The sequence below is a fragment of the Chiroxiphia lanceolata genome, chromosome 9 (genome assembly GCF_009829145.1).
Source record: "Chiroxiphia lanceolata isolate bChiLan1 chromosome 9, bChiLan1.pri, whole genome shotgun sequence".
In the NCBI taxonomy this organism is placed as follows: domain Eukaryota; kingdom Metazoa; phylum Chordata; class Aves; order Passeriformes; family Pipridae; genus Chiroxiphia; species Chiroxiphia lanceolata.
This window is the reverse complement of record NC_045645.1, coordinates 19,093,700-19,221,119: the sequence shown is the minus strand read 5'-3', so window position 1 is coordinate 19,221,119 and position 127,420 is coordinate 19,093,700. Positions and strand designations below refer to the sequence as shown.

The window sequence follows — 127,420 nt, the reverse complement described above, 5'->3', positions numbered from 1 at the left end:
AGGTATATCTACTCCTAAAAGCATCAGTAGCTTAATTTGAGCCTAATTAAATAAGAATTTAATAACGAGCTATTTATAACTGCAGTAGAAACAACATGAATGCAATCACATAAAAGGACACTCCTTTTCTCTCCTGTCCTGAAAAGTCCTGTAAGTTGAAGAATTTACCTAAAATTGAAAAAAATCTCCCTTATGGCCTAGTCTGTCTGCCTTGGACCGGATGTAGGAAACATGTTTTGTAGAGCTGACTGTAGATTAAAATATCAAAATACCAAAGACTGAGCAAAAACGTTTTGGAAACTTCGTCAACAAACCAAACAAATGTGTAACTGTCAAGTAATATTTATGACAAAAATGTAATTAAGAACTTTTAATGATGCAGATGGAATCTGTGAATGTGAACTGCAATCCAGAACAGACAACTGATTAGGACAGCTCCATCTCAGACTCAGGCAGTCCTCTGATTCTAAGCAAGGTCTGCCTGCTGTAGTTCAGACCAGGAGTACACTTTCACATCAGTGCTGAAGCACTTGTATTCTTTATTTTAGCAATATCTACCTTATTCCTCTTTTTTTAAGGTCCTTTGCAGATCTCGTTCTAGTGCACCTTGGCAATAACTACACTGTGTCCAATTCTGCCTGATCCACCAGGTCCTTATTTATGCTGAGTCAGCACCTCTCACTAACTGTTCACTCTTTTATTAAGAGACTGCTGTCATACCACATCAGGAAGGAATCTTTTATGTGCAAAGTAAATCAATTAACTCCTGGTGGCAATCTATTTCACATTTTGTGTAAGTGTAAATGACTTTTCAAATATTTTAGAGTCTGGAAGATGCGTCATTCATTCTTCTGAAATAGCTTAACTTTGGTGACTTAAACACAAAAGTTTAGTGAAAGACACTTAGTGAAAGATTTCTCTTGTGTTTCTTTGCAGAAGGCTGCTGATAAGCTACAGTGAGTGGTTAACATGGAGATGCTGCATGTATTTATTTGGCTAAGTTCATAATAGACTAATTTAAAGAGGGTTTATTTGATTTGATAATTGAATTATCATTTTCAATCACTTAGACTTTTTAAATTTGTAAAAATAAAAAGACACCAATTAAATAAATAAAAAAGTATTTTTCCAAGCACATGTAGTGAGCTTACCAGAACAAGGGCTGTGACTGTTCATGGCATCATAATCAACACAAGAACATCCTCTTAGGGCTTCCAGAGAAAGCCTTAATACAAATATATTAATTTGCTGATAGACACCTGGAAGGCACAAGGGAAGCCCACAAAGAAACTGTTTAACTGCGACCTTTCTCTGTAGAAACAGCTGATGTTTATTGTTTAATACTTACAGGTCTCCTCCAGATGTCCCAGAGCTGGGACATGTGTCTTGGCACTCAGACCTGTCAGTCAGAGTCTAGATAGTTTCAAAGGTATTTCCTGACAGTTTCCCAAGCCCTTCCTTTCACTCTGCATAGCAGTGAGAAGTCACTGCAGGATGTGTTCTCCAGATGCAATGTCACCAGGGTTGCACTGAGTTTTCACTTTCAAAAGCAGAAGCAGGTGAATTCCAATTCCTTCAGCAGGTAACATTGCAAGGAATAGTCAGGTAACAATTTTTGGTCCATATTTATAACATTTTTTCATGGTGAATTTGGAATCTACTACAAGGAAAAAAACAACTCACTTTCTATAAACAGTCTTTTCCCAAGAGCTGGAACAATGTCTTCCATTTTGTTTCAAAATAGTAAGTATGCCTGGAATTGTATCTGAGATAATTAGAGGTGCACCATATTTAGTATATCTATATTTTTAGGCAATTCTGTACTCACTAGTCTGCAACTGTTGGATTGGGATAGAGTCTAGTAATGCCTACCAACATCATCCTCACAATGCCCATCAAAACAAAAGCTTCTGTTTGGCATTCCCATTTCATGGCAATAGACAGAAGTACAGTAATAGATAAAATTTTTAACAGATAAAGCCTCAGAACAGCTAATGTATACATACTTTAGTAGTACAAGTAGCTATAGAGCCTGATTTGCAAAGACTGCTCATTACAGTTAGCATAATATCTGACAATGGACCTAGAGGCTGCAGACAAAACATGTCTACTGAGGCCTTTTGACCTATATTTTTTTTTTCTTCAATCTTAATCCCTCTCCTACAACATCACTGACTCTTCCATCAGACAGAACACGATCTTCCTGTGTGAGCTGTGGCTTACACCAACTTCCTAGCTGACCATGTAATTTTATAAACCTTCCTATCCTTCTGGCAAAACTTTCAGTCCTGAGGCTTGATTGCCAGGCCAAAATTCTCCATCCTATAGACCAAGCCTGAGAAGACCTAATTTTTACTAGACGACAAAATCTTTTTTTCTCAAGTACTTGACTGTTAGGTTCTTTAGTCTCCCACGTAGTATTCAAGATAAGGCAAAATGAGTGACATGTAAACAATAATGTGATTTCATAGATGAAGTAATAACATGAGGATATACACAACTCCTAGTATTTTGAAGAGGACTGTTTTGGAGGACTATGGGAATGCAACATACAAAGTCCAACTCTTATCATGGTTTCAGTATCATGTAACCCCGGATATAAGGTGCACACAGAGACCTGAGCATAGAAGAAAATGCAGAAGTGAACTGAAGACAACATAGCAACAAAGAGCTCCAAAGAGGTGAGGGACAGGCATCTACACAGAGCCTGTTTACAGGGAAGTCATGACTCATTGAGTGCCTTTCTGTGCAATGGAAGAAAGGAGTTGCGGGTGTGTATGCAAGACCCGTGGAGTGCATGTGCTCTATACATTGGACAAACACTGCTGCCCTCAAGAGAGCACGTTTTGCTGAAATAAATAAATAAACTTCAAACTAGTAGTATTCCCTTCCATATACTAGCCATGAAAATGCTTTGAACTTGGCCTTCACTTAATTACACATATCTAGCTAGTTAACTAAGGCCAAGATCATGTATTTTTGAAGTGGTCGCTCTTGTCCTCCCATCTGATTGTCCCCTTGTCTATTGCTATTATTCATGATGTTAAGCCTAAATGTAAGATTTTCACCTTTTGGAGGCAGAGACCAAGTATCATATCTTTGAAGCACAATAAATCCTAATTAGGTATAATCAATAATTACAGTTGTGTAATGGAAAATAGGAAGGTGAGGAAAAGGAAATGGCTGAGATCATAATAATTACTTTCTATTAGGACTGGCAGCGAAAACTAGTGCGAGAAGCTGGCCACCTGAGAAAACAGATACCTATTTATTTGGGTTTTTCTTAGAGTTGAAATAGTTAAGTTAAAGTACACTGTCACACTAAACATCATTCGTAAGGTCAACAAACTCTAGAAGCAAAGCTATACTTTCTTTCCACTTGAGGTACGTGTGTCTCTGAGGGTTTTGCTGTGGTAACCTCTGTGGAATGCAGCAATTACCACCTACATGGCAAATTGGAAGTGTTACATTCCTCTGCTAGTAATCCACTCCTCCATTTAGCCAGAGGTCAGGGAGGAGAAGGAGGTGACTCTCATGGAGGGAACAGTCAGAGACACAGCATTCTACCAGAAAGACGAAGATGCCACTAGGTGTTAACCTCAAAATACAAGATTTAAAAGCCCCTCTACATGGAATGTGAAAGCCCTGTTACACCCATGAGAGACAAAATAATTTGGACAAAATTGTAAATTGACCTCCATGACACTTCTGATCTAATATTTTATGTTCCTACTGACCACTGAACTCTCGCATTTCCAGAAATGCCCAATGCTGTCTTGCTAACCCAAGCCCGTTTTTGTTTGTTTGTTTGTTTTCTGACATGTTCAACGCTAAATGTTACATGTAAAACCAACAATTTTATGCTGCAGCTAAATAAATAAATAAATAAATAAATATCAGAATGTATCAGCATAATGCTACCACTTCAGAACTCAAGTTTTACAAGTAAAATAAGATTTTATCTCCCAAATAGCTGTGGATAAAAGGCAGGGTTTCAGAATAGATGTGCATTTTAAAGGAAGAGAAAGCAGTGCTGCACAGATAGAAGCTGCTTACATTACGAACCACTGTGTTATTCTGAACAAATGGGAGAGCAGCAAGAATTTCATGCATGCCAGTATTCTTCCCAGTCTGATTAAAAAAGAAAAAACCCCATCCAAAACAGATAAACCTCAGTCTTTTGGTGGCAGTTCAACAACCTGATGCAATCTTGAAGACCAGTCAGAAGTGCTCTTAGTTTTCTACCTAATTTGACATTTGTTTTAATCACTGTAAAAAATCCTGTGTTATATCCATGGTTTCTCCGTTGTCTTTATTACTGTTGGCCCATGTCCAGTTCTTACACTAATGAAGCAGTACTCATGTTAAACGTAAAAAGCATGTTCTGTATTAGATTCCATATTGCACAAGTCCCTGCTCTTGCTACAATGTACACTCTGATGTTCCATCCATTAAATGAATTCCTTACAGAATGCATTAATTTTTGTAATACACTTGAACACAATGATAATATAAACCATCCTTATGGAGAAGTATTAATTCAGTACAATCCATTAATCTAAAGACTTTCAAGCTTAATATGATATCCACAGTATGAAAGGCGTGCTATTTGTTATCATCTTATCACCCTTTCACAAAAGAATAGCATCCTTATAGCAACTGTAATTATAGAGAAACAGTGATCTAAATATCCTTAATGCATCTTTTATTTAAGTTTAGCAAGTGAAAATATTTTGGAGAGTCAACTCAAGGTCAGTTGTCTAAGGACCACTTTGCAGTGGTTCACCACCCTGTAGTGATTCACAAAGTACTAAGTAAGAATTTCTTCAGCAACCCAAGAAAATACATTCTACTGTCTGCTATAGCCACATAGTCACACTATTGTTTGCACTGCTGATACATAAATGTGCCTTTTCATGTCTGCTGTCAGAGGGTTGAACCACATTTACATCCACAGTGCAAGATATTAACTAGATACTTGAAACTAGGCCACTATGTACAGTTCTCAACATTAATTCAAATTAAGTAATACAACTGGGAGTAAAGAGAGAACTGCAAAACAGCATAAGAAAAGGGGAAAAAAAGGAAAAGTACCTGGGGAAGAACCTACATATCACAGCTAGATAGGCCACAGGATTTAGCTGTGGAGCCAGACACTTTCAGCTTCAAATTTATGTTTCATAGAAACAAGTTTTACCTTTAATATATATATATTTTTTTTTTTACATTTTGAGTGCTTTCGCTATCAATGTGAAAGTAAACTGAAGTTAGGAATTTGTGGTTTCCAGTAATAGTAATAGAAATGGTATTTCACATCTCAGAACTCAGTTTGAAGATCATGCTTGAAAACGAGCCCAGAAAGCTGTGTAAAGTTAGGTCAGAGATGAGCGTAGGCTGTGAAGTTTCCTGAAGGATAAACATATGATGTGACAGATGTGGGAACAAAGGAGCTGTACACTGTAGGACATAAGTAATCACTTTTTATAGATAAATATTTATCTATGGGTACTGCAATCTGCAGGCCTGCTGCAAAGCATCATGAGATTTGGTGTGGTGTAAACTGCTGTATTATCCCTGGCACACATACAGTGGGATTACATATCAAGTGCATATGGAGGGTGAATCCTGATGGTAGGACAGATAAAAGCAGCTCTTGATGAGTGCAGAGCTCAGACAAAATGTTAGTATTTCTGGTGCACTGTGGGAGTGATGCAAGCAGACAGAACTAACACTGTCTGGATAGGAAACTAACTCTTGACTTCCTGTTTTTTAAATGTCTCTGTTCTGCTGAACTTGACACTCTGTAAGAATATTCCTCACTACCAGTCCCCCCTCATCCATATGTCAACATAAGGAGGGGTTTTCTGTTAATAGTACCATCAGCAATGGAAGCAGCAATATAAAGAGATCACATCCAACAGTGACAGCAAAATCAATGGTTCTTAGCTTAGGGATCTGTTCAGGCAAGTAGGAGTTGGGTTAGTAGAATTCTCATTTTCAGCAGAAAAAGGTTACTGATTAACTGTGAAGGGCGGTGAAAATGATGGAGCAGGAAAAAAAGATCAAAACTTTCCAAAAAGAAATGCATCTACGAGCTAGCACCAGCTAGTCATCCACTTTCCACATGTCCTGAAGCTACCAAAAGTTCTCAGGGCATAGCACTCACAGTTTTCCAAGAAAGGAAGGTTAGGGTACAGAGACACCTACATTCTATGCCAATGTCCCTTCAGTTAATTCAGAGCAATCCTTAAATTTTTAGCATTGGAAACATCTACTGTGAGTGGTGTGTACTAATCACCATCACAACCATTTAGCATTTCAAAGCATCCTCATGCCAGATTCATTACAAAAATTTTAATGTAATACAATATTTAAAAAAGCATTAATAGTATAAAATGCTAAAGATGTAGTATACTTGACTTCTATTGCAGTATACTTGACTTCTCTCACTTTTTCTCATGTTTGAAAATATATGTATACATCAAGCACACATATATGTTGAAAGTATATTTATTAGCAGTACACTGAGTATATAATTATAGCAAATTAAATAGTGTACGCTGAGAATTAAATTTATGGGACAAAAGATACTATTACAGTAATTACTATACTGAGTTACTTTTGTATATGACATCAAAACACTTTAAAATGTGACATTCAAGCACATAAAGCCTTTGAGTCTGATGTAGTACTTATGTTTCCAGCGATTTTGGTGACTTCTGAAATTCACAGTAGCATTTTAGCTACTGCTGAAGAAGGGTGAAGGATGGAGTCATTGTGTCCACTTTAAGACACCATAGTGAACTGGCTGAAGAGTTAGAAATAGGGCTGACAAAATAATGCAGAATTTTGACTTCAGCCAAGTGGAAAATGTTTTTTCAGCCTCTACAGGAGTTTTTTTTCCCTGAAGATCTCAATATTTAAAAACTATCTAGTTTCCAAAAGTGAAAATCAGACAAGAATTGAAATAAGTTTATAAATTCATCCATGGTTATAATTAGTTCCTCAAGCTGCTCTTTCCTGCTATGGTCCAGAACTCCTGGTCAGACTACCATTGTATTTTGGGGTAACACCAGCAGAGCCCTATGACTCTGTTGCCTGCCCTACTGAAACATGGGGTCATACAGACCATCCAGTAGGCACAGACTAACATTAAACTGCACCTTCTCCCTCTCCATCATTTTTCTTGAGCTTCCTCCTCTGTCTTTAACTATTCCCACATCTCTGACTTTCCTGAAGGATTCACTAACCACCAAGCAGTAGGTTGCTCTTCAGACAGTCAAGTCGTAAGTTAAAATTGAACCACTGGGGTTCTGCCCTCCAAACGGTTCTTTTGAAAGAGCAATATTGCAACCCTTCCTCTAAACAAATATTTAAGTGCTTTATAATTTAAAGTCTGGCAGTAGACACAGAAACACCCCATTTCCTGAAATTAAAAGGAGCCTTTTATGTGAAATGAAACCAAGGAGAAGGATAGGAAGCAAAATGACATTTAACAGCAATGTTCAGTTTAGAACAATTACTTCATCACTAATAACATCTATCTCCTGAAATTTGGAAGAAAGGTTTAATTACTTGATCAAAGGCTTCTTATCTTAGCTACTGAACTAATAAACATCTACTTTTTAAGTATTGTAACTTTCAAACTTCTCTAGTCAATCTCCCAGAAGAGACAAAACAAAACTTTCTAACAACACAAGCACAAATTTCCAAACCCTAATATTTTTAAGAAATTTTTGTAAGGTCAGCTTTGAAATCATGATGGAAATAACCAGAGGAACACCTGTTTACTACTACTAACACACACAACTTATTATCACCAGGTTTTATTTGCTTTTAATATTCATGAAAAGAATGTTTTCTCCAATTTGATAAATCCAAAGTACAAAATTCTATCAGGTTTTTGGGAATGCAGCAGAATTTAGAGTACGTTCTGTTAGATTCCTGCAAAGGTACTAACAAGGAAGGCAAAAAACCCCTATATACGACTACTTTAAAGAAACTATCGTGACAGTGAATCCCATCACAGTGTAGGCTCCCCTGCCCTGGAACAAACAATAGTGTATTGCATTAATACATCTGATTTATACTTTTAACTACTGTTTTCAAAGGTGTATAAACTCTCTAAAGACAAAATTATGCAAAAATAAACATTCAATTACTCAAAGCATGGAAATGAAATTACCCTATATTTACTCTGATCCAGTTGATAACAGCATCTGGTGCCTAAGTTTAACTAAATGGTGCCTGGAGGCCTTGGAAAAGCTCTGAAGTAACGTAACTATACTAAACACATTCATATGGCCCTCCAAAGGCCTGCAGAGAGGCCTGAAGCAGCACTAGGCAGACAGTCATTACAAGAAAACAAAACCATGTCTTGAACAGCTGTCACAGTAGGTCTGATTACAGGCTTCACAAACTACAAAATTACCCAGAAAAGGTGGGCGTTCCCACCCAGCTTCAGCAACTGGAATAACTGCTAGAAAATGCAGCCTGTTAAAAACACACAAATAAGATAGCTAGAGCTTAAAGCTGTAGGGCTGATGCACCTGGACTTTTTTAGTTACAGACCCTGTACTTTTTTTCTTTTGTTATGGTATTTTATTTCATATAAAGCTGTTCTGAACCACTTAAAATGATCTAGCGTTTCATATCACTCTGTTTCACTGTCTGATTCCATCTAGATTCCTTCCTACTACCGGTATTCTTATCCAGACTTCTCCATTACTGGACTTCATTCCTAGAGTACAGCCTTAGAATTATCTTTGTCTAACAATATCACAACACAAATCTTAGGCCTACAAATCTTTCATACTCTATGAGAACAAAGACATTCAAAGCAAACTCTGACAACTAAATCTAAGCACTATACAGTTTTTATGGGTCCCAAATTATTAATTTTCAATTTAAGTTTCATAATTTTTAGCCTCACTGTTTCCAGTTGATTCCTAGAAAACCCGTTTTGTGCAAGTTGAATGTCACTAAAAAAAAAACAAAACTGTGTAATAACATGCTTAAGTTAAAATACCCACTGTTATAGTGAAAGATTGCCCAGGCACAATGATTTTCAATTTTAACATTAAATTTATTTGTACATTAACAAAACATATAAGGAAACAGAAAAAAATGTGAGCAATTACAGAATCATTAGATGAACTATGATGTAAATAATAAATAAATGCCTAACATACACCTGGTTTCATATCCTAGCATTTCCTGTTCTTTAGGAGATAAACTCTTGAACTTTGCAATAAAACAGAGAAAAAGACTACTGAACCTTTTAATACTGAAATCTACTCATTATTTTCAGTTATCCTTTTAAAACATCACAGTCATTAAAACATCAAACTATCAAAGATGTATTCCTTTCCAATTCCCCTACATGGGAATATAGAATATATGACTGAAACATTTTTTAAAAATTATGATTATTTTGAGCCATTAAAAAAACAGCAAAGCAAATGTGGCTGTACAGAATTGGAGACCTCTGAGGGGAACACGGGAGAATTGAATCATCCAGCTCAGCCTGAGCATGAGCCAGCACGGCCGAAGGAGGGGAACTGGCGCCACCCTCTGCCATGAAGCTGGAAATGTTAATTTTTCAGCTATGATAAAAAGTTGCACTGTTCTTACCCGACCTATCATCCCCAGCTTTCTACAGAGATGTTTACCTCCAGCCAGCCCACCATGCTCGTCTCTGGATTACCCCACATTCCAGTAAGATCCCTTCTAACATGTCATCCCTGATACTTAAACCAATCATTCACATCCACAAAATTTATATGCTCATTTCAAAATCCTACCCCCAACTCTCCTTAGGCATAATAACACACACATCTCGACAATACTTACCCTACTATAGCCCTCCAACGACTGCCCTTGCTAAGACAATATTACTTCATTAGTTTCGTTACACAAGCAGTTGTGAGCCTTATTCCTGCATTTGGAACACATTTTTCATTGCATATTATTAAACAGGTACCACTCTTCAGGTCCAGGCTGTATATATGACCCTTACAGACAATGGTCATAAGAACAATTACAAAGACATTCAAAAAACAGCTTTTGAACATACCCACAAAAGAACAGATTGTTCATTTTGTAAACACTTTTCCCTTGAGAGGTCACTTGCAAGAAATAAATCTTCCTTTTAGCTTTTCTAAATTTTTATGTCATTGTGACTCTAAAAATCACCTTTAAAAAACAGACGTCAACTATTATCACTTAATCCCACTCTAACTTATTAATTATATACTTATTAATTAATTAAATTAATATTAATTAAATAATTGTACTTACAAGTCTTTCTTCCTTTAGAACTGATCAGAATACAGTATCTTATGTTTCTCATCACTACACAAAATTAAGCTCCAGTTTATTTGCCAAAGTCAGACTTAGAAACAGAACTCCATGTATGTTATAAAATTTAATATAAGAAACTTACCTCCATTAGTACCTAGAGCCGAGGTTTCCAGCTTAGGACCCTTGTCAGGCTGCAGCACAACTCTCTTCTTTCATGGTCAACTTTTGTTCTCATTGAAAAAAGGCACTATACATAAAATAGTGTCTGTCTGAAGTTGTACTGAGATATTGCTGTCACACACATGCACAGAGGGAAGGGAAGTGCTCCTGGATCTCACAAATTACATAAGCTTACATGAATTGAGGTTAACGATTTTACTGTTTGTCAAATAGTCAGTGGTACTCCATTTATGTACTATGAGATCATTACACAGGGTGAGCAGCCACCTGTGACTGAAAGGCTGTAGATAGCACAAACACATCACAAAGAGATTAGGATTTCTGCAAGAAACAGATTCAAGGAGGTATTACACAATACGACAAACACATAATGGGCCAACAGGACTGCACAAGTGCCTACAGAAACACAAGAGACTGCAAAGCATGGATGGCTGGATGGCTTCGGGTGCCGCCTGACTACCCATTAGGAACATCTTCTTTCTATATTGCTCTCAGGTTCACTTTTGTACCACCACAACAGCTGCCAAGTTTGCATGTTCATTCTGTCAGTGGGGCAGGTTTCCCGTTTCCCCGAGCAGTGAGGGCTCGCTGCCGTGTGTGACACTCTCCCCTTGAGGAGCCCCGGGCTGACAGCAGCGCCGCACGGGCCCGTCCCGCCGGGCGGGCGGTCCCGCTCGGAGCCCACAGGCGCCGTCCCGGCTGTCCTGCTTCTGCCCTGCCCCGGCAGCCCGCCCGTCCCGTTGCTGAGGTGATGCGCTGGGTGGTCCCACGGGGACCCCCAGACCAGCCCGCTTATCCCTCGCCCCAGCCGCCTGGGAGGGGGAAACCCTTCCTCAAGTGATGAAACGGGCGGTCTCTCTCGGGGTCCTGCCTCATCTCACACGGCAGTGCAGGGAGAGCTCAAGTTTCCCGAGTGCAGGCGCTTCGCCGCTTGCCATCTGCAATCTCCACAGGAGCTTCCAGGAGAAACGTGCCAGTCAGCACTAACACTTCATCCCTCTGTTCCTCCATTGAGCTGCTGGAGGTGCCTTGAGGGCTGAGCTGGCAGCTCTGACGTTACCAGCTCCCCCAGGCAACTCAGCAACTGGTCATTTCTACATCTCCTTAACCACTTTTCAATAGCATATCTATTAAAAGTAGTATGCAATAGAATAATAAACTACTTTCTTAAAGAAAATGCTTGAATAGAGGATTAGAAATATCCTATTTTTATAAAGAATGCAATGAGATGGGGCAGTTGCAAAACACATTTAATATACCACTCATCTGTGATGTGAGATTCTGCTTTTATGAAGCAGAGTTGAAAAGTGAAAATGCTTTCTCTATAGTGATAGGAATTTTGCATGGAAAGTTAATTGCTATATATCACTTGGGCAGCTGTAAATCAGTTAATCAGGACTGCCCTCTTGGATAATTTGCAATACAATGACTTGAAATTATATAATCACTTATAGGAGAAGATACACATAGACCTCTTCTAGCCCAAATCCTCTTAAAACCCACCTGAGACAGCTTATGTTGACACCAACCCAAGAATCTGTGTATAGGGTTCAAGTTTATGCAGTTTTTTACTAAGTTGACAAATTTCTTCTTATTAATATTTGACCTGAGGAGTTAATGATCTCTCCCATGTAAAATGTAAAATTGCTACAAGTTAACAAGCAACATCAGCTCTAAAGTTTCACTTACTTTTCAAAAAACAACATCATGAAAAGGTTAACTCTGAATTAAAGAATTTTATTTTGTGCATTTCAGAAATGAATAATGACATTTTCTAAAATCAGTTGTTGCTGTGATAGACATACATGTAAAACATGTTTCCATTTTACATTACAACATGCAGTGTGAGAATGATACATTAGTTTACTTGAATTCTCAAGTTAATCATCCTTGAATAAATCAAGAGCTATAAACTGTGTGAACATCGGTAACAGTTAAAATTATTTCAATTGGGAGGGAAAAAAAACACATGACGATACAGATCAAGAAGCACTAACTGGAACACAATGGATGCACAGTTCTTACCAAGTTCTTTAGTTTACTTCTAAAAGATACTTTACCAATTATATCTTTGCATTACTAGAAGTTTTTGAGTGCAAAATATAAATGATAATAAAAAATGAAAATACATCTCAGGATCAGTCAACATAAGTCAGCTATTTTTAGGGGATAATGACAATATAGATGCATATCAGCTCATGTTTTGTGTTAGATTTAACATTGTTTTCTTCCCTCTTCATTTTTAAACTGTCTGGCCTGACAAAGTGTTGAGCAGCTTTTTGAGGAAAAAAAAAAAAGAAAAAACCCAAACCAATAAACCACCTCCCTCTAAAGTTAATAACCTTAAATCTTACTTTTGTTGCTACTTAACAGCAAAGTCAACCGATACATATTTTTTTCCCTATTTAAAATATTTGTCACTAAAACTATGCTCAACTAATCAGTGCAGAAGCAACATTATAAATGGGCATGTTTAGAAGTTCCATAACATGTCTTTTTGTGTACACAGCGGTGATTTATCTTTAAAATTTTACTACTAAATTAGAAAAAAATCCCTAGCAGTGACAAATATGCAGTCTCTATCAGCAGTGCCGTTTGAAAAAAAGTGGAAAGTAATCTGTACATAACATAGGAAGGTTTTGATGAAAAATTTCTCATGTTTTTTTTTCCAAACACTTAAAGAGTGTTATTGCCAATGTATCTAATTTTGATACCTGGTGGAAATCTTTTTCAACAGTCAAAGCTCTTAAGCTGCACTTACAATTTTAAAATGTTTTCATGAAGTAAGAACAGTTTTTTCTGCCATCTTGTTCCTGCTTTCTAAGTCAAAGGAGCTATAAAACATACCTTGAAACAATAAACAGGAAATAAATATCTAGGAGAACAGTAAAAAGGTAGTGATATAGCAGGACACAAACCTTAATATCACTATCAAGTATTTTGGAAAGTTCAGTACAGTATGAAAAATACTTTATATGCCTCTTGCACATTAAAAAAATAATCTGTAGTTGACATTTCAGTAACATTTTTGATCAAATGACATTTCTTATGCATTGTGTTGAGAAAATAAAAATTTCCCAACCCTTGTACGGCAGCAGCCCCGAAGTTCAGGTATAATATAGACCTTTCCTATTCATAACTTCTAAGGACTGAACACTTCAGCAAGGGAGTTCAAACACTTACTAATCTTTCAAATAAAGAGTGTGAATATAGCCACTTCTTACAATTCATCTCTCCTCAGCCTGCTAACTTGCCCTCACATGTATCCCTGTGTAATACATCTCCCTGAACAAGACGGCACGTGGGCGCTGTACTTTATACAAGATACAGAAACATTAAAATACAGATATGATAAAATCTTGATCTACATGTTTAGTGCATTATAATTACATCCTGTATTTATTTTTTTCAGCATTTGTTGTTTAACATTAAGAAATGCAATAGTGCTTTTGCTTTCCTGTCTGTGATGTGGGGAGTGTTTTCAACCTCACTCTCTGCCTGTTCATTGCACTAAGATGGAAAAATTGTATGAATAGAGTTGAGAATGACAAACTGCAGCTTCTGTTAACCACCCTTCAGTCTGGGAATACTGAACTGAATTTAATAAGGCATGTAGGCATTCAAATACGAAAAAACATGTTTTGTTTCATGGTCACTAGATTTATTCCCAAAGGACACCACACAGAGGTAGCATGCTTATTGTTATTGGCATAATTTCAAAAGGCCCAGAAACCTCATATTCTCCTTTCTGATGGTAGGCCAGTATCTCTTTCCATTGATATTAAGTGTTTCCACCTGCTTCAACAGAACTAGGACTTTCTCAAGAATGAAGGGCTCAGGTGACCATATCTCTTCAATAAATTCATTTAATAAAGCAGTGAAGCACATTGACTTATCTTTGGCTTCCCCTAGCATATAGGCTGTGCATTGTAGGCACATTTCTTATGAATTACTCATGGTGAAAACCAGTTTTAAATGAAGAAATAGGTTTGCTACATGGCCCACAGTATTTAAATAAATCTAAAGATGGATTAACATAGAACATTATCTTATTATTGCTTGAACTAACTCTCAAAGTAAAGTCCTCAAAATTTTATATATAACTTCAAAGGTTGGTTTATTACAGTATTCATACACTTTATTTCTCTGGTTGCTTAGTGAAGTGCTCAATTGAACACACACACAAAAAATCCCCATCTTACAGTTCAATGGAGAGACAACATATTATGCCTTCATTAATGTATGGTGCTAGAGTGCAAAGCATACCAAACTCAGAAAGCCAGAGGTTATTCTACTCCCCTTTAAGCATGCATTTGCAAAACATCCATTTACTCTTTAAGAGACAAAGAAAAAAAAACATAAGAGCTGTGCTACTTATTTTTAGCTCAGGAAAGAGCTACTTTGTTACATTAAGATTTTGATTTGAAAAGGCTAAAAAACCAAAGCTAGTTAAAATTAGTTTGTGCATATTCTCAAAATTGCTCCTTACCAAAAGTTTCTGCATCAAGTGTGCACTGCAGTTTTATTGTCATGGCCTGATTTTCAAAAAATCCAAGCCCCACACAGTTATAGGACACAGGAGCTGCTGGCATTCAGCATCTTTGAAAGTCAGGACACAGCTTAAGTGATTGTGCAGAACAGTTGATTTCCCTTGCAGTGTAAGCCAAGTGTTCATTTATGCCCAATAATAAGACCACAGAACTTTCATCAAATCAATCAAAATAAACTTTTACAAGTCATAAAGGATTTCAAGGATAACACCAATCGACCAGGCCTGAGTTTCACAGCTAAAAGGACAATACTGTCCATTTTCATTAGTTAGTTCTGGAAGCCCTTTCCAGGATGATCTAATAAAAGAAAAAACAAGCAAGTATTGTTGTTAGATTATAGATTGAAATTAAAAGAACAATTTAAAACCTTTTAAAAGATTAAGTCAGTAGGAAACTGAAAAGCACGACTAAAGGTCTGCTCTCCTACAGGCACAGTATGTCCTTTAATAATTAATAGCTAAATATTTTTTCCCCTGCAGCTGGGAATTGTAGTGGAGGTGTCATCTTCAAATTGGACTCTGCTACTAATAATAATGAACTTACACTACTGGCGTGTTGTTCCCGTTTCTCATTCAGGTAGTTTTGGTTTTGGAAGAATATGAATGACCTGTGAGACACCTGAATGGTATTCAAACTACACTTGAAATTAATTATGGTACTAAAACATGACAACATCTGGCAGGTAGTATGACTGCACAAGCCTTTTCTGCCTCCCTAGGAGTAAAGAACTCCACAAACTAGCATACTTACAGAAAAAATCATAAGTAGAGCCTGTTGCTGTATTAATTATTCTGTACATTATGAAATATCATAACAGAGTGAAAGCACACTACTTTAATAAGACAGAAAAAATAAAGAGCGTTACCAAACTGTAAGCTGTATGTGATATTACCAAATAAGAGACTTGGAAAAGACAAAAACTAAGGCAAAATATTGCTTTTTTTCCTCATGACAAATTTTTCTGTCGTGATCAGTCCTACTGAATTGCTCTTTTGGGTACAAATAAATGCATGTTTGATGTGCTGTAGAACAGATTATATGGAAGGGATATCAAGGGCAAGATGTTTTGTTTTAATTTGTCTGAAATCCTTAAGAACTAAAACTATAATAGCAAAAGGGGAAAAACAGTGTTTGGGTTTTGTGGTTTGGTCTGAGGGAGAACTTAAAAAGCAAGTTCCTCTGTTTCTTAGAATAGCAGGATATTATGACAGTTTCAGAATCTTAGTTTCCTCACTTCTAAAACAAGAAATCCTAACAATATTTTGCATCATCTTATCTGCTGCAATTTTAATCTGTCACTACTACCCCTTTAACCAATATGTTTTAAAGGTTGTTTTGAAATATTTTGATTTAAAAAAAAAAACCCTCACCAACATTTTTTTCTGAAATTAGATCCTAATTTTTACATAAGACTTATTTCATCCAGTCTTTACATGGGTATTGGTAATTCTGCACTCTATAAAAGGGACTAGATCTCACCTGTATTTGAAACCTGACTTGTGATCTGCAATGTCTGTTTATATTGTAGATTTTTACTTTTACATGGAATTGGATAGGTAGATAGACCAGCTAGAAGGAATAGGTATCTTACCTTTCAAGATGAACATAGTGGCGAGAAAGAATATTCTTAATCGTAACTACAGTTTTCGCATATATCTCTGGACCAATCAACTTAGAGAAGTACAATTTGGCACGAAGAAAATATCCAATTGGCCACAGCCATTCCTAAACAAGGCATGAAAAGAGATTATTATTAAAGCAGTCTGTTTGAAAAGTTGACAACACTTTTTCTAAAATTGAAGGAACTGGTTCTTACAGGTCCTTGGTGATAATTAAAACCTTTGGCTAAATTGTAGTTGTCATTGTCAAGAGCATTATCATATACTCCACAGTACACCATATCACTGCAAGAAAGAAAAAATGCATTATGCAAACAAAGCCTTAACAAAAATGATACACAGAACAGAAAAACAGAAATTAACCAAAAAATTTGTCATGGCATTTACATTTAATGATGGTTAAGAGGTTTCCACAAGGTTCTGTATTTTACATAATAATGGCATTCTAAATATTGTTTAAACTAGTAGGAAAACAGTTAATGTCTTTGAAGGACTTAAATTCCTGATTTTGTCCTTATGTTTTTACTCAAATTGTAGTGCTGTACACTGTATCATATATAAGGATGTCCCAAGATGCAAATTCAACATCTTTTATGATACCAGATTTGACTTGCTTATTGTGTGGCATCCAAAACAAACAAACAAACAAAAAAATCAATTGCGTGAACTTTTAGAAGAGAAAAATGATTGTTCTGGAAGTACTTCCTGCAGCCTTATTTCACAAGTATGAGGATTTTACACACTACCTCCCCCCCACTCCCTTCCCCACAAGAAGTAGTTCCTACTGTCCTGTTTTGTACTTATCACTTATCTCTAGTGTACTTACTCTGGGTCTAAGGTTTTCATGCCTAATGGACCAAGTAGTTTTTCCTCTGCTATCTGCAGAGCTTTCCAAGCTTTCTCAGGTGTGAACAACTCTGGGGCCTAATAAAATAATAAAGACTTCAGGAATAGTCTCTGTGCATATACATAAGACTGTGCATGTAAATTCAGAAGACAACAAAAAGCCTGAGTTTTATATTACTCTGATTTGTAGGTTCCAGAACTTGATTCAGTAAGCATGAAGACAGAAGCTATCCAGTGCTTTTTTCAATTTTAATTTTACTTTAAATACGCTTGTCAAGTATTATTACTGAAGTTCTTCAAAAATCCAAAAGCAGACCATGTTTTTTAGCTAATTTGATGAGAAAAGTGGCCTCCCAGACCTAATTTAAAAAGACATTCTGAATACAGCAAACACGGCAAATTGGCAAGTCCTGTCATGTTGTATTTTTAGGAGATAGTCCAAGATGAATCAATATTAAAAGCATGGGAAAAAAAAAGCTTTCAGAAAATTATTCTTAGCAATGTATATGTCTGATATAGCGTCATGCAGATGGACCTTACAATGCAAGCTTAGTTTAATAATAAAGACAATTTTAAGTGCAAAGTCCTCCTCCCATTCCCCCTCACTTACCACAACCATCGCTACTGTAAAATTTGGCCTGAGTTGGTAATCGCACCATGGACTCGAAGCTCCATAGCTGTCCTTATAAATTCCACGTTTGTGAACGAGATCTGGACGTTTTTCATTGGGATCTGCTGGATTCTCAGAGACAAAGAACAGCCTTTCGAAGTGTTCTTGAATTTTTCTGTTCCACTCGTCGTATGTGATAACCTCCTCCTTTCCTGTAAGATGTTATATATGGGTTTCATTTTCTGAAAACAGTCACAGTGGCAACACCAGAAGTATGCTTCCCAAATTCCTGGCACCTAACAGGAGTAGTCCTAGGATCACCTCTCTCCAGCTGGTGATTCCCCACATTTAGGTCAATTCTACATTTCATAGGAACAGTTCACTGAAACTTCTAGGGAGACTAGCACAACAGAGTCTTTACAGGGCACATATTCACTTGAGCTGGGTATGCTTAAAGTAATTTTGTAATTAGAAGAGTATTCTTTCTAGAACATAGGGGACTTGCAATGATATTTATGTAAATATTCCCAGGAAGGGGTTTTCTGTGTTCTGAATAGTGGGGGGGAAAAAAACAGAAAGAGAAAATAAAGACATGCGGCCTGCATCATTTTACTTTGTATTCCTGTAATGAATGATAAAGTTTTTCCCCATTTGCTCCTAAACCTTTCTGGGTAGCTTGATAATAATCCCTAAGGTTATACTGTCACAGTTTCATTGTTTTAGTTATTTTTATACCCCAGTAATACAATTATGAAATGCGCCTGTTTTTACCATGTCTTTTTACAGTGACTCCACGGAATGGAAATATGTTCTTCCCAGATAAATCCAGCAACCAGCGGACAGCCGACTTGCACAGTCCAACAATTTCCACAGCAGACCCATCTCTAAAATAGTAGTGATAAAGAAGCCCAATAATTACTTTAAGAAGGCTATTAAAGTTCAATGAGTAGCTGAAAAAAATTCAGATTTTAAGTATCTTATTTAGACACTTCCTTTTTCCTTATTTTCCTACTGTTCCCCTATTTCTCAGTCAGGGAACAAACTTGGTTGTAAACTGGCTAATAGATACTTTTTCTGTAAAACAGTCTTATTTAAAGTCATATTATCATACCTAGCTAATTAGCATAGATTGAAGATAATTATATACGAGTTGATTAAGAACATGAAAAACGATCAGCCTCAAACAACTTTGTCCTCTGATCTCAAAACTGCATTTAATACAGAGCTTCTCATCTGCACATGCACTTCTGTAACTGTATTAAATTCAAGCAAGGATGCCTGCAACAGCTTGCTAGCACATAATAGAGTTTATTTTTAAAGTAGTTAAATCTCAACTCTAAAAGTGTAGATGTTGAAGATATTTTTGAATTCAAAGAATTATTCAAACAACACAATTATCAATACGTATCTCCTACAGTATGTCTAAATAACAAAGCACTGCTAATATTACAAGTATACAGTTTTTCCTAAATTACACTTTACTTCATGGAATTCAAAATTCAACTCTCAGCATGGAGCTAAGACCTTGACAGAATCTGAGGGCTTCACCTGCCAAGAACAGACCTTTTTACTTCAAATCAGAACAAAGAAAAAAAATTCCTTTAACATGTTAGTAGGCAGAAACATTTAGAACATTTGAGATATCACCTCTTGGATGTATTAATAGAAGACACAGTTCTGCAGAAGAATTTCAATTAAAAACATAATTTAAAAATCCCGTCCCCAGAGCCTGGATTTCATACCTTGGAGTAGCTGGAATTCCTTTGTTGCGTGCTTTTTCACTCTCTCCCATTTTATCCATCCAAGTGCCACAATTGAAGCGGTTCCCTCCAAACACAAAGCCAGTTTCATAGTCAACACCTGCAGTTACATTAAAACCTGCCAAGCAAGAATATCAGGTGTGAAGTTCGGTTTTTGGACAAAACAAAATGCCAACTGACCTTGCCAACCCAAACCTCCTTAATAAACAATAAAACCTCCAAACAAGAGATCTGAGGTGGGTTCCTGAGACCAAGTGTACTTTAAGTGAAATTTTAAAGATAACTTGTATCATAACATATAAACAGTTGCCAATAATAAACAATTAATTAGGCACTTTTAAAATATTAAGTATATTTAAAGTAATATAGTTTTAGTTACAGTAAACATAATTTTTAAAAAATATGCTCAGTAGCTAGAGGAAACAAAATATAAAATATGATCATAAACTTCTAAATTGTACAGTAGATGTTCCATGTATGTTACCTTCATCTCTCATGTTTTGATCAATCTGTGGACCAGCGTTCCTTTCTCGGAAATTTATGCCTTCCATATGTCGTTGCATTGCTTCCTGTATTACTTCATAAAGTGGCTGATCCTACATTTGTTGCATGTTTGGATGACATGTGAAAGGCAAGATGAAAAACAAGTAGAAAGGCTCTATCTAATGTGCAAATAGTAGCAATGCTTAAGCCTCTAGTTTATGATCTTTCAAAAGAAAAACACCAAACATTTTCCATGAGCATCCTTAACAATGGCAATATGCTGTATACAGTTTTTCACATAAACATTTTTCCAAGACTAAAATCAACAAAACAATTTAGAAGCTGATGGAATTTTTCTTCTCCTTTCCCAATCCCCTGCACTTGTCTAATCTGTGATGCAGACGTAGCAAGAACTGTCTAAAATGCAGAATTCTTGTGCTATAATCAAACTTCACCATAAACAACAGATAGCAACAGATTCTTGTAGCTAGAAAAAAATAACATCATTTCATTAAAATATTATAGTTGTATTAAATACTTAGAAATCATCTTTACCACAGTGCCTGCAGGCTGAGGAGAAGAGTCATCTCTCGGGTACATCCTAGCAACGGGACACCTGAGAATGTCTAATCCATTTGGAACAATTTTACAGTAGTCCTGGATACACTGAAGCCACCACCACACAGCATCTCGACAGTTGTATCTGGCATGTGTGCCCCCGCCAAGCAGATTGGGAATGAGACCATGTCTTAAAGTCCCACCAAATGCTAAAATGATGTTTCTAGAACAAAAGAAAACCACAGTCTTGACTAAGTTGCTTTCAGGGTCATTACCGGACAAAGTATTAAGCACAAAGCATACAGGATTACCTTAATAGCAAGGTAGGTCGAGAAGACAAAAAGGATTTTAAAGACAGATGCCAAAAGTTTGCTGTTGAAAGCTACAAATTACTCCATTTAGCATGAACTTCATTTGCAATAAGAAGTCACCCAATCCCTACAAATTCCTCAACATGAATACATTTAAATCAGTTGGCACAAAACATACAACATCTATTCATATGGAAGAGATAGTTTGCTTTTTTACACGTAGTGATATAGACCCTAAATCCAAATCCCACTGAGGTCACAGGGAAGGTTTTTATTGATATTGTTTATGATTACCCTGGTATCCATTCTGATGGGTGGGGTGGAATGGGGACGGAGGGCAGGAGTAGATGGGAATTTCCTATTAAAATACAGAGAGGTGACAGCAGCTGAGGTTATGAGAAGTTTCATTCGAGAACCGTTGCGCATACCTTGCAGAAAACATGGATTCCAACTAGCTTTAAAAAGGTAAACATACTACTAGACTGCAGATCTCACTGCATGAGAAAGCTAATAGGTGGCCAAATGCTCTACAGCATAAATACATGCTAATTTAAACCAAGTAATTTTTATGTTTCTATCAGTGTCAAGCTCCACCCAAATTAAAATTAATCAAAATATCAAATCTATCTGGCTTATGTACGGCTTATTTGTCAGGTTAAACATTTACAGACACCTGATTGTAACAATCCACAATTAAATGATTTCTAGTATTAACAGCCAAATAGTAGCAGTTACAAAAAAATTATGCCTGCAATCACACATTTCTTATAAAAATAATATTCTCTTGCTACTTCGAATTTTTACATAAGAAATTCAGAAAATATTTCTCAGCAACAGTGATGCAAATAAATGTGAAACAATCACTTTAGGGACAAACAGTAGTGTTACAGAGATTAAAACTACCTCAATCTATACAGAACATCAGCTTTGTATCAGCACTAAGAAAGCAAAAGAGAATCATTTTAGTGCTATTTTTAATTCCACTTAGAGAGAACTCCCAAATACACTTAGTGCCATTAAAGTTTCATACTGCACATCAGCTGTTTCTAAAAGCTTGAGCGTCATCTCAGGTTTTGAGAGCGCTGCTTTTTCCTAACTACCTACAGAGCCGATAAGAACTAAGGTTAAGTCAGTCTTACCTTGATTCGAGATAGCGCCCGGTAACTAACATTAGACCTCTTAGTGCAATAAAAGTGTCCCTTCCCCAAGAACGAAAAATTCCAGAAGAAAAGTGAGGTAAACCTGAAAAGAAATGTCATTTTTCATCTAATTCATTGATATAGCAGAAACCTCCAAGCACACAAATATGTATAAAGTAACCAGAAGTAGAAAATATATTCCCATTTATAATTTTTTCCTAGATTAAGATATTTAAAGTAAACAGTGTTCTAGACCAAGTTTTTGACAGAATGAAATACACCTTATTCTAGAACAATATCTTCTAGAATTTCAAGATCACACAACAGCATTTCTCATATCAGTAACATTTAAATTTGTATTAAATCACTTGGTAACTTACCCAAGTGCCGTCCCTTAATTAAAAGAAACAGAAAGAAAACTAACAAAAAGTCAGAACTATGGCAAGATTATAACACTTTATTGGCAAGAGTTTATTTATGAGAGCTGTGCCATCTCAGTAGCATAAAAGGGATATGACTGTTCTCAGCTACTATGAAAGACATCCTGTTTTTCTTTTCCAGCAGCTTATAGAACTACTTTTTACTGCAGACATTATAACATATAGCTTTAAGAATGATTCTAAATAACAATGCATAATAATTACAACAGTAAGGTCCATATTTGTCTTTTCTTCCATTTATTAACTTTTCTGATCTCTCAAACAGAAAGTTTCAAACTAGCAGTCTCTTGTGCATGCTTGACAGAACAACATTTTAACTTCTATCACTTACTTAAATACAGTATTTGCTAATACTTTAATATGGCCTCCACATCTCTGCAATTTTATAATACATGGCAGCAGCACTTGAGAATGACAATCCATGTACAAATCAAAAATCTCAGGCACAACTCCCAGTGAATATGTGAAGGGAATATTTAAAACCAAACCCCTTAGTATAATTAATCTTTATGACCAGTTTAAGGGAACACTGTGCCTCTGTGCTTCTAGGTAACACTAAAGCAGGCAAATGGAATGTTACTAAAATCCAGAACTAAAAGCAGTAGAACTACACAAAAGGCAGACGGCAAAAAAAGAAGAAAAACACTCCAGTGAGCGAGATGCCACCGCATCTGTAGATGTTTAAAAGTTTCTATGGCTTCAGAAAAGGAATGGGCTAACTCAGAACAAAAATAAATTCATTCTGAACCACAGAAGATAATACTTGGAACATAGAAAAGTGCTCATAGGAAGATTGCCAGATGCTGGCAGAACATTTGGAGGTATAAACACTATTTGCTGACTGCTTTTATTCTCTCTCCTTTGGGAGACAGTTTCAGATCAGGAGTTCTGGTTTGCTAATGGTTCTTTTTCCGAGAACTTGTAAACAATAAATTCACTCTTATTATTCCAGTACAATTAAGTTCTTAAATTCATGTTTAGAAAACAAACTAAACCCCATTATCATAAGTATATTCAACTCAAGCAAGTCTGCTGTAAAGAAAAACAACATACTTGTGGATCTCTGAATATGGTAACAAAGACAGCTAAAAATGTCTTTTAATAAAGTGCTTACAAATAAAGATCTCCCTCCCAACTCCCATGAGCAGTAACAAAATGGTTGTCCCCAAGAAGCACTGCTAGACAAAACTCCCACACTTTTAATAGGGCAAATCTTTACCTTACACACAGGACAAAAGTGAGTGAAATTGCTACCTATATTTCATACATGGTTGCTGACATATGGATCCCAAACACATAGCAGAAAATTTTAATATAGTCATTAAAAACAGTTTAACTATTTTAGAAGACTTTTTTTTTTAAAGGTTGTTCTCACTTACCAGCTGCCAAGGAAACGCAACACTGTTCCTTCTCATTTGTAATCTCATTGAGCCTATAGGGAACATCATGTAAGGAAGGAGACAGATTTGGCAGACAAGAATATTTTCCTATTCCACACAACTGGATTGAACCCAAGGAAAGGTGTTTAACAAACGTTGATCCATTTTGCACAAAGCTGTAATGCAACATAATTAAATTAATTTTATATTCAACGATATCAGTCTATAAAATGTTCCCTTTTTCTTTTACAGAAGGCTATGTTAAGTATTAAGCATAATATAAAACCTAAAAATGAATTAATACTAGTATTAAAAATGAATTAATGCTAGTATTTTGCATTAAATAACTTTTACATAAAATTTAATTTGTAGATCACTCACTTCCCCAAAATGTGCGCCCAATGTTAGTCTTAACATTTATTAATTTTAACAGGAGTTTTTATGACAAATATTCCAGAAAAAAGGGTTAAAAAAAGGAAGTTGTTTTGGTTTAGATCTAAGACTTCAAAAATACGATAAAAATATGTTACTATGAAAAAAAATCTGTGAAACCTAGTCAGTCTTTTTCAAAATCATATTTTTTGTATATTCAGATATACACACAAAAACTGCAAATAAAAAAATTTGACAACACATTGTCTAAAGTAATGCAATCTGCATTCCTGACTAATCTTCAAGCATTTTCATAAAATATACTATGGTCCATGATTTTACAGCCATACCGAATTCTATTCCCATTTTAATATCTGTATTTTTACAAAACAACACTGACTTGTTTAGTATGTTTATAGCTAGGAAAAAGCCTCTATTAAATCAATCTCCCTTCCCTTTGCAAGAAACAGAGCAGCAGACACTGAAGATTAAACAGTTATTTTATGAAGTAAGCAAAGTGCTCAGATAATGAAGAATATGTAGCTGTATCAGAGAAGAAACGCTGAACAAAGCATGAGCATAAAATCCAATCTCATATTTTCTTACCTACCTGAACTTTAAGGAATCATTGCAGTGGTACTAAAATTATGGCAAAAAACCCTTTCAAAGCCTGGCAAAGAAATGCTGGTTTAAGGTTTCCTCCTCCTACTGTACAATGTCAACAGGAATTATAAATTCAAACCCTGGATAGGAATATGAACTCTCAGTCTTTCAAACCACCACTGTTAGAAGATGGATTTGATTTTCACTACCTATTTTACCCTTTTACATTGGAAGAGTCTGAAAACATTCAAATTACATTCTCTAGCAGACAAAACTTGAAGATGCAAATACATACAGATACCTCTATAGCTCTGATATGCCAAGCATACCTAGACATCTGATGCCATCCCACATCCAGAAGTGTTGTGTATGCACCCACTAATATGGCATCAAAGTAACACGGGATGAGGTAACGGGGAATTCTCTTTAGGTACACAAACATGGCCTTCAACCATTTACCAACCTATTAAAAATATAATATAATTAGAACTTGATAAGATCAGGGCTCAAAACCCAGTACTTTCATGATCCATACGGTTACAGTATTTGTCACAGTTTTTGTACACATATTACACCCAAGTTATGCTGCATCCTCATGCTCCAGAATTTCAGCTAAGAGAGATGAACTCTAAGAAAAGTAGTAAGGAGAAATTTCATTTGTAATATCACATATAAATGGGCCAAAACATTAAGTATAGAAAGTGACTATATTTTGCTAGTCTTGTGCGAAAAAAAAGAACTATCATGAAGTTGTTATGAAAACTGAGTAGCAAAGGAAACTACAACTCAAAAGGTATCACTATAACGCAGCATTGGAAGGAGGTTTCTCCTTCTTTCTTTAAAAAGATAGGACTGAAAAGATGAAGCTTGAGATCAGGAATAGAAAAGTTATCAGAAGGCTAAATTATGTACAGCCACTAGTGAATATGACTGCAGATCTGGGTCTAGGACTCAGGATTCTGGACACTCACATCCTTGTGTCATTTCAAAATGTTTGACATCTGAAAAGTATTTCTCTTTCCTTCTAGACTTGTTAAATAACATCATGACAACCTACTAGGAAGTCGCTAAAGATTTAAACCTTGCAGATGAAGACTGTACCTGTCAAAATATAACACTATAACTGTATAATATTCATGTGTGCCTTAGCAGTACTTAGGCACTCTTTTGAAAGTACTTTCTTAAAAAAACCAAGAAACAAAACCCAAAAACTAACTTCATTCTTATTTGTGGAAAAGTAATAAACAGGGAGTGACACCTGCCAGCCCTTACGCAAGAGCTAACAACCCCTCTACACTCTACATATTTTTCACCTCCCTTTTGTATTTATCTAGTCTTAAATGGGATTGAGGGGAGGGAAGAAAAACATATTTATTAATAGTTCAATCACCTAGAAGAAACTGCCTATACAAGAAACATGGCATACACAGTCTGAATTTGAAAATATAACAGTAGTTGAAAATGAAACAAAGTAGCAATTTAAAACCCCGAAGTCACCAAATAAGTACTTTTACTGACCTCTGCACAGGCTCCACCACGTGAAATCAGACGATTACTGACATAATCAATCATCCAGTCTCCAGATCTTAAATTATCACAAAATGGATGACCCAAATCATTCTTTGGTCTAATGTCTGCCATCACGGACATTAACCCTGAAGATACAAACCCAACTGTGTATTAAAAGACACACCCCTATCACAAACACTTGTTACAATTCAGGGGGAAAGGTACACAGCAACAGACGCTTCAATTGGATTTGAATATTACTTCTTTTGATCTGCATAAGGAGTTAGGCCACTCAATTGTCGTTTCCTCAGCATACATCCTAGAAAGTTATGTAAATCATGGTGGAATAACTAGCAGGATGGAATTCATATGTTTGATAAATGACAGACAGTCCTCAGCAATCCAGTAATGCCTAGGGGTTTGATTAATGCAACTTTTCACTGGAGGTGAAACTTTTCACTTCTCTTTTTACTTTAAGAGCCCAGGTGTTGGTGTTAAAACATATATTGGGTTGCAAAGTTAAGTTTCAGAGCATTGAGAGAGAGGGGGTTTGTTACAGCATGTGATTTCTTGGGTACAACACTGATTAGTAGCATGGTCAAGTAGAAAAAACTTACTGTTTTTTATTCAAACAATGTCAGTGGCAATACAACAGCCACTCATTACGGTATGATCCAGATTGAGCAGCTCTAATTCACTTTTTTTATTGAAATGCTGAAGCTCTTACCTTGGAGGCCTGCATACTTCAGCGGTGACCAGTTTGGTATATTGTAACATCCTCCACCATCTTCTTGTTCTTCTGCCTCACATCTATATAGCACTTGATTTAGGTCGGCCAAAGTTAGTTTAGATGCAATACTGAAAAAACAGTGAAAAAAAAAAAAGAATGAAACCCAAAAGAAAGTAAGGAAACGGGGAAAGGATTTCACAAACAATTCTAATTTCAGATCTACATTAAAATACTAAAATATATACAACTCTCACAACACTTAATCTTGGAAATTAAGAGCTTGATTTTTCAGATGTTCAGAGATGTTCTTCTCAGATGTTTCAGTATTTACTTAGAAACGCACTATTAAGTATAAAACTCAAACAATCACACCCATCCCAACAGTGAGAAGCAGTCCATATTAGAAAGTTTACTTTAGGCAGCGATTACACAGAACTGGGAAGTTTTTTGTATTAACTCTACCTAGTATTATACATACAAGAAGAATATCTCAGAGCTTTTATTGCACTCTGACAGTCGAAATCCATCTGTACCAACAACCACAAAAAAATGCAACAACTCCTCACTCTAAGTTTACATAATATTCTTTGCTCCCATTGTATCTCTCTCAGTTCTACATCAGAAACTCAAAGAATACTCACGAAGAAAACGGGGTTTTTAAAATCGGTGCTAAATGATCGTCAGGAAGACTTCCAGATTTAAAATGAGGGCTGAACTGGATCAAATGGTTGCGGAGTATACCAACAGCCTCCTGTGCCTTTGGGTCAAGACTGACTCTGTGAATATGAAAGCACATCTTGTAGAAATACAGCACTTAAAATAGAGTGATAGGAGACTTGAGAATAGTTATTTTCAGTAACACAGCCGTTTGGCAACGACAATAACGTACCTGAATACTATTATACTTCCCGGTGTTAATTTTTCAAATTCTATTTCTTGAACAAATTCATTTGGCCCTTTTATGGCAGTTCCAGCTTGCTTTATGATTTTACTGTCTTTTATCTTAGAAAAGAAAACAAATTTGCAACTGGAATTCAGTGTCTTTTTCTAATGTAACGAATGACAAAATATTACATCAGAACATGAGTGAAGGAGGTTAATTACCTGGATATGCTCTCTGAGTTCCATTGCGAAATTAGGCAATCCATTTATAAAATGTAGATCTTTTTTGTAGGGACTAGCACTTCTCTCAACAGTCCTAGCCTCAAGTACTACTTCTTCTATTTTTCCTAAAAAAAGTTAAATCATGTTGCAGCTCTTAAGATACTTCAAATGAAAAGTGATTCTTTTGAAATTATGAAGCAAAACCTAAAACTAAAAACCTAAATGCTCAAGGTACAGGTCTGTGTCACACAGCAAAAGAACAGAAACATATGGGGAAGTGTCTTAAATATCTTATAAACATTCACTACATGTTCATATGTTGTATTGTATTTAAAATGGTGATTTTTGTTATTTTATAATAAATTAGCCATAATATCAGACAACAATTAGTGAATTACAACCTGTTTTTTACTGGTCACCAGTTTTCTTAGTTTCCCTATTATCCTTTAGAGACTGTGCTAGTTTGCTTTCCAAACTGCAGCTACAGATGGTTTATCTTTAAAGGGTAGAAATTTATTATTAATATGCAGTTATTCTAATTTTCTCTAAGGTATACAAATCTTGTAAATGCCTTAACATATAACGCAACTGATTTTAAAACAGGCACACACACATGCACTCAAAGAACTGAGTATACTTAAAAAGCCAGTTTGGAAAGCTTCTCTTCAGAAATATGTCCAGGTAATGTGTAGAAGTCATTATATTTTGCTACTATTAAGTACAGTCAATACTCTGCATATTCAATTAATATTATGTATGTACTCCATATATATTATCTTTATATTAATATATGCACTACAGACTTGTTTATGATGTATTTTAAAACTACAAAATAGTTATATATAAGAAAACTGAATAGCAATGATACCGACAAATATAGTAAGATTTTAGCCTTTTTCCCCAGTATAACACACTTAATAAGTAGTAATCCCCCCAAGTCTGACAATTAACCATCTTGCTGTTAACTATTACTAGTTCACAAACAAGACTATAAACAATAACACAACCTCATGAGGAGTTTGCAGCAGGAAGTATACTCAAATATGAATGCTTTTAAATTCTCGTATGGATTTCCTATGCATGTGCTTGAAGTGAAAAAGCATGGAAATAGAATAACCTGAATTTTTTGTACGCCTGCCATCTCTTGAAAAGAAAACTGATTACCTGGGATACACATTTCAGGTACTTCTTTACTATAGAAGCAAGTTTTAGGATCCCTGAAGGCCGTTCGACACACAGCCACGACAGACTGGTGTGTGGTAGGGCAATGTCTTGTCACTGCGACTATATCTTCATCAACCTGATCTACATACACCTGGAAAAGACATCCCATTACAACTGTGCTCACTGAGAGCATATACATGAAGCAATCACAGTGTCACCCTCACTTCTTGCCTGATTAAAGCCTTTAGCCCCCAGCTCCTGATGCAGCCTGTTTATGGCCAGCCTTCCTGCCAGAATTCCTGTTTGGAAATTAACTTCACCAGAACTCAGATGTGCTGCTGGATTCCATTTTGAATAAAACCTCTCTTCAGATACTACAGAGATCTGTAAAGAAATTAAGATTTAAGCAAATATGAATTACTCTGAGGAAAAAAACTCAAACTATCACGCCTTGAGGTCTGAAATATATAATAAATTTAAATCGCATATGCAACTAGACAACATGAAGTAATGCCATCGAGTAAACTGCTTGAAATTTCAAATAAACAACATTAAAATACGAGTTATAGGACAAGAAAAAGGTTATATTTTGAAAAGCAACTTAGGAGTTGAACTGTAGACCCATACCTGGTGTGGCACTAGTTCATCATAGCCTTTGGTGCTTCCTGTAGCACAGCAAGCCATGGAAACAATCATGGCACTGGGAAGAGCATCATAGGCAGATCGATGCTGCATTAAAAGATACACAGGTAATAAACAGTGAAAGAAAGATAATTCAACCCTCTCAATTCAGCATACAGAAGATATATTTAACAGAGGAAGTGCTAACTCATGATCATTATTTCCTCAATCACAACAGAATTCTTGAAGAAAATTACTACAAATGGACTAAGAAAAGCAACTTAAGAAAAACCATCAAAATAAGCACTTCAATGCCCACCACTCTCTCTCATTCTCTCCTGTAAACAGAAGCTTAGGTGAGCAGATCAACAAGCAGAGAGAGAATCATTTACAGAAACTGGAATGAAAGACTCAAAACAGTTTATTTAGTAACTTCTCATACTTATCCCCTGGAAAGACAAAATCTTGAATGTTAGAAGGAGCTGTTAAAAAATTTTCTTCACTACATGAAAACTTGAACATCTGAAACACTTTTTTTCCCATAAATATCATTCAGAAAAAATATCTAGATAGCATCGAGCCATCCCACGGTTCAGAAATATCACTTCAGAAAATATTACATGTAAACTTAGTTTTTTGCCTTAGGTGCTCACCTGAATTGGACATTCATTATCATGTGTAATATCCATGAACAGTGCGTGAGCAATAGCTGGTGTCAAAGGCCTCAAACGTGGCTGAACGAAAGATCCGACAGGTTCACCTCCAAAACGATAAACTAACCTTCCCTCTTCATGGCTATTATAAGCAGTCATTGCCTCTAAAGAACAAAACAAGTAAGTGTTTGCCTAAGAATAGCTACCACAGAGAACAGCACGCACAAAGATGTTAATGCAGCATTTAGAAGTTGTTATTTAGGTGTGCTCAATCATTAAAAAAAAACCCCAAAAAATCACATGTAACTATATTCTCCAATGCGGACACACAGCCTCGGAGTATTCTATTGACTATAATATATTAAGGAAGAGAAAGGGGAAAAAGGACAAAAAAGCAGAGATCAAACTGTTTCTCATAGGTTTTAAAAAAAAACTCATGCAACAAAAATCAGACACGATGCAGCACTTACACAGCAGAACTGTGCTACAACTTCTTTTTCCTCTCGCTAGAGTAAGAGTGAAATATTTAACCTTCTGTAAACTAATGAAGGAAGTCTTCTCTTATTTAACAGCTAGTACTGTATTTTCTACTGAGTATCAAAAGAGTTACAATACAAAACCTGTACTTCCAATTACACGGAGTATGAAATTAAAAGTGCATAATTCAGTAGAAAACTTTTTCTTGGAAAAAGCACGTCATCTATAATCTCTCGTTGGAAAGAGACCACACACGCAGCAAGCCTACCTCTTATTAAGGAGGTAATGCCCAGCCTATTCACAAAGATATTGTCCAGCTCCTCATTTCCTGTGAACAGTTCAGCCACTACATACAAATCGGCTCGCAATTTTCTAGCTGTGTCCAGCATGTACTGCAAAAAGCACAGCCAAAAAAGCCACAGAAAGGGGAAAGGTAGATACAAAAAAGGACAAGTTTCAAAGCTAGGCAGGGATTGGACAATAGGAAAATGCCATGCAGCAAAGATAAACAGAAAGCCAAAATTAAGGAACAAAACAAGTTGTTACACAGAAAAGGACACACAAACATAAGCAAAACCAAGAATGAGCACACAACACAGGAGACATTAAACAAAACATGAAGAAAAGGTAATCGCATAAGCAAAGAACATGAACATGTGAGAAAAATAAAAAAGTATACCAATGTTAGTTTCACAGTTAAAACTCCAAACCATACACGACAATCCTACATAATTTTCAACTGCTTATTGTACCTCTAATCAGGCTGGTAATTCCCAGGCGGTTGACAAAAACATTGTCAATGTACTCACTGCCCGTGAAGAGTTCAGCTATCACATAAAGATTAGGTCTGACTGATCTGGCTGTTGCTAGCATCTCCTATAGATCATAATACATTTTTAATGCAAGACATCCATTGTCAGCTATGCATACACAATCATTAACAGGAATGTTAACCAAACATAAACGAGTCATTCATACATGCAGCACATTAAAAATACTCTTAACATGTAAGTTTTATAAAAATATATTTATATTTTAAAGATATTATTGATGGGCTGAGTAATTCTAGGAAATTTTCTGTAGACTTTAAGCTAATTAAAACCTTCTTTTTAAACAAAATCTTAGCTCAAAATGCAAATGCAAAGGTTGGATAAAAGAGATGTCTCTTGAAGTAAGAAATCTGAGCAAGATTTCAGTTTAAGCCTTCGTAGTTACCGTTCAAAAAACGGTAACAATAAATGAAAGAATGGCAGAAGTTTTGAAATGGCTGCATTTAAGAGCCACTTACAACTTTTGTACGGGGAAATTAACTTGTTTTAGTGAGCTCTTCATAGATTTAGATAAGCTCTGTAACAAAGCTAAGACTAAGCACTAACAAGCCGCACTACTCAAAACCTATTTAAAGCCAATTTACTAGGCACAATTTCTGGATGTAGTCAGCTCCATGGAAAACAACAAGCACTAGTCTTAAAAATATACCTGCTAGACTAAACTTTTTGCAGGTGTTCTTAACCAACTTTTAAATTCTGGGAAGTGAATCACTTCCTCTTCAATTCAGCAACAGAAAAATATATATGGAAAAAAAATAACCCAGACTTTCAACCAAGTCTTGGCAATGACTCCATCTAAAACTGACAATCTGGATACTGAAAGTCATTGCACTAAGTCCATAGATAAGTGAGGGAAAAGTTAGCCAGGCCTGACCACATCCGCAATATTTCAGCTAAAGTAGAGAATTAAAAGATACAATAGCTACACCACTCTGCTATTTGCTTAAAGTAGCTGAAACCACATTTAAACATCACCAGAAAAGAAACCTATGCTATGAGGAAGATTCATTCACACCTGGACTCTGCCATGTAGATCCTGCAGATTTTGTAGCAACAGTGCAGGACCTATTTCACAGGCAGAAGCTGCTTTATAATAAACACAATTTTCCGTACCTCAGCTACATGAATAGGCGTTGAGTGACAGTTGTCAAGACGAACACCATGGAAATATTTGGCAGTGATTTCAGTGTATTTTTTCATATGTGCCCAGAGGTATGGGCAGTCTTCAGGTTTATTACCATAACGCAGTTTCACACTGTCTCCCCAACAAATGAGCTCTCTTCTCAAGTAAACATTCGAACCTGTAAGGGAAATAAATTCACTTCAGTGTAAACATATTATAGAATGTGCAGCAAAATCAAAATGCGGTATTTTATTTTCTACTGCTAAGGAGTAGAACAACACTCTAATGAAGAGTAAAAATTCTAACAATAACCTAACAATAATAATTTTAACAATAACCATATCAACTCAAAATCTATATGCCCTACAACGATATAATATATGGTATAATTTCAGACTCCTCCAAGGGAATGTTTAGCTTCTATAGTGATACTGAAATAATTCTTCAGATTGAAAACAAATTCCTTTTAATTCTTCAAAGTAGTATAAAAACTACTTTGAAAAAAGAAAAGAGCAGCAAACAAATGAACAAAATCAGTAGTTTGGTTGTTTATAGGGGTCAAATTCAAAAAAGCATCTCACTGTGCCAACATAAACTGTGACAGCCATGATTTACAATTTTATCTTCTGTTAACAGCAGACTGTGATGAATTTCCAAAGCTAGTAAGTAAAAAGCAGGGACTGTAAATTACCACTACTTCTAAAAAAAGTCACTTAAGCACAGTCAACCTTTGTCTTCACTAACAGCAGCATAGCCACGTGGACAGAAAAACTGGCTTTCTTTGGATGTACACTGTGATTTTTAAAGGACCATTTAGAGAACCTGCTGCATTTGTTTCGCAATTCCTTTATTTGTGCCCTTACGTACCATATTTTCACGCTGTGTTCTCATTTGAAATAATGTCTGGCACAAAACAAAGGCATAACACAAGTATAAAGTACTCAAAAAGCTGTAGATGAATTAAGAGAGAAATCAGTAAGGCAAATTAAGTACACTAACTAAAGCCAGTGACTGAAGGAAAAAATACAACAGTCTGTCTAGAAGAAAGGGCAATAAGATGAGTGGCAACTGAACAAAACCACCCTTGAAACACGTATTATCTTCATCCTTGAGAAGGAGAATAAAAGCAAACAAAATGCAGTGAAAGGGCTGTAGATTACCATGCAAAAATTAAATGTTTGCTAACTCCGGATCACTCTGGAATATCAACAGATTAGCTTCTAAAAGAGTCCCAAACTCTTAGATTGTTTTTAATTATAATTAAACTGGCCTTTGTTTGATTTAGTTTAGAAAGTGAAAGACTAGCCTGAACACAAGCTTTTTTTGCTTTTACTGCATATCAACACTGTCCCTAAAGGAGTTACATTTCAATGTTTTAGTGCATGGTGATTTTATCCTATTTTACCATCACAAGTAATCTGCATATTTAATTTACATTAACTGGTTCATCTCTTGACTGTCTGACTACCACTCGGTGGACTTTTCAAGGATCCAGTTTTTGCTCACTAATGCAGTAAAATACTATTCACCTTTTCATTGCATTAGTTTTCTGCCACACTGTCATTGTCTCATGGAAATGCCAACAAGCACTGGTGTTGGAACAAAGTACAAAGTAAGCAACAAAGACAATGACAAAAGTGGGGAGGCAGGACGTCCCCATTTCAGTGGCAAAAAGCTGGTAATTTCCCTCTCAAATCTTGTAAAATTGTACCTCAAATTCCAGTTCTTACAGTTGATCTGTGTGCTGAATGGGAAATTAAAGTGCTATAAGCTTAGTATCTGCTAATACATCTGGAAAAAAGTAGACTAAATAAAATCCTTTTTGCTTTGGCTAGAATATCAAATGGTTTGTAAGTAAATTCAAAGTTCTTTTGCAAACCTGGTTCAGCAAAGTTTCTAAGAGGATCATCTCCCATAACCCAGCCATTATGAGCCATGAAATAACAAGCTTTATCTGGCTGATGTATCATAGTTTCTTCTTCCTCCACAGTCATCTCTTTAAATGGATATGTAAAATACCTATGGAATAGACAGACAATTAAGGGGGGGGGGGGAAAAGACAAACACCAAAAACCTATGGTAACCTAAGCCGCAATCCATTGCCTTTGAAATTAAAGTACTCTAGGAACTGAGTTGTACATAATACAGATAAAAAAAAGCAGCTTGTATAAACGATGGGGAGTTTTCTTTTTTGTACCAAGCTTTGAAGAACAAAGGACAGATGCTGGCACTATCTTGGTGTCAGTTGGTAGCATAAGATTAAAGCCCTAGTTCTTCAGATAAATGACTGGCATCGAGTACATAAAACTTGAAAGGTGTAAACTTATAGTTCCACTCCTCTTCCACCTACAACAGCAATGTGCACTATGTAAGGCTTTGATGTGCTCTGAGTACTATCTCATGCTTTCTGGTCACATTTATTTATTAAACAGTAACCACTGTTGCCTAAAAACCCCTGTCAATTCATTAAATGGCATTTGTCCATGGGAAAGAAAACATGCACTTATTATACATACTAATGTTTACTTTTAACGAACTTTCAACTCGTTTTCCCTGGATAGATTCTAATAGTTTCCAAACAAACAAAAAAACATGTATATACCTGGTAACTAAGGGATTTTTTCTACTGATAAGACCCAGCTTAGGACCACCACAAGCCATTCGTTCATAAACCACAGTCCCCACAAGACAATTGACAGCCTAGAAGTAATTAAATGATGCATTATTGAAATGCCTGCATTTGTTTGCAATTTGAAACAATTCAGTATTAAAACACAGTAATTATAACACCTGTTCTTGATGGTGAGTAGTTTGTCTGTATTGCTCAGCGTTTAGTTCCTCAATCCTCTTGCGAAACCAGTTACAACATTCTTCTATTGCAGCTGGTCCATTGCTTATCAGGAGGACAATAAAAGAAGAAAACGATTAGAAAAAATTATTTCAACAACACACAGTACATATAACTAAAAGGAATAAAAAATTAAATTTTTTCTCATCGCTGAAAATAATGTGATTTGGCTTCACAAATTTAACTTCACTTGTGATTTTAACTTGCAATCAGTAATACAATACCTGTGTGGTATGAATGTTGCCAATGCTATATTCATATCTACAGTACAGCCAAGTCGCCTATAATCAGGGTCTTGAAGTATTTGAAGATGTTGATTTGGATCAGATTTAGTGCTCATTTTGCCTAGGAAAAAGACAGAAAGAAGAGTACTCAAAATAAAAATAGGAATTACATTCAAAGGGCACAGAACTTTTACAATTCTAGTATCAGCAAAGATAAGGGTGGATGAAGGCAATGAAGTGGTACAAAGTATTAAAAGCCTTTCCTAGTCCTCAAAGCATTCTTGTATGATGCTTAAGTCAGCACGGCAGATATCTCACATAGTAAAAAATGGCATTATTTTGTTTTCCATCTTACTGTCTCTTGAACTATAAATATTTAACTCACATGCTTCAGCAACATACTCTTCCTTTACCTTGAGTTAGAAGGGTTTTAAATTGCTGCACAGCTTTGTTAACATCCACTTGGAAAAACTCCCATAGTCTAATTCTTGGATATATATCTTCATGAATTATTCTACGTAAACACTGTAAAAATTAAAATTATGTTGGTTAATAAATGTTGCTTCATATATTCTAAAAAAGCTAAGCACTGACACAAATTTCTTAGAAAAAAATTGGAGAGTAAAGGCTTATTTCACTAAATATATCTGCAAAGTATACACCATTTTATACTGGTATATAAACTTAGAAATACTGAAAGGTTTAATCAGCTATTTATGCTATTCATTAGCTTATACTTAGTTCTCGTTCACTTACATTAAGGTGTTGATCACTCTCAATCAAGGGAGGGACCCCTTTGGCAATACACTTCCCATCAGCCACCATACCAGTCAAGTGCCACAGAGCTCTGTCCAATACCCAAGCTGGCTTCAGGTGAGGAGAATTTACAAGGTTATAGCCACATTCTGGATGCATCCTGAGCCATTCACTGTTAGTAGCTTATTGAAGAAAGGAAAAGGGGGGTGAAAAAAACCCTCAAACAAAAACATAAGTACATAAGCTGAACACTTCACTGTCTTTTGCAATCATCTTCACACCAAGAAGTTAAGGTACTATGGCACATACAGTTCATTCACATTTCAACTAGGTTTTCCACGTCAATAGAAAGCCATGTTTTATGCAGAAGTGTTTCCTACTGATTGCCACTTTTATTGCAACAAACACAGCTGCAGAAACTGCAGGGAAACTTTTTGTTAGTTACAGAAAAATATGCAATAGTACCACCAATTACAAAACACTGAAAAAAAAAAAAGAAAACAAATCACATTTTTGTTGCAGGAAATACATCAAATAACCAACATGAGATGCTGATGTTCTTTGTGTGTTGAAAGCCAAACATACATCCCAAACCAAGATTTATGATGACATAAACTGTTTAATTTTTAATATTCATCACACACAACCAGAGAACAAGAGCGCACACACACCACCCAAAAAATAATGAAATTTTAATTTAATGAAAAATATGGTTAAATGTGCTTTTAAGAAAGGATTAGCTGTGATACTTTTGTGTACATAAGAAGCAGAGTGGCAGGAAGCGATGCCACTGAGTCTTACACAGGAAGAGTGCACTGTCTGGTGCATGCAAATGCAACAGTAATTGAGATCAAACACTACACTCTGTGTCTATTTTCCAAGTTTCCCCTGTAGCATCAACAAGCACCAGAAAATATGCTGAACATTAGGAATTCTCTCAGAGAAGGTGAGTCTTCACCAAAAATGGGTGTAGTATTCTAATATAGACAGTGTGCATGTAGCAATATGATTAAATACATATAGTCGAACAATTTGATTTTGGAAAGAAGAAAAAATCCAAGAGTTAATTTATTTTCATTTTTGAAGCTGTCCTAAACACTGTCTAACTGAAAATAAATTTCATAGAATCATAGAATGCTTTTGGTTATATTCTTCTGAATAAACACCTGCAGTTGAAAAACTAAATAAAAAGAAGAAAAACCCAGAGAATGCCTAAGAACAAAACTCAGGTTTTCAGAAAAGCAGAGAAAAACAGAAGTAGTACTTAATGCATGGGAAAATATATAATAAATTATTGTATTAGAAACATGAAGAGTCACTAACATGCCCAGAATTATAGCAGAACAAATAACACCTAAAATCCAAATTTCCTTAGTTCAAAGAAGTTAAAACAAAAATCTCAAAGGGAAAGAAAAGATATCATAGCTCAGTCCATAGTGTAAACAGCTCTTCTGAACACCCTTTAACATTATATCTCAAGACAGTTATGCACATGGCAAAATTCCATGTTTATAAGGTCAAACCATTTGTAGAAATTAAGATCTGCATGGTTTAAATACCACCTACAACTAAACTCATCATGTTTTAAAGTTACATAAAGCAGCAATAAGCTTAGGCTGATAAAGGCCTAAAAAAATTTTTCAGCTAGGTTGAAAAAAATTTTTTTCTCCAAAAAGCAAAACCACTTGTACTATTCACCTACAGAGAACTATGATTTATTATAAATGACTTTCATGAGTAAATACAATTAATTCTAAAAAGGCAATGTATAATTTAAATCTAAGGGATTAACATAAAAAAAAAAAAAGTCAGCAGGCCTTCCAATAATTCTGGTATGGAACAGAACGATGTTTCCTGATCAGAAGGCAAGCTTCAGTGATTCACAACATAACACCATAAGAAATCTAACCCTGCAGGAAAAAAATTGCCCAAAACATCACTGGTGATTACATTTGCTACAGCTAGGGAAAAAATAAGTATAGTACAGAGAATGTGTGTGTATATATATATATGTATGTATGTGTGTGTGTGTGTGTGTGTGTAGTACATAGTAAGTGTAAGAATATGGAAATACCAATACCAAGTCAAGAAATGACAGAAAATTTTCTGAAATTCATTAAATTCTTCTTTGGAAAATCCGAAATTATTTCTTTAAATTACTAACTCATTATTATATAAATTAAACACAAACTTAATATTTAGTAGTGATGCTCATGGTCCAAGACCTTTCTTTTTAATTCTTTTTAAAGCTGAGAAAAAGGTGCTGTTTGATGCAATCAGTTAAGTGCTTGAAAGTAGCATTTACTCAAGTACTATATTGCCATTACACAATAGTAGCCTCTTGTGAAAGATAAATAATATAAAATTTATCTCAGTTTATTTTTATTCCTTTATACAATTTATTACAGCCACTGAAAGCTTAGGAAAGGAAAAAAACCAAATCTCTTGTTTCTATCTCCCAGTGAAAAGTAAATGCCAGTTGACATGTACTTCTTTCTTGAATCTACGCAGGTCCCAGAGAGAGTCTGGCAGTTTATCTGTGATACTCCTGTGAAGAGGCCAAAGGTGCACCGACATTTAACACGTCAGTGCACGACTTCACTTTTAAAGTCAGACCATGGATGCTGGCTTTCATTAGAGCCTTACGGAGATGCTAACAACAAAAACTGATTCCCACTGCTCTCTACTGTGCAAGCAGCCTGCTCTCCATTCCCGTGTGAACACCAAACACCTTAATGCTTGCTCCTGAAAGGGAGCTGTCTGACTCCCACAGGAACAGAGGGGAATACAGCTGTCTCAACCAGAAAGAAGAAACTACCAACAGACAGAACCAGTGTAAGCTGAGGGGTCATGAGCTGTTTGAATTAACGGCATTAGAGGATTTACAGTGAGACAACTTAAGCTTCTCAGGCAGACGTGCTGCAGAATTAATAATGATGTGCAAGTATCCATAATCGGTTCAAATAATGGACTATACATTTTGTGCCTTTCATATTCAAATGAGTCTATAAAACATGTTTTACAATTAATCCACCCTAATGTGCAGGAATTAATTAATTGAACTACTGGAAATCACTGTTCAGTTAAGAGGAAAAAAAAAGTTAAATTTCCATCTAATCAAGATTCAGACAAAAAGAATCCCAAAAACTATTTCCCTATCTTCTTACTACAAAAAGAAATCCAAAAAGCTCCACAAGCATATAACATCAACATATTTTTTGGCTAACGCTACATTTATCATTTAGTAAAGTTTGGAGACAGTCATATATCAAGAGGTTTGGATTATAAAGAACAAAAAGGAGGGGGGAGGAAATTCAAGTTTAAAAGCAGGCAGCAAAGCCAGCAAGTATACCTTGCTGTATGTTTAATGATGTAAGTCAGAACCACAATCATCTGTGTATTTCTATCCTCTTAGAAAACACTTTTCAACATCCTTTCACCATAGTACAAATGTTGAGTCATCCATCCCAATGGAGATGACTAACTCCGAATCTCACATGAAAAAGTCCTTCTACAAATGTAGCCAAATAATGTGACATTGTTCTTCTCAAATATATTCTGGTGTCTAAATTTTAGAGCTAGGTATTTCTATGCATAAAAAACCCCAAACTGTCTCCTCGGTAGCATGCAAATATACACTGTACAAACAGGATCTCAAGCATATGTAACAGAAATTGGACTTCTAGTTGGTCAAGTGCAAGAAATTTTTTATCCAGAATTGGGAGAATGTTTAAAAGCCTAATTCCCTCAGACACATAGCCAACAACTATATTTAGTAACTTTTCAACAAACAGATAGGGCAAACAGGGCCCACGTTGCATTGCAGAGTGATTGGATCGGAATGTTTGGCAGCAGTCAACACCAAAGAACCAAAGCAATTAAAGCTTGAAATTCACATATATCTGTATTTAGGGTATTTTAAGCCTCAAAAGGCATCAGTATACATAACTACTTGTTGTACTCTGCTATAAGAATCTTTAGGATTACAGCATAACACCACAGAACAAAACCCACTGTCCCTCAAGCAAATAAGTAACACCTTTGATGTATTAGCATATCTATGCTTAAAAAACAACCTGCCCCCAACTCAAAGCTCTCTTTTTTCTTTCCCCACAGACTGAGTTGTAACATTTCCTCTATTGCTTAATCCCAGCCTCTTGTCCCAGTTCTGTTTACCATCTGCATATTAGACCCAAATCAGAGTTTTTAAGCAACTACAAGCATAATACCGAGTTTAATAAGTACTCAGTTTAGGTTCACCAAATAATTCATAATGCAGACTCTGTTCAAATATGTGGGAACTGCACACCACAGTTCATGAAAATAAGCATATTATATAGACACATACACAGCTCATTAATCCTCTTTAAAAAGGGCTCTCTATTCACTCTTTCAGTAACAATACTATATCCTTTTACACCTGTTACAGAGACATATCAGTTATAATTGTAAGGAGTTGTTCTGGACTTGAGAGATTCAAAGGTAGAGAACTACATTGCTTAAAACAGCTACTAAAAAATGCATTCAAGAGGGACAAGTTAAGGGAAATAATGAAACATAATTATAGAAAAAATCTGGTTATTAACACACAAAAATCGTACCAGTGTGATTGTAGACTACATCTGTGATGCAAAGCATATTCCATTCATTTTTCATTTTCTCCACAAGAGCTCCTATATCACTCCAAGTGCACTTTTTATTATGGGTTGAAAATTCAGGATTTACTTCTAACTGGTCAGCCAGTGAATAACATGATCTAGACAGTCCAAGCTTCTGCAGTGGCGTAAAATGAATCATGTTGTAACCTATGTAACAAAAAACCACTTATTCAATGAGGAAAAAAAGCCAAAGTTAATTGGAAGAAGCTTAATAAGCTGTAGTTATAGCACAGACTTAGAGCTGGTTTTTGGGATAACCAGTATAAATTAATCTGAATCTTCCCCTTGAAATTCTGCATAACACAAGTTATAAAAATCACCCTGAAAATTCTACAAACTTCCAAGTTTATCTGAAATCAAAACAATAAAAGAGAAGTGGTTTCCCATATTAGGAAATCCCTGAATTTTTGCACCTCTGGCAATATTTTAATCATTTCAGTGACTTAATCAGTTAATTGAATATAGTATACAATATTTAATCTAAAAAAGAATAAATGAGCTCACACTGAAGCTCTTCAGTGTAACTTTGGGTTTTGATCATAAGACAAAAACTTATATCCTTCAATATGTGTATTGGTATTACCTGTTTCTTTTGCAACTTTAAGTCTATCTTCCCATTCATGAAATGGTCCCAGACACTTAGCAAGGAATGTCTGGAGCGTAACACAATCCAAAGGTAGCACATGATTATCAGCTCCAACATGCAAAATAGGATCCACAACTACGTAACCTCCACCGCTTTTTTCATTTCTAGGAAAAATTAATTTTCATTGGTACAGTTAATAGCCATGGTCTTTCAAAAAGAGAATCCAAGCAGTACAGCTATTTAAAAAACACAGTAGCCCAGTACAGGGGCTGGGGGGAGAGGAGCAACAGGACTGCAAGGCACCTGAAGAAAACAGGAGACATTGAAATGTTCATCTTTTTGGCATCATCTCTCCACTGGAATTAAAAGAAAGCAATTGAAACACAGAGCTTTAAACTCTCAAAAGTGAGATACCTTTGTTATTTGCTGAGACAGAGTACAGGTTCCTCCCTTCGGCATATGGACAGAAACACAGAAAACCTGACTGCCCATCTATTAGACAAAGATCTCCATTTTGAGCACCATCCTCAGGTAGATACCCAAAGCTAAATGTCCTTTTAAGCCTGGAAGAATTTAACCACCCATCTTCAGAAACTCCAAATACCAGACTACAATTATTACAGCTACTGGCATTCTCTTCTTCAGTTGTCCCACTGAAACAAAGGAGGACATAAAGGATGCAAGTAAAGAATGCCAGAACTTCTGTGCTAGAAAGGTAGAAAACAAACCTCAAAGTCAATGAAGTACAAATTAATCATTCATATGCTCATAATGCTGATGAATTTGAAAACTTGTAAAAATAGATTGCTTCTCCAGCATTCACAGAAAATTAACTTGGTTCTGTATATTCTTCAGAACATCTCTGCATCAGAAGGTTTCAAAAAAACACCAGTCAGTCTTTCATTAGTAGATTTGGATTGGCCCAATGGTTGCAATTGGAAAAACACATGGAAAACCCGGTTTTCTTCAAGTTAAAGTGTAGAAGTAGACTGCATTTGGCTGTAAATATAAGAATTTCACTCACCCAAGACTAAAATAGTACTGATATGACCCAGAAATTTGGAGATCCAGCTTGCAGTATTTGTCAGAGTCATCCTCCTTTCCTGCAGGATTGTGCCATGATAATGTCCTGAACTTGTGGCGATCAAACACTTCTCCAGAAGCTGGATAATTTGTGTACACAGTAACGGGCTTGCCTTGAAGAGTTGGGCCCAGTCGGAACTGCAGTTCAAAACCTCAAGAAAAAAAAAAGAAAATCACTATCAGGATGACTAGGTATTTCTAGTCTGTTATTAAAACTCCTACTTTGATATCATGTTAATAAGAAAGCACCAACATATCTGACAAGAATTTCAGCAGAATGATATATTTCTACTGCAAAATCTCATAGAATATCCTGAGCTGGAAGAGACTCACAAGGATCACTGAAGTCCAATTCCTGGCACAGGACAGCCCCAGGAAGCACAACATGCCTGAGAGAATTGTCCAAACACCTCCCAAACTCTGTCAGGTTTGGTGCTGTGACTATTTCCCTGTTCCAGTGACCAACCACCCTCTGGGTGAAGAACCTTTTCTTAATATCCGACCTAAAACTTCCCTGAGGCAACTTCAGGCCATTCCCTCAGGTCTTGTCACTGGTCACCACAGAGAAAAGTGCCTGCCCCTCCTATTCTCATGAAGAAGCTGAAGGCTGCAGTGAGATCTCCCCTCAGTCTCCGCTTCTCCAGGCTGAACAGACCAAGTGCCCTCAGCTGCTCCTCACACGGCTTCCCCTCCAGGCCCTTCACCATCACTCTTCTTTGGACGCTCTATAATAGCTTTAGATCTTTATTATACTGTGGCACCCAAAACTGCATCATCTCTCCCTACCTTCGTAACATTGCTCTTTGCATACTTTACATATAGTCCTTTTTCCTTTACTTATATGACATTATTCGTCTCCTTTCCTATTTGTTTCTCTTTGCTATATAAAAGTCTTAAAAAAGAAATATAGGAAAACACAGTGATCATCAGACTGCATGAAATTTTATGCAGTCTTTATGTGGTCTTTAAGTACGTATGTTTACCAAATCACAGGCTGACTCATGACAATGCCTGAAAAAAAATTAGGAACACATTTCAAAGCAGAAAATATTTCAAATCCCTTCATTATTCACTGAGGGTTCACTAAACAGTGCTAAACTCCTTATGCTTTTATACATAAAATGATATATAATGTAAAATTATATGTACTTGTGTGTAATCTACAATATACAAATTTTTAAACTTTCAGAGAGCTCAGCAAACCAGAGGAAGTTTTGTATACATGCTGCAGGCTACACACACAGAAACAGCCTTAAGTTTAGGCTGAAGATCCCCTTGATAATGAGAAAAAATTGAGTTAAAAAATTAGGACCTAAAACCACATGTAGTCTGTTGAGTTGGATATAAAAAAAATTCAATTTAGTCAAGAGGTTTCAGAATACGCTTCCACTTGCGGGTATGAGGGCCACCATGCAATTAGCACCACCATTAGCATGGCTAATTACAGGGTTCTTTCAAGTGAATGAAATGGATATAAATTCTTGCACAGTGACTTTTCTAAATTACATGCCAGTCACATAGGTAACTGTAGTAAAACACCTACTAGCTCTAGCAGTCTACAAAATAGGGAGTAAAAGAAACCTGAGTATTTTTTAAAAAAGAGAAAGTTATTAATACACCGAGAATGAATCAAAGCATAAAATATCAGGATGTCAAGTTCCAGTATCATAAGTCAAAAAAACCCCCACTTGCTTATTAAGCAGAATCATGGTGACCCTAATACCAGAATTCACTGTCTGAAAACATTTAAATATGTCCGTCCACGTTTGGCATTCCTCTTACTAACAATCACCACTGCACCAAAACCCACCATGCAGAGCAATGGTTTTTGGATCTGAATATCTTGCAGGTAAAATAAAGCTTATTTGAATGAAAAAAAAATAAATCACTTTTGGAATGTTAAGTACACTCTCTTAAGTACTGACCTGACATTTTGTTACAGGGATTACTAAAATTAGAGGACAGGGATATATGCCATTGATATCTTATTTCCTGTAACAGTAATACTGACATCAGGAATGCTGTGCTCAAAATTAGCTATGCCCTCTTGGAGACTTCTACCAGCAAAGGCACTCTGAATGTCTGATAGTCCTGCACTTCTGTGTCACTCAAGAAAATCTACACAACTGGATGGAAGAGTTAAAAATGGAGGTTAGGGTCAACTCTACACTTCTTCAGTACTGACATTTTCTTATATTAGACTGTAAGAAAATTTTGAAATCAATATAGCTGAAGAGAATTTTTATTCTCAAGAACCAAAATCTTGCTCCTTTACTAAACCACTTTGATATTAGGTTACTAGATCAGTAACACACAGTACTAAAACACACAAAAATTCATAATAAAAATTGTTTCATCATTAAAAATATTTTTTTAAAGACAGTGATTTTAGTTTTATAGTCTGAATTTGCTGACTGGCATAACAGTCAACCAATTAGTAGGGGGGGTTGTTTATTTGTTTTGGTGTTTTGTTTTTGTTTTCCAAATAGACTTAGGAACACTTCAAGGAGAAACAATGTCAAGTTCTTAGAAGTATTCAGCAGTGCTAAGAAATCTGACAATGAGATTTAGGAGGAGCTAAAGAGCTTATATTCTGAAATACTACCTCAAACTTTCAGACTTTGCAAAATGTTAGTATTGCTGACAGATTTCAGAATTATAATATTAAAACACGGAATGCTGCATAAGACATTGCAGATAAAACACTGGAGAACTTGACTTATAAGACTTCTTCGGGTCCCTGAAGTACAGGCTATAAAAGGAGAGGGACAGAGCCCGTCCAAAAAACGCTTTGTACTTCACTCTCATTAAGACTGACGGCTCCAGGCCAATCTGCTCTTCATTTCTCAAGAGTTTTATGAGTCAGACCGAGCCGTGTCTGGAGCCCATAGAGCTCTGCAGTGGAAGCAAGAGCGTCAGAAATTGTTTCACATTAAAACAACAGAAAAGGTAAAACCAAACCAAACCAACAAAGCCACAGCCAAACCCAAACCAACAACAACAAAACCCCCAAACCCCACCAAAACAGGCTGAGCTCCGTTTCCACCGCCGTCCAAAGACGGTGCCGAGGTCCTGACCATTTCCCTCTCACCCTGCCCCGCCGCCCCGACCTACCCTGCTCCAGCCTGAAGAGGGTCTTGTCCAGTTTCTCCATCTCGCTGAGGTGCAGCAGCCGCGTCTCCTTACCGCCCGGCATGGCCGCGGTCGCCCGTCCGGCGCTGCCCCCGCGCCGGGACACTCACTGCGGGGAGGGGGAGGCGAGCCCTGCCGTGAGGGAACACACACAAAACCCCGCATGTCAGCGGCGACCCCCCCGTAAGAAGCGGCCGCTCGGGAACGCCTCACGCCGCCGGCCGCGCTTACATGTTCCCCGGCGCCGGGGGAGCGCGGACACGGGCGCTGCGGACACGGGCGCTGCGGGCAGGGCGGAGGGCAGCCGGGCGCGGGGCGAGCTGTCAGCCGGCGCCCAGCGCTGCCTCGGCCCCGGACCGGCAGTACCCCGGAGCAGCTCCCGTCCCACAGCACGGCCCGGCCCGCAGCCAGAGCGGCGGGGGTGTCACCGCGGAGGGGGAGCCTGACACCTGTCACTCTCCGCCCTGGCACCCCCGGCGACCCCGCCAGGCCCGGCACGGCCGCCCCGCCGCCCTGCGCGGGGAGCGCTGTCCGCCGCAGCCGCCCCGCCATACTCACGAGCGGGCCCGCACAGCGGCGGCGGCGCCGCTCCCCGCGGAGGGCGACGGCTGCCGAGGCCGAGAGGAGCCGGAGCCGGGGCTGGAGCTGCCCGTCCGCCCTCGCCCGCTGCGGCCGCCCGGGGCTAGCCGGGCAGTCAGTGACGCACTTGCCCACAGCCGCGGCGACACGGCTCCTTTCCTGCCCTTTTCTTGCCTTTTTTTTGAAACAAACTTTATTGGTTCCGCAGCCGCCGCGCTCGCAGACGGGCGGCGCCTGCACAGCTCCCGCGAGAGCCCAAGGCCCGCCCCGGCGGCGCTGCGGGACAATCGGGCCGGGTCGGGCCGGGCCGGGCGGGTCTGTTACGCCTTCCGCCCCGCCCCCAGGTGGACCCCGCCCCCCGGGCGAGCCCGACTCCGCCCTCGGCCCATCCCAGTACGGCCCCGCTCTTCCGTCCTCAGCCCCGCCCCTCCGGGCTGACCCCGCCCCTCCATTCTCGGCCCCGCCCCGCCAGCCCGACCCGGGGAGCGCGCCCGGAGGGCAGAGGCTACCCCGGGGGTACCCCAGTGTTCCCTCAGGGGCGACGCTTCTGTCCCGCGCTGTTGCGGCAGCGAGCGGGCTGAGCTCTCCGCGGGTCCGTGCCCTAGAGCACCGCAGGGCTCCCGGGCATCGCGGCACGGCGGTACCTGTGTCCTGTCCCAGCCTGTACAGCCACCGCCCCGCCAGCGCCTTTACACCCGGCTGGGGCGCGCAGACACGAGAGATGCCCACAGGGGCCGGGACACCTGGAGCCGGAGTTCTGTGTGACTCACCGGGCGCTCCGCTCAGGGCACGGTGGCTCTAAAGGCTGCCTGGAGTGTCCGGCTTGACGCCTCCGGGCCCAGCCGCTCCTTGCCGTGACCGCCGGGCTCTCAGCGCTCCCGCCGGGCCGCCCCAGGGCCAGCACACCGCGCCGCGCGGCCGGCTCCGTGCTGATAGGCTGCGCCGCGGGAAAAACATGATGTCAGCCAGGGTTTAAGTGCTATATATAGAGTGTGGACAAGACTACAAACTTCGTGGATCTGTCTTTGACCAAGAGGTAGCGTGTTTTTTCTAAAAAAAAGACAACACCAAAACATGCCCCCATCCCTTACTTTGCAGCATACTGTATAAAGCATTACCATTGTTTTATATTGCAGAACACCTGGAACAGTTTCTCCAGGCCTCTCACCACCGGAGTCATTAACTGCACCCCAGTGTAAAGGTCGGCCTTGCATCTTTGGAAGGTCAGTCTATTTTTATTGCCCAGAAATACATTTTTTAAAAAAGTGCTTCTCAAATTACAGTCACTATGTTATACTGAGCTGTTTGTTAGTTTGTTTGGTTTTCTTCTTAGAGGTTGTATATTTCATAGAACTGGAAGCAGTCTGCAAAAACATTTAGGTTTAAACCATTTACTTCCAGTCACCCCATGCATACCCTCATAACTGTGTTTTACCGCATTGTGTTCATGCAATTGCAATGCATTTAGGGACAGTTCAAAGTTCATCCAATTACAGTGCATTTAGGGACAGTTCAAAGGCCTTGATATTCATGGAAACACTGCCATCCATTTCAGACAGAGGTTTTTTATCTTTTGGTAGCTATTTTTCTTTCTTTTTCTTTCTTTTTCCCTTCACCTGCTTCTGCCTGTGAACAGTGTAAGAAATCTGACTGTTCATCATTACAGTTCACGTTTTTTGGTATTGTTGAGAAAGGTTTTCGTATTGGTGTAGGTGAATATGTCAACTTGTATGCCCCTGACAATATTAGGGGAAAAATTCATAGTAAAACTCCCCTGTGAGTGCAGTTCCCTAACATTTGCCTCAGTGAGGTTCATTCAAATATGATTTAAATGTGGTACTTCTAATTTGAGATACTTTACATGGATATTTCCTGGGGCCTAGTAGGATTCTCCCATTGTCCTTATCTTTCCTAGCACCTTAATTCTTTGCTCAGCTTGCTGGTCTGTATTTGTATACGGGACAGAATTGCACCCAACAGAATCCTGACTCTCCTGGTATGCTGGCTGCTTCCTCTGAATTTGATGTGTCCTAGAAAGGAAGAAAGGACCTGGACCATCTTTTTGCTGGTGTCCTTAAGTGACTCTGAGGTTGGTCTGTCACAGAGCTTGGCACAAGTGGTCCTTCCTCCAGGCTTGCAGTTGTTCTGTCATGTACTGCAAATGGAATGGGATTTAGGAATTTCATGACCTGCTTACACAGAACAGCTCTAAGAGAGGGAGAGCAAATAATGCCCATGTGGCCAAGTCCTTTGCATAAATAGTTACCCAAAAGTGCATGCTGAATACTTTTTGAAGAGCAAGAAAGACACAAAAGGTTGATATGAAGGGAATTTCACCGCTGCTACTAAGTTCTAAAATGTGGCTCTTTTGATTTTACTACTCACCCTACCCCTAAGGAAACTCACCCTACCCTAATTACTAGGTTTGTGCTGCCACATCTCCTCTATGCTATACATTGAGACAGGTTTTGAAATCTATCTGAGTTTACGAAAAAGGATTTTTAAGTGTCTTGGACAAAACTCATTAGGAAACCAATCCTGAATCAGTTATTTTGACCATAATTTGTGACTGTAGCTAAACCAGATGTCAACAGTGTAAATGAAGAACTTGATCCACTACACAGCAAAAAAGTTCCCTAGATACTCTTATTTTATAATTGGAACAATATAATTTCATTGGCATTCAGTTCAATATAAAAGAAATATCATTACACAGGTAATGAATATTGCAGGTCTCTTGATGAAGTTTAATCAAGAAAGCAGAGCAGACTGCTCTAACCCTTTCTCCATCAGCATCATCTCTTATGCTGGCACATCCCTTACAGACTTAGGGTCTGTGTTAGTTTAGCAGATTTAAATCGAGCAGGTTTTCTGTATATGTGAACATCAATGCACAAGTGCTACCACTGAGCATTGCAGATTTTGTCTAGGACACAGCCAAAAGCAAGTGTTCATGACATTTGCTACACTGGTATCTAAAGGGTGGTTTTCACAGCACCATTTTATCTTCAGTTTGCAGTTTCTCAGTGTGTGATATGATATACCACAGCAGGAAATGATCAAGAGTTGCTTCAGAATAAGAGTGCATATCATATCAAAGTTATTATCAGGAAATAATTTTGCAGCTTTTTCAAATGTATTCATACCATAATCCCTTGCTCCTTTTACATACACCTTCCTAGTCCTTCTCCCCTCCTGCCTTCTGTTTTACAACACAGTGTTAAAGAACAGTTATCCTGGCAGAGGCGTCAACACGCTTCGGGGAGCGTTCAGCAGGTGTCAGATCACACTGATGTCATATCACTTGTGCCTGTTTTAAAGGTTATGACTGTAAAGTGTGGAAACTTGGAGTACTTACATGATGGTACTCAATTTTTATTTTTAATAACAGAAAAAGTGTTCCCAATAACAACAATAAAAGCCAACTAGCACAGAGAGAATGTAACTGGACAGCTAACTAAAATTAAAAGCAGATTCTTTTGGTTTGTATACAGGAGACACAAGACTTTTTAAAATTTAAAGTGATAGCACATTTTTTCTCAATGTTCCACACTCATGCCCTGTCAGTTCATGAATTAACACTGTGTTATTGTTCGAACAATAGAAAGCTTAAGAGGTTTTGAATCTTCTGCCTAGTTGTTGTTTTCTAATGGGGAGATCTCAACCAGGAATGCAAACCTGAATGAAAACTCCTTTTCTTTAAAGCCATATGTCTGCAATTTGATTAAACTGCAGTCTTTTCTAAGAGTTAGATCTTTGCTATGCAGCGACTGAAAACAAGTGCTGTTCTTAGACAATTATGTACCCAGCAGGAATTTATATATGTTCTTTGACATTGGAATCTAGTATTGAGTGAAAACATTGGTGAGAACATTGCAGTAATCAGCTGTAACTTATTTTTTAAAATCTCTTCTAAATAGCTAAACAGATTGCAATAGCAGGATAGGCAGTGAATAAATAGTAGACTGGAATAAAAATGTAAGAATAAAAATAAGTAAGAAATCAAATGAGATGGACAGTCTAGGACACTAACCCGTTCAGTTTGCTCTTACTGGCCTTTCTTGTAGTTACTTGGCAGTGTTGGTTTGATCTTTCAAAGATTAACCTGGTGTCATCATGAATTTTTGGATTGCAGAAACATTTTTGGTTAGTTTTTAATCCCAGCTTGGCATTCTCTTACTGTGTGGCCTCAAACAATCAATGCTTTGCTTTAACTTCTGTATAAAGTTAATTTTTAATGGAGTTTAATTTTTAATAGAAAAATCATAAAACTCAATGCATGTGTCTTTACAGAGGTCCATACAAAATGTTAAAGGTAGCTTTTAACATAATTTGTTTGACTGTGCTTTAGCTAACAGTGTAACATTAATTTGATATTAATAATCTGCAAATGTGGTGACTTGGCAAACAAAATTTAAAACTAAGTGTCTGAATGGTACTCTTGTACCACTTAATTAAGTATAAAATAAATTCAGTTATACTGGGCCAATTTTTATTGTAGAAGGAGAAAATATCATACCAGTGTGCTGACCCACTATGAGCACTTTTATCTGCTGTGAATTGTTCCGTTCAACACTAGTGAGATATGCTGTGATTACCATGAATATTTTCCTAGTCCATTAAAATAATAATCATCCTAAAATCTCACCTCTTCATTCCAGTTGGATTCTTGTTGGTGGAGGAATTTGTGTCCGTACAATAGCGCAGATTTGGAATTTTGCTTCTGAGAATGTCAGTGATATATTTGTTCAGTCACTGCAGGTGCTGTGCAACAGGTTCCCCCAAAATTTGGAACTTCCTTGGGGGTACTGACTTGCACAGTGACTATGTACTAACCTGACTGTGCAGGAGGCAGCTTTCCATAGTGTGTCATAGTGTGTCTGAGTCACTTCACACCTTGCATGATATTCCCCTGTGCTTGCCAAGCAAGGATTGCTGCTTACAGGACTTGAAAACTGCTATGAAACAATCTTCTCTCACCTATTCACAACTCTCCCACATTGGATATGCCTTTTACCAGCTCTGTTGCGGTCTGACCAGTTTTTTAGCTTTTGAAGGTATCTGCAAATATTTAGGTGAGTCTTGCCAAAGTAAGAGCTAAAATCCCTGCAGCCATTCATGCCAAGTGTACTCAAAGATCACCACATGGTTCCCCCACAGGGGTACTGGGCATGTACTAACAAGCATGTGGCTAAACCAACAGCATCGTGCATCATGCATCATCCCTACAGCAGGATTGCTCGTGCTTGTGCTTGAACTCAGAGCAACTGCAAACCCCACAGATCTACTGTGTCTGAACAAGGAATGCATTTAGAAGCCATGAAGGAGTCAAATTAAGAGCTGCTGAGAAAAGCTGAAAGACTGGAAACGGGTTGTCTGTGAAAAGACCTCTGAGATGAGATGAAAAAGAGTAGGAAAATCAGTTCCTAGTCCAAGAGAAAGGGAAGAGGAAAAAAGCTGTGGGGCAAAGGTGGAATTGGGATTGGCTGGCAAAGAAACCAGTAAGTGTGTGGAAGAGATTTCAATTAATCTCAGTGTCACATTATAAATTCTGTAATCAGGTCTAAAGTGCCTTAAACTGAAACACTTACAGGTCAATGCCTTTGCCAGCAAGGTCTTTGCTCCCTGTAAAACAGAACAATAGGAACTTATTACATCTCAGTAATATAATACAGTTAATGATTTTAAAAAGCATCACAGCAAGGTTAAAAAAATGCAGAAAACTCAATAAAGTTAACAATTCAGTCCTTTTATCAGGTAAAACTTCATAGTGTGCATCTGATAAAGCAATGGCCCACATACCTTGAAGTGCGTGAAATGATTTTACTGCGGTCTTTTATCCATTGATTCACTCGTGTTGTGCACTGAATTGAGGCTCTCTCACAAAAGTGACCGGTTGTCCATCATTGTATTAGAACACCTACATAGACCTGGCTCTACCTGATATGAGGGAACCAATCTTAATTGTTTGATTTCAAATTAGCAAGGAAGTTTCTGGTTTGTGTTGTTTTTAATCTGTTTAAATCAAGGTGGATACGTATTTTGGTAAAAAGCTATGGTGCGCCTACTTCAGCTGTTACTGTGTCAGACGAGAGATACAGAAAGAAAGTAGTTATCTCTGCAGTCGAGTGGCAAACCTTATTTTACTGAGTGGCTACTGCCACCAGGTGGCTTGTTACAGTCATTGACTGAAAACTGTAAAATACGTTTTACCTCTCGGTAAACAAGTATTTTTGTATAAATACGTTTCCAAGTCTGAATTTTTATGTGTGACATAAAAAGCCACCCAAATTAATGAAAATAGAAGGGGCTGATTAATCAAGAGGAATAAGAACAACAACAAAAAAAAGCATACATGAAAGGGATATTTCTGGACATCAGGGGAACACATTTATCTAGCTTGTAGCTTAAGACAGTTGGTAAAACAGGTAAGTATGAAACAGTGCCAAAGCTCAAGGGAAAAGAACTGATTAATTATGGAGAAAAATATCCTATATTGTGACTTTATCATAATTTATTTCCTTTTAGGTGGTCAGGATTGTTTCAATGATTCAACACTCCCCTCACTTTGGAGGGAAAAAACATCATCATATACAAATTGATTTGTAGGAAGAATTCTTCCTAAGATGACATTATTGTTATGAATTCCTAATACATATTTAGCTAAGACAATAATAATGAAAAGCTTGAAATATTCTGAAACCTAGCCTCATAAGTGTAAGATGTGCAACATGGAGGTGAATAAATGTGGGTGCCAGGACTGTCATCTTCAGAGGAAGACTAGTATCCAGCATGTATTCAGCAAAACCCAAATGCACTTTTTCAAACACGTCAGCATTTCAAAATAAATAACACTAGTAACAAAAAATGCTCAGATCCAAGTTATGCATCATCAAAACAGTCTGATAGGGAATGCAGCCTTTTTGCACATCACTTGATTTGAATTCAAGTGATGTTTTATGGTGATACCCTTGACAGTAACATGGAGCCCAGTGCACACATATATGAAACTTGACCAAGGTCTGACCTTCTAAAATACCACAGTAAAATACCACAGTTTTGCTGTATAGTTAGCTTAATACCTAAGTGAAAAGTTGATTACAAGGAACCACATAGTAACATGGGTTCTCTTCAGATCTAGCTTCAATGGCTTATTGTTTTCCGTATTGCTTTGGGCTTAAAAAATAAATATTGCACTGCCCAATAGTTAATTTCCAAAATTATATGTATTTTACTTGTTTCCTCAGTTCTTAAGCAACAGAAATTCCCCTTTATATACTTGGCATAAAGTCTCCTTTATGAAATTGCCATTGCTTTCAAAATTATGAGCTTTCACTTACTTCCTTAAGGCCCTGTTAACTAACTACGCAAAAAAAAGTCATCAGCTTCTTTTCATGTTAGATGTTGTGTTGTTGATTTGCCACTTGACATGGTCATCCTCTGTCATAGGTCAATAGTAGGTTACATATCTTTATCTCTCTTCAGGCCCACAGGAAGATTCAAAACCAACCCCCAGCCCTCTGTCTCTAACTCATTTGGTTAAGCTAGGGACTTGTGCTTTGCAATAAATACAGAATTATTAAGAACACACAATTGCAGTACACTTTACAAAGAAAATGCAGCTCTGGACTTTTTTGTAGTTTGTATATCCTAATGCATTTTATTTCCTTGATACATATTGGATATGGCACTTAAGAAATTAGCATGCAATACCCTTTCATAGAAACATTTTCATTAAGGCTGTAGAACTGTTGATTTTATTTTTTTTTTTTAAGGAGACTGGTATGTTTGAAAAGAGCCCTTCCAGACACACTGATGATTGCCTGTGCAGAAGGAATATGAGCACTTGTACTCAGTAGTTAAAGAGTAATTTTTTTTCTGGTTCTGTTGCTTCACAGCCCTTTGGCAATAGCGAATACCTTCTGAAGTAAGAGAAGCTATACAATGAGAATCAAAACAGTGTTCCCTCCCTTACCCACTTTACCTTTCACAGATAAATGATTTTTTTTCTTAAACTCTGATTGCCATTTCTAACATAATTGTAGGTTGCATTTTCATCCCTGTGGGTCTTAATGAGGAAATTACTTCCATATATACTTATATTTATTACAATTTTTCAGATATGTACACTCCATTCTGTCAATGAGCCAAGACCCTAAAATAAGATCTTAAAAACATTTGTATATTAATTGCACTGTAATCTGTGAAAGTTATGAACGTAAATATTGTCAAGAATATTGGTCCCTCTGGTCACCAGTTTTCTTACTGCAAATGTATTTATGTTATTATTTCTCTTACTAATGATGTATCTGCAAGAAAAGCTGTTTTTAATTAGCATAAATTAGTTAGAAACACACAAGCTCTTAGCAAAGCATGTAAGTACTTAGGCCTACAATTTTATCAAACTCTTTCATATAAGGGAACTTTATGAAGATAGTTGTAAATAGAATTATTTTTTTTTCCCCAGCCAGGGGGAAATATCCATATTTAACTTTAAGCTCTTGCTTATGTGTTATGTTTCTTCAGTTGCCATACACTGAGATCTCAGCTTCCCAGTGACTTCCATGAGCAAGATAATACAAGTATAACAGTAAAATTGTCTATCCAATTAGGCAAAGTAATCCATTAAATATATCTTGTAAGATTTCACATTAAATATGTCTTATAATGTGTTATTACAGGGTACCTGTAAGGTCAATGCTGCTTTTATAGAAACTGAGAAAACAATAGAACACTAACAGAGCATTTCTATCTGCTATATTTTAGTAGATAGAAATTTTTTTTGAAAATATGACTAATTTAAGGTCACTGGTTTTAAGGTCACTAGAACTTCTCAGAACTACTAATAAATAACTGAATTACCGGAAGCCTCCAGTCAAGATATTTGTTAACACAAACACAACATTTCTATGCTTTGGAAGGGCAAAATTCCCACTGAATTTTTATTAAGTAATTGTCTTTTGTGCCACTTTGTGAGCAATTGAGGACTTTGATTAAAACAAAGCAGAAGTCAGAGAAACTTGTGTAAGCAGCTGCAGTTTCAGCCAGCAAAGCCCCAGTTACAGCCAGTATTTATTTGCTTTCTTGATAAGAAAAACCTGATTTTGCAAGCCTGTATATGGGAGCACCTCTCGTCACACGAACAGCACCACAAATGAGCTCTGCAAGCTTTGACAAGGACAATCCCTCAGTAAAGCCCATGGGGCAAGACTGCAGTTGCAAAATCAGGACGGCCACCCAGACTCCCAGCATCTGGAGGCTGCAAAGAAATCAGGAGCCCTGACACGTTTCCCAAGGCGCTGGTTCCGGATGTCCACAGCGGGCAGCACTTCGGGCGAGCACACGGAGCGTTCGCGGCTCCCCGGGCGCCCCCGCGGCCCCGCCCGCGCCCCCGCGGGCCCCGCCCCGCCCACAGCGCGGGCAGAAAGGCCGCCGCTGCATCGGGGAGAGCCTCGAGCAGAGCAGGGGGGTGGCTGGTCCATCTGCACCTTAGCCCACCCATCCCCGTGGGAGCAGTGCCGGAGAGGAGAGTGGGGCTCCTGGAGCGAGGGCTGGCGGGGCTGACGAGTTACTGTAGCGCCGGAGCGCTTTGGTTACACTGACGCCTGTGAGTTCTCGAAGTGTGGATACCGCAGCCTTTTTGAAAAGTGTATTTGCTTAATAGGATATGTGCAGCAGGTATGAAGCGAAGTAAAATCGAGTGAAGCTTTTGAAGCACCTTGTAGCTGCTGCTTTTCATGCAAGCATTTCTGAATTGCTTTAGAGAAAACTCCTAAGCCTGTGTGCCTTAATGAATAAAGGTGGCTTATCTTATCTGGAAGCCACACCAAGTATATTCTTCTTGCATCTTGTTTGCTTCTTGATGTTATGTGAATATTACTTTCTTATTTTATTTCTTCACTTACATTCATGGGAGATGGCTGTATGATAACTGTGACAGTAAGTGTGCTGATGCTGTAGTTGAATTTACTTGTTGGGGTAATAAACTGTGTCATTTTCAGGTCATCCTCCAAGTTTGGATTCTTCATATAGATAAAAGTTTGCAAGGGGCCTTAAAAATTGTATGCAGAGAAACTGCCCAACTAAAATAATGAAAGTAAACAAGGGCAAAATCCTTGCCTTTTGTTCATTCTTGGTGAGATACATGGAAAAAAGGTGAACTTACCATATTTCTTCGTAAGATTGTTTATTCCTCTTCTAAAAAAAAGTGTCTCTTTGGGAGTAAATGCAGAATGAACTTTAAAATCATGCTGCAAATTTCTGTCAACTAATATTTTGAGGAAGAAGGTATCAAAAGTTGTTTGTAGGTTTTTCTCCCCTTAACTGCGCCAGAATATAATTAATTAATGTGAAACTCTTTGAGGTCTGTGGAAGTACATGTTTGACAGAGCAAATGATCTGCAGGGTCAGTGCTTAATTACAACTTCATACATTTCAGCTGAAGTGCTCTGTCTTGAGGGCTCAGCTTGGACAGCTGTATAAAATGTGTACCTGGAGTAAGAACACTCTCATAAGTCATCTTTCTTTTTGTGTGTGCATATTGTTTCTTCTTTCAGACAAGCTTCCTGGATACAATAAAAGTTCATACTGTTAGATGCAAGCCAAATAGACGAGATTATAATGTAGTAGTTGTTCTACTATGAGTAGAGAGCCAATGGCAATTTTGCTCAGACTTGGTCGCTGTAACAGAAGGACTGACTGTAAGGTAAGTACCTGCACTCAAACTGTTACAAAAAAGTAATTTTGAAGGATGGAATGCTTGAAGTTCTCTTTTAATATTTCCTGAGTAGAAAGGACAGAATGCTGAGGTGTGTATATTTTGTCATCATGTGGGTGTGAATATGTTTTTGTATTTTAAAAGTAATGAGTTATTAGGAATGTGAACACTACTTGTTTTCTGCCCTTGCTTAGTCCAACTGTTGTGATGTGACCACCTTTGAGTTGACTTCTCCTGCTTAGTTAAACTTTTTTTATGAATTCGGAGGGAGGGTGACTCTTGGACAGTGAGTCTGTCTGCTTTTGCTTTGTAAGAGTATATTTGTAAAGAGACATGTCAGTGGCCCCTTATATTGATATAGCTTATTTTCCTTCAGATGACTTTTTCCTTTTTGCTTTCCTTCTTGTCCGATGGTGCTCAGAAGAAAAGTTCTGGCTGTGGTGTTTTTTGTACCTTGCCCACCCTTTCATCTCTTCCTCTTTGAAGCTAATTTTAGATTTCACACTCTGCAGCTAATAAAGTAAAACAGCTGAAAGAAGATAACTTCTCTGAAGAGTCCTAAGTGTGAGTGTTGTACTTATGAGCCATTAGGCTACCAGGCTTTCTTAACTGTTGGTAGCTGCAGGGACTGTAGGAGTTGTTTTGAACACAGGAAGGGAGTAACTTATGCTCTCCATTTATCCAAATCCAGTTACTTTAAGATGGTGAGATATAATCAGGAGAATAAGCTCCCATGTATACTAAATATCGTGAAATGATTCCCACTTAATTTTGATATGGAAGAAGATGGCTATCGCACTATGGTTTGGGCTTTCTATTAATTAGAGGGCTGTATTATAAATAGCTTCAAGTACATCATTCTCTCCCTCTCTCTGCCCCAAGAGTGACATGATATTTGAAACACCATTAGAATCACAAGTAATTATGAAGCTTCTTTGAAAAAACTTGTTCTGAAGCTTTCTTTCCTGCCGGGGGCATGAGTTATGTAGTATACTGACGATTTAAGAAGGGAGGATGAGGAAAGTAACACATTTGCAGTCATGCTTCAAACTAATGAGTATTGAAGTATTTTTTTTCCCTTCTAAATAAAGGTATGAAACAGTGCTCCGAATAACTCTCTTATACTGTAACGGTATGGTATGTGCTAGTATCTGTAGAGAGAAGACTCCTGGGTCTTGTACTGTCTTTGGTCACATAGAACATACTGAAGAATCTGTGTATGGTACAAACCAAGTAAAATCAACAGTCAGTGGTATGTGACTGTGTTCTGACTACAGAGCTAATGTGTGCTCTGTAGCACACATTTGTAACCTCGACTGGGGCATTTACTGATGCTACCACGGGGTGTGCAGCTGGCATGCAGGCAGGACAGAGGAACTGGATTACATGTGCTCTAAGGATCTTGGTTAACATGAGCATTTCAGTGTAATGCATTTATCTTGGAAAACAAGTCACTGGATAGTGCACAAATCCTTCAACTCCCTTTTCTTCCAGACTGTTTGAATGATAGTAAATTAACAAGAAGTACTAGAGAATTGCCAGTTGAAAAATGCAGCATTTAGCTTTTGATTTTTAACCTCTTCATGCTTCAGTCAGTTATTCCTGTTCCTCTTTAGTACAGGGAGCTTTGCAGTCTGCTAATTCCTATTGGCTCTCGCAAATTAGTTGTTTCAAAGGGTTATAAATAAGCCATTATGGCCAAAGCTTCTTAATACTTGCAAGCCAATTCTGTCAAGATGGGCAAATCTAAAATTTATAGTAAATTACAATGCAAATAGAGAGTATTTTCAAATGCTGTAGGTAACAGCCGGCTGTTTGACAGCTCACACACCTCAAAACTTGAGTTAATGTAGATTCTTATTTTAAATCTACACGTGGTGATTTTTTCACTCAGTTTTTTATGTCCTTATCTAGTGAAGATGATCTTGCAGGGATCTGCTGATTCTTCTTTATTAGAAAGCAAATTAACTGGGTTTTTTGTTTATTTTTTTTTTAAATTTAGACATGTTTCTAAAAAGAGTAGAATAGTAGAAGGAATTAGTTCTGTAAGATATGATAGCTTTTTGTCAGTCACTCAGGTCCTTTTTGTTACAGATGGAGAGTTGTTTTTACTTTAATCTTTAAAAGGGATTTTTTCTTTTGTGGTAAGGCTAAGAATGATTCACATGTCACACTTCTGCTTTCCTAAACCTAACCTTTCTGTAACAAATCCTTTCCATGCCATTAATCCTAATGCTTTTCATTCAGAGTTGTACTTATGTATGTAGTTGTGAGATCTAGTTGTCTTCATCTGTTTTTTTTCTGCAAAGGGTAATAGCAGGAAAAAAGTTAAATATTCAGCAGTTCATTGTGTTTGCTTATTACAAACCTTGATTGCTTTCAGGTTTTGGTCTTTTTTTTATTCTATTAATCTTTGCTTAATCTTTCTCATCTGTCAGCTTTTGAGTTAGTTAAGTCTGCCAAAGAAGATTTCTTGTTTCATTTTAAATCTCTACCACATCCTTTGCTAGTTAAAGCAGAATTCTAGCCTACTATTTTTCTTGTCTCTGCAGTATGCAGCCTTATCTCTTCTTACAGAAAATTTGTTTTGAAGTTTTCTCTGGTACATATAATTGTACTGAACCTTAGTTCTTAGATTTCTGTACGGTTTTTTACCTTGTGAGTAAAATCACCTTGATGTAAACTTGTGACAGTTTGCAGAGTATTGGAACTAGAAAGAAAAGTTCACTTTAAGTAAAAGTTAAAGATATGATCGTAATGTTATCTTGAATATTTAGGAGGAGGAGTTGAGTGTTGGGTTTTTATTTTCTGGTTCCTGAAACCTAATTGTTCAAACCTCTGCTGCCTCTGATTTTCTTCTATTTACCAGTTTAAAGTTGTTGAGGAGCTCTTAAGTTGAAGTACAAATGTAGCCTTGGATATTGTGGATTTTTAGCATTGAATGTATGAGAACTTCGGAAGAGTTGATGACTCTTACTGTGTAAGAATCATGACTTGCCTTGTCTTCCTTTGGCTGCTTTTTAGGTCTCTAGAGTTCAGACCGAAAGGCTCAATGTGTTTCCTATCTTCAGGTCCACGTGTGCTGTCAGGGAACTGCATAACCTGATACTTCTTATCACTTGGTGCAAAATGGGCATGGCTCTTCCAGAAGGCAGAGTTCTGTGTCTGTGTTTCGCTAGATAGCCCTTTCTTGTGCCTAAGGATTGAAAGGAAGTTCATCTCTGTTCTCCTGGCCCTTTGGACGTGGAGATGCCTTTTTTTTGTTGGTGAAGGTGTTCTGTAAAACCACAGTAACTGTAAATCTGTAAACCCTGCACGTAGCTGAGTAATAAAACAATTGCCACAGCTTTTATGAAAACAATATTATGACTGAGCAAAACATTGTGATGAAATCTGGGATCAGGGGTTCATCCTGTGTTAGGATCTGTAGTCCTACTACTCCACATGTTTTTCATACGTACTGTTCCCTTAACAAGAGTGTGACAAGCAATGATATTGTTTGACTAATTGTCTGGAGGTCCAATATCCAAAAGGAAGAGTTCAAAGGAAAAGTTTTGTGCTTGTCTGCAGTAAACATACACATTTCTTTGCTGAAATTTTCATACCAGTTTTTCAGTCTTGCATATATAAAACTTATTTCTGACACTTGGCAACTTTAGTTTCTCTACAGAAAGAAGAACTTGTTACTGGGGAATTATTTGTCATATGTGAAGAAATAGACATGGGTTGTGGAAAAAGAAAGGGAGCCTTTAATGATGCAAGATTGGAGCTATGATTAATGAAAGAGTGGGTTTCATACTAACCGTATAGTTCCTCAATACTTTTGACCTTTATGTATCTGTGAAACAAGTTTTAAGATCCATCTGTCCTGCACAGATGTTTAAGAGATTTGACTTTTTTTTTTTTTTTTGAGAAAGAATAGGAGAGGGATAGGCAAAAGACACTTTAAAAGTGGTGTCAAAATGCACAGAGGGAAATAATCCATCCTTCTGGATGGAGGGATCCATCTACACCCCTACTCTTGATGGCCTGAAAAATGGTATCAGAACATTCTTGCAAAGTCTGGCAGTTATCAGAAGCAGAAGTTATTCAGCAGCTGGAAATGGTACCTTCTCACAAATGCTTTTTTTAACATTTTTTTTTATTTTTGTATTCAACTGACTTCCAAAGACGAGCTGTGACCTGTAATATAAATACTTGTTGTATTTAACTGCCTGTAAATCTTATTTTATATAGATGGATCTACCTGGTCTTGCTGTTGCTGTTTGGATGTTTGTTTGCTTCTGTGCACCTGTGGGTGGCTATCCAAATGGAAAAGTAAGAGCAGCCTGCACCAGCATGGTACCCTGTCATGGTGGCTCTCCACAACTGTCACCTGAGCACACCATCACAGTGAACGGGACTGAATTTAAACCAGGGGACAACATAGAAGGTCAGTTAGAACTGAAGAGTTTGATTTACTGTTTCTTTGTCTTGTAGATGTCTTTACTCAGCTATTCTAGATTTATCTAAGCAATTGAATGTTCTTTAGATGATCCATTAACCATCATTCAGTACTTGTACAATGAGCATCTGGCAGTTATTGTTGAAATATTTCCTTCTTCCTTTGGAGAACATTTCAACTTACTTTTATTTTTCTTCTTGCCTCAGTTAGTTTGTCTGGACCAGATTTTGAAGGGTTTTTCATACAAGCCCGGGATGCAGAACACCTGGATGGCCCTGCAGTTGGTTCTTTCATGTTAATTGATCGGAGACTTTCTCAGCTTCTGACGTGTGGTCGTACCAAGGTATAGTCTAGTGACCTAAAATGAGGCATGAGACACCGAGGTGTTTGTATTAGACTATGTGACAGGACAGAGCTAAGCTACATAACTGTATTTGAGCTTAGTAAGTCTCTCAGGAAATTGGTCCAGCTTGGAGTATAGAGGCAGACTCACTGCAACTTGTTGAGCTATTCTTTTCTGTAACATAATTTGTATTTGTGCATAATGAATGTAGCATGTTCCTAATATTAAAAGGAGGAGAGCATGGTCTATTTTACTTTTTCATACTTGTTAAGGACAGAGAAAATGTCTTAGAGCAAGGAAAGCTTAGGGCCATTGTTGTGGTAAACAAACACTATTTCATAGGGTGGTTTAGGTTGGATGGGGACCTTGAAGATTGAGTTCCAACCCCCTCCTGTGGGCAGGGGCACCTTCCACTATTCCAGGTTGCTGAGAACCCCTTCCAACCTGGCCAAACACTAGGCTATTATCTTTAGTATTACTCTGTCATTTACTGGTTAGTGGAGCCTTCTCAGTAACAGGCTACATCTGTTTTAGATAAATGGATTTACTTCATGTGCAAGAGAGATGAACTCTGACTAGTGTTTCAGCAACATGTGTGAAATTCATGGACATGGACATGTACAGTGTCATCTGAGCTGGTGTGGACAAAGCTCTTAATCTGCCTAGATGTACTTTTTTTCTCTCCACTTCTATCACCTGTCCCCCACTGGCACTTGATGTATTCATCAGGGCTGTAAAGCCATGGGGATATCTGGGTGGTGCCCTCTGTGCTCAGAGGACTTAGTGCTGTGTCTGATCTGTTTATTTTGTCTAAAAAATTATTTGATCCCAAGACTTACTTCCAGCTTTTGTCCTCTGGAATATTAGTTCTGTTCTCTCTGTAGTCACTGCACTGTCTCTTCATCCTCTTACTGTCAAAAAACTGTCAAAATGTTTTGCTATCAAAACCCCACCATTTTTGCATAAGTGCTGCAGCAGCCTTTGTCTCATTGCTGGTGTCTTCTGGGTTGAAAGTTGTTCCTTTTAGCCTTGAAGTCTGTCAGTGTATGTAAGTTGCAGTGGTGCACTTCGTCTGAGTTGATCATGACTGACTGGGGAAAACCAGTTGCACTGGGGTTATGCAGTGTCTCTTTAGGATTTAGCTGTAATCTGTGCTGACTGTGTTAATTAGCATCTCTTTAGTGCATGTCTGTGGTGGTAACTCTTGACATGTGTGTGTTTTCAGAATTCAGCTGTCAGTCAGACAAGTAAAACAAAAAAGAAACACATCAAAGTTTATTGGATTGCTCCTGGAGATGCACCAAAACACGTACAGTTTCTGTAAGTAAATCTAGTGTCAGTTCTAGTTTATTAGAATGCAAACAAGGTAAAACTGTATCATTGTTTGTGTCATATATTGGCCGGCAACTGAAAAGTACCCTTGGACCAATGGCCTGAAAAGTCAACATCCCTTGCTTGCTGCAGAGCCTGCATTAATACAGACACTTGTTCTTTAGGGAGAGCTTGCAAGTGATTACTTTGATTTTTTTGCAGGGAGAGTAGAAGGGAATTTGGAGGATGACTTCCTGAGTATTTCTAGATAACTTCTCACTTCTTCTGCCTGTAATGTACAGTGTTAAGAATCTTCTTTCTTTGCTTATACCCAACCAAATTATTTGTATACCCCTCTGTTACACTACTAGCTTTTTTTGAACTACAACAAATGCAATGCAACTCTGAAGTTGTAATCTATGCCATGGGCATGAATGCTTCTTATACCCACTGCAGCATGCAGTATTATGTTTTATAATTCTTTTTCTGCTGACCTTTAAGATATTTTCCTACTTCAATCCCTAAAATGGTAGAGGCCTACATAAAGATGAGGGTTTTACAAATACGTTGTATGAACCATAGAAGCTTTTCCTTTTTAAAGTAGCAACTGGCTGTTGATGTATACAGTAATGACTGAGTGTTGTGTTTAAGAGCCACAGTTGTCAAGAAATACAGGACTTTCTGGGTGAAGATTCCGGGTCCCATTGTTTCTCAGCCTGATGTGCTATCCCCAACAACACCTTTGCATGCAACTTCAGAGGCTGTGTCAACTTCATACCCAGTTTCCCATTTATCAAAGCCAGTAAGTAATGATAAATAAATCTATCTTTAATGCTTATGATTAATGGAATCTAACACGATTACATTGATACAGGCTCTTGACAGAAAAGGAGAGATGAGTAACTTTGATATCTCAGACTAAGAATGTAACCAGCTACCCTCTCGTGTTAGTTGAGTAGCCTGAACTTCTGAGGGTTAAATGTTCTCATGCTGCACACAGGTCAAAAGGTAGATAGAATATTTAGAACTTAATGATAAGAAAATATTATGCATAACTGTGAAGAGAGATGGGAAAGACTGTCTTGACCAACAGTTTCCTATTTAGCAACTGCAGGCTCAGAAACCTTCTTCCTGGGAGTTTGTCTGTGTTACTGACTGATTTTTGAATGCATTGAGCAAGCATCACTGTTTGATCCAGGATAACTGTGACTTTTAATCCATGTATTTTTTTCAGTGTGTATCAGTGGAGTTTATACTTTGTAAAGGAAACACAAAGCTTCCTTATCCTACGGCTGATATTACCTCTCTAAATATTAAATTAAAGGAAATTTCTCTGAAATTTTTACTACCTTTTCAAAGTTATTCTATTGTAATGTCTTTAAGGCAGAAGTTCAGCTTGAGTAAAAGTACAACTTGGAATTCATCATCTTTTTACTTGTCCTAGGGCACTTGTAGACATGGGTTAAGAGATTGGTGTGTAGACACAGATGTCACTTTTTTGTTGTTCCTTGTATGCTTTTTCTAGAATGAGTAGAAAGGGAGGGAGAGGAGGGATACTCTCATTGTTTATGATTTATTTGTTTCCTTAATTGTCTAGTTTAGTGCCTCGGGCTGTGGAAGTATGAAGTTCTGCATTAGGAACCCTTCAAACTGTGATCCTGAAAGTGCTTCCTGTTTTTTTCTATCCTTCCAAAAAGAGGAGAGTTCAGTATTTATTGAAATGAGTGGTCCAAGTGAAGGCTATTTAGCATTTGCATTGTCCCATGACCAGTGGATGGTGAGTTTCTATTCTATTTTCGTAGTTCCTTTTGTGAATTCAGTAAAGTTTGAATGGTACTCTACTAAAACATGCATATGGAAAATGGAGATAATGTTACATGTCAGATGAAGTGTGACTCTCCCACAGTGCTAAAACAGAAGTTGCCTTTTATAGTGGATATTCAGTTTTAGCTCAGGACTGACTAATTGCAGTAGAATTTCCCTATGGATATCTGCTATGGCAGAATCCAGCCTGTCTGTTGACTGAAATTCCTGGTTAAATCAATCTTTCTTTGTTACCTAGCCAAAACCCCTCACCTGTTAGAAGCTGAGTTGTTATTCTGAAAACCATTTGATTTTCATGGTTGTTTGTATAGAAATAACTCCATTCAATCTTAAATGTTTAAAGGTCCTTTTTCGAATTGATGTGAAAGTGAAGGGATGATGCTCTTGACAAATGCATAATCCATAAACTACTTGTTGCACAAAGGAAATGCTGTTTATATTCATATCCCTAGTGCAGGAACACTTGGTTCTTAATAACGCTTTGTCTTTACAACTGTGAAGAAAACCATCATGTAACTGAAGTGGATTTTTAAATAACATCAACATCCATCTCTGTCTTGCCTAGTTAATTCAGTAAATTCTAAATAATTAAAGAAACTTCTGATAATATGTCTGTTAGTTTGGAAGGGAGGGATGTGCAAATTATGATGTGTGTTTCTATGTCATCTGTTTGACTTAATGTGGTTCCTCTGTAATAATGCTGATGTGTTTGAAAGATGGGAAGTAATAGCTTGATAACTACAGAAATCTGTCTGAGGTCTTGCTGTGCCTATATTAAATCAAAGAGCTTTTGGAGACTGCCAGTGGTGTTTTTCATTCAGCTCTATGTATTTTTCTTTGAAACTCTTCAGGGTGGTGATGATGCGTATCTGTGCATTAATGAAGACCACCGTGTTCACGTGAGCACTGCCCATCTGACGGGACGAAGTCGTCCTCTCTTGGATTCAGAGGTATGTTTGAAAACAACTAAGACCCTTCCACAAATGTAGTTTTGAAGTAAGGTATGGTGTTTCTTTGTGCTTTTATTTTGCACAGCAGATGCAAATACTAAGGTGAATCCATAGTTTAAGGTGAGATTGGTTGGACTCTTACTTTCTAGTAAATGTTAACTTTGGAAGTCTAAATTTAATTTGTAAAAATAAGTCACATGGTGGGACCTTACTTGTATTGAGAACCTCTGCCTGTTATTACTCTATCCCTTTGCTAGAGCTGCAGTTGCAATTGATATATCTTGGATTAAAGGTTGAAAGGGAAGAGGAGATCATGAGCTGGAAAAATTGGTGCTGATAAGTCCAACCCCTATGTTGCTATATTAACTTACTGGCATGCAAGAGAGATTCCCCCTCCTCAGATCATTGATATTGTTTGTGCAGCAGTGACATTCTTGTGCAGGATTACTTTTAAGTAACTCTTCAAGGGTTACTTTTAAGCCTATTACTCTGCCAGTCTGAAAACACTAGGTATTAAGTATCTGCTGTTTCACAGAATGCCCTTGAAGATGTGTCATGGAGGCTTGTGGATGGTATTCTTCAATGTTCTTTCAGAAGGAGTATTCGTCTTCCTGCATATAAAGAGAGATTTAATCTGGATGCCAGTTACTACATCTTTCTGGCAGATGGGGAAGCTAGTGAAGGTAAACTTTGACTTACATGTGGTTGCTTTTCTTTAAACAGCTCTAAATGAGTTAGTAACCCTTCTGTAAGATATGGCTTAGCTGAGAAGTAGTGTCTGAACTAAGGTTCCCAAGTTTGAGGACCTTAATCCAGACACCTTTACTACCTTTCTGGATCATGGGTTTGCTTTTTGAAGTTGTAAACTTACTCATGTATGTGTTATTGTGTGCTCACTTGATGCTAGGAATTGGTAGCTTCTTAAGAACTGGACACGTTGTTTTTTTTAAAATAGAGACTAACATCTAAGGGAATTATTCTTCATTTCGTGTGCATGTGGAGGAGAAAGATACTTCCTGTAGAGTGGTGGGTTGGTTCTTGTACATTAAGTGTGCAAGATATCTTAGATGATATCTTAGGTTCTTAGTGTATTGCGTGTCAAAAATTCAGTTTGTACAATTATGCTCAATGGTCACAACATTCATGAATAAGGAATGGGCACACTTACAGGTGCAGTGGCTTTCATTAGCAATAAATAAACCACTTTATGTCACTGCTTAGGTGGACTAATATACAAACATCATCGTCAGCCCCTGATCACTAACAGACTGTACAGTGTCACGGGTCCTCCTCAAGATGTTGGAGGCTCCCGGTCCCCACGACTTATCAAGACTCATGGTAAGCTGCAACTTCTAGTTTTGTCTTCCAGCTCTAGACTTCCTGAGACTGTAGAGTTATTACAGAGTAGGTATTTCCTCTTGTTTTTCTGGCATTCATGTTGGCTAGCAAGATCCACTACTGTGGTGGCAGAGTGAAGTTATAATTTTTCATTTCAAGAGCAGCATTGTTTCTTTCTGCCCAGGAAAATGAACCTGCCTTTGCCTTTTCCCTAAAATTTATGGTTAGGACTTGTTTCTCTTTACCTCTTACTCTCTGGTTCAAGTTGTTCTAACTGCATTATTTGCTTAGTTCTATTTGAAATGAGAAACCACTCAACTGGCTGTCTGGAGTCACTGAAGTTAATGGGAATTTTTTCTCTCACAGTACTGGACTTTAACACAGGTCTGTGAGAGTCACTCATTTCTTTCTCACACAGATTGTAGAAATGTCATCTTTCATCCTCTGACATCGGAGTTGATGACAGAATGGTTTCTATCACCAGTATGCAGGGACTGTATATGTGTATATGCAACTGCATGAAATGTGCAGTTTGTATAGAACAGAGCTGCTCTGTTGTGCTGTGTGGGCATAGTATGATTATCTTTTACATGGATGCTTCTGCCCTCTAGCAAGATAAATGCTGTAGTCTGAACCAGGTGGTAAGTTTTTACTCACTAGTTAATTCTGAGTATATGCATAGGGACTGAACTATTACATAGTGTTTTAAGTTGTATTCAAATGCTCTTAAGTTACTAATTTACCTTGTATTTTTTCCTCTCAATTTTCAGGAGCGCTAATGTTTGTTGCTTGGATTACCACAGTTAGTATTGGTGTTATTGTTGCACGATTCTTCAAACCTGTCTGGGCTCATTCATTCCTGTTTGGAAAGGAGATGTGGTTTCAGGTGGGCAAAATACCCATATCTCCAGCTGTGTTTTCTAGCATTACTGTAAGCAGAACTATAAACCTACTAAATTCAAGAAATAGGAGGCTAAACATGGTGTGATTTACATCTTCCTTTGATTTTATAAAATGAAACAATTATGAATCAGTTCATCTACTTTACTAGTAAAAGCAAAGTCTAAAGAGGGCACCAAGAACATCTTTAACTGATGTCTGTTTAATGTCTTTCAATGATGTCTTAAGAAAGCTGTAGAGTTTCTAAAAGCAAACTTAACTTTTCTAGGTGCATCGAATGCTTATGTTGACCACAGTCTTGCTTACAAGCATTTCTTTTGTGTTGCCTTTCATGTACCGAGGAGGTTGGAGCCAAGTAAGTGTGCGCTTTTGTCCTGTTAACTCAAATACAAAGGTGGGACCAAATGAATGAGAAAGAGTCATAATGTGTTAGTCATCAGTGGACCTATTTCCAAGCAAATTGCTGTGAAAGGTGTTCTTAAGTAGGCTGGTTTCAAATCCCAGCAACACAAGAGGAATGTTGTTTCCTTTACCTGCAGTTGAAAAATGCAGTGCTTTCCTTCCTTTCTCTTTCTCCCAAATAACTGTGAGTAACTATATCCAGTGATAAGATTAGTTTGGAGCAGTAGATAGAGATTATATACCCGTTGCTCTCATCTATATTATATTTGGTACAAGGTGACGCCAGAAATTGGAAAATCTAGAGATTATCTGAATTCAAGATGGGAGAATGTGGTCACAGATATGAACTAGGAGCTAGGGAAATTGAATAAGTGTTTTAGGATTAATATTAGAATAGACAGGGTGAGAAGGGAGACCGTACTGGGAGGAGTTAAAAAAATAGGCCTCTCCTGAAGACACAGAATCAAGGCTGAAGAGCTTAGAGCATAGCTTCTACAGTCATATTACTCTACTCTTCAGCTTGTAGAGAATTTCTCAGTACAGCAAAAAGGTGGGACAAGCCCTGGGCTGACATACTAATGTGTGTGCTGCCAAGGTAAACAATCTCCATCTGGCTGCAGGGCAGCTGTGTCCTGTTGCCTCTGCCAGTGTTGCTCCACCATTGTAACCTACTAATAAAAGAATAAATAAAATTTTCAACCTTTTGGTATTTTTTTCTCTATGCTTATATAGGTATGATATTTTAAAAAGTGTCCTCTCTGTTTAGCAAGCAGGTTTTCATCCCTATCTTGGCTGTGCTGTGATGGCTTTGACGATCTTTCAGCCACTCATGGCAGGTTTCAGACCATCTCGTCATGCACCAAGGTACAACTAACTCATCAAGCTACAGCCACAGGAATTAAACTTGCCTGTTTCTTTACAAATTCTTTTTACAATTAAAAGCTTTTACAACTTTAAAGTAGGTAAAAGTATTTTTTTGATTTCCTCCTCCCTCCCCCAATTATGTAATCAATAAAATGTGTGTAACTGTTTTGCAGGAGGCAATTGTTTAACTGGTTTCACTGGAGTACTGGTACAACAACTAGAATATTAGCTGGTGAGTAGAAACAATAGTTTTAACTTCCATTTAACTGATTTAAAGCAATTTTGTTCATTGTCTGGCCTATTACTGGTCTAAAACACGTATGGACATTCGGTCCAGGCATGTGTGAAGATTCTTTTTCTTACTGGCCATCTCCTGTGTGAGATTTAAGTGGCCTTTGGGTACCACTTTCAGACAGGAAAAGGTGGCTGTTTAAAACTAAAGAAATTACTGACAAACCTGAAATATGTCTGTAATGAGAACCTGTTCTTCAGTAATTTCTTTTTATCTTGGAAGATCTGAGGATAATGTTCTTACAGTAGCATAGTTCAATGTTACTTAATGGGACAGGGAAATCTCACTTATTGAACCAAAAGCTGAATTTAATTCTAGTAATAGAGACAGGTTTCCACAGGCAGCTTAAGCACAAATAGTGTGGTGCTGTGGTCTTGCTGGAAGTCAAAAATGGTAGCATTTGTGACTGTAATGTGTTAGTTTTCAACCTACTTAGTGCACTGTCTTGGCCTTTTCTTTTTCTTCCTGTCTTGCCCCTCACACTACCAAGAAAACATAACCCCCCACCCCCCAACAGAAAAAAAAAAAAACTAAACCAAAAAACTTTCAGCTGCATGAGCTCCTTTAACCTCATTCCTCTAGCAGTTGTAAGCAATTCATGGGAAATCTATTGGCAAAAGCATTGAGAGCGCTTTAGAAGTGGCCTGGCACAGCATTCTTAGCATCTCTTTGTCTTGTTTTTACTGACTAGTGGTGACTATGTTCTTGGGAATGGATCTACCAGCCCTTGACCTGCCAGACACATGGGACACCTATACAATGATTGGCTTCGTAGCTTGGCATGTTGGTATTGATGTTCTTCTGGAAATACACAGCTACTGTCTCATACGTAAAGGTACAAACCCACAACAACTCTTGTTGTCACTTTGTTCTCTGAGCATAAAAAATGTAAGAGTGTGGATTGAATTTCAGGAGGTGCTCTTCGGCCTCTAACTTGGAAGCTGAAAAGGAGTAACTTTTGGGTAATAGTGTTATATCTTCTGTACAAACTAATACAGAAGTAACCCCCATTTTTCTAGAACACTTTTGTCTTGAAAAATGGTTTGTGCCTTTTTCAATAGTAGCCTCTCATCTCTCAAACCACAGTTCATAGGGGCAGACTGAAATGCATAAGCATCTTCCAAGAATCTGTCATTGTTGGCAATTTTGATCCCAGGGGGGTATGTTAAGTCTAGGCTAAGTCACAGATTTAGTCTGTGTTTTACTGTTGACAAATTGCTGCTATGAATGGCTGTTATTGTATGAACAGAATGATCAGAAACTTGAGCTTAGATACTTGCACTTTTGAGTGAATGGGGAATGAAGGTGAAATCCTGACTCTAGTGTGTCTAGTGAAGAGACAGGTAGTACTTTCATTGGAATTATCTTCACTGGCTGGTGTCACAGAGAGGAGATGACTGCGCATGTAAGTGACCTGTATCTAAGTCAAAGATGAGACATCTGCAGAATTGAAGAGGTGTAATTAATTAAGAGGCTGTGTAAGGTGGCAAGTGGAATAGGAGTGATTATAAAACACGTGAATTTAGATTTAATTGCAGAAATTACTTCCTAGAAATACAGAAATGTTTGGACAATGAATTTTCTGATGTTGGCTAATGAAAAATACTTCTTAATGAATTCTAGTTACCTTAACATGTAAAAGGAAAGGGTATTAACTTAAAACTCAGTGTTTTGGTTATTCAGTCTAGCAAAAGAGACAATGTTTTTCCACTTCAGTGTCCAGAATTTACTTTCTGTAGGTCAGCCTCAGAGTAATTTTTCTCTTGCACTGTAAGTATGATAGCACAGGGCATGAAGTGTCAAATGCAGCTTCCAGGTTCAGACTTGATGCTGTGCAAGACTGTCACAGACTTCTGTGGTACAAAAATGAACCCCCCCTTTCTCTTAAAAGCAGACTTAACTTATTTTTTCTTCCCACGAACAGTTGAAGTGATAGAGGATGACAGAGTACAGATACTGCAGTCACTAACATCTGCAGAAGCAGAGGTGAGTCACAATTTGGTAAATAACTATTGTGAAATGGGATGATTGTTTAAACCAATAAAAAGACTGACAGTTCTATGACTTTTTCCCCTTTTCTTGCAGGGTCATCTGTTTAAACAGGTTGTGTTAACCATCTATGTCTGTGGAAATATAGTATTTCTTGTTGCCTTTTTGATAGCAGTCAACAAAATATGAAATAAGTAATGGAGAATTTTGTGATGAAATACTGCGCAGTTGAAAAATATGAAAAAAATGGTTTCTACTACAACTTTTCTCTCAACACCTCCCTGAAGATGTAATTAAAGAAAAATAGCATGTGTGTGTCATGCTTGATGTTAGGGAGATCTGGAATTCAAATCTATAGAAGGATGCTGCAGTCCTACAAAAGCTGTCTTCTGGCAGGACTTTTAATGGGAATTTTTGCCTGAGTAAGGAATGAAGTCTTTTTTTTTTTTAAGCACAGTAGTTAACTTGATTGAAGCTTATAGTTTAAGAAGATTGAGAAGATGTGCTGAAAGTGTTTTGATCACCAATTCCCTAAACCTTTTGTAAATATTACTGGGGAATCTGGAAAGATTGATCTGGGTTTTGTCATATCTGTTCTGTGTGATATGTGATGTGACTACTTCCTGCTTGTGATAGTTTTGTGCATTAAAAAAACCCCCAAAACCAAAATACAGAACTTAGTGGAAAAAACGTCACAAATGCAGATTGAGGCATGAACTAAATACACAACAGTTAAAAGCAAGAAATGATCTCTCTGCTCTAAGAGCAGTATACTTACATGACAAACATAGGAGCGTGGGAACCTCAGTCCTTCAGTAAAACTACCATCTGCCTCAGAATACTTTTCCATCTCATCCCCCTCAGTGCTTCTAAACCATAAAGAGAAAGTATTTTCAACATAAATGTATTAAACTCAGTTGTACTTATCCAAAACTCAAACAGGAAGAACCTCTCTTTGTGTATGGATTTCTGTGTTTTATTGTCCCTGGTTGCTTGTGGCTTCTGAATTACTTTTCTGTGTGGGTACGATGGGTTTATGCCAATTGATGCTTAAATGGAAGTGAAAATACTTGCTCAGGAATCTTGCAGTTGTATTTGTGCTATTGAGTGAAATGTGCATTAGGAGTTAGAATGACTTCAGGAAAAGCACCTTCTGTTAATGTTAAGTGAGAGCCGCTTAGCTGCCATATCTAGAAGACGAAATGAAAAGAATTCTGTAACAATTCTATTTTTTAGGAGTATGGGAGGGCATTTTTTTTTTTTTTTTTTAGTCAAAAGGTTTATCTAAGTATATGAACTAGGTACAGAGAACAGAAAGAGACTATATTGTTTAACCTTTTTGGTTCATGGTTTGCCTAAGTATGAAAGGACTCTCCTGAAATGGCATCTTGGAAACAAGCCCGTAATATGCTGTGCAGTACAGTACTTTACATTTGTTTTATGGCTCTGAACAGCTTGTTTCACATGTCTTCATTTTTGGTACTGGAAATTATCGATTTTCAGTTGCAACACTTCAAAATATATTTTCAGTCCAGGGCTACGAAGCTAGCTGGGAATGAAGGTGTTGAAGTATTGGATAGAATAGTAAATAGTAAGGCCTGGCCTGGTATAGACTTTTACAGCAACATCTCTCTAATCTCTGATGGACAACTCTAAAATACTTGTAAGTGTGGGTCAGATGGTGGTTCTCTCCATTTACTAAAGCTGTTTATTTCTGTATCTTCCTCCATCTCCCCAAGTCCACAGTGCAGGGACACAATATTCAGAAAACTACAAGTTTGTTTGTAGTTGGTGATCTTCTTTCTGGCTGTTCAAGTGTATGATTTATCTATGAGGGCATTTATAGAGCTGAGATTAATCCTTTCAGCAGCAGCAGCTGACTTTAAGTGAGCATAACTTGAATCATCCACCTTCCTCTTGGAAGCTGAAAAAGTCATGTCGGTCCAATTGGGAAAGGGGGACTAAGAAGAAATGAGTCACAACTCAGGCTGAAGGGCAAAAAGCATAGGGCCAGTGTGGGTTTGTGGGTTTTTTTAGAGAACTCTGATCTCAAAAGCCTGGGAATCTCAGGCCTGTCTAGCGCTACAGTTTTTTGGGACTCCTTCATATACCATGAGTTTATAGAAGACAAATCACTCAACATAGACATGACTGATGGCTTTTTAAATTAAGGTCAATGGCAGTTCTTTCTGTAATACAAGACCTGTACTGTGTGTTGTTTCATTTACCTGTGACAATGAACACGTAAACAGGGGTTTTAAAACTTGAATGTAAATATCTCAGTAGAAGGTTTTGTCCTTTTTAGTAATGTGAAAACACTGCCAAATAGAAACTAGAAAAGTCTTGCCTGGGAGCAAAATGGATTTTCTGTTTTTTGCCAATGTTGTTTTATAAATTAAAGCTATCTAAATCCTTCCTGGACAAACTAGTATTGAAATTGAATATTAAAATAATTTCACTTCATAATGCAGTTTCTTTTCCTCAAGAATAAGAAAAAATCCTTGTTCGGCATCTAATACAACTTCACAATTGGCAAATTTGTTAGTTGCTCTGGAGAACTTGTTTCTTCCCATTGCTTGTAAGATTGTGCAGTTTCTTACATGAGCCCTTATGTGCAGTATTGCAACTTAATTGATTGAAAGACTTGCTAATTTTATGTAATGTCTGTTCACATAACCACCCCTGCCCTTTTCCTGCATGACTGATAAGAGGAAGGAAAGTGTCATTGTATTTAGTGACTTCCAAAATTCCTGGTGTACTCCTTTGAAAAAAAAGTCCATGGAAGTGTTTGATATTGGCAGGAAAAGAGGTGACCGGTAGTCTTGTTGTAGAGACACTAGTGGCTGCTGTATTTTTTCCTTGAATTATACAATATTGCATAGAAGAAAACTCCCATTGCTTCCTAAGAGTAACATTGAAGTCAAGAAAACTTCTTTGCCAGAAGAGAGTGAGGTTTCAGTGTTTTTCTTTTCATCTCAAACTTGTGATGACAAATTAAAGTTAGCGTATTCCTGTTTGGCTTCTAGACAGGCAAACACTCCCAGCCAAGTAGAAATTTGTGATCAGTCTCACAACAAGTAATTTACTGTTTTGATTGAGTTGTTAGGTGCAGCCTCCAAATACTTGTCCTCTGCTCTTGGCTTAGCTACAAATCATGTTCCGTGCCTGTGTTTTGGAGGAAAATTAATTGATGCACATAACTCAAGTGCAATAGAGTTCATTGCTGCTGTGCTTTACTTGGAGTAATTTTTTGCTAGTTGACATTTCAGGCTGCAGAATGAGCCAGAAAAAGGTATGCTTCGTTTCTCCTCCTTACACTGAGCTCTAAATTGTTTCCTGTTTTGTCAAAAATCACAAGATGGGGAGTAATTATGTTCAGAGTAATTACGGCCATGTTTTTCATTTACCTAGGGAAGGTTAGAGATCGCCTGCCTTGTGTTTTCTATCCCAGTTTCTAACACTGTGTGGTGCCCTTGTTCAGATAACAGTGCTTTTCATTTACTCGCTTTCTTTAAACTTGAGACGTGAAGGCTGTCCAAAATAGGAAGTATTCCTAAATGAACTAACTGGGAAGAATCTCAAGCTTTATTAAGAAACTCAGTCTTTAAATTTAAGTCAGCTCATACGGATGGACATTTTGGAATGGGTGTTTGCTTGATACCTGTGCTTAAGCTTTTGATTGAGCAAGTATGGACTGTTTTCTTTTGTCATGCATGTGAATTGTGCTCTGTGTGGGAACATCCCTTTCCAAATAACTTAAGATAAATGACAGTTACAGAATATTGCAGTATTTCAATGCAAAAGTTAATATCTCAGTGATTTTAGACGTTTGGTACAGACTGAAGGAAGAGTCCAAGTGAGTAGAGGGATGGTTAACAGGGATATTCTGCTAGTAGGTCTGAATTCTTTGCTCACATCAATCTGATCCCAGCTTCTCCAAGGGGTATGTGTGAAGGGAAGAACTGAAGAAGTGGCACAGCACAATCAGCACAGTTCTTTGGAATGTGCTTCTCTTACGTTACTTTTCATGTATTGGTAGTGAATTTCACTTGTAGATTACTATGAATTCCCTATTGAGAAGTCTTTTTCAGTCTCCTTTCCTTTGATCTACTTTGACTAGTACTCTGATGGTCGTTGCATTTTTGCTCTCTTTTCCAGAGCTTTTCAGTTTAATAGCACAGATTGTGGGGGAAGGCATAGCAGTCTGCTGCTGTTTCAAAAACTGCTCGTGACTAAATCATATTGCTTTCCTACTCTCTCACTTTTTGGTGTATCCTGTTAAGAGTTCACAAAATCACTGGAATACTCAGAGTTGGAAGGGACCCACAAGGATCATCAAGTCCAACTCTTCGGTTGAGGGTGAAACTCTCTGGTCTCACAACCAGCAAATAACAGAAGAAGCATAAGAAAAAAAACCCACTGTAAAACAACAACAACAAAAAAATCCCAGGATAGACATAGAGGAAGTGTGCTACAATTAAATTTATTTGTTCTTATTTACTATTTCACTCTCCAGGTAACCATTTCTGACAAGTCTTAAAATTTGAGATTATTACATACTGCAGACTGGGAGCCACCAAGTGTTTAAAGGCTACACATCAGCCAATTACTACTGTCATGCCCTCAGTATGAGGTAGTAGCTTCAGTTTCCTGCTTTGAAAAGAAGACCGGTGAAAAAGTTAGTGGTTTTTTGCTGGTGCATAACTTGAGTCAGCTATGATAGAATAACACAACCTGAGCTTTATCTGCTTAGTGTTTCAAACCAGGCTAAGGCCTACCAAATTAAAGCTATTGTACTGATTTGAATATAAGGCTGTATGTAGTGTGCTATGAGGCACTTTCCCCCCCCAAAACTATGTACTGGAAAAATCTGCCCTGGATTCGATTTTTCTGGGTATGATTGTACCTTATGGCTGCTTCTAGGGCCCGTATCCCTTCCCTTATGAAAAGAATTAACTTGTTCCTTGGTGGCAGCCTTGGACCTTGCTGTAGAGCTGTGCCCAGCAGTGGCTGCAGCTATAACAGACTTTCTGTTGCGGCTGCAGGACAAGCCATTGGCAACTCTATATTTTTGATGTGAGGCTTGCTTAATTTTAGCTCCCCAGCCAACTGAAACCTGAATACCAAACACTATGGTTGGTTTTCTTTTTTGTGGTTTCTTTTTGTTTGTTTGTTTTGACGAACAGGCACTGCCTGTCTGGCGACCAGTTTCCTGGAAAAGCAGGACTGTCTGAGCAAGCTGGGAGGTGAAACTATGCTCAGAAGGTCAGGCTGTTTGTAGTATTATGTACAGGATTGATCTATGAGGTTGTGAGTGGGCAGCACATGTGACACAGGGAAGGGAGCAAGGTTTGAGGATGGCTACACTGTTGTATGTAACATAGGAGGGTGAATGGACTGTGGAGCTCTAGAAGGTGGCTAAATATTTAAAAATGCTGACTTAACTATTTTTAGTTTGTTCTGCTGTCACTTAAAAAGGAATGCTTTGAATTTCAGCCAAGGTAGCATGATTGGAAAGCAGTTTTTATATTTACATTTCTTCCAGATCTTCTCTTTCATGTTTAGCTTTTTATTAATCAGTGCTTTTAAAACAAAAATGCTGGGATGGCATTTTTGGTTAAAATGGGATAGATTGGCACACTTTGATGTGAAGCAATGTCCCATGAAGTTCCATGGCAGTGGGTGTTTATCTGCTCTGTGTATATAGCAACAGCATATTCCTGATTGTGGGAACAGGTATGCACATGTCTTCATGCTTCTATATACATGGCCTTAGGTAAATTCCCACTACTTTTAACAAAATCCAGGATGTGATTTGTGTGTATGTGGCAGTTGGTCAAATCTGAAAGTCTGTTAAAGTCCATTGGATTATGCAGAGGGCAAAATAGCCCATAAAACAGAGGGCAAAACAAGCATTATGATCCAGAAAAAGCATGTGGAAGAAAGTCTTCTTAGCTTTATTCTGCTTTGAGTAATAAATTTTACTTCCATGTCACTACAGCTGTTAAATCACCTTTTTCCCCAGCTTTGCCATTCTCATCCTCAGAGCTGAAAAAGAAAAACCAAAGTCATTACATTTTAAGACTTTCTTTCTATTTCTGAAGGAAAAAGAAGAAAATTTCCTTATTTAGAAAAATGAAGAATACACATACCTCCGGTGGTTAATCCAGCAGAATAAGCATTGTTTTAGTGTTATAGAAAGAAATCAGTAGAAGGTGTTAGTTGTGGTAATTTTGCAATAAAGCAAGTATATTAAGCAATTACTCCATTATCACTATTTGAAAATTAGTGCAGCTATCTTCTGTCTGTTACCTTCACTAACACACTGAACACAAATAGTATTGTCCTTGGCTGAATGCTGTCAGATTAAAAGGATGCATGAATAATTAAACAAACTCTTTGTTTAAACTAAACTCCTCAGTGGGAGCTGTAACTGTTTGGAAGCTTTTTCCTTTTCTCTTGATGTTCATAGAAAACTATATTTTCTCCTGGTGTTGAGTCAGAGTGGAGGTTAGTCATATTCCTGATTTCATCTGATGGAGTAACAATATCTGTATAAACATTAGCATGGCTACTGCCTGCAACTGGGTATAATGTGGGTTAGTTTGAAAGTGACAGTGCAGGGCGAACGATTTAAGGTTATTTTTAGAACAGCAATATAATGCTGTTGTTTGATATGTAGGAGCCTCCCCCCCAGCACACAGTTGAGCTGAGAATGCAGTGGGAATAATCTCCAGTCCTCTGACCTGTTAGTTTGAAGAGTCACCCAAAATAGCCTGTCTCGTTCCTTCATCCTGCATATGTCTCTGTACTGAGACGGGGTCAAAGCAGCTGTTTGCTTGATTTATACATGTCAGCAAATGTCCAACTTGAGTTATGTTTTGAATGCTGAAGTTGTTGCAAATCGTAGAAGCATCCGAGTGTAACTTTATATCATAGGGCCACTGATGTTAACCTTAGCTCTTACAAAGACCCTGTAAGACTGTGTACTGCTTGCAGGCTGAGGAATTCTAAGGGATTCAAGTCCTGGTCCTGGTCTGTTTTTGTCTTACTCTATATATTACAGGCACAGATGGCATGCATGAGTCTTCATTAAAAAGGATTTTTGTATGTTACTTTCTTCAATGCAAATGGAGCTGTCTCCATTGTGTTTATTGAAGGTTGCAAAGGTTCCAGTGGTAAGGAAACAGAATAGCTCATCTAGACTGCCAAAAGCCTTGGGCCTTTGTGCCCATGAGAGCCTGTTCCACACTGTAGTAGGTTTTGCTGCTTATTCAGCTTTTGTTTTCCATTTCCTTATTCATTTTACTCTGTCTAGCCTTTGTTCCCCCCAAGGACTCTTTATTTCCCTAATGAGTATTGAATCTTCAAAACAGTTGCACTTGAATTAATTTGCCTGAAATTTAAAGAAGAAAATAAGCTCTACTAATGCAAAACACTGGTGTCCTAATAATAGCATTGTCATCCTTCTCTCTGTATGGTTTTTCTGAGGGCACATACTTGGAGATATTGGTCCCCCACCAAGCTTAGGGGGAAAGGAAAATTGTTCCTATATGGAAAGAGGTATGTCCTACATCTTTGTAAGTTTGGGGGCATGCCAAAAGCTCCTGATTTAGTCTGATATTTCTCTATACAGATTGGGACATGGAACAATTCCTCTACCTCCTAGCTGTCCTTGGCCATCCCTAACGTTTTCAGTAACTTGCTCTAAAGGTTCATTTCTTTCCCAAAGCAAGATTGTTACATAAGGGACCATCTTCCTTGTGTGTCCTGTGCTTCCTTGCTTTCCATTCTCTTTCAGAGAGTTCCCAATGCTTGTTTGATGCTTAAATGCTGCATTTGCCTCCCAAAGCTCTAATTTCAGAGAGGATTTTTTTCTATTGTACAGTTTTTTTTAGTAATGAGTGATGAGTTACCAAAAATAATTTTGACTTCTCTCTTTTCACTGGTGATGTTTAGGGTGAACCTGCTAGGCTGGACATCAGCTTTGAAAACAATTCATTTCTCTAAGAAACAGCTCTGTGTAATACATTGTTTTAGACTGAGAGGCTTTCCTGGTTTTGTTTCCCTTTTAGAAGTCTCAGTAGGATTATGGGACTGCTTGGGAAAAATTGAGTCACTTCCTGGCTTTTTCCTCTGATCAAAAATGTCCTAGGGAGTGGCAATAAATAGGTGGAGGGGTAAAGAAGAATATGGCCTAGTTCCAAATTGTGCTAGGCATTAAGACACTCTCTTTGAGGCAGTGCTGACTGGGAGAATTTTTGAGGCAGTTGCCCAACTGCTTTTAATTTAGTTGGGATAATTTTTTCCTAATTGGCTACTTTCTCATCGGTGGTTGGAATAGTTATAAGAAAATGAGTGAGACCAAATACAGATTTACATAAGATTCTCAAGTGTCTTTGCTGGATTTACACTTAGCCCCTTTTCCTGAAAGTCAGTGTTGGTTTTTCATTAACCTCAAAAGAGAACCCAGATTGTTTGGGAAGTGTTCAAGTGGCAGGGAAAAATGTAGAAGTTTCAGATGCTTCTCTTGGAAGACAAAAATAAGCAGAGATGGTTACAGATAGAGGTGTTCAACTAACATCTCATGGTCTGTATATGGCCCACCTGAATGGTACTGCGATTTTATGGTTACTACTTGAAAAACTCTTTCTCAGGATCTGTTCAGAAGCACCCACTCAGCAGGCTGTGGGATGAAAAAACTGTTCAGTAGCAACCTGCTGGTGGGTCACTTCTCTGTCTGCCTATATATGTGCAATGTGGGGATTAAAGGGCTATCCCCAAATTATAATGGGATGGAGCAGCTGCTGGAGGGGTTTATCTTGCCTGTACTAGCTTCACTTGCTGGCATAAGAGCTGCTGGCAGCAGCCCTTGGTACAGGAGGATACAGGGAAATATGCAGATGGCAGGATTGGTGCTTGAGAGAAGGAAAGGTCTATCAAGTGATAAAAAGGTATGGTGACCTTATTGATCAGAAAGGCTGGGCAGCACTGCTGGAGTATTTCAAGCTGATAAGTACGTGACTCCATGAGGTTGGTACTCCTAGAAGCTGAGAGCATTGTTTACTGAACAATCAGTACCTACTGATGCAAAAATACCTGAAACTCCTCACATGATCCAATGATCACCCTCTCTCTTGGCTTCACCTGTAGTATAGAGAATTGCTGGGCTGTTAATACAGCTTTAGGCAGGGCCCAACCTTACACTTCTGTTGCCGAATTGCAGAAATATAATCTGGAGGGAGAGCATGTGGGATCAAGATCCCTGATCTTCCCGTAATTTAAGCACAGTGTTCTTTTTTTCCTTGATGTGGGATGTGACTACTGTCTGAAATCTGCTGCTCTGTAAGTATACTTAAATGCAGTTTAATAATAAGAAGAGCTTTCCATGATTCTGGAAGATTTTGCTATTGCTCTTTTAACTTTTATAATAAAAACTTTATAGAAAGAAATAGATACCTTTTGTATTAATAAAGTATAAAAAGTATTCAAAAACAATACTATGGACTATTGGACTAACCACATGTAGTGATGAAAACTGTTTAATTCTCTTTATCAAGCTATAAAAATATCAAACTCAGGTTAATGAAAAAAGGTTAAAATTTGCATAAACACTGTCAAGACAATGTTGGCAATGCTGATTTCGGAACAATACAAGGTGAAGCTGGTTATTAAGCTGTCTTTCTGATTTAAAGAGCAATTTGGATGATCTAGGAAGTAGTTGGGATGCAGACAGGCATGGAAACATTCCAGTGAGGAGGAAGCGATAAGTAGCAATGATGTTAGTTACTTGGTAGAAATGAAAACAAATTCTGCTAATTGAGGTAGCATTAATGGAACTTTAAAGAGAACCACTTTTAATCTTGGAAGGTTAAATGGCTTTTCTGAGATACTTTATTTTCCAAATTTTGGTATGGTAGCTAGTGCATTGCTAAAGACAAAATAATTCAAGAGTTCCAAAATGTAGATTGGCATTTCTTAACAAATAAGAGCAAAGAAATGATTATTAGTAGCATATTAGTCTGTGAAACAATCCAAATAATATACTAAGTGAAACAGTTGCCAGTAGGTAAGAGCAATATCAGTTTGCTACATGAGCAAACAGCAGTGACACGATTTTCCTTTTCTGTTACCTGTTAGTGAGGGATCTTCTGTACCGTCTCCAGACACCTGGCCATGAAGATGAGCATGGTGTGTTGGTGAGCTTAAGCATTCCTCTTGTTCTTGCAGGGAGATGGAATTTTTGTGGGGTACCTTGTTCAGGCTTGTGCCCAGACTGCTCACAGTGTTTGTCTGTGGGGCTTCTGTGATTTTCCTGCCTGGTGGCTGATAAACCTGACTGTAGTGGCCTATGGGATGATATGCTGGTTTCTCAGATTTGCTGTCATCTTCATCATCATCATCAATGATAACCAATTCTGCACGGATAACCCCATCATATCGTGACAGCTTTTGGTCTGCTTCTGCATCGTCATCATCAATGCGCTGATAACCCATGAAAACCATTGTTACTGGCTCAGAATCGTCCACATAACATGGCACAGCTTGGACAATGTTGTATCGAACATCTTCCTCCTCTTGAGGTGCAGCGGATGTTTCACTAAGACTTAAAAGCCTTGTCTCTTGTCTTGCTCTTATGTTCTGGTAAGGTTTTAATTCCTCATGTCCAGCTTTTCTTTCTTCATTTTGAATCATCCTGTTCTCAGTATCAGTGTGCATTTTCTTCTCTGAATGGGAAATTACTGGAGAGGGAGACTTTGACTGTATTACCGTTGGCAGATCAAGCCCATTCTCTTTATTTTGTTGCATAAAGAGCTCTGTTTTGGAGGAGAGTTCCGTCTGATTGCTGAATCCATTCATCTCTCTTCTGTCAGTGTCTTCCCGTTTTGGTCCAGGGACTAATTTGTCTTTCTGAGGAGTAACTGGCCTGCAAAATTTGTTCGCAAACACAGGCTCATGATACTCTGTGGGAGACTGGGAATTTTTTTCAGTTGCCTGCCGTAGCAGGTCCTCCACTTCAACAGGAGCAAGTTCATCCATGCCATTTTGTGTTGTGCTGCCATTTGAAGGCACTGCATAGACTGACTTCCTGCCATCGTCGTAGACTTTAATTCCTGTCTCTTTAAACTCCTTTGATGGAAGAGGTATTGTTGATAACACTGTGTTTTCTCCTGTCTTCATGTCTTTTTCAACTTTAATTTCCATGGCAAACAATGCTGTTGAAAGAAACAAGTGTTTAAACTGATAATGCAACAGCTACAAGAAATATAGAAGAGTTCTGACAGTGATAGAGAATGACTATTGGAATGAATTATCAAATACTTGATATTATCACATACACAACCAATATATTGGATTCTCATTTTGAATGTCCCCTGTCATCATCTGGAAAAAAAATACTTTCATTTGGATCTAACTCTGTGAGGAAAAATCAACTGCTGAGGAGCCAGTTTTCATTACACGATAGATTGAGCAATCCAGATTTAACCTTGCCCCTGGTGTTGTGCTGAGCACTAACAGCTGAAAGGGATCAATGTGCTGTGATGCTAAAGAGTCTTGGGCACTCTGAAGCTTAGGAGGCTTTGTGGTAGTTGGGAAATAACCAGGCTACTGCTGGCTGCCCAACAGCTGTTAAGTGTGGGTAGAAAATGTGAAATGCATGATATGAAGGGAGGATGTACTTAAAATTTTGCCAGGCAAAGGAATGAAGTGCTGGAAAGAAGGGTCAGTAATGAAAAGACTTATTCTCAGTGGCACATATCTTACACCAGTGTCTCACTTCTCAATTTTGATGACCTAACCAGTAACACAGCTTAAATGAGAACAGCAGTGTCTCATATCTATAATGTTTACTCTTTGCTTAAGGTGTATTAGATTCAATTAATAGGAAGTTTTTGCACATATTGACACCTAGTTACTAGTAAGCAGTACCTTTTCTCTTTTCTTCATCATCAGTGGCAGCATGTGCTGTACTTCTCAGTGCAGAAGGCCTGAAGTGCTTGGGAAGGTCAGGTATGCTGGCATAGATGTAGTCTGCTGACTCTGAGTAAAGAACATCCACAGATTCATAAAGCATTAGTATGTTTTAACGGACTTCTACAAGAACCTTTGAAAAAATATTCTTTTAACTAAACGTACCTTTTTCAAATCCTGCTTTTTCAGTCTTCACAGACTAGGTGGGAAAGAGAACGGTTAAAAATAAATGCGATAATTAGTTTTAAGATGTTAATTAGACAGTGCTTAGGCTTCCCTGATAGTTTTACCCTTTTGAGTGCACAGCTTCATACAGAGAAGGGGCTAAAAGTGAAACCTGCTCAGTTGGAGCATGGCAAGGAGAAAGTGAAATTTCTGTGGTCTTTTTTGCCAATATGATTCCAAGTCATACAGGGAAGGACAAAATATTATGAAGTGTTAAACAGTAACTTAGCCTCCCACTGTGGCTCAACCTGGTTGGCTTCAAAGATTTTTTCAAAGGTTACACTTTGGCTTTCAAGTTTTACTTATCTCCCTGAGTATCTTTAGAGAGTGTGTGTATATGTGTGCATACAAGAAAAACTGGAGAACTGAAGTTTAGTTTTATCACTATATTTTTTGAGATGATTTAGGATGATTTTAAAATACTAAAATGATCTTTTGACAAAGACTCATGATTGATAGCATTAAGTTTTGTTTCATCACAACCTCTCAGGGACTTAGGGGAAAGCATGATGCAGTTTAGCTGGGCACATCACCTGCAGGAATATGAAAACACCTGCGTCTGTACTTGATCTGTACCTGTTATGTCTGTCTGTGGCTGAGATGCAAAGTTGCTGGTTGGTGTCAGTGGCAGTGCTATTTTTTTGGCGATGTGCTATAAATGAGTAATGATAGGAATTGCTTCCCCACTCCCGTAAACAAGCAAATGGAGACATCTGGGCACTTAAACAATAGAATATCTTGGCCCCTCTTGTGACTACTGTCATTTTAGACAAAAGCTTATGACCACTCATGGGATCCAGCTAGTTCCCCTTTCCCTGGTTATGATGATGAATGAGTAATAAACTCTATTTCTGGAATAATTTGGAACTAACCTTTATTATGTCTTCTGTTGTTTTCTCAACAGATTTCAGTTTCTTTAAGATTGCTTCTTCCTTAGCTGAGACTTCCATTTCCTGTCTTTCCAGAACCTCAATTTCCTTCTCCAGTCTGCAATCACAATTGCATTTGATTTAATACCAGACAGAGAACAGCACTGCAGAGTTGATGCATTGTGAATATGGACATCAGTAAAGCTGGCTTTACTTACCCTGAAAAATTTTGCTCTAATATGATGTCAGCTTACAATTTCATATGCATTGGGAAATAAGTGTGAAATAGTATTTTCATTAAAAAAAACCAACAAAACGACAAACAAAACCTACCATAGATTACTTTTGAGCCTATTTTGAAAACAGTGACTGAAATTATCATGTTTAGAGAAGGAATAGAAAAGGAATATAGGCCCTGCACATAATTTCCTCATTTCTAAGCAAATTTTCTACATTGTCTCAAGAAATGTGATTTTTCTGTTGTAACTAAGATGTAGGAATCTAGTATACACACACCAGGGTTATGATTTTGGCACGTATACTGGTACAGATTATGAAAAGAAGCAAATTCTTTTGTTACAAGAGAGTCAGGAGAATGTTCTTGTACCCAGTAGTACTTAAAGGGCTACAGTATATCACCTCATATGTATTTTATTTTATGGAGCCAAACCATATTCTGGAGGATCCCCCACAGAGAAAAGTTCTAGTCAGTCTATAATTAGAAGCTACAATTTCAGGAGAACCATGTCTATCAATGGAAATCAAATTGCACGTGTATTTCTGAGATGTAGAACAGATATGATGTTTTGGTAAAATAGTAATGGTATTTGCAAGTACAAGTAGATAAAACTGCTCTTAACTAACGTTCTAATATGAAAATTAATACAGCTATAAATAATAATAGCAATGTGCTTTCACACTACTTTTAAGAAGTAATAACTTCATAATTGTGTGAATTTTGAAATGGAAGAAACCTGCTCAAGAGACTAAACTCTCTTGTTTTCCAGTCTGTATGGGATTGAGAATGAAAACCTTGCAAACACCCAGGATCATGTAGGGGCTTTCTGAGGGTGTGTCTTTCTGTGTTCAGATCCAAGATGCCAAGATGGTTTTCCACAGTTCTACATGTGTGAATGTGGGTTCTGGAATTTCAAAATTCTTTGCTTTGATAAAACAGGTGTTACAGTGCTTGACTGACAGCCTGAAGGTTGATTCTTCAGGGGAAAAATCTTGATTAAAAATGCAAGATATGCTCATGTGATGTTATTTGTAACATTCATAATAGTCTAGTCCAGAGCTTGTGTAGCCACAGATTTAAAAACACTAGAAAGTTTCAAGGGCTTCTCTTTGGCACTGTGAACTAAGGCTTTTACTGACATTCATGTGTCCTTAGTCACTCATTGGCGTTTTGTGTTCTTAATTTTCTGGGAAAACTGCTGGAATCTCATTTCTGTGGAGCATTTATTTTCAGCAGAATGGCAACCATGTAATGCACAGTGCACCTAGGACAGGCAGCTGGGAAGGGTCATGTTTGCACTGTTTGCTCAAGCAATATCCTCACAAGGGAATTTGCAAGAGAAAACTGGATAGTTCACATAGGTGTGATACATTTTGCATCAGATGCTAATAGCATTCCCTTTCTAAGATTGCAATTGAGTGAGATTTCCAACACTAAGGAATGATTTTTTGAGAGGCTTTTTGTTAGAGGAGGAACCTTGTTTGTGCCCAGGTCTAGTCAGTGAGAGCTATAAGCCTACCTCTTAGGGATATCAAATATACAAACTGGATATTCTCTGTCAGATTTTAGCAGTGTAAACCAGAGCTATTTTGCCAGTTTAATCTTGCCTGGTAGGCTAACTATTGTTATGTAAAAGGAAGATTGAGGCTCAGCAGTCAGAATTTCTTTTGGGCCACTGACACTTGCTGTAGGCTTGTACTGCTTAAAAGCCATCACAGATTCATTCTTGTTATATGTTAAGTCTATATTATATGTTTCTTACATGTTAAAACTGAGTACAATGATTAAGAAAAAAAACCGTAAAGAAATAAAAAGAAAATTTCAAAGCCTTCCACATTTGAGTGAAACATGCCTTCCCTTGCTTTTGAATCCATGTCAGAAATCAATGACTGTAGACTTAAGTTAGCTGCAACTGGTATCACTAGTTGCTGAGATCAGTCAGAATAGTTACAATTAGATGATCTGAGACACAGTTACAAATAAGGTAATGGAAATATTGGCCTATAACCCTGAGGGGAAAAAATGTGTTGTATTTTGACTTATTCTTTACTATGTGCCAGGATTCACAATATTACACCACAGTCAACATTAATAATAAAAGTCTGTCATTCCTTTTAAAGTAAGCAGACTAGAAGAGCTGAATGCAGGCCAGCAGATAAGCATTATTTGTTTCCTTCTGTGCGACTGTTTGAGGAATCTGAATTAATATTATGACTCTTACCCTATTTAAACTCAGATAAGTAGAGCTACACTAATAGAGTACTACATGGACTTTCATCTGTTAATGAAAACATCTTTTTTGGTATCACAGATCTCGGAACTGAGATGTGAATAAAAATTCAGGATGAAAGTAAAAGCTAAAAAAAAAAAAATATGTAAAAGTTACCAACACTTCAGACCTGAGCTCTGCAAGATGGCCTTAGGACCCTGATCAAAGGTACTGATTATAGTGCTAGAACTTAAAAATTTTATAATGAGGGGGATGAATATACTTGGACAGCTATAAAATAATGTAATGACTGTGTGTCATATTTCTGCACTTACAGAACAGTCTTCATTTAATATATTGAAATGTTGTATTTTTAGATGAGACTTGATTGCAATTTTATCATAATGTGAAAATTAATAATGAAAAATGCACATAAGCATAATGAACTGAAAAATTCATTACCTTATACTGTGGGTTTATTTTATTCTTGGTTTGAAACACTTGAAGACACACAGGTGAAAGAAAAGGAGGAAAAATCTTGGAGATATTAAAAAGAGAGAGAGTGGGGAGGGAGAGAAAACACAACCACAAGTAAACCAAAGATTATAAACCACATATATTTATCTGGGTGATCAAGAAAAGTATTAAAGTTTATATATGCTCTCACACCCATGCTAACACCCACTCTGTATAGTAATAAAGAGAACTGATTCAGTGCTCAGTGGGGTTAGAGAAAAATTCTCATACCTATGACTTGGGATTGCATCTAGACCTTAAGCATCTCTTTTGCACTCATAGACATAGATTTTGATGGTTTGTTTTCAGAGGATGTTGTAAATATGTATATTGGAATTTGAGGCAAGAAAACTTTTAAGATATGTGATTTGTATAATTCAAAGAAATGGACTTCATGCGGTTAAAATGTTAGGCCAGGATCTTTCTGGTGTGTTTAAATCTTTAGAAACTTCTAAATCAATGATATCTTTATGGAGTTGTATCACAGTTTGTATTTGTCTTGAAAGGGTGTAGCAGCTACATGAGCAATTTAAGAAATGATCTTTTTGACAGGGCTTCTGGTTTTTGGAAAGAAATGGAAGTATGATGTAGCTACTGTATTAAATCAATCCTTTGAATATTTTCTTTCTCTGGAGTAGTGCTTATCTGAGAGGGAAAAATAAGTAGTAGAGAGGTGTGGATGAAAGAGGAAACCTTAGAAGCCAAGACACTAAATGAAAGATTTCTCTGCCAAAGTAGTAGCTGAATTAAGAAAATCTATGGATTTTTCTTGGCTGCTGCTGGCCACCAGCTGATCTGCCGGGATTGGCACCACTGCCACCCCAGAAAAAAAAAAAGGGCTTAAGAATGAAAAGCAGATAGGAGGATACCACCCTGAAGAATTCCTGACTAAGAGGAAAAGGCAGTTAAGCAAGTCTTCACATGTTCTAAGGTAAGTCAAATGCTTTTGCAGCTCTGGAGTATAGCCTTAGTCTGCCTTCATGTATCACATTACAAACAATTGAATAGACCTTAGTTGTTTTGCATTTTTAAGTATGTTGTTTAGCAACTAATTCCATCAAGAATGTTACCAGCTGAAGATTAAACAAGAAAACAGGACTCCTAGTTCTTCACTCAGCTTGTACCCTGATCAGGATGTGTTCACTTGTTCACTGAAGCCTCTTACATGTAAAGAGGGTTAATAGAACTGATAATGTTAATGCAATTTTTTTTTTGTCTGCAACCAAAGCATTCAGCCATTTGTCTGCAAAGTGGTTCAGACCACTTGCTATTCACTGTTTTGTCACTGTTACAGGGAATGGAACTCTCCCTTTTATCAAAAAATACTCAAATCTGAACTGATTAGCAGACATACTAACTAGACTAGCTCAACTTGACACTGGAGTAAAGTGCGTTTCAAAACAGAGGTCCCATTTAGGAGGGTGATGGGAAGGATCATGGCAGTACTGTAAATCTCTCTGCAATTGTCCTCTCAGCAGAAAGAAACAAAGACTGTATTGGGTATTCAAAAAGTCTTTAAAGTGATTCAGATTTTTTTTAACTGAAGATAAAACCCATGTGGGGGTTGTATGTCACAGGAGACAGAATGTATCTGAATCAAGGGAATTTAATTGTGAGATGCTTAAAAGAAAAAATTTTACTGAGCCTCTCAAAATTTGTTACTCTTACTGTATAACATGTCAACATGATCAGGTCAGCAATCTTTGATTTACAGGATAGGTCAAAGGTCAAGCAAGCTTTTGTTTGCTTGGTTGATATCGATGGCATAGCAAAGGCCCTGTGCAAGTACTGAATAGTGCATATTTTATGGGTTTTTTTAGTGGACTTTGTTCACACTGAACTCTGTGTTACTAGGTTTCTATATTGCTACTGGCTGGTTTGAAACTGTCCTGGGTATGTATAAACAAAATGTAATGCTATTTGGAAGGCAACATGGATGTTTTTCTAGAGGCCTTTGCTAGACAGCTGTTGAGGAATGGTAGGAAATATAATTTATAGCAAAAAAATGCTTGATGTGAATAAACCTGTGTAAATTACTAGTTCAGAGGAAAGTTCCCACATGATTCCAGGTATGCTCTTCTGCTTCCATTCTTTATCTGTAAAATCAAATGTCCTTGTCCGAGTCCTCTGTGTATTGTGAAGATAAAAGCTGCCAAAGGCTAAGGTGTGTATATATTGTTTTTTAAGGAAAGTAAATATATCAGTAATGAAAATATTTCTTTTGATATCAAGGCCTTAAAAACATCTCATGTGTCTTTAGAACTTCACCAATGGTGAATTAAAACCAGGATGGCTCAGGAATGTAATAGGGAGCATTTCTGTATTGATTTTCTTTTCTAGGATGTGTTATACTTGTGTTATAGTAAGAGTCAAGACAGCATGTCATTTTGTGTTATACTGCCCTTGTCACTTAATCATAATTTCAGATCTATGTTAAGAAAAAGGAATCATTTTAAGGAGGAAGCAATTTCTTGGAACTTCCCGGGAAAAGGTTACAGGCAGGGAAAATTGGTTGGTAACACTGGTATTAACAACAAATAGCTGTGAAAATGCTTAGTTTGCCATGAAAAAATTAATTGCTGTGAAAGAGCAGCATATATAAAAAATATAAGAATAACCATTCACAGGTTTTATTAAAGAACAAGCGTAATAAAACAAATAGCCTTATATTCTTGGGAAAAGAAGAATGTTTTTAATAAGAGGAGAATGCCCAGCAACTGCAAGCAAACATTTATTGGAGTTTTTTTCCACTGCAGTGCTTACAGTTGCAAGTAAACTTATTTAATTAATTTTCATTAGCATTTAAATTGCTGGTTTATGGTCACATGATCAGCCACTTAGATATAGAAACATTACTTGTGCTTGTAGTTAGCTGACTCTGGAACTATGCAGGAAAAGAATTCATACCTACCTACATTTCTGCTAACAACAGGCATAAAAATAGAAATTAAAAAACCACCAATACTAACAAAACAAACAGAAAACCTCAACAAACACACACACACAAAATTCCCTGTTTAAGAAAGCAACTGGGGACCAATGATGGGTTTGGCTCTTTGATTTCTCCTTCCTTAAAGCACAAATATATTTAAAAATCTTCTCTCAAATTCCTATGGGCATCTTTTTTGAAAGCTAAACTCTAAAACTTATAAGCCCTTGTTAAGTTTTGGGTCTATAGATCTCAAGCAGAAGGAATATTCCTTTGCTAATTTTCTTACATGAATTAAAGGTGTTTTTCAGGTTTGAAACTCTAATTGAATTACTGTTTCACTATTTGTAATCGTGATGAGTTCTAGTAATCCTAAAAAAAGTTTTCAGAAAAGTAAAACCCACTATATGTGTTCAGTTTTGATATCTAAGTCAATTAAAATTAAAGCCACTGAGCTGATGACAAAATCAGGACAATTACTGCAAAAACAGTACCAAAAGACTCTACAGCTGTGGTTATCAATCAACCTAGAATCATGTTCCTAGTAAATAAAGGAGTCATTTGTGAGACTTTGCAGTTTAATGTTAGCCCTATGGGGTAGGGAGGCTCTAGGCAATGAGATTGGTAGGAACATCTCTAATGAAAGGTAGGAAAAGACCTTTGCTATAGCAGGCTTCTGGGAATAAACTGAATACAAAACAGCATGAAAAGTGAAAATAAGGCAAGTGATATTACTGGGGCTAAGCAGCCTATACTGTTGTGAAGTGCTGTGTTACGGTAAAAGCCAGGTACAGGCTGTGCAGGACCTAGTAAAACTGATGAATTTTTAAATCTATCTACTGTTATTTTTAAGTTCTGATTCAACAATTGCTATCTCAGAGCAAAACCCATATATTGTGGCTTATGTCTATTGAATACAGCATGGAAGGGATATCTGGAATTAGAGAAACAAATACACTGCAATATATTTATTGTACAGTTGATAAAATTCACAGTATGGAAGCTTGCATTGTGTATTCTATAATTTTAGCTGTCTAAAAAACATAACAAAGTTGGCTTTACTCTGTGTAAACTGGATATGTTTAGCCCTTGCTGAAGTTTTAATCCTTTACAAAGTAAGGGATTCTTCAGAAGGGACCGTTTTAACCCAGACCCAAGGGCAGGGGTACTACCCTACCTGAAAATGTCTTGTTCCAACTCATGAGTCCGTTGTTGGTCCTCCTGATTCTGCTTTTGCATTTCTTCTTGCTCTTTTGGAGTCATAGAACTTAGGCCATCCAAGAGCCATTTTTCTCGCAAGGCCTTTTTCTGAAGGGGAAAAACAGACAAGTAAGAGAACCCTAAAGTTAGGATATTCAACCATTTACTGTATTTGTCTTGATGCCAGAGACCCAATCCACAGTCTTGTGCTCTATTTGGCATAAGGCAACCTGATTAAATTGAATTTTGACTACTGCTGCTTTGAGGCACAGCTGTGCCAGCTCTGGTAAAGAAGGCTGCATTAACCTCAGTGCTGCTTGCAGTGGCTGTTGGAATCCCTGCCTGCATCCTGTGTTGAGTCAATTAAACTGTTGCTTCCTATTCTTTTCTGTTTATTGTGTACTTTATGTGAGGTTATTACTGAGGTCCAACTGGCAGAGGAACAGGTATGTTGGATCTGATTGCATTTAAAAGCAGTTTTGCAGTTGTTTGATGTGACATATATGATGTCATGGAAAGTATGTCTGGAACAGGCTTGTTGGGAAGTCTGTAGCACTTCGTGGTGCTTTTTTTTTTATTTGTTTCTTTTTACCTGTGGGATGTAAGAGCAATGTTTACAGTTGCCTTAGTCCCTCAGGACAGTATTCTCTCTCATTCTCTCTCTCTCTCTCTCTCTCTCAACACTGGATCCTAGGAAATCTGTGGGAAATAAGGGCTACTCCAGACAATCCTGAGCCTTGACTCTCTCTGTAGAATCACTTGGCAGCACTTCTTGGTAGTTGTGTCTTAGGCTCTAGTTAAATAAATGCAGATTTTAATAGAAGAGTTCTATGTGATCTGGTAGATGCAAGTAGCCTAGTGTTGGCACAACTCCTACTGACCACAAAATACTACGTTCTCAAGCTGGAGGGAACATAGTTATTCATTCCCTTTCAATCAAGCTATTTAGATTTTAATGATAAGTAGGGCTCCTAGAAAGTGAGATTTTGATCCTGGATGGAACTGAATTAGTCTAGCATTGATATCTCCAAAAATAAATCTATAGTTCCTTGTGAGATTTACAGCAGGGCTGCCACTGTAGACCTCAAAAACTGATAACATCTGTTGAAATCAACAAAAGCTTTGCGTATGTATAGGGTTAGGCCCAAGAAAACAAACTCGCCAAATACATAATACAAAATAACATAATACAATAGTGTTATTTTTGCATTTTTCTAGAGTAGTTTGCTGCTGCTCCCAACTAAATGCCATGTAACCTTTTTCATTTAATTAGCCATTTTTAAAAGAATGACACATTGTGTATTTGGAAACAGCCTTTGAATAAAAGATGTTTTTCAAGATGTTTTTCAAGTCTGCTCCATCCAGGCAGTGGCACCAATGAGTGCAGGAGCAGCTGCTTCAGGGCTGCCAGGTTCTTTCTGCTGTCTGGCATTTCTTTCCATGGCAAAATGTTTCTATCTCAGTACTAGGTCATGCATGTGTTATAGCACTGACATAAAAGCATTTTCATTTTGCATTAGGCTCAGTATGTTAAGGGAAAGGGATACTTATACATTGTGATGTGGTAAGACTCTGGGAATGGACAGAGTGCTGACCACTTAAATGAAAGGAATAATTTTATTTTTGTAGTTCGTGGTCACATCAGGAGTAGTGCGACAATATTCTACAAATTCAGTGAATAATTTATGATGTGTGCTCCAGGTATAACTCCACTGTAGTCCTTAACAAGGCTGGACTAGCACTGAAAGATTCATCCTTCATTGGAAGGCAAGGGTGTTTTGAGTTTGTGGGTCTTGCTCTCGCAGGGCTGTGGCAGTTCACCTTGTGGCATTTTTGGGAAGGCATAAGTTGTTTTCAGTTTTTCAGAGAAAATGTAGTTCAACACTGTTAACTGCTGGAACAAGAAAGCGTGTGACTAGCGCCTACAGGGGAGCACTGATGGAGTTCAGGCATTGTCAGAAGCCAGAAACTTAATAAGCTAAACTATAAAAGCCCATGGAAAGGACATGCAAATCAGTGTTGACTGCATTTCAAGCAACTCTGTCTGGTCCTTTCTCTTTTTGTCTCAGTGAGAAGGAATTCAGGTAGAAGGAAGAATTAGTTGCTGGTGCATCTAGAATTACTTGGTGAAATTTGCCCGGTACCCTCACTAGCAGCCCCCATTGCCCCTTGCAGTTCTGTGCAGCCCTGTCCACACAGATGTATTTGCTTGAATGCCCTCTACTTCACGTGGCAGAAGTGCACATGTAAGGGATATATATTTCTTCTCCATTATAATTCTACCAGGTAACTAAGATCTGTTATGATGCCTCATCCCTGCCTTTCTGGTATGAAGTTTGCTTGGGGATAGCAAACAGAGTCATTGGGAAGCCAGGGCAGAGATACCTATTTACAAAAAGGAAGTTTTTTTAAAAAAAAACCACAACAAACAAAAACACTAAAAAAAAAGCTCCAACCCCTCCCCTCAAACAAAACAACAGCCTTTTAATAAACCTGTTGCTAAGGGTTATAAATAGGAATGAAGGACAAAATGAGGAACAGGACAGTGATGTCCAGCTAACAGGAACATCCATTTGACAGTGAGATTTACTAACCTAGGGGACAGGTGCGAGTTATGTTCAGTAGGTCATAGAGCTCTAGATTTCACTGTGAACAATTGGTAAAAGTGTAAATGAGTGAAATCAGTCACTAGGGAAATGATTCTTCTATAAAATTTACCAGTGTCCTAATGTTTTAAAAGTCTAAATATGTTTTAAAGCAATTTATGTACTAGATCCTTTCGTTGTTTTACTCCACTGAAATACCTAGATTAGGCTGAAGCATAAATGTTCATTAAAGGACAAAACTTCTAAGGCATCAAGCAGGGGATGTTCAGCAGTAATGTTGCATTTGATATTGGGTGATATGTATGTATTTATACACCTTATATATATATATATTTAAATGTATACTTGATCCTTCTTTGCCAAGTGAATAATTTTCTCTATAGATCTGTGATTCACTTTGTATATGCAATACCACTGATTTTAATTTAAAAATTCTACTGGATGATTTTTCATGGAACAGGCGAAGGAATCATACTCTCTGTTCTCTTCCAAAGGAAACCTATTTCAGCAGCATTTTTCCAGGAGCATTTTAGCATCTGTAAAAACTCCATAAAACTTCCTCAGAATAAGTGCAAGGTGAGTTTTTGCTTTCTTAACTTTTAAAACTCCATTATACCTATTAATTTTGTCTACAAACATACTAAATCTGTAAGGAAACTGCCCTAAGGCTTTGTCTGCACACAGCAGCAGTGAGGATTAGCTGGTTGTCTAGAACAGATCAGTTTATCCTTCTATAAAGAAGGGCAAAAGAGTCATTCTGAATTTATAGACGTGGAAACTTGAAACATAACTTTCAGTACTCCACGTAACCATGTACTAAGGTGAAGATGGTCACATGTTTGCTGCTCAATAGTTGCAGGACTTGGAAAAGATATTCCTCTTCCTTTTAAATAAGATGTTACGCAGTCAGTCAAGCCTGTCTTTGGAGTAAAATAAAAATAAAACCTGAGCATGGGTGACTTTTGTGTTAGCTCTCCTGGCCCACTAGTGAACTAGTTTATCATAGTTTCTCATTTTTTTTTGGCTTGACACAAAAGAAGAGGGTGGATGAAACCCAGGATCTGGTGTCTGTTTTGAGGAGGAGTCTGTTTTAAATATGCTTCTCTCTCATTTCCTGGAGGAGACGCGCCATGCTTCTGGTGTTAGATTCAACATATCTTCTTGAAACTGTTTATCTGCTCACATAATGAAAAGGGTATGTAAAATACCAAGACTTGCATATTTCTAGAAGCACAGATTTTGTCTTATCTCCCTACATGACACGTACTGCCAAACTGCAGCAGACATTTAAAGAATAGTGATGTTGGGTAGAAATCACTGCAATTTCAAGTCTCTGCAGAGGTGCGTCTTTTAGTTTCTCAGTAACTTGGAATTTATAATCCTGAGTTTACCAGGCCATATTTGAGGGAAATATTTGCATCATTTATTCTTTTTCTTTTTATAATATATAAAGAAGCAGCATTATTTTACTAAAGAGTCATTAAACAAACTGAAAAAAGCCTATAACCTGCCCCCCAAAAATAGGCTCCTTTTTTTCTAGAAAACAGTACAATTAGACTTAATGGTTGTGCTGCACCCTGTACCAAGTAAGGTTGCTGTAGTGGGATTAGGGAGTGAGCACACCCAGTCTGACATGTGAGGCTTAGTTTTCATCTGTGAGTTATTCCTGGTTATGATCTCATTTTATGCCATGAAAGTGATCAAATAACACCAGCTCTGGAATGTAATTTTTTTCAAAGAATGATGCTTCTTAAAGTCAAATGGAGTTCTGGCAAGACTCCAAAAAGCTGTGAAAATTTGACAGTAAAAGCATGACTTAAATGCATGAAGATTTGCACTCCAAAATCCAAAACCTTTATTCATGCTGTGTTACTTGAGGCTGTCTTTAGTTACATAAATCCAGCACTTTACTTACCTTTAAATGTTGGTGCTTCATTTTTTCCTCTTCCACTTTTAGACGTTTCTTTGTAATTTCTTCTTGCAGTTTTCTTTTGTCCTGTAAATTAAGAGAACAATAAAACTTTGTTTAGAGAAATTACTTGTTAACAAAAATATCGTTTAAGTGTTGTTCAGTAGGGTGAAATCAATCCATGCAAATAAAGCCTTATTTTAAAGCTTAGGTGATGCTTAGGCAGTGCATAATTCTTTGCAGCGACAGCTCATGTCCTGCGCAGGTGTGGTTTCCACTGCTCTTTCTCCAAAGTACGTTTAAACATGTTAATGACCACAAAGGAGGGATGATACAAAATAGAAACTATTTACTCTTAGGAAGGGTAGGGGAAGAAAACAGGAAGAAAGTACATTTGAGCAGAATTGTACATGCAGAGTGAGACTAAAAATGGGACCTGACCCAAATTCCTAAGGCAGCCCACACATGGTTTAGGAGAGGAAAGAGCCTGCATGGTCTGCACTGTGCAGCTGTGATACATCACTAAATGAAATGGGCTGTCGGTGAATCCAGCACTGAGTTTGTGTATCTTGTGGCTAATAGCAGGAATAAACAGAGACTTAGAAATTTATTTTGTTAGTCAGATAATGGTAAAGATGAACACAGAGCAATGTGGTATATTTCATATATGTTGTTGTTACCTCTCAATTAAAGAAAAAATAAAATTTTTGCCTGTGCACAGGCTGTTTTCATGGTTCTGAATTTTAGAAGGAAAAACCTCAAGTAGTGCTGATCTGTCATAGTGCCACCTTCATCCTTTTTGTTACAGATTGTAGAAAAAAGGAAATGGGTGAACAGTGTCTGAACACTGGCAATGCTTGAGCCTCTCGTGTCTTTGGATAGCACTGCCACATGGAGTACCCTTGTGGCTCCTCTCTATGAGGCCAAACGCTGATTTAGTACTTTGTGTCCTCAGCAGCCAGGGGGAAAGAAATCATGCCAAATGAGACTAACTTTTATAAGATGTATTAATAGGCTATTCTCTTGGCTGGCCTTAGTGCTGTAAAATTCTGTTGTTTGGCAGGCACATTTTGCACTTGTTTCTTGGTATGTTTTAGAGAAGTAAATGGAATCTTCTGTTGTTCTGTGCAGAACTGTTTGCTGACTGGAGGCTAATGCCTCTTTTCTTTCAATTAGAACAGCTGGGTTCTGTTAAAAAAACTGATAGCTTTTTTTTTTTTTTAAACAGTCTGTTTTTAGACAAGTATAGTTTTGGAAGGAGTTAAGTTCTTCACAAATATAGGAAGAGACTTGTCCTTCCAGCCCACCTGAGGAACCACCTGTGTGTGAGGAGTGTAGGAATTCAGTAAGGAAATGCTGGATGTAAGGCTGGGAGTTGTTCTCCACCATTTCCCTAGGATCTGGGATTTGGAAACAGGAAGAGACATGGTGTGCTTGGCTGAATCACTTTGCTGCTACTGGAAATTAGAAATTAGCAGCATGACCACAGGCTCTAAGGATGCTTTGTAGAAGGACAGGAAGCAGAAGAAACCACCTAGCCTTGTGGAGATGGAGGGCAGGACTATAGGTGGCCAAGCACTACTCGTAGTATGCTGGGATTTAGTAGGTGAACGAGTGTCAAGAGCTTTGTTTACGGATTGTTACAATTCTTAAGGAAACATTTTTTTCTCTTTACTAAGTTTCTAGGTAAGACTCTAAGCAGAAAATGAACTTCTACTTGGTTTATACTATTAACAAATATTCTAAGTGAATTTAAGTATTCTTTTTGTACCAGTGGAGATGTAATAAGAGTTTGGGAGTCTGAAATGAGAATTTGTACACAAACTACTGTGCAGACAGAAATCAGAGTGTAAAGGCATAAATAACGGCATTTTAAACTAACTGTGTAATAATGAACCTATTCAGTAGCAAAACTTTTGCATGTTTCTTTTTTTTTAAGGTCTATGTTTCTTTTCCATCCAATATTTTTCTGAAAGCTTTCTACTTGTACCCTTTGGTGTTCTAGCATGTTTTAATTTCACTGTTTGGTATTAAATATCCATTATACAATTATCCAGAAATTGAAATACATTGCCTTTTATATATCTAGTCTATATCTCTATATATTCTAATGTCAGAAGCTAAAAAGTATGAGGAATCTATTTGATGCTGTGTGCCAGAATAACTTTTAAAACCTGTTAGAAAACTTGTCTGCACATCATGTCTTGCTTTACAAAACTTTGACTATACTATACCTATCTAGTGGAATAAATGTTTATTCCTGGATAGCTAAGTGATCCATGCTTCTACCAAACTTCATGTTCTGCCCCTGTAGATAATCATGTTCTGGCAGAAGTCCTTGAATCCTCTCTTACTGTGCTCTTGTTACTGTGAGCAGGATTGCTTTTCATGAAACAGCACCTTCAGCTGTTCCTTTCTCTTGTGCATCAATGCAAGGTAAGATTTGAGCCTTGGCCCTAATTTTCACTTCTACTGAAACAGGTGGGAATCTTTCCTGACTTTTGAGAGTAAAAATGAATTGTGTTCTAAAATGGATCTGTCTGAAAGATAGGGAAATGCATACACCGAGCAGCATCTTGTGAAGTGTCTTGTGTGCCAAGTCCATTAGTTTGTGGCACTGTTCTACAGTGGTGCCAGTGCTGGTGGTCTTGGTCCCATGGCAAATGCCACGTACTGTCAGTCAAAAGAGCAACTAATGTTTTAGCTAATATATTTTTCTTTTCATATAATTTTCCAGAGATTAAAAACGTCAAACCCCATCAAACATTAAAAATATCACAGCTTTCATATTTTAAGATATTACAATCTCACTAATAAAATGGATGCATCTGATGTTTTACTTTTTATATTCTATATGCACCAGCAACAGGTGGGAACTACATAACAAAGAAAAAAGTTTCTTTTTCAGAGCCATGTGAGTATCAAAATATATAGTCATAAAGTAATATTTTTTTAAATTTATTTGCGACATAGAGAAGATATGAAAAACAATTTGAAGGCTCCTACTGGTTCTCTGAGAGCCAGATGCTGTCAAGGAGCCAGGCATTTAACAACAGAAACCAGTCAGGTTTAGTGCAGGTGCAGTTGTTTATTGCTTTGAGTGCCCCTTGCTTTCTTCTCTTAGATCCTTTACAGCAAACATCTGGTGGGTAGCACTGGAAATTCCCAGGCATGTTACTTGAGAAAAATCTTCCCAGAGCCACTGAGTAACTTGGAACTGTAACTGTAATGTGCTGTTTTTTTAGACAACTCATACTGCAGATTCTTAAGCCTGAAGATAACCTCACCTTATTTGGGCTGCTTCATTTCTGCACTCCATTAGAACAAATACATGAAGTGTTTCGACTAAATGCTATTTATTGATGAAAGTAGAGAACAAATAGTTTCTTTACACAGTAAGTGTAATAAATGAAGTCATGGCCTAAATATGATTTCCTATTTCTTGTAATGCAAGACACTGGAAGCTACCCCAGTTTCTTAAAAAAAATACTTCTTCATTATTCATCTGGAGGCAAAGGTGCAGCTGGAGGACACTCACTTCAGCATCTTCATAGAGTCCTCATCAGGCAAAAGTGCTGCCCCATTCCTTCTCCTGGATCCCAGGGAGTCTAAAACATTGCAAGGCCTGGACTTCTCTGGAGTGCTAAAACAGTTGTTATCTTTTGAGCCCATATTCTAGAGACAAAGTCCAGGTTCTGACCCTGGTTCAAGCACTGTTACAGTTAAACAAACCAATGTACTCTAAACCCTCTAAAACGTTTCAAATTACCCTATTGTGGGCTTGTGTCAGGTCTCAAGTAATTACGATAAATGGATCTGTTGGCTCTTATCAAGTGCCGCAATTAAAACTCAACCAACTTAAACCCCAACCTATTAGATTGCCGTAGTTTTCCAGCTAGCCTTCTCACATTTATTTTGATTCCAATGAGATTTTTTTTTTTAACTCTACCCACTATTTATTCTGCCAGTAGCGTTTGTTTCACAACTAGTCTGTCATGCTGAGAGTGTGAAAATATCTCTGTTTCCATCATTTGTTTTTAAACAAATGCCTGAGAAGAGTGAGTGATCCTTCTGGAGGTTTCCTTTCATCCCATAGGGCCAAATTTTGCTTCAGTTCAATTCTTTTGTAACTGAATAAGTTTCAGTGGAGATCAAATCAGAAGTGAATTAGGATTCAGCCAGTTTTTGTTACATCAGATTATATTACTTTAAAAATAGCTCAGTAGTTCCTTTTACAAATTATAAATCTTTTGACTCAGATTTCCCTTTAGAAGAGAAACTGGAAATGATTTCTAATGTCTTCTGCATAAACTTCAGTGAGTCCTTCCTCTGAAAACTGACAGGTAGGAATTTGCTTAATCCAAGCTTGTCCTTTTTTACTGTCCAGGCAGCGATACTTATGATAGATTGTCAATAATTCAGATATTAAATTTAATTCCAGAATGCAAACCAAAAATCTTTAATCTCTCAGTTATGTTGTGAAATGAGAAAATTGATTTGTTCTGGAATTCTCTAGCTGCCTTCTGACCTTCAGACAAACATTCAGTATGATGACAGTAACATGTATTTTAGGCTGTCCAGTAGTGATTTGCACACATACTTTCAGTGCTTTGAATTTAATTTGAAAGTGCAATACAACCCATAATGAAGTCAGTACAGGCAACTTAGCTGTTTTAAAGCAATAGTCTATAAACCAGTATTTAAAAATAACAATTTCAGGCAGACATAAAGTCTCTTTCTATCCTGGGTTAAATCATTATTCAGCAAACACACAGCAGCTCATTAAGACAATGCTACTTCTAAGCCTTTTTTTTCTAGTAGCAAGTTATAATCGTAAGCACTTACTGTTATGGCCTGGAATCTTTCTTTCAGCAATTCGGCTTCCTCCATTCTACAAATCAAAAACAGACAAGTAGTGAAGGTAAACAGAATCAGGCTACAAGCAAAAAGCCTCCTGGTGGGGCTACAAAAAAAGCTGAGGTGATTTGATCCAATTCCAGAGGAGAGAGAGGGCAGAATTCTTGACTTGTCAGAAGAGTCCCTGAACAGATGAACAGATCAGTCCAGACAGACACATGTAATGAGGGTGTGGAGAGGAGGCAGACAAGGAGAGTGCTGGCATGAGTTGACTGACAAGTTGGAACAGTGGAGCACAAGCCCTTTTCCTTCAGAAGCTGCCAACTCTTTGTTTTAATGTGCTTGGTTAGCGTGCCATTGCTTCTTTAACTCTTAAATGCCCAAACCAGAATCTTACAGGAGCATGGTAGAAGTAAACTTTTATTATTTTGTTATTTCTCTTTCTTTTCTTTCTCTATGTTTCTGGTGATAAACAGATATGTAAAACTTATTAAGTATTCCCATTTCTCATTAAACTTATTTCACCTGCATGTGTTTTAACATGTAATATTAGTACTGTAGATGGCATGGGTTTTTTTGAGATAGTAGTTTTAATTCAGTTTCCTAGATAAAATTTTTAGAAAGGCTGTATTCATAGCTGGAAGAATGTTTTAGAACTGCTAACCTAAAGTAAGATAAACTTTAAACAGTCAGGTCTGTCATTGAATGCTAGTGTTAATCTATGCAATTACTGATCAGCTATCTGGGACTCAGCTTCTCTGGGAGAAGCTTTGTCTAAGTAAGGATTTCGGGATCATCATTTCAGTGTTACCAAGATGAGTGTAAAATGCCAGTGGCTCTCATGCTACATTTCCATTCAGCTGACTTGCTGTGGACTTCTGCTGAAAACAGCACTATGTGCCTTAAGGGATGGCATACATTTTGACCTTTTCATTTACCTAAGTGAGAGTCAGCCATCCAAAATCAATCTAGGAAACTTGCAGAACAAGTGGAACTGCCCTAGGAAAATCCAGTTGTGGAAAAAAATTCTAAGCAAATCAAACAGCATAAAGATGTAATGTGAATCTGGAATCTCTTTGTTACCTTCAGTATCATGTAACTCAAGTCTTTGTAAGGACACCAGCAGGAGAGCCAGTCAGCATATTTGGGTTTTTACCTGATAATTCATTGAGATGACTAAACTCAGCAGGATTTGGTGAGGTGGTTTATTTTACAGGTCAGTACAGTGACCTTAATCTTGGTGGCAAATCAGGCTCGTTACTAGCAAATTCTAAGATGCTAAAGAATTGCATACTTGATGGTGAAGTTACAGCCTTATAATTCAATATTTAGTTCAATTTCACCTTTCTAGTATGTCATCACTCACCCATATACACAAGCAGACTATCCCCCTCTTCACTGGGATTAAGGATGCTTTAATGTTTTATTTATACTGTGATCTACCCTGAGGTTTTGTTCAAACTTGCAGAGACCCCATGTTTTATTCTCCAGTGAAGATTTTATTTCTATTTTTTAAATATTAATGTATACCTCATTTGGTCAGCACCTGAAATTTAAAAAATTACCACATAAAAGCAAATGCGAAGTTCAAAGGCAAGTGCATTGAGGTGTATCAAGAGATAGATTACAGGGGAATTTATATGAGTTTAGTGTATGGATTTGAGAATGAATTCAAACACCACATGGAATTAAATGAATTCTTGCTGCAGAAACCAATGGAGAGACAGTCTTCCTCTTTAAGCTTTCGTAAGTTAATATAGTCTGCCTTGTCATATTTTGAACGTCCCCCCCTTATTTCATCTTAACCTTCTGTGAAGTTCATCTTAAAATTTAAGTGCATATGTGGACTTTGGAATTCTTAAAAATATTTAAAGCAGCAATGTTTACATCAGAAATAAAGGAGTCTGGTTTGGGCCAGAATTTGTACTGTGATATAAATGGTATCTATTCTCAATGGGTAGAGGAATGAGATCTGTATTTCAAGATCAAACTAAAATCAATGGGATTGCATTGCTTGGAATTTTTATGATCTAAAATATTCTCCTAAATTTGTGCCCTAAAATTATTTAAATGTTTTAAAGAACCCTACTTGTGGATGTTATATAGTTACAGACCAGAAGAGTATTTAACATGTCTTTCCCTAATCTAAACCAGTAGACTGAGGTAGCCGGAAGGAGTTTTCTAAAATGTTGCTTTCCTTTTTAAGTGACCATTATTAAGAGAGTATTTAAAAGCCACTTGAAACATTTTAAATTGTTTAAATCATATATATCCCCTTGCTAGATGGGATTTGTTGTTCAATCAATAGGTTGTTTTCCAGTTATCTTAATCCTATTCTAATTGGGATTTATGTGCAAGAGAAGGAATGGACCAGCTGTCATTTTGTCTGCTCTTAAGCCTGCTTCACCAGTAGGAGTACCCATGGAGTAAAGGTTAGATCAGTGAATCCAAACAGCTGTGTTTTCAGTCTGCAGGATTCTTGGAACAAGGTTTTTCAGAACTTGCCTGCCAGAAACATCCAGAGGAAACCACCTACCTAATCTGCAACTTTAAGGGGGGGGGGGGGGAAGGCGTATTTTTCTTTTGGTAGAATAGGTTCTCTGAGTTATGCAGAAAATGTTTTTGTATCGTATGATGAGTCATACAGGTTGGATTTTTTGGCTTCACTTATTCCTTTGTTCACTTCCATTTTGCACTGTGTACCTAATGTAGCAGTAATAGTGAAAATCCAAAGCACAAGGTGAAAGAGTTGCATTTTGAATTCTTACAGAAAAGTGGGTTGTAATTTAGAAGAATGCAACATCCAGAACCAAAATCTGGAAGTAGGACCATAGAAGTACTTTCACATCTGAAAATGCAATTTCTGTTGTGCATTTCTGGAGCAATGTCTGAGTACTGGAATAGAGAAATGCTGTCACTTCAGAACTGTAGCAGCTCTCCCTGGCCATACTCTACATACAAAACCATCTTCAGTTCTACTCTTCCTCCTTGTACATCATTAACCTAGGGTAATACACACAGAGTGAGATATAGATTATTGTAGAAACAAACAATTGCCTCTGAGAAGAAACATCACGTTAAAGGTAAGGAGCAAGTCAGTCTTTCGAAAAGTGAGTTTGAGGTGACTGGAGTTGATCAGATTGTTATCAGCTGAAAACACAGCCTGTACTTTTTGGAAAGAGTGGTTACTGAGTTCATGAACCAACATTTTGTGAATCTTAACTACTTTGATTATTTCGCTTTGTGATGAGCTGCCTTTGGTAACTGTGTTTGAAACAGGAAAAGGGTGTTTTGGACTTGGCATCAAAGAGAATTTTATATTCTTGCAGTGAGCAAATGTGCTGCCACTATGCATTTGTTTGCATGTAGCCTTAAATCTCTGACAGCAGGAATGGAGAGAAGATAAATTTCAGTGAAGGGCTCATTGAAAATGTTTACTGCAGCCATTCTGTCAATTGACCCAAAGGTCTGGTATGGGGGATGCCTCGGTCAATTGGTCTTTTCTCCAGCTAGAACCATGATTTTGCCTTTTAAAGTGAAAAATAAGCCAATAAGAAACAGAAAATTGAAAATCTAAAAGAAGGCTCTTGTCCCTCCATCAAATTATTTATTTTTAAAAAATGTGTACATTTTAGGATCTTAGAAGAAGTTCATAACAAAACATCTGCCACCTCTCAGGAGGGATTAAATTTTACCTTGAAGGCCAATTTTGGGGAATTAATGCCCTATTAGGCAGGTCTTTTAACATAATGAGTTTCTTGGGTCCTCTCACTGAAGCAAAACGATATCCAAATATCTCAATTTTATACAGTTTTATGAAGTTAAATTCTATCTCCTTTACTTGTTTGAGTAGACACCCCCCCTGAATCTCTGGGAGGAAAAGCCTTGAACTATTACGTTTCTGTTGGTACAACTCCCTTCCTGTTGCTATTCATAACTATGAATATATTAAATTGTTACAGTCAAATTAAAGAAACAGCTATTGGTCATTTTCTTCAATTGTTTTTAATACACTAATTATTTTAATCATATTTTATAATATGTCTATTGCTGAGATTCCTTCCAGTATTAAAGAGAGGTTTTAGAATGCAGCACAGGCTCAGGCATCTCTTCTATGGTAGATATGTGTCTTATATGCACAGTGGAACCCACCTATAAATGCTATTGTGCTAAATTAGACCATCTCACCCCTATTTTCTAAAATTACACAGTCAACTTTGTCAAAGTCCACTGATTATTTTTTAACCAGATAACTGTGGTTTTTGTAGCCTTTTTGATGTTCCCAGACACTTGTTAGTTCTTGGCCTCATATATTTTCAAAATCTTTTATGGAACTCTGAATGTGGGACCCTTTCCAAAGCACCTTTAACAAACTTGGTTGTGTCACACTTAAAAAACCACACTTCAGTGAATAGTTTCAGTGTAATTACTGTGGTGATAATAAATGTGAGACCCTGATCAGAAAGTGTTTGGGTGCCTAGATAAGTGACAGGACTGTGGGTTTTTTTGTGGGATTTTTTTTTTGTGGGGTTTTTTTTTGGTTGGCTTTTTAAAATGTAAACTGAATTAAATAAACCCACAAAGAATCTGAAATACTCAGGATCAGTGCCTTAAACATGATGTGGAATGTGTTGCTTGCAACCTGGCATTTTCCAACTGCTGCAGATACACACTTCTAAGAATAGGGCAGAGTTTTAAATCCTACCCAACCAACTGTGTGGGGAATGTTTAGCAGGGCTCTGAGAACCAGCTTCAGTTGTTGCGTAGTTTGATTGTGTTTTATTAAGTGAAAACAAACACTCCGTAACCGGGGCCAAATCCTGGGGAAAGTAAAAAAAAACAACCCCACAGGTACTGTGCTGTCAATAGTAAGTAAACGACATGTTATATTCTTCTGATTCTGGTTTCATGATGCTGTTGGAGAACACAAAGAGAACAGTAGTGGTGTTTGGGTCTAAGAGGCTTCAGTAAGATGGCAGAGCAAAACTAGGACCTTGAAGACATATTTTTGTGAACACTTTGTGTCAGGTGTGGTTTCTGAGTACAAGTGCTGCTGGTGAAAGCCTTAGAAGTACAGGTAATTTGTTATAGGACATGAGCTGAAGTAGGAATTCTTTAGGAGAAAACCTTCCTTCTGCAGCTGGAGCTGGGGAGGGTGTGTTGCAGAAGAGACAGGGACAAGGCTGGAGGTGGTGAAGCCGTTCAGCAACCTGCGTAGGTTACGTCAGTTGATTCCCATCTCCAGAGGCATGGGCAGAGCTCTCCCGCTGCTCCTCTGAGAAGCTGCCTAACCAGTCTGTGCCTGTAGCAAGGTCTGAGCTACTGGAGCTCAGATGTTCTGCAAGATGAGATGAACCTTATCTGATAGCTCCCAGCAGAGCAAAGAGGAATTACTGCTTTCTCCTCCCACACTTCCAGCCACATTTTCCATTCACTTCCTTTCGTCTGACTAATCTGTGAACCAATTAAATTTGCTAATCTGTCAGGAGAGCAATTAAAAGAAAACCCAAAAGCAAACCTTAACCCTCAAATTGTTGGGTGTCCACTGTCAGTGAGCTGCATAGGCTGAATGGGAGATGACAGGAACAGTAGCATTAGGGAGGAGTAAGAAGGAATGGGATTCCAGCTGGAAGATGAGCAGCGAGAGGAGAAAAGTGTAAGAAACGTGACTGTTCTGGCAGTTATGAGTGGCCAGATGGACTCAGCCACCCTGCAGGCTTCAGGCTTACCTTACCAAGTGGTCCAGGGACCATGAGAGGCCTCATACTGACGTGTATAATAAGCATGTGTGTTTAGCTATTTATCTGAAACTTGAAACTGCTGTGGAAACACGATGACTTCAGACTCTGGCAATCCTTCCTGTGCTTCCAGATATTCAGTATCCTGTGCTGTGTGTGGGCAAAAAATATCCCACATAAAATTTGTTTTGCATAAGCCTTTCCAAGTATCAACAGAAAAAAATACATGATAAAATTATGCTAAACTTTTTTGTTAGCAGAGATAAGATTGTTTGTCAAATAACAGGTGTTGCAAATGCAGGTCTAGTTTCTTCACTGAAGACCTGTTGTTTTTGCTGTGGAGTTTGTTATTTGGAAGCAGCGGCTGAGGAAAAACTCTCAGCTTGTCAGTCACTCAAACTCTTTCAACTGTGCCCGGTTGGTTTGCAGGGCCGGGTAGGTCATCTGAATAACATGGGGAGGGGACTCTGGCCGCCCGAATCTGCTGTGAGGAGCGCCAGGGATGCAGCACAAGCAACTGAGGCTGAGTAGTCATCCGGATGCCTGTGAGAGTATGTCACCAACTTCTGTTATTCAACAGATTCAGATATTTCACTACTGCTTCTCACAGCACAGTATATTTACTTAACCCTTTACCTTAGGGGGTGATTATTAACTAGGAGCAAAAAACTTGGTATAGTACAATTTCCTAATTTTTCTTGCAAGATTTGTTTTGAGTGTCAGGATTTCGGACCTGTTTCATAGCTACGTTTTCTTATCAGAATGATGCTTCCTTCTTTTCATCTGAATCTGAAGTGGATCCTCTTGGTGATATTCTACTGTTTGCTTGGTGTTCACTTAGGGTGAAATTACATGAGAAGTTTGAACTGATACACTGACCATGTGGTGCTGAGGAGAGGCCTTCTGCTGCTCTCTATCCTGGACATGTATTTTCACAGCTGTCTTGACTGTCTGCTCCCTGAATCTGTTCACTAAGCTGGCAGGCAACCAACCAGGTGGCTACTGCTAGGCTAAAAAGTCAAATCATTGCCCAGAGAAGTCTGCTGAGTGCCAAAATGCGGTACAGGGAGAGGGGGTAGAGGGTGAAACTGTGGCTATTGGAAAATGCAGGGGACGAGAAAAGAGCAGGAGAAGAGGAGGAGCAAGTAGGAAAAAGGGGAAAATAGAAGGAAGAAAGGTGGTAAACTGTTAGATAAACTAAACTGTTAAATGTAAATTTACCTTTACAGACTATTTAACACAATGTGGGGAAACTTTCTTTTTTTACTTTTCTTGCTCCTCAAGGCTGAATAGGCCTTTGAATCACTGTTGGCAGATCAAAGGTTAATATTTTCTTACCATTCATGAATAATGCAAAAAATAATCTGGCTGCAAGTTGTATGAAAGAATATTTTGGAGAATATAAAAGCTCTTTCCTTGTCATATCTTCTCAGATGTGAACATGTTCTTTACACCATGACTTAAGGAAAGCCAAACTAATCTGCAGCTCGTGGTACTGCTTCATTAGGCTTTATTTCTGAAGAATGTCTTTGCAAATGCCTCTTCAGCATAGCAAGTAGGATCTTTAGTTGGATCTCTTTGGAGATTCATTATGGTCTTTATAGATTTCTCACTGTCTCAATGCACCTGGAGACTGATGGCCTGCAAAGGCTGGAGTCAAATATTATTTTGATAATTTATTTTAACAAAACATTTTTAAATTTGAAAACACTGCTGTGTTTAGCCAGTAGGTGAAATTACTTTTTGAAAAGGGTTTGATGCATTGTGTTGATCTGGAAAAGGGACTTGTCAGGTAATTTCTCATTTCACAATGTTAACAGCTTGCTGCCAGGTGGATCTAGCTTTATGGTACAGCTGATACAGTTAGAAGACATTAAGAAACCTGTTTGTGTTTGGATTAGAAATTTAATCCACGTTTCTTGCTTATAGTCACACTGGATTGGACACAATTAATGTTGATGGTTGAAGACACAATTAATGTTGATGGTTGAAGACACAATTAATGTTGATGGTTGAAGGAAAAGTCAGGAGCACTCCAACCACTCTAGTTAACAGCCATCATCCTCTAATTTCATTGGTCTGTTCTTTTATTTTGGCTAATGCAGCTCAGGATTGCAATCAAAAGTTGTCAGTATCTCATGGCTGCTCAGTGCTTGTATGGCAAGTTTTATATTTTTAATTTCCAGTGGACTGTCATCAATGGGAGAAGAAGCATGAGTAGCAGGCACAGTAATCTGTCCTTTCAGTGAAGGAATATCATGTGTAAGTAGTATCAACATCTTTTCATATAGTCTGCACTTCAAACATCAGTAAAAGTCAATAATGAATTTATTTATACGTGTACATTTTTTTCTGCTGAGATTCAGGAACATTCTTTATGGAAATACCCTCTCTCCCATTGTATGATATAATTGGTATCTTCATACTAATAATTCATTCTCTGGGGTGACAGCCACTTATATCAGTATTGCTTGGAATTTGTACCATAAATCTCAGTAATTTTTGCAGTGGTTTATTGTTGGTTTGTTTAATGTAGCTCAGAAATGGAAGAACTAAAGTTAGATGGCTCAAACAACTTTAATAACATCAGTTTAGACCTCCAGCTGGCAGAGGGAGGGACTTTGGGGGAACGTAATAATCTGTCTGAAGGGGCCTTAAACACAGCTAAGGGATCTTAGTTCTATTTAGTCCCAAGAAATGTCCTACATCAAAATTCATATTATTCTGAAGTAATTCTTTTTACCAGTTTGAGTGCATGGAATTTATTTCATGGTTGACACGGTTTCATTTCATATGTGTTGGTCTTATCTAGAGAAATTAATGCCTTTTAATCACATAGGTATTTTTCTTATATCCTCTTCTAGCCTGTCATTCATTTCATAATTCTGTAAATATTTAAATAAAATATTGACAGGCCATGATTTCAGGTTCCTATTTTGAATACTTGTTGAAGCATAGTTGGTTAAAAAAGATATAATGAATTTGGATTTTTAAGAGTATCCCTCTCCCATCACAAATTAAACAACTTCTGCAAATAAGAGATATCTTGAGGCATGGTGATTTTTGACAGAGACAGCAAATGGCTTTTGTAGTAACCATTTGGCTTCAGGAAACTTTGGAAACAAGCTCCCCTTACTGGGAGATCCAGTTGCTGGCTTTCTGCAGGTAACTGAACCATTCTGTAAGATACAGGTATGAGTTCTCGAGAAGTGCAATTTAGATCAGAAAAGGAGAAACTTCTGCACCTTGTAACCACAGCTCCTGCCTACGTTTAGTTTAGTTTCTTTGTGTTCAGACAGTGAACTGGGGACTTGACTTGAGAAATGGGGATTTTCAGAGCTGTGTGAGTGTCCTGTGCTTGCACTGTTTTTTTTTCAGAGCTGATCTAACACTGCAGCTGTGTGCTACCATATGTAAATTTGCAATTAGAATTGACAACACTGGGAGTGGAATGAGTTCAGTGGTTCCTGGTAGAGGCTTAAAAGCAACTCTTCCTCCAAGTCCTCATTCCTTTGACTGCAGCCTTTTTTCTTAATTACCTCACTATTATGGACAGCTTCAGCAAAACTGACAGGAACAGCTGAGCTGCTGGCTGGTACTTTCTCTGAACTGATAGCATCTGTTTTCCAAAACACCTTGTGTGAGCCTCAACCTCTCCCACCTCCTCCTCCCACTTGTGCTAGACATTATCCTAATCCTTAGTATTTCTCCTATCCTATACTAATCCCATAAAGCCTGAGCAAATCTGCCTACCTCTGTCAGCATTTGCTGAGGAAGGTCCGGGGTACAGCTCTCAGTGAGCACCGTCTGCCCTGCCAGGCTGCAGTCCACACAGTTTGAATCTCCCTGTTTAGTTGTCCCTAATGTGATAAAGAGCAAACATTCTGAAAATGTTTGTTCCTTTAGGTTTTGTTGTGTATAATGCTTGTAATGCTCGCAGTGTAGGACTGTCTTTGAGTGAGTGAAATTTAAATGCTAGTTTCAAAAACAACATGAATAATACAAGAAGTAGTATATAGGACAGACTTTGAAAGATCATGAGCATGACTGAAGCAAGTGGGATTTTATTCTGGTGACACAGAGGTTTCAAAGAGGAATGTGAATCAGCAAAACATCCTGACTGATGATTCTTCTTGTTTCTTTCGCAGAAAACTAAATTCTTTACTTAACCTTTTCTTGAAAGCGCTGATTCATTTGTCATTTTCTAATTGTTGTAGGTAAAAGCTACCTGTAGTACAGCTTGTCAAACATATTTAAAAGGCAAATATACTATAGACTGACACAAATCCTCCTGTGCTAAATCAACATTTTGGGATCCTCTTTCTGTTCCATTCCCTACCTTACCCACTGTTTTACTGCTATGCTATGAATGAATGAATCCTAAAACGGTTAGATCCTACAGTCCATTATCCGATGTTAACCTCTTAGTTATATTTTCTTTAAATCTAGTTTTGCCTTTAATTTTCTCACTTGACCTTTTGCGTGATTCACGAACAAACCTTTGCCTGATTTACAGGAACACTTCTATCTAGCGAGAACAATGACTAATCTCTCTAATTTACAGTTACCTCTGTTAACTAGATCCTCTCGGTTTCAGGCATGAAGATGGGATAGAAATTAGTTTAATTCTTTGGTTTGTCCAACTTTGATTATTCAATTATTTTGTCATTTAATCATTCTAAATAATTGGATTCTCGTGAGTAATGAAAAGATTTACAACAGTTCATGAACAGAGTGCCATCTCTTTCCATGTGTATGTGGGATGATTAATAAACAGTTTGAGATCTGTCATGCATTCTCAAACTGCAGACTAAATTAGTAGTATGCCTGGGTTAATTTCAACACTTCAGAAGTTTAGAGAGTCTCTGATGGCATCTGCTTCCAATCTGCTTAATTACAAGTAAAAGAGTTAGAATTGCCTAATCAGGGTTTTGAGTTTTTTCTTTTCGAACTGTGGTTCACGAGACTCAAATCAATAACAAAGCCTTATGTAGGAATAGCTGAAGATCTCTGTTTTCCTTTGGACTCCTGTATCTCATGAAGGTCCTTCGTTAGCAGTGTTTCATATTTCTTCACTTGCAGTTATGCCTACACATGGCAAACAGAACCTTGCCATGGCCCTCTGCAAATCAGAAATGACGAAGTGCTCCACGTGTTTTGTAGTGCTAAGGGAGTGAATCGTATTTTTTTTTCTTAAGGCTCACGTGTATAAGAAATATAATATAAATGACAGTACTAGTTTACAATTATTATAATTCAAAACTAGTACTGATTAGAGCTGAAACGGTACAGTATTGCCAGTGGTTGAGATCTTGATGTGCCATTGTGAAATAGAAAAAACTATGCTTGTAAATCAAACTGTAAGTGGCCTCTTTTATTCTTCAGTGTCTGGACCTGTGGCAACTGTTTTGAAAAACAGAAACCGACGCAAAGCAACGGAATCTAAAAACATCTGACTCAGCTGGTAATGTCTTCCTGTTAGTTATCTTGGAGCAGACAATTCTTGTTGGAAGATTAATATATTGGCTGGGAAAATAATGTAATAATTGCAAATTTTTCTTTACTCCTTTAAACAAGAATAAAAAATGCTAGGAAATTGCAGCTTATCTTCATTGCTGTATAAAAACTCTTTGCAAGAGAAACTTGTGATACAGAAGTAAAGAATAAATTGGCAACATTTTGAGCAGTTGTGTGAACACCAAAACTGGGGGGAGTTATGCTTTTTTCTTACCCATCAACACAATGAGGGATCAGAATTAGTGTTCACAGTCCTACATTAAAGGAAAAATGAGTAACGCTACAGTCAAGAGTTTATGCATCTACCACATCATATTAAATTCTGACATTTTCTAGTGACTTCTATCAAATATGCTACTTTCCAACTAAGCTGGTGTGATATTTGAAGAGAATACAAACTGCTTCCACAAAACCTTAAAGCCCTGACTGGTTTTTCTCCTTTGCAGATGTCATTTTTCTTTTGAATGGAGAGGAATAAATTTTTCTTACCATTCTTTAGTACAGGAAGTAGAAATGTTGTCTTCAAAAAAAAGAAAGTAGTTGCTTTAATTTGTATCATATATTGCAGTTCAAAATTTCTGACAGAAATATGCATTGCTATTAAAGGAGCAGATAGTGTGACCCAGATAATTTTTGGCTTGTCAGTCTGATATCATCAGTTTCAGGCAAAGTGTTGGATCAAGATTTAATAATGCATTAAATGAAAGTGATATAGTGAGTACTGACACATGGGAAATAAATTCCATTACTCTGATTTGATGTCACTTCTGGGAAAAGTAATAGAATAGATATGAAGGTATCAATGAAAATAGTATTAGTAATCAAATTTACATAAAGCCAACTTGAGAACAGAGATTGTGAGAGGTAAGGAGGTAAAGATGACAGTTCCCTGGCATGGGGTGATTGGAACACTAGCAGAATGTATGTTCATAACCAACATCTACTTCAATACTATCAAAAGCAGGGCCACGTGTTTAGGAAGGATGAAATGCCTCACATTAAGGCAAGTCCGGACACCTCAAGATTCTGAGGAGAACTTGGGAGTCATGCTGAATCATCAGGGGAATACTAACTCTAGTGGCAAACCTGTAGCTAAAATGTTTAATGTTCTAAAGAATTTGAAACTTCCTCTGTATTTGGGAATGAGTGCAACTGTTGTGGGGAATAGATAGTCCAATTTTGCTGACAATGTTTCAAGAGGCATGCTGAAATCTCACCAGACTGTTATGAGAAGAATAATAGATGATTTAATAGCAACTATGTTCTGCAGAATGAGTCTAACTCATTAAATAGAGAGTTCATTGTTTTTTCAGGAACACACTGTTTCTTACAGACAGAAATTTGATAGTAAAAGGCAAAATTTAGCAAAATTATAACAGAATCCAGTGATTGAATGTTGAAAATTGAAATTTCTGCATTCAAGAAGAGATTTTTAAGAGGGATATTAAGCAGTTGATGGAACAAGGTCTGAGTGTAGTCGCCATTGCTTCAGGCTTTAAAAAGCTGATTCCATTGACCTTATAATCAATGAACAATAATTCCAGGGCAATGACAAAAGCGAAATGATGAAATCCTTGGCAAAACCTGAGAAATTTCTTAGCATGCTCAGGTAAGTGACTAATTAGATGATACAAAAATGGCTTAATTAAGGGCAATGTGAAAAGATTTCTTATCAATGTTTTTCCAATTACCTTCTGACTTTTAACATCTCCTGGGAAAATTTTTAAAAATTTTAAAACATCAGAATTTTCTACTTGTCCCGGGTATGTGGTGATTTTGGTAGTTGCCTGTCAGTTTTATAATATCATCCACAGTCCTACTGTGCCAGCTGCAGAACATATTTACCGAACATGTTTGTTGTGACAGTTACTGAATCCACTTGCTTGCAACCTTCCTTTTGGAAGTGTGTACATCTTAAGCAGTAAGCTTTTATAATCCAGAACCAGTGATTTTCAAATAGGGACTGGATTTGCCATTTTTTTTAATGGTCTGAATCAAGAAATGTGATTATAAAGGCTGTGTCTTTTGACTGTCTTTTCATGAGCCTAGATGAGTTGTGAATGAGTTTGTGTAAGACAGGAAAATCAGTCCTGCTCCACTGTGTATTTCCTGCTTCCCACCTGACAGATGAGGAGAATAGTACTTTCCTACTTCACATGGTACCTAAAACCATGGTTGATTATTTGGTAAATGTTGGGAAAAAATCATTTTAATCAGCCTTTTGATGTATGGATGTCCACATAAAATAACAATTGCAAACAACCATAGCAATAATGGAATATTGTGCTACCAAAACTCAGGCCATCCCAGCCCAGGAGAGAATGGCTTGATTTTTGTTGAAAACCTGGAAGTCATAAGCAAGTGCTCATCATGAACTATGAGCTGCCTGTGTTTCAGAGGGTGTATCTGTTCTATTTTATTTTTGTTGCAATAGGCTGCTGTGCCTTACTAGTGTCCAGAACTTTACCTTTTAACAAATTATTTTTTATGGCATGGACCCAGCAGCAGACTAATGTACTATAGTCATAATTAGCAAATGTGCTTTGCCCTTGAACAGTGTCCTATGTTAATCATTTTATACCATTACCATCCTTTTTCAGGAGTAGCTGCACTTGCTAAAAGCAGCTCATCCCTGTTGATTTGTCAAGGGAAGGTCCTGTCATGTGATTTAGTCCCCCTCAAAAAATGTCTCTGTGTGACTTGGCTGACTTCTCAGTTCTTTGCATGCTGAAGACTGTCTGAATGTAGCAGGCTGACTAACTTCACAGAGGACTGTAGTTCAGATGATCTTAGAGGTCTTTTCTGACACTTAATGATTCTATGAGTCTATGATCTCGCCTTAGTGCCCTCTCTAAATGAGCAACCACATTGATGTCATACATTAGCAGATGACAGCACTTGGTTTGGTGATGAGGTCTGCACATATTAGTTAAATGTGTATCTATGAATGTAAATCCATAAATTCAGATATCTTTGTGCATTTATCTCTGTAAACAACTGCTCCTTCAGTCAGAGATCTGACCACTGATAGAACACAGTCTGTGCAGTCCTGTACCACCAGTGAAGCATATTCTGCTCCAGTCACACTGGGTGTTTTACAAACACTTGCACAGGCAATGGGGCCAGTGGGGAGCTTGTGAACTAAGAAAATGAAAGTCTTGACTTTGTATCTGTGATGCTTGGTATGTGCTACCTTTTCTGATGATGTTAGAGACCTTATCAATACCAGGCAAATTGTGCTGTTAGAAAACATGTATTTAATGTACTTTAAATAACATAACATGATTCAATTGTGACCAAAACTCATGTAAAACTAGCTGGAATTACTTAGCCTCCTGCTCCCTTAACTTTAGCTGTTATTGGATAACTCCTTTTTTGACTCAGTTGTCTGTATTTATTCTGGACAATAGCATGGATTATGGTATTTATAGTGTTTTTTTCTAACCATACCTTCCAGTTTGGGAAAGATGCAGAGCATTTCACTACCTGAAAGGTTATAAACTTTAATGGGAAAGGTAGAGCATAGTGGGTCACAGTCCCAAATATGCAAAATATGACAGTTTCTGATGAGTGCTCATTGATAGTGGGAGATTTCTCTGGGCTATAGTATTAACAATGAGTAAGATGAGGGAAAAGTTAACCCCAGAAAGGTATTGAAGACCAGAAAAAGAAAACATTATGAAAGCATACAGGAATCCCACTACTTGCTTTTGATTAATTCAGTTTCATTTTACTTTTGGTACTATTTCATGTTAGTGACTAACTTATAGGTGTATCTCTGGAAACATTCAAATAGATCATGCTTGAACACATTATAATTGGAACATCAAGAATACATAAACCAGGGAAGAGATCACCGATCAGAGACTGATGATGAACACTAGGAAAAGAAGTTAACTGATACATAAGAAAGTAAGTTGCTGAAGAAGCAGTTTCATGATCTATAGTTCGGCTTTCTGTCTAGCCTTCAGCAGGTATATAATAACACAGCTTGAAAGCTCTTTGATCAGCAGTTCAGCTCCCACGCTGGGAATGAGGCAGGGCTTGCTCAGCTGATACCTCATTCTGACAAAGAAATTGAGTTACAGGATGGACATAGAGCAGGAGTCGGTGTGGCATCAGTGAAAACAGTAGTAGAGTAAACCTCTCCCAACCACTGTTTGTAGGAGAAGTAAGAGCCCAGAAAGGTTAACCTGCAGCACATCTAGTATTACTTGTTCAGCTGTGGTGAAGGAAGCACTTTCAAAAAAGGAAGCACAGAAACTGGCTTTCCTCCCGGGATGAACCTGCTGGGGCTTGTAGATTTCTACTCTTTGTGGTGCGTGGGTACATTCTAGACTTGTTTCATCAGACCCTCGCAGGGTCTGCACTGCCTGTGGAAGAGGACTGTGTTGTGTTCTGACAGGTAAATGTGGGATGACACAGTAGCTCTGTGGGAACAACACAGTGACACAACCATCAGACTGCATGAAACCTGTCGAGAGCAAAAAGACACTGCTTGAGAGTTCTCCCTCTTTTGAAGTCCTGATGCGATAATGATTCTTTCTGAGGGTACACCAGTTCCCTTAGCATGTTTCTATTCTGGATTAAGCTAATGTTGGCAAGGAAGTGTCCATAGGTGCTTGTATGCCGTGACTGAGAGCCATGTGGGTGCTAGCACACACTTCATAGTGATTGGTTGTGACCCTTCCAGCCTGCAGCATAGAGAAATTAATACTAACAACTCAGTGTGGCTAGAACTTAATTATACAGAACTGAAATTCATGAAACCTCAGTTTATGGAACCTGATCCTCATGTCTGCTCATCAGTTCATATCCAGCCTAAGCCCCCTAAAACTGATGCGAAACCTTCAAGTTTCTACCAACAGTGCACAGAATCAGGCCTGTTTCTGAGCAGCTCTGAGGACTGTCAAGCAGCATGAGGTTCCAAAGAGCTTTCATCTCCTGAGTTACAGCCCAGAGTTTGCTCCTGGGAGTCGGGGGGAAGTAGCTTTAATTGTTTGTGAGATCAAATTTATTAAAGAAGGTTCTGGCTGTGCAATGTAATTTCTTTATAGCATGCACTGGGATATGGCAAGCTTGGGCTGAAGGAAGGGCCAAACAAAGAGTTTAGCACCTCATCTGCTTTGAGAGAGTCAGGCAAAAGAACATTACTCTTGTAATGCTCAAAATTGACTGGAAAGCTTGAAGTAATTTTCAGTGACATGCTTAAGGTAGGTTTTGACTCATTCATAGACTCCTGGGGGTAGTTTGCTAAAATAATATTTCTTGTGTATGTCTTTCTAAAGACACAAATACAGTCTTTACCCTCCTAGCATTGACTTTGTAAGGAACATTATCATTGTCTTTCATTTTGAGAGATGTTGTAGCGTTATGCTAGGATTAATAAACAACCTGGATTTATCCTCTACCTGGTAGCCCTTGAAAAACTCCATGTAGATGGGAATTAATCACTTCTTACTGCAGTTCAATTCTTACCTTAAGATGGTAATCTCTGTGTACTCTGTGAACCTCTTGGAAAGAAAGTGTTTATTTTGAAACAAAAATTCTTGAACTTGAACTAAAAATCCCACTTAGGGAATGGACTGTGTCCATCTTTATGCTCAGTTTTGCATGGATCACAATGCATATACCAAAACAGCAGCCATGCATAATTAGTTTAAACCTCCCTAAATTTTAATTCTTAAATGCAGTAATATGTTGATAGAGTTTAGTTTTTGTTTCACTGTGTGAAACAATGTCTTGAAATACAAGGATTAATTAGAAAATATTCTCATCTCATTATAAGAAATTTCTTCCAAGAAATTTGCTGACTATTTTTGAACTTAACTGAGCAATCTCAGGGCATGGTAATCTCTACCATACAGGGGCTGAGGAGGCAAAGAGCACCTAGATATTAAATATTTGTAGTTCAAAACATATAATTAAAAACTGTCAACAGATTCAAGTTCCACCTTGTTGCCTCAAGACAGAAAATATGGGAAATGGCATCTAAGGATTAAATCTATAGAGGAGTATATTTGCCCCCTGCCCAAATACAAGACAAACTGCATTAATGTACTTCAGTACATTGAATTACTCTGCAACACCATTGGGAGTATCTGCCAAGAAGGTTTTTTGAGAACTTAAATCTTTGATTTCTAGCAGCAACATGTGGACAAATGACAGTCAAGACAGACATCATCCTGGGTATTTTGTAGTCAGCTGGGAACTCTGCACCTGCTGCATTAGGGAAAAAGGAAATAAGATTACTCTGCTGTTTCTCAATTCTTTTAGCTTTCATTTTCGGCTAGTCAGCCATTACCAAAACAAACAGGGCCAAATTAATTCTTTCGGTATCTTTCAAGTCAGTACAGTTATAACTCCTCTGACTCCTAAGCTTTTTAGTATAATGACTCTGCTGAATCTCACAGGAGAATCCCCTTTTGAGAGTTTTTCTCTAATGGATGCACTGTTTAGCGTGGCTTTTCATTATTCATCGTGAGTCACATTGCTGCCTGCTCAAAAGAGGCATTTGCAAAGAAGTGATTTTGCCTTTTTTCAGTTTTCTGCAGAACATGAAAAAAAATCTCATGAAACAATGAAGAATCCTGCTTAGGCCCATCAGTATGCTGTGAGTCGATGAGGAGATGGGTCAACTAGGGTAAAAGGCATTTCAGTGACAATGTTTTTTTTCCATTACTGTATTTAAAGGTCTCTTGATGCCCAAAAGACTCAAAGGGTTCCTTTTGCTATCTGAGTGCTGTCTCTTTACCTCGTACTCTCTGCTGTGTGTAAAAAGTCATGGTAGGCCTGGTGTCTTTGTAGGCTTTGACCTAGGTTACTGTCAAGGTCGTTAGCAAGAAAAAAATGTTTGTTCTCCTTTCCTCTAATTTTTAATGTAGGGACTGATTTTATCTACCTCTTAAGCTGATACAAACAGCAGTAGAAGTTGTTTGCATAAATGCTTGTGTGATCCCACAAATATAGGAAGAGCATAACTCATGTTCAGATTTTTTTCTCTAGCTGCCTTGTGATGGCTTTTTCCTGGAGAATTAAATTGGTTTTTTTTCTGTACCTGATAATCCCCGTGGTAGATTTTCCCCAATACTCCGACTGTACGATCATGTTATAATGATTTCAACAGGACTGACTCACATCTCTTGCAACCTAGAGCAAGTTGCAAATACTTGACATTCCAGTCTATGTAGCAGACAAATATCTACCTTCAAGTACTTGCTTTAGGGAGGCTATCACAGTGAAACTAACTGATGGACAAGTCCAGGCTTGGAGACAAATGCTTGTTAGTTTTCCTACTTTCTTCTCTTTCATATAAAATCTGCTGTGTTTTCCAGCTTACTGTTTGCTCAGCTAGCACTGCCAACATTAGCTGTTTCCAAACTAGTGGAAACTTTCTTCTGAATGAAGCAAGTTGTGATGCCATCTATTTGAAAATGGAAAACGTCTGTAATCTTTACATGCAACGAAATGAGATCTTATCATAAATATAGAAGTAAATCACTGTTTGTGTCCAGACCTCAAATACATCTTTGAAATAGCCATGAGCTGGAAAAATGTTTGGGAATGTGAAGGAAGATTAGTGCTCTAAATGTGTCATCATGAAATGCAAAAATGTATTATTTTATTTGACTTTTGAGCTCTTTATTCCCACAGGATGGCCTTTTGAAAAAGGAAATGGCAAACAGGAAAAGAAGGCATTTAAGTAAGAAGCACAACTGTAGCCTGAATTGTTGGCTTGGTCTTATCACATTCTAGATAGAGGAACTGAAGATGAATGGATTCACACCCAAATTCCATTCCAGTCATCAGGGGAAACTTTATAACTGGGCTCAGGGGCCACGTGTCCACCTCCACGTGCAACTGTTAAAGCGCAAGGATCTCCAAGCCTGTGTCCTGACGTACTTTTAGTAGGTTGATCCTGTTCTATAAATGGGAGTGGTCAGGTATTATGGGTGCAACCACAGTGACAGAGATGTCTGTAACCTACCTAAGAGAGGTCTTGTGTAATTTTTGTGACAGGGATGCACGATCCTGCAAATTTGATCTTTTTTGTTCTCTAGTCAGCATTTTCAGGCCTCCCAAAAGAGCATGACTGTTGTGTTTATTCTTTTTCTGCAATCTACAGTCAGAGTTGAGTACTATTTTGTTCACGGTAGAAAATGTTGATCTCCTGAGTTGTTTCTCGGGTTTACCTAGTATATGGAATAACTTTATAGTTAAGGAAGTTTTGCACATTTAGAACTTCCTCAATTACAAAACAGAACTGCAGAAATTAAGCTACAAGTAAATGGACATATAAAAATATTCCAACTTTCTGTAACAAGCTTTAGACAGACCAGATTTCACAGTTAAATATTAAGATATTGTGATCTCCCTGTCTTAAAATGAGATTAGGAAATGGAAATCCATTATTTACTGAATGGTCATTCTGTTTATATATAATGGTCATTCTGTTTATAACAGAGGAAGCAGGCTTTTCTGTAGCTTTCATGTAGCAGCTGACAGAAAAGAACAAGTAAAGAAAATAGCAAAAAGTACTGGTTCCTATAACTTTACTTGCATATTTATATAGACTATTGCTAGAAATGGTTGCTTTGTAGGAAGAGTGTGACAAGTCATCCATCACTTTATATCTGGACCCAAGCAGACTATTGGGAAGTTAAAGAAATGCAGTAGCTTCTATGTGTTTGTTTTCATAAGAAAATACTGGCAGGCCTGTCAGGTGCTTGCTGTGTCAATGATCTCTCCAAAGTCTTTCTTATATTTGTTAATTGCCTGAAAATTGCTGGTATGCTCATTTCAGGGATTTTATTATAGACAGAAAGTAAGTACAGCGTTATAAAGTAAACCTGGAAAATATTCACCTCTTCTCTCATGATTTAGTTTGTCCAGAGGTCTATGTTGATTATTTCAATCAATGCATGGCTTTTCCAAAGTAGAAAATTACATATGAATTTGAGAATTAAACTATCAGCATAGCACCATTGAGTTTAGTTAATGTATACCCCAAGGAATCCATAATCAAATATTTTTGAGGCTGTTTGCACTGCTTGACATACGTGAAATGTTAGACTAATATTATTGCCATCTATTAAGCATTAGTCTTTCCTATGCTGGGAATATTCCTTATCAAATCTGGGTAATCTTTCTGTTGAACTGTGCCTCAATCAACAGATGGAGTGGGAGTCTCCCTAGCTAATGACTGATAGGCAAGTGCTGCTCATTAGCAGTTTCCCTTTCACACTTATCACTTGCCATCCAGCCCCTGGGAAACTCGACTCTTGTAACCTCCTTAGTCATCAGTATGGACAAAGGTACTTCAAGGGGTGCAGGAATTAAAAGGAGTAAGATAACTGTGTTGGCTTCAGCATAAGCAAAGGAAAACTTTCCAAAATGATAATAACTGAAAGTTTGGTGCTAAATGTAGAAAACTATAGGTAGAAAAAAACCTCTATAACCACATATACATAGTGTTTGCTAAGAATCACATTGTCCTTTGCCATGTATGGAAACATATAGTACTGGAGAATCTGACAATGTGTTTCCATAGCAGATTGTGAATTCCCCCCGGAATTCCAAAACTTGAAGTTTCTTTAAACAAATAGAAGCATCTCTCTTAAGGCATGAGCGTGTTCCATGAGTACGAGTTTACTCTGATTCAAATGCTTCCATAAAGTTACTCTGTTTTGTTACAGAAAATACCACCTGGAAACAGCTGGGTAGGTGTTGAGCTATGATGACTACCACTGAGTCCTGCTGTGTAGCACTGCTGGGAACTGTGTGCCCTGATAGACTGCAGTGGAACAGGCTGTTTTTGCTGTCACTTTGAGTCAGTCCAGACTTCTCTCAACACCCAGCCGTCCTACCCTCCCCTGAACCCTTTTACCTTCAGACTTTCATGACATGACCTATTATGCCTTTTCTTTGCTGCTTCCAAGTACTTAAATTAGTGAAATCATACGGGCTCCTGTTGCTCTGTGTGCAGATAAACTTTGTTATCAGTTGCATAGCTGGTTGTGACTGATTTACACAAGTCCCAGCCTGAAGGTGATACGGACAGTGCCAGGCAATCACAGCACTGCCGTTCGCTCCCTGCCTTTTGCTCTATATAGCCACGTTCTCTACAATGGCCATTTTTTGGACTGAAGCTGCCAGAATTTAATTTCAGCCTTCTCTGTTCCTGAGGTTGGATTTATTTTCATTTTTAAAATAAGTGATATTTTTAAAACCAAAATCTGTAAAAATCTTCACTACATCAACCTGCATACCTCTCACAGGAAGTTAGCAGAGCAGTTCTTTGTTGAGTTTGATATCCTGAGATTAAAGTAATCACATACTAATATTGTTTAGAAGTTTGTGGGAGAATGTCATTCTACCAATTCCATGTGCAAGTTTCACTGCAAAAGTAAGGTAGAAATTAAATTCCCTGTGCACTCAGTGGGGATAGGTGGCTCCAGAGGCACTTTGGCCATTCCTAAAATTGATTACTTGCTTCTTGAAAGTGGCTGACTCCCTTTGCTGACTACAGCATCTCCTTCTGCCATGTTAGTTTTCCTGTTAACAAAACAATGTTCTTGATTCTTTGCATATGAAAACCCCCAAACAATGCACGTTAGAACAAGTCTAGTATGTGGGCAAATGAAACTCTGCACACTTTGGGCCTTATCTGATCTGTAGCAATTGAAGATTGGCTTGAATTTGGAAACATTAAATAATTCTACGAAGCTCATCTTCTAATTGAACTTGAAAATTCTGGAAATAGTTACTCTATCCTTTTCTTAATACTGAATTATAGATTTCAACAGCCTCCTAGTTCAACAGTTTGACTGCAGTGAGTGTAAAATATTTTAATTTTTCTACCTTTCACTTTTATAAAATGCCTCCTTGCTTTTGAACAGAGATGCACACAGATTAGGAGATGTTAACATTTCTGACATTGTCTGCTTTTTTCTGCAGTGTTTCTAAAATAAGTGATTTTAGTATTGTTTCTTTTTCAAGGACTAAAGTATTTTATTTACCCTTCCCCAAATCTGTTCTAATTCCCAAAAACCCTTTACCTAGATGCAGAGATGAGAGTGTATACAATATTCTAGAAAATTTGTGATAATGATTTCTATAAGCACATGTTAACATTCTGTTAACATTCTTTAACATTCTGTTTCAGCCTTTACATATCCTCTTTGCATTTTTGGCAAGAGCTGTGTACACAGCTGCATCTTCACTTGCCTAAGGTAATACTGATGTCCATTTATTGACCAAATATTGCCACATAAACATACCTGTGGGTAATTCAGCAAAGTGTCCTAGAATTCATCCCACATTAACCAGCTTTGATTTTCCTTTCTCATCTTTGTGTCCATTCACCTAGCGTGCCTGGATCCCTTTGTGTAAGCACCTCAATTTTTATTGTGACATGCATGGTATGTTGATTGATAGTGGAACTGAGATTCTACATTCCTAGGTAATCTGCATGAGAACACTTTAATTTGTAGCTTAGCATATTAAAGGAAAAACCCCTATATTTTATGTTATGGGTATTATTTAAATGAAATAATGAACACCAACAGCTACAGTAAAAGCATGGGAGAAACTTGGTAATTTCTAAATCAATTCCTGATTCACCTGCTTATTTCCCTAAAACAGACAAGTGTCTCTACCAAAACAGATGGAAAACAATGAATATTAAAGGCTATAATTTACAATAAGCAGGCAAAAATTATCGTGGTTAATTTTCTTCTTAGAGACTTTAACCTGAAATTAATATCCTGAGTATCACTGTTAAAGCACGTTGTGACAGAAAGGTAAACAGTCAGGTGAAATGTCTTCTTCATGCAACAGAAAAGCTCTGTCTGTGCAGGCAAATTCCATTGACAGGTTGGGGGCTAAGGAGGGGAGGGGTAAAATGCAACAGAGAAAATGGAGACTGAAATAAAAGGACAATCTGAGGATATAATTTAGAAAAGCAAGAGAGAAAAGATTGAAATTATCTTTTTTCAGTAACTTAAGGAGAAGATTAAGGTACTAGAGTGTTTGAAAGGTGAAATAACCAATTTTGAGAGTGAGAAAAGATGAGTAGGAATTGTAATTTATGGAGGTTAGAGACTGAGAAGTTAGGTCAGACATAAGCTTCATGAAAATGCAACTTCTGATAATGGAGTAATCACATAAGACAGTAGGAAATTCAGTGTGGGGGATGTTTAAGGCAATCCATTGCTGGATATAGTTCTGAGGTCCAAAGAATATGCACCAAGCAAGGCAGAAGTAATCTTTGTTTATATTTGTTACTTGGTGATGGCTCTCCTCACAGTGCTTTTTGATGCCTTTCCTGATCATACAGAGTGATTAAACTAGAACTGGCTAATTAGATTCTCATATTAAAATAAATTATTCTAGTTTTGACAATGAAAAGTCTGGTTTAAATTAAGGCCAAACTGTGCAATCTGTATCTGTGTAAGCTGTGATTATTGCTATGCATTGCTGCTTTGCTGATGGCCAAATCAGCACAGTGACTACTGTATTTCTTCTGTATTCAAAATCACTCTCTAATACTATTTAATATCACAGAAACAGGTTTAGAAAAATTAGATTAAATTTAACTACATTTCAACAACCCTTTCTTCTTTCTTCTCCACCTGTCTTTCTATCCTCTCTCCCCATTTCCCCTTTGTCTCTCAAGAACAGCTATAGCCAGAGTCACACAAATATTTTGAGATTTGTGTAGTTCTAACTTTGAAATAGATTCTCATCCACTATGAGCTGGCAAAAATGCATTGAAGGTATAGTGCATTCGTACAAATAGTTCTCTGTCATGTCCTCTCACATCTGAAAGCACAGAAATTCATAATCCAGACCCATACCATAACTGTAGATATATAAACTAGGAATTTCTTTTAGTAAGTAAGAAAAGCAGAATAAAGAGCAGAATCAAAATGTTATGTAAAGACAGATTTTGATAGGCACATTTCTTGAAAGCAGTATGCAGCCTAAATAGATTTTAAGAAATTGTGACCTTACCTTTTTTGTTGCTGATGTTCAGAAACCAAAGTGTGAGACTGCATTTTGATGTCACATTTATCACTCCCAGTTTGCAATTGACAACAAAGTAGAGGACCGGGAGCAGTACAGGCTGAGACGATAAATCCTTTTGATTCTGCGTTATTGTGCTTTCTTCTTGCACATATCCATCCAGGCGAAATCTGACCTTCTTTTGTGGGGTTAAGAAAAGCAGATGGAGACTGCTAGTTCAGAAATGTCCATGGTGGGCTAAGGAATACTTGCTAAAGACTTCTCCTCTGATAAATCAGTTGTCATCTAAGGGACCTACTTGTGGTCCTACTTTGTCAGTTATAATCTAGTAAATATTTAACTTGCTAACTAAGAGACCTGGGACTGTGTGATTTATAAGTGGGTGTAGCCTTCACTTTGGCATTTATTGTGGCCCCTTGTTCTGGACATAGCCTAACTAAATTAGCAGGTGAAGTAAAGATCGTGATTTACTGTAATTTCGGGACAGATAAAAATGCTAGACAGGTGCTAAAGGTCATTTTTTGAACAAAAATGATAAACTATCATATGAACTGTTTCAAAGTAAATAAGGAACATCACAGCAAATGCATTCTAAAATGGAACTTCTGTGATCAGGAATGCTAAAATTTTTCAGAGGTACAATGAGAATACTACAATGGATATGTAATCAATTCATGCTTTGTTTCATGTGAAATTGCTTTGAAAGCAATAATTTTGTGGCACCTGTTCAATTTTTCCAGTGTCAAGTTTCGTGACACCTTTATTTATCCATCTAGTAACATGTGAAGAATGAGAGGAAACATGTCTCTGTTTTTGACAGGGTGCCATACTTGCCCCTGGGCCATATCTCAGACTGCAGCATGCGCTTCTGTAACAGAGACTACCTACATCAAACCTGAAAGGTTTGGCCAGAGGAATATGCATTCTCAGATATTCAAGTAGTATATTAGACAAATTGAAAAAACTGGAAAAGCTGCTTCCCTAAGCAGATATGTCAGGAACAAA

At 37.7% G+C, this 127,420-nt stretch overlaps 3 protein-coding genes across 7 annotated transcripts; 1 reads left to right on the top strand and 2 right to left on the bottom strand.

The window, feature by feature from the left end:
• Positions 1–14,573: 14,573 nt before the first annotated feature.
• AGL (amylo-alpha-1, 6-glucosidase, 4-alpha-glucanotransferase) lies at positions 14,574–47,247 on the bottom strand. Of its 2 annotated transcripts, XM_032697131.1 has the most exons (34): positions 47,209–47,247; positions 46,633–46,782; positions 43,460–43,670; positions 42,433–42,599; positions 41,793–41,996; positions 37,192–37,373; positions 36,849–36,960; positions 36,436–36,556; positions 36,154–36,256; positions 35,966–36,063; positions 35,243–35,382; positions 33,354–33,541; positions 32,163–32,286; positions 30,934–31,097; positions 30,287–30,388; positions 29,891–30,043; positions 29,660–29,810; positions 28,496–28,620; positions 28,281–28,393; positions 28,033–28,167; positions 27,389–27,519; positions 26,671–26,807; positions 25,482–25,615; positions 24,178–24,353; positions 22,359–22,461; positions 20,906–21,131; positions 20,352–20,463; positions 19,850–19,985; positions 18,879–18,991; positions 18,108–18,319; positions 17,478–17,575; positions 16,849–16,936; positions 16,624–16,757; positions 14,574–15,329 (listed from the first exon to the last, which is right to left on the bottom strand). In XM_032697131.1, the coding sequence occupies exons 2-34, from the start codon at positions 46,712–46,714 to the stop codon at positions 15,212–15,214; spliced, it is 4,593 nt and encodes a 1,530-aa protein (XP_032553022.1). In that variant the 5' UTR covers positions 46,715–46,782; positions 47,209–47,247; the 3' UTR covers positions 14,574–15,211. The 2 variants fall into 2 exon arrangements, with proteins under 2 accessions (XP_032553022.1, XP_032553024.1); XM_032697133.1 differs by lacking the exons at positions 32,163–32,286; positions 47,209–47,247 and adding an exon at positions 31,679–31,802 and having other exon boundaries at positions 46,633–46,777.
• An 896-nt stretch (positions 47,248–48,143) lies between these two features.
• Positions 48,144–75,022, top strand: FRRS1 (ferric chelate reductase 1). Of its 4 annotated transcripts, XM_032697138.1 has the most exons (19): positions 48,144–48,265; positions 48,366–48,452; positions 57,786–57,934; positions 58,433–58,510; positions 62,183–62,378; positions 62,597–62,733; positions 63,959–64,053; positions 64,696–64,846; positions 65,642–65,821; positions 66,720–66,818; positions 67,354–67,501; positions 68,040–68,156; positions 68,927–69,042; positions 69,325–69,411; positions 70,225–70,322; positions 70,496–70,554; positions 71,306–71,449; positions 72,539–72,600; positions 72,700–75,022. In XM_032697138.1, the coding sequence occupies exons 5-19, from the start codon at positions 62,183–62,185 to the stop codon at positions 72,790–72,792; spliced, it is 1,782 nt and encodes a 593-aa protein (XP_032553029.1). In that variant the 5' UTR covers positions 48,144–48,265; positions 48,366–48,452; positions 57,786–57,934; positions 58,433–58,510; the 3' UTR covers positions 72,793–75,022. The 4 variants fall into 4 exon arrangements, with proteins under 4 accessions (XP_032553029.1, XP_032553026.1, XP_032553028.1 ...); XM_032697135.1 differs by lacking the exon at positions 58,433–58,510; XM_032697137.1 differs by lacking the exons at positions 48,144–48,265; positions 48,366–48,452; positions 58,433–58,510 and adding an exon at positions 56,685–56,836.
• A 2,044-nt stretch (positions 75,023–77,066) lies between these two features.
• PALMD (palmdelphin) lies at positions 77,067–126,727 on the bottom strand. Its single transcript, XM_032697139.1, has 9 exons — positions 126,404–126,727; positions 102,123–102,168; positions 97,284–97,364; positions 92,740–92,870; positions 85,674–85,788; positions 84,742–84,775; positions 84,535–84,645; positions 82,737–83,819; positions 77,067–78,651 (listed from the first exon to the last, which is right to left on the bottom strand). Exons 1-9 carry the CDS (start codon positions 126,445–126,447, stop codon positions 78,608–78,610), a joined length of 1,689 nt encoding a protein of 562 aa, XP_032553030.1. The 5' UTR covers positions 126,448–126,727; the 3' UTR covers positions 77,067–78,607.
• Positions 126,728–127,420: the final 693 nt, after the last annotated feature.

Coding starts and splice junctions, on each gene's coding strand:
- FRRS1 (XM_032697135.1), top strand. CDS start 57,869: ATGAGTAGAGAGCCAATGGCAATTTTGCTCAGACTTGGTCGCTGTAAC. Junction 64,054..64,695: donor CCAAAACACGTACAGTTTCT/GTAAGTAAATCT, acceptor GTTGTGTTTAAG/AGCCACAGTTGTCAAGAAAT. Junction 72,601..72,699: donor TAACATCTGCAGAAGCAGAG/GTGAGTCACAAT, acceptor CTTTTCTTGCAG/GGTCATCTGTTTAAACAGGT.
- AGL (XM_032697131.1), bottom strand. CDS start 46,714: ATGCCGGGCGGTAAGGAGACGCGGCTGCTGCACCTCAGCGAGATGGAG. Junction 36,557..36,848: donor TAAAACCCTTCTAACTCAAG/GTAAAGGAAGAG, acceptor TCTTTTTCCTAG/GCAAAATGAGCACTAAATCT. Junction 28,394..28,495: donor AACTCAGAGAGCATATCCAG/GTAATTAACCTC, acceptor TTCTTTTCTAAG/ATAAAAGACAGTAAAATCAT.
- PALMD (XM_032697139.1), bottom strand. CDS start 126,447: ATGCAGTCTCACACTTTGGTTTCTGAACATCAGCAACAAAAAAG. Junction 84,646..84,741: donor AAAAGCAGGATTTGAAAAAG/GTACGTTTAGTT, acceptor TTCTTTACTCAG/AGTCAGCAGACTACATCTAT. Junction 83,820..84,534: donor TGATGAAGAAAAGAGAAAAG/GTACTGCTTACT, acceptor TTCTTTCAACAG/CATTGTTTGCCATGGAAATT.